General features: G+C 40.9%; 6 protein-coding genes across 6 annotated transcripts in view; 2 read left to right on the top strand and 4 right to left on the bottom strand.

Annotated features, from left to right (window-relative positions):
* LOC118838491 (zinc finger protein 883-like) overlaps window positions 1-2,943 on the bottom strand; it is a 10,431-nt gene extending 7,488 nt beyond the window's left edge. Inside the window, exon 1 of the mRNA XM_036745801.1 lies at window positions 2,831-2,943. Within this exon, the coding sequence (XP_036601696.1) occupies window positions 2,831-2,860 (30 nt within the window). The 5' untranslated portion in view covers window positions 2,861-2,943. The remainder of the gene's footprint in view (window positions 1-2,830) is intronic.
* Window positions 2,944-13,871: 10,928 nt separating this feature from the next.
* LOC118836249 (zinc finger protein 420-like) lies at window positions 13,872-29,886 on the top strand. The gene is made up of 5 exons (XM_036743585.1): window positions 13,872-13,994; window positions 21,683-21,809; window positions 22,373-22,468; window positions 26,671-27,320; window positions 27,456-29,886. Exons 1-5 carry the CDS (start codon window positions 13,872-13,874, stop codon window positions 28,995-28,997), a joined length of 2,538 nt encoding a protein of 845 aa, XP_036599480.1. The 3' UTR covers window positions 28,998-29,886.
* A 17,117-nt stretch (window positions 29,887-47,003) lies between these two features.
* Window positions 47,004-64,382, top strand: LOC118835380 (zinc finger protein 420-like). Its single transcript, XM_036742569.1, has 5 exons — window positions 47,004-47,081; window positions 53,754-53,824; window positions 58,441-58,567; window positions 59,190-59,285; window positions 61,839-64,382. The coding sequence occupies exons 2-5, from the start codon at window positions 53,792-53,794 to the stop codon at window positions 64,214-64,216; spliced, it is 2,634 nt and encodes an 877-aa protein (XP_036598464.1). The 5' UTR covers window positions 47,004-47,081; window positions 53,754-53,791; the 3' UTR covers window positions 64,217-64,382.
* An 18,188-nt stretch (window positions 64,383-82,570) lies between these two features.
* LOC118837692 (zinc finger protein 665-like) lies at window positions 82,571-123,007 on the bottom strand. The gene is made up of 6 exons (XM_036744734.1): window positions 122,971-123,007; window positions 113,916-113,994; window positions 97,952-98,046; window positions 94,429-95,019; window positions 89,852-89,932; window positions 82,571-86,651 (listed from the first exon to the last, which is right to left on the bottom strand). The coding sequence occupies exon 6, from the start codon at window positions 85,507-85,509 to the stop codon at window positions 84,277-84,279; it is 1,233 nt and encodes a 410-aa protein (XP_036600629.1). The 5' UTR covers window positions 85,510-86,651; window positions 89,852-89,932; window positions 94,429-95,019; window positions 97,952-98,046; window positions 113,916-113,994; window positions 122,971-123,007; the 3' UTR covers window positions 82,571-84,276.
* Window positions 122,055-136,160, bottom strand: LOC118837690 (zinc finger protein 260-like). The gene is made up of 5 exons (XM_036744732.1): window positions 135,853-136,160; window positions 135,368-135,500; window positions 130,338-130,464; window positions 129,003-129,098; window positions 122,055-125,142 (listed from the first exon to the last, which is right to left on the bottom strand). The coding sequence occupies exons 2-5, from the start codon at window positions 135,398-135,400 to the stop codon at window positions 123,404-123,406; spliced, it is 1,995 nt and encodes a 664-aa protein (XP_036600627.1). The 5' UTR covers window positions 135,401-135,500; window positions 135,853-136,160; the 3' UTR covers window positions 122,055-123,403.
* A 6,919-nt stretch (window positions 136,161-143,079) lies between these two features.
* The window catches only part of LOC118837691 (zinc finger protein 287-like), a 16,361-nt gene continuing 15,261 nt past the window's right edge, over window positions 143,080-144,179 (bottom strand). The window contains exon 5 of the mRNA XM_036744733.1: window positions 143,080-144,179. This exon is cut by the window's right edge and continues 1,142 nt beyond it. The gene's annotated coding sequence lies outside the window, so the exon portion shown is untranslated.

The following is a 144,179-nucleotide window of genomic DNA, read 5'->3' as shown; positions in this document are numbered from 1 at the left end:
CAGAGCTCTCCAGTTGGTTGATAGTGGCTGAGCCTAGCCTCAGTGTACTGTCGGTCAGACCCAAACCCAGGTCAGGAACTTGCAGAGTTCACAGTTAGGGTATCCATCAGTTTCTGCCCTAGACCAGACTACTTTGAGAGGGCTGGAAACTAGCAGGTCCCCCAGCTGTTGCTGAGATCCTAGAATAATATGAGACCAGACAGCCCAAGAAAGCAGCAATGGAACTATCCCGGCCTTTCCTTGCAGAAGTGAGCAGAGCCCAGCCCTAACGTCAAGTCCAAAGTCAAGAAATTGTCTGGAAGAATGAGCAAACAGAAAAAGAATCCCACCATGAAAAGCTAAAGCAGGGAAGCTCAAGGCACAAACACAGAAGAAGAGAAGGACTCCAAAACATCTACATCTTGGCATGGCTAAGTGATGCAATCGATGGAGCACTGGACCTGGAGTCAGAAAAAACGGAGTTCAAATTCAGCCTTGGATACTTACTAGCTGTGTGACCCTCCATTCAGTCTGTTTTCCTCGGTTTCCTCCACTGTAAAAAGAGGATAATAACAGCATCTACCCCCCAGGGTTATGGTGAGGTTAAAAATGAGACATCTGTAAAGCACTTACCACAGTGCCTAGCACATGGTAGTTGCTAAATAAATACTATTATCATTATTATTATTACAAGTAAAGCCTTGGAGAAAAATACATCAGCTAGAACTCCTATGAGAGATAGTTTAAAAATATTTTTAGAAATGAAATGAGAGCACTTGAAGGTAAAAAGTGGAAAAGAAATGAGAGTCATGGAAGAAAGTATTAGAAAGGGAATTAAAAACTTGGAACAAGAGGTACAAAACCATACCCAAACAACAAACTCCCCCAAAATTAGAATGCACAAAATAGGAGCCAATAACTTTATGAGACAACAAGAAATATTAAAACAAAGTCAAAAGACTGAAGAAATAGAAGAAAATCTAAAAAGAAAGTGTATCTTATAGCAAAAACAACTGACCTGGAAAACAGATCCAGAGGAAATGTCATTGGACTGTTTGAATGCCATCACAAAAAAAGGGGGGGGAGGCGCCTAGACATTTGCATTGGTAACTAAGGTGGGGCCAATGAAGGGAGATCTGATAATATCTTCATTCCCAAGTAAGCCCAAAACCCCTAGCTACTAGGTGCTAAGCTGATGTGGGTGTGAAGCCCCCAGCGTCCTAAGGGGAGTTGCTGAGACCAGAGCCAATAGTAAGACCTTAAGTTCTGGTCGCTCAGATGACATTTGATGACAGCTGAAGAGTGCATAAAAAGGGAAGACAGAGCTATTTGCTTAGGGCTCTCACTCTTGATGGTGTGCTGATGTGGAGACTCTGGGCAGCTGTAGTTAAGAGCCCTCCAGCTTGTAAAACCCAGATGTTCAAACTTTGATAAATTCTGGTAACTATGAATTGAGATTTGAATCAGACAAGGTCTGTATGCTGATGTTTGTATTTGCTCTTAAGTTCAGGGTGCTGGCTTTTCCCCCTGAGCTAAGTGAATGATATTTGTATGTTGGATTAAAGTAAGATTGTTAACCCCTTAATGTTGTTTTCCTTAGTAAAGCAGGTCAAAAGAACCTGTGTTGGCAGCTTTCTGTGTGCTGGTTGTTGGTGGGTCTTACACCCCTTCAGCAGCTGCTAGCAGACTGTTGCAACATTTTATTTCAAGAAATTTTAAAAGAAAACTATTTGGATCTCATAGAACCAAGGGGCAAGATGGAAAAAGAAAGGAGCCATTTGTCACCTTCTGAAAGAAACCCCAAATTGAAAACTTCCAGGAAGATCACAGCCAAAATCCAGGGTTTCTAAGTCAAGGGAAGAATACTGAAAGGAGCCAGAAAAAAGAATTCAAGTGGCCACAGCTTCTCACCATAATCTTCAGGCCCAGCACTCCATACACCACGTTACCTAGCTGCTCCCCAAAATTTATTTAGCACCTACTATGTGCCAGGCACTTAGTATATAAAGATGAAAATCAAATGGTGTTTACCTTTATAGAGTTTACAATCTACTGAGCAGAAACAGTACATATACACATGTGTGTAGATAGATAGATATGGAGGAGATGGAGATAGAGATATATAGAACATATTGAGTAAATGTAAGGATATTTGTGGGAGGAAAGTACCAACCACTGTGGCTGGCTCATGTACTATACTCTGAAGGAAGCCAGCGATTTGGGGATATGGAAGTGAAGGAGAGTATATTACTGTGTAGAGGTAGAGAGACTAGAGTTTGAATTTGAATACAAGGAATATTAAGTAGGCAAGAGTGGTTGACAATAGAAGGCCTGAGGAAAAGCAATATTCAATGGGGGTGGGGGGGGGGTGGTGAGAGGTAGAGATAATAATGCTTGTAAAAATAAATGAAGACATTTTAAAAAGCATGGGTCATGCCAAACTCCAGAATATGTTGTTCATGGGATTCTTGTTTCTTTACTATATGAACTAGGTCGTTCTGATGTCCCATTGAACATGTGAAATTCTGAACTTCTTTCTACGAGGCCATTAGGCTTCCTTTAAAAACACTGGAAAAGTACTGGAAAGAAATTCATTCTCAGGTGCATCAGTTTCTTCACATATTAAATAGAGCATTAGACTGTAAAATTCCTTTGAGTTCTGATGACCTGTAAGATTTCTGAACTTTAACTCATTCATTAAAATAGCCAGTCTTTTGGGGGAGAGTAATCAGTGCTCAGGTCCCCTGAATAAGACACAGTTAACCGGGAAAGTCCAAGGGCAAAGAAAATAAATACATCCGTCATGGAAGGAAAGACAGCATTTCAGGACAGAGAGAAGAAACTATCTGACCTGGCTCCTGGCCTTCAGAAACGAAGTCATCGCCGCCTCCTCCTCTTCTATCACCTTTCTTGATGGAGGGCCGAATCATGCCAACATACAGCTAAGGGATGAGAAAGAAATCACGAGGAACAATCACCGAAATCAAATGAATTGGCTGACCAGTAAGGACGACAAAGGAACCAGCTGTACTCAAAGCCAATTAAGAAATGCCATTCGAAGTTTGCCCACCCCCCACAGCACAAAGAGGGGCGGGGGCGGGGGGGGGGGGAAGGAAACAAAGGGAAAAAAATAAAGGGAGGGAAACACCCCCCCCCCCCCCCGAGAACCTGTGACTTCTACTCAGAAGCATTAGAGTGGCATAGTTGGCTTCGAAAATATTAAATTAGTATTTATATCGCTGTTTAAAGTCTGCAGAGATTTGACATCTGTTATCTCATTTCATGCTCACAACGTCCCGAGTGGGAGGGGCTGCTATTATCCTCATTTTGCCGATGAAGACTCGGAGGCTGAGAAAGGGTCGGTTACTTGCCCAAGATCACACCTCCAAAGTGTGGAGAAGGGCTTTGAACGCCGGGCTCGCAGATTTTGAAGTCTGGCGCTCTATGCACGGTGCCTCCAGCTCTCTGGATCTAAACTTGATGTAGGGCTCACTCTGGCACCTCCATCTAGCACCTGCTGGGTCACGTGGAGGTCACTCACCTGTTCTCCTGGGCCACCAGGTCTGCGGGCACTACCCAAACAAAGAGACGGGGTGTCCGCGGAATTGGAGCTCAGAGGAAGCTCCCCCGGTCCCCCCCACCCCGTGCTGTGAGGCAGGAGTGCGCAGGCGCCAGGGCGGGGATGGAGTGGAGGGAAGGTGCACATGCACGGTGGGGAGGGGGCGTAAGGGGTGCCATGGTTCCCCAGACAGTCCTTTACAGTCTCCCCCCTCGCAGGCACACAGGCGTAGCTCGGACCCCAGGCCTATCGCAATATATCGGCACAGTCTAGGCCTGCCCTTGAACCCCACGTAAGAAGCAGGTACCCCCTGAGGGCGCAGCCACTCACCTGTTCGAGCACAACCAGAGGAGCGAAACTCCCACTGCACCAGTCTGCGGAACTACGACTCCCAGAATCCTTCGAGCGCTCAAGGGCCGTGAGCGGCGCAGGCAGGTGCTAAGGTACTTCTGGGATATGGAGTCTAGCTACGCGTCTGGAAGGCTTCAGGAAAACGGAATCCGAAGGTTTACTTCTGAGCAGGCGCACTGCCCAGTGGGTCAGGTAATGTACGTAGTCTCTGAGTGGGGACTAGTGTGTCTTGAACCCTGTCTACTACTGCCGGCATTTGGGTCTTTCCTGCACATACTTGGACTTGAGAGTAGAGCCGGTTCCCTCCCTTCCGACAGTTTGTTATGTCTCTTTCTCTAAGACAGTTCCATGAATTTGCTGGAATGAATGACAAAACTTTAAGTGCTCAACTCCAGGGATAGAAGATAGAGATCTGATTAAGGAAACCCCCTTTACCAAGGCATGGCAGCACCCTCTCTACAACTTATAATCATGGAGAGTGGTGGCCTAGAGACCTGAAGGATTGTAACTAATCAATGGGGATACAAACACAGATACAAACAGGGCAGTACCTGGCCTCAAAGAACTTACACTCCAATGGGGGAAAGAGGCGACAGGAAGGGGAGCAGTGTCTAGGGGAGGGGTAAAATCAGAGGCTTCGGGGAGGTGATGTCTTGACTTGCAAATGAATTGGATTTAAGTGAGGCAGGGTTGTGAAAAGTCACCAGCTTTACTCTCTCCTCCAGAGCCAGTGGGGTCCAGTGGCAAGACATAGATCAGGGTGATTGGAGACACAGATAGTGAGGGCCATGCGGTTTAAGGGGTTCCGGGACCCCTCAAGGACTGAAGTACTGGAGAGGGTCATCTGGAGTGAATTCACAGACTCAAGCATTCTTATATTTTATTATTTAATATTTTAATTTTTAGCATTGATTTCTACAAGATTTTGAGTTACAAATTTTCTCCCCATTTCTACCCTCCCCTCCACTCCAAGATGGCATATATTCTGATTGCCCCGTTCCCCAGTCAGCCCTCCCTTCTGTCACCCCACTCCCCCCCTTCCCCTTTTCCCTTACTTTCTTGTAGGATTAGATAGATTTCTATGCCCTATTGCCTGTATATCTTATTTCCTAGTTGCATGCAAAAACAACTTTTTTTTTGAACATCTGCTTTTAAAACTTTGAGTTCCAAATTCTCTCCCCTCTTCCTTCCCCACCCACCCTCCCTAAGAAGGCAAGCAATTCAACATAGGCCACACTTGTATCATTATGCAAATCCCTTCCACAATACTCATGTTGTGAAAGACTAACTATATTTTGCTCCCTCCTATCCTGTCCCCCTTTATTCAATTTTCTCTTTTGACCCTGTCCCTTTTCAAAAGTGTTTGCTTTTGATTGCCTCCTTCCACTATCTGCTCTCCCTTCTATCATCCCCCCTTTTTTATCCCCTTCCCCCTTCTTTCCTGTGGGGTAAGATACCCAGTTGAGTGTGTATGTTATTTCCTCCTCAAGTCAAGTCCGATGAGAGCAAGATTCACTCATTACCCCTTACCTGCTCCCTCTTCCCTTCCAACAGAAATGCTTTTTCTTGCCACTTTTATGTGAGATAATTTACCCCATTCTATCTCTCCCTTTCTCCCTCTCTTAATATATTCCTCTCTCATCCCTTAATTTGATTTTATTTTTTTTAGATCTCATCCCTTCATATTCAACTCACCCTGTGCCCTCTCTCTCTCTCTCTCTCTCTCTCTCTCTCTCTCTCTCTATATATATATATATATATATATATATATATAGTGTATATATATATGTATGTATGTATATTCCTTTCAGCTACCCTAACACTGAGGTCTCATGAATTACATACATCATCTTTTCAGGTAGTAATGTAAACAAAACAGTTCAACTTTACTAAGTCCCTTATGATTTCTCTTTCTTGTTTTACCTTTTCATGCTTCTCTTGATTCTTGTGTTTCAAAGTCAAATTTTCTATTCAGCTCTGGTCTTTTCACTGAGAAAGCTTGAAAGTCCTCTATTTTATTGAAAATCCATATTTTGCCTTGGAGCATGATACTCAGTTTTGCTGGGTAGGTGATTCTTGGTTTTAATCTTAGCTCCGTTGTCCTCTGGAATATCATATTCCAAGCCCTTCAATCCCTTAATGTAGAAGCTGCTAGATCCTGTGTTATCCTGATTGTTTTTCCACAATACTCAAATTGTTTCTTTCTGGTTGCCTGCAATATTTTGTCTTTGATCTGGGAGCTCTGGAATTTGGCAACAATATTTCTAGGGGTTTTCTTTTTTGGGATCTTTTTCAGGAGGCAATCGGTGGATTCTTTCAGTTTCTATATTACCTTCTGGCTCTAGAATATCAGGGCAGTTTTCCTTGATAATTTCTTGAAAGATGGTATCTAGGCTCTTTTTTTGATCATGGCTTTCAGGTAGTCCAATAATTTTAAAATTATCTCTCTTGGATTTATTTTCCAGGTCAGTGGTTTTTCCAATGAGATATTTCACATTGTCTTCCATTTTTTTCATTCCTTTGGTTCTGTTTTATAATATCTTGATTTCTCATAAAGTCACTAGCTTCCACTTGCTCCAATCTAATTTTTAAAGTAGTATTTTCTTCAGTGGTGTTTTGGACCTCCTTTTCCATTTGGCTAATTCTGCCTTTCAAGGCATTCTTCTCCTCATTGGCTTTTTGGAGCTCTTTTGCCATTTGAGTTAGTCTATTTTTAAGGTGTTATTTTCTTCAGTATTTTTGGGGTCTCCTTTAGCAAGTCATTGACTTGTTTTTCATGGTTTTCTCACATCACTCTCATTTCTCTTTCCAATTTTTCCTCTACTTCTCTTACTTGCTTTTCCAAATATTTTTTGAGCTCTTCCATGGCCTGAGACCAATTCATATTTTTCTTGGAGGCTTTTGATGTAGGCTCTTTGACTTTGTTGACATCTTCTGACTGTATGTTTTGGTCTTCTTTGTCACCAAAAAAAGATTCCAAAGTCTGAGTCTGAATCTGAGTCCATTTTCACTGCCTGTTCATGTTCCCAATCAACTACTTGACCCTTGAGCTTTTTGTTGGAGCATGACTGCTTGTAGAGTAGAGGATACTTTGTCCCAAGCTTGAGGGGCTGTGCTGCTATTTTCAGAGCTACTTCTACACAGCAAGCTCTGGCACACCAGTGCTTCTTCTCCCCCAAGAACTGCCAACCAGGATTGCAGCCCAGATCCAGGCAGGGCAAAGCAGGCTTTTCACTCTGCTCTAATCCACTGCTTAATTCCTCCCACAGGGTGGGCCTGGGGCCAGAAGCAACTGCAGCTGTAGCTCTGGAAGCAGCCTCAGAGCTGCACCATCTCTGACACCTGACCTTGAACTCCTTTCACTCTGTCCCAGCAGCTTTTCCTACTAACCTGCTCTGTTGTCTTTGGCCTTTGTGGGTTGAGAAGTCTGTTAACTGCCACAGCTCACTGATTCAGGGCCCTACTACCTGTTCCACCTGGCTCTAGGTCTGGTTGGTCCTGGCATGGCCCATGCTTTGCTCTGCTCCTCTCCACTCCCAGCTCCATGTCATAGACCCTTCCCAGCGACCATTCAGGCTTTCCTGGGCTGGAGCCCTGCTTCCCTCTGCTATTCTGTGGGTTCTACAGCTCTAGAATTTGTTCAGAGCCATTTTTATAGGTGTTTTGAGGGACCTGCGGGAGAGCGTAAGCAAGTCCCTGCTTTCCAGCTGCCATTTTGGCTCAGCCCCACCTCAAGCATTCTTTAAGTCAAGATGGTAAAATTTATTGTAATGCCAATATGGTGGGCAGAGCTCCTTAAGAAACTTGCAGCTTAACAGGAATGATGCTAAAGCTTATATAGGAAAAGTAGCGGATTATGTGGCAGATATGCTAATTAGGTGATAACTTACAACCTTGGTCACTGACCTCCTTCACTACTGGAAACCAGGGGAAGGGGTTTCTCAGGGGTGTACTTTTGGTCTGTTATGTCTGTAGCAAGATAGCTTTGAGAGTTGATGTCTATAGCTTGACCTCTGGATTGAATATGATCACTTTGGGAAGTAATATATGATAATTCTGTAGTTATAAGACAGTCCAGTTTTTACAAGAGAATTTTTTCAGAATTCAGCTTGTTCGTGTGATGGGGAAAGATAGTTTGTTTTCCTGGTCTTCATTCTTCTCCAGGGTGTACTTCTGGCTCTCCAGATTTTCTCTACCATGCCAGAGAAACTTCTTTACCCTGAAAGTTCACTTTGCCTCTGGACTTCTCACACGGAAAGTACCCTCCACCTTTCCATCCCTGCAGCCTCTGATTGTCTATTTGTTCATAGAGCCTCCATTTTCCCTAGGCTAGAGATGTCTTCATTCCACTCCAGATTGCATTTCTCACTCTGGAGTTTCTCTGCCATCCCTCTCCTCCCTAACATGGAAAAGCCCCTCTCCTGCTACAACTATGTAAAAGGAAATAGAGCAGAATATTACCATTTAGTTCCAAGGTGGCAGATGTCTAGTACTGCAAAATAAAAACACCATAAGACCCACATTTGTTACCAAGAGTTGAAACAATAACAATTTTACTCCAAACTTTGGTATTTAGAACATTTTGGAGATATGTGAAGCAGAAACTAAATAAAAACTTGATAACTAAACAGAAAAATGTGAATATGAGATATTTCTCATATTATGTAGCTGAAGAAGTCAGAAAGTAAGTTAGAGCAGTGGCTCTCAAACTTTTTGGTATCAGGGCTCTTTACACTTGAAAATTGTGGATCCCAAAGAGCTTTTGTTTATGTGGATTATATCTATCAATTTTTGCTATATTAGAAATTAAAACTGATAAATTTTAAAAAGCAATTATTAATTCATTAAAATAGCAATAAACATATTACGTGTTAACATAAAGAACATTGTAATGGAAAAATTCCTCTATTTTCCAAAACAAAAATTTACTGAGAAGGGTGATATTGTTTTACTTTCTCTTGCAAATCTCGTTAATGTATTATTTATTGAATGGAAGGAAGGAAGGAAACAAGCCTTTATGAAGTGCCTACTATGTGCCAAGCCTTGTGCTAACCAGATTACAAATATCTCATTGATCCTCACAACAGCCCTGGGAGGTAGATGCTGTTGTTATCTTCATTATCCTCATTTCACAGTTGAGGCAACTAAGGCAGAGAGAAGTTAGATGATTTGCTTAGGGTCACACAGCTAGTGTCTTGAGGCCAAATTTGAACACAAGCCTTCCTGACTTAGCTCTTTATCTACGGTGTGACATAGATTCTCATGTCAGCTTCTATATCCAATATATTGTTACGTGTTGCTTTGGTTGAAGTATATGAAGAAAATCTGGCCTCACACAGATATAGAGTTGGAAAATGGTGGAGTGTTTTAATAGGCAAATCATGTCTTAGTATTAATATGAAAATAATTTTGACTTTGTGGACCTGCTGAAAGGGTCTCAGATATTCAGTTAATACTGTCATCCCACGAGTCAGGTTTTAATCAAATGAAGTTAATATTAACAGGAAACAGGCTTAAGTTAGCCAAATGCTCCTGGTGGAGAACTGGACCCAAAGGAAGTACTTTTCTGTCTAGACTCTCACCTGTGGAATTCTCTAGAGGAAAGCTAAAAATACTGGTACAAAACCTATGTCATCAACCAACTTAGATACAGACTTGGAAAATCCAAAGGAACTAGTCCAGTCTATAACTAGACTAAATTATGAGGTCACAGTGGTGGAATCCTAATAAAGCTGCCCCCAGCCCCAGTTGAAGCTTACTGTAGAATTACATATGTTGCTTTGTACTTTATTATTATTATTAATGTTACACAGGGTTTTTTCTTTTTACTTGAAGCAGTCTGCCAAGTGATGCTTTGCATTGATACACGTATTGTATATCATACTTATTTGTTTTTGATACACCAAAAATAGTTTTTCAGAGGACTGAAAAATTTTTTTGGTAATAGGGAGAGGGGCATTATCAGATTTAATGCTTCTTCCACAGAGATTATGGATACTGTTTATTGAATCTTTAAGAAAGAAAGGGTAGGTAGGTAGATAGATAGGTAACAAACATTTATAAAGTGACTACTATGTGACAGGCTAAGTGCTTTACAAATATGATCTAATTTAATCCTCACAATAGTCTTACAAGGTGTGTGCTATTATTATCCCCACTTTCACAGTTGAGAAAACAGAGGCAGACAGAGGTTAAATGGCTTGTCCAGGATCACACAGCTAATAAGTTTTTGAGTCCTCAAGTTTTCCTAACTCTAGGCTGGGCACTCTATCCGCTGCATCACCCAGCCAAAAGTCTAGACAATAGATTCTTAAGAGACTGGCACTGTTTACTGTGATGGCTGGAGAGGGACTGAATGAAGTACAGAAAGAAAGACTGAATTTAACTCTTATATAGTAAAGAAACATGAAGGGAATTCCAGAGAGACTTTGGCTGCTATTCTGAAGGGGCTGAATAGTTGAATGGTTTGAATCAGTAGGAGTAGTGATGGTTGGAAGCTATTGGATGTGATCTTTCTCATAATTGATATATTGTAAATAATTACCCATGCCTTTCTTTTGACATACTGTTAATAAATTATATCTCCATTAACCTTGGCTTTAAGACTAGGAGACTAGAGGTTTTGATACAGCTAGAGAAGAGCAAAAGCTTATGGGGAAAAGTTTTTCGAGTTTGATACATAATACTAAACTGTAGTTGGAGCTCAGAGCTAATTGATATTGCAGTTTTAGTAATTAATGAGGCGTTAGCAGAACAGCCCATAAGTGTCTTAGAGCCTAGGATGAAAAATAAGGTAATGAGTCAAGTAGCAGGTAGGGAAGGATGAGGTTTGGTGTAACGGACTAAGGGTGGTCCCAAGAAATCATTGACCAACGGGATGGTTTTGAAAGATTACAGTCATCACGTTAGATTGTGAGCTCCTTGAGAGCAGGGACCGTTTTTTGTTTTTGTTTTGCCTTTCTTTGAATTTCCAGTAGTTAGTTCACAACTAAGTGGCACGGAGTTGTCACTTAAATGCTTCTTGACTGAAAGTTACTCCCTACCTTGAAAAAAAAAGGAAATATCTACTCAATAGAGATTTGCAGTTTCTCAACCCTAATTGCGGCCACCTCTTGTTTTTTATGGTGCAAATACTGTCAGTGGAAATGGGCATTTCATTTGATGTTTGTCAAATTCAGAATAAAAGAAACCCTTAAAAATAAATGGCCTGGAGGCAGGAAGATTCATCTTCTTCAGTTCAAATCCCACCTCAATGTGACCCTGGGTAAGTCGCTTAAACCTGTTTGCCTCAGTTTCCTCATCTGTAATATGAGCTGGAGAAGGAAATGGCAACCACTCCAGTAGCTCTGCCAAGAAAACCCCAAATGAGGTCACGGAGAGTCGGACTGAAAAACGACTCAACATTAAAAATAAATAACAGCATATTGATGGATTGAGTCCAAATTGATGGTGCCAGACTAACACAGGAACCTAACACTGCGGGTTTACAGACTTCTGGGATACGGGATCTGGATTCTGAGCTTGGACAGCTGGACCGTGAAGCGCAGTAAAACCTTTGGCCTCCCCTTCCCGGAATCTCCTCTCCGGTGACGAGACTCCATTTCCCAGAGGCCTTCGCGAGGCGGCGTCCCCGGGCCCAGTTCAACCAAACCAGAGGGATTCTGGGAGTTGTAGTCCCGCGCATCGATGTAGGCCAGGCGCAGCTCCACGTGGGACCGGGCGTTGAGGCCTTTTGTCCTTGGGGCTGCTGGGCCGGGTGGGGTGAGTGCATGCGGCTCCGGCCCGGGCGCAACGCAGAGAGCTGAGCTGGGGTGAAGTGAGGGGTTGGGCGGGGCATTGGGGTTCCTGCCCCCGCCTGTGTCCGCCGTGAACCGGCCGTCCGTTGCCTGCATTGTCCTGAACCCCGTAGGAGCGGTTGTCGGAGGTGTGTGGGTCCAGCTCCCCCACCCTCCTCCCGAAGAGCTTCCGAGGGGGCCCCGCCCCCTGGCCTTCGCTGAGGGTGGGGGAAGGGACGGGGGCCGCCCACCCCGGGCTTCAGGGCGGAGGCGGAGACCCGAGCAGCTCTTCTCCTTCTGCGGGTCCTGGTCACCTCCCTGGATCTGGAGTACAGGCCCTGCCACCTACTTGTGAATCCATGTGCCCCTGGGCAAGTCGCCTGGCTGCTCTGGGCCTCAGTTTCCTCGTGGGTGGATTCAGGGCCTTCCCAGCTCTCAGGGGCTCACCATCAGCCTGGGTCCCTTCCCTCTTACCTCGGTTCTCTGCCATCTGTGCCAACGGGTTTTTCTGTTTTGTTTCTTGGCAGTGTCTGGTGTGTGTATTTATGTGTATGTGCACATATGCATGTGCGTGCATACATGTGGATGTGTATATATGTACATGCATGCATGCGCAGCCAGGCAGGTTCTCCCAAAACCTTCTGTATCTTAAAACTGGACTAAGACTTCTGCAACACCCTGTAAATCCGCTCCAAACCTATGACTGATCAATGCAGGAAACTCGGGGCAAGGAGACCCTAACAAATGCACACGCCCAACTTATTAGGCTCGGAGGCTTGCCATCAGTCAGTCACACAGCCAGCTTATGTAGGAGGTGGGACTCAAAGCGGGTCTTTGTGATTCTGAGGCCAGACCTGCGTCTGCCACACCACCTCTCATGTCGGTCAATGTCGACACCCTCCCAGTGCTCTCCTGACGGGCTATCTTTACATACAGGTGACTGGGTCCCTGAGGGCCAAGCCCTCACAAATCTCTAGCCAGTCCTACCAAGCTGGAAAGGTTTCAAGGAAAGGTCTGGTGGCCAGATGGTGCGAAGGCTCTTCTGGGACCAGCCTGGCTAAATTAGTGGTGCTTATCCTGAAGTTGGCCACCAGGGGCATGGCTAATGACTGTTACTGGCCCCAGCATTTCTTCAAGACCCAAGTCACATAAGGGTTGTGATCTGTGTACTTGGAAAGAGAAGCCATGTTCATAAAGGCACAGATCCTCAAAGTATTAAGGGGTGTGTAGATACGCACACTATATACACAGGCAGCCAAGTATAGTGGAAGGAGCACCATACCTTGAATCTGGAGACCTGGGTTTGCTGACACTTAGAAGCTGTGATATCAATGATAGAAGGGACCTTCTCTACCAATGCAAATCAGCAATGGCTCTTCATAGAAGAGCCTGAGAGGATTGCCTGGGACACAGATGTTAAATGACTTGCCGGGGGTCATGCAGCCATCTTATATCAAAGGCAGGTCTTGAACTTGGGGCTTTTTGCTTCTGAGTCCTCTGTTCATCATTACCTGTTTTATACTATTGGTCACATGACAGAGGGACCTCTTCCCCCTTCTAAAGCCCTCTCCTATGTCTCATTGCGGGTGGAGGTGACCTGCTCATCTCTATTTGGAAAGACTTCCACAAAAGGCCTGCTTTATCTGTTGTCTGAGGATTAGCCTACCCAGGTGTGGACAAGTTCATGAGCAGAAGCTGGGGCGGCAGGTGCATGAGATGACAATATATAACACACTTTACTAACCCTAAAGCCCTGCTATTACTAGCTATTATTATTTACTTTTCTGCTAAACCAAGTCACAACTCTCATCTCCTGCCATCTCATCTCCTGATAGACCGAGCTTCTGGAGGGCAGGGATTTTTTGCCTCTCTATGTTGCTGGTATTTAACACAGTGTCTGGCACATAGTAGGCGCCTAATAAATGCAAGCTGACTTTACAGTCTCATCTGTGTGTGTGTTTAGGTAGCTCCTTACGTTCACCTTGATGGATCTGGAGCAGCCGACATTTGCACTAGATCCTAATCTGTTGTCCATATCCAGGGGGTTCACATTACGTAGTACTTGGTCAATTGATGAACCATCAGGTGCCTGTTAGTGTGGGCAGGGCTTCTTGACCTATTCCCCCCATCATTCAGATGTAGCCATGGGTTGAAATGTGTGATGGAGGCTACTGCCTCTCTACCCTGGCGAGTGAGTGCTGCAAAGCATGCTTGTTTTTGATGAGTTCTTCCTTGTCCTACAGCTCTGCTTTCTCAAGACTCTGCCCTTCTCAAGGAGCCAACAGGAGGAAGAGGCAATGGCTCCTGTGCTCCTGGCGGCCAGCTCCCAGGTCAGTTGGAATGACAGCTCCTCTCTCAGAGAACGGGCTTGTTTTTTTTCTTGATTTTTGATCTCAGTCATCATACGGGTCTCAACCTGAGATTTGAGTCTTAGCTCTTTTCCCTGATGTTCTGATGAATATTTTGAAGTCAGAGAGTATGTAAATGATTCAAGGCAGGAGAGAGCTTAAGGGGTCATGGAACCTAACCCTTTTATGTAGAATATAAAGAAAAAGAGGTCTGGACAGGTAGATCATATTTCCAGTATACCACAGTACTCTGTGGAGAATGGAACCTCTCCTTTCCTTGTACCTTCCCAGAATTAGAATTTCAGAAATAAAGGGTATAGTAGAGGCTATGAAGTTCAACCCATACCTCATCTAGTCTGCTTGAATCCCAATAATGATGGTGAACTTACTACCCACTATCTTTCCTCTCTAGTCCAGTTCCTGCCCTCGTACTAAGACCTCATTGTACCCCCAGCTCCTCATTGTCCTGAGCCTCCATGGCTTACTCCCCTGCTCTTCCTGAGCTACACACAGGGATGATCACACCCTTCATTATGCCTGCCCCCAAGTGACCTTCCTCCATGACCAACAACACTGAAGTTCCTTTGTCCCGTTGTAACCTTGAGGAATCACCTCTCTTTCTATCCCTTACTCCTCTGAAACATATCCTTTGACTCTGTCGTGACCTCCAGCCTCTCCTCCCTTCAGTACTTACCTGGACCCTGCCCTAGCCTCATTTTCTTGCCTCTCATTCTCAACCCAGTTAAACAGCTCACCATTATATTGTCCTTTATTCTCAAGCCATTCTACCCCTTGACCTCTTCATCATTGAGCCTTGCTGGACCTCAACGCTGGCTTAGGGCCCACCCGCCCCATCCGTGCCTGCTCCTCAGACTCTACTGAGAGAACAGAGGCCATTCCCTGTGAGCTCCCTCTTCTCCCTGCTCTGCATCTCACTTCCCTCTGACATTACCTCCCCTTCTCATTTCCATTCCTCCAGGCCCTTCTCATCACCAGGGCCAGCCAGCCTCTCTGCTTGCACCATTGACTGTATTTTCCCCCATTTTCTCCAGAAGATTGTGCCCACAGTCATCTCCTATTTCTCTAATCTTATCTCCCTATCAACTGGCTCTTTCCTGGTGTTTACAGACATACACAGGTTTCCCCTGTTCTGAAAAAACTCACTGGACCCTGACATCCCCTCAAGTGTCATCCCATATTTCTCCTGCCTTTCTCAACCTAGAATCCCAGAAAAGGCTGTCTACATTCTCTGCTTCCAAATCCTTTCCTCTCACTTCTCAATCCTTTTAACATCATCCCGCCTGCACTTTCTTACAATAATGCTTTTCAATGCATAAAATAAAATATATAGGATTACAGAGGAAACTAATTATTTTGAAAAAGCTACAGAAATACTTTTAAAAGTAAGTTCATGAACCCCAATTTAAGAATTGCTAGTTTAGCCCGTATATCGCCATTTTTCCCACTAGGATAGCTGTGAGACTTTGCTAAATGCCTTTTACATTATCTAGGTAAACTATGTCTGTATTGTTCCCTTGATCGATTAGCATAGTTATCATAAAATGTTTTGTTAAAAAATTATGGAAATCATTCTTCCCTTATTTAGTATTAGAGTATTATGATTATTAAAAATTATTCTTCTTTGATGATTTCCTTGAAAGTAAATATGAAAAGTAAGAGAAATGCTAATTTTCTTACTGAATTGAACTTTTAAAAACACTCTAAGCAAGGTTCTTGTACTTAATGATCAAATGAGATCGTATTTATAAAGTACTCTAGCATAGTGCCTGGCACATAGTAGGTGCTCTATAAATATTTATTCCCTTCTTTTTCTCCCCCTTTCCTTCTCTTAATGTCATTAATTATGTTAATTTCTTTAGCTCTGGACTCCCATTAGGGCTGATGGTTTACAGGTGAAAAGGATGATTGATGTGGTTGGAAGTAAGCATAGGGACGCAGAATAGGTTCAGGAGATGGTGATGAATGGGAAAGATGAGCACGGAAATAGGTTATTATTGGAAGTTGCTTCTGCCACATTTGAGCTCTGGGCAGTGAAGAAACATCAGATGTGGTCCAAGTTGTGGCCGTGCTGAAGATGGCTCTCCGTGGAGCAAAGGTGAAGGTCCGGGAAGACAAGGGCTGATTGAGTCAGACAGATACTCAGTAGGGATATTATTGTCAACAAGGATGCAAGTCACTGAACCTCTCTGTACCCCATTTTCCTCATCTGTAAAATTAGAGGGCTGGATTGAGTGGCCTCCAAAGTTTCCGCCCACTGCAGCTCTATGATCCCCTGATGTATTGGTCTGGTTGTATTCCTCTAGAGCAGGGGCCACACTTGAGGAACTAGAGGGCCACATGTGGCCTCGAAGCCGCAGGCTCCCTACCACTGCTCTAAAGTCAGGGTAAGTACGGAGTCACCATAGCAGAGGCAGCAGGAATGTGATGCACTTAACAAAGGGCCTGGCAAAGGGGGTGCTGTCCCCTCCTGGTTTGGGGCACCCACCTGGGTAACAGGAAGGAGAATCGGATAAGTATCTGCTTACTGTCTACCGGGCGTTCTCTCTATTCTCACTGCCAGAACCCCAGGGCAGGCCCTCCTCACCCTTTGCCAGCACCACTGTGGTGCTGCACCACCAAACCTTCCCTTTCATTCTCTCCTCTCTTGCCCCGCCCAGTCCATCCTTCATCCTGCTGAGGCACTGACCCTCCTTCAGTCTCTTCCTATTCCTCAGACATTTAAATAGATCTGTGGCCGCATCAATGTGATACAGGTTACAATTGGTCCATGTTTACGTACCTTTTGTGATTCTACCATGTCATCCCACAGATTTATAATCTTCATAATAATAACTGCTAGCATTTATATCTCTAACCACCACAAATTTGATCTCATTTGGTCCTCACAACAATGCTGGGAGGTAGGTACCCTCCCCATTTAACAGTTGAGGAAACCCAAGCACACAGAAGTTAAGTGACTTGCCCAAGGTCACACAGCTATTAAGTATCTCAGGTGTGATTTGATCTCGTCTTTCTTACTCCAAGTAGATCCCAGCTTTGTTGAGGGATTCACCCAATGCGTCACTTTCTTTTGACCTCATCACAAGCGTGCCAGTGGAGCCCAGAGGCTCTCCCTCTCTTGTTTCTCCCTCTCACCATATGCCCACCTTCTTTTTCACTCCTGTTTTTCTTGCACACTAGCCTTTTGTCTAGTTGTCCTTCATATTTCCTTGCCTGTGATCTACCGCAGCCTGAGTACACTGGGCCCCTGTCCACCACCCTCTGGGTGATACCCATTTTCACTTCTTTAGAGGCTATTTATTGTGTTGCTGGATTTGTTGCCGCACAACAACACTGGTAGATTATTGGAATTAAAAGGATGGCCTTTTGTGTCGGGAACAATGTACTAACTGCAGTTCAGACCCCTCAATCTGCCATTTAATCCACCGTCTGCTGTCACACCGTCTTCCCAGGTTTATCTCAGGCTATTCCTTTAAAAAATTTTTTTTCAATTCATAAGCATCTATTTTCTCTCCCTCCCAATGGAAAGAAAACAAAGAACAAGATATCCTTGTACCAAACATAGTCAAGTAGAACAAATTCTGTCTCATTTGGTATCTTGAGTTCATCGCCTCTCCATTGGCCGGGAAGCGTGTCATCATCAGGCTTCTGGAATGGTGGTTCATCAGAGTTCATGGGTCTTCCAAAGCTGTTTGTTCTCCTGGTTCTTCTTGCTTCATTCTGCCTCAGTTCTGACCTGTCTGACCTTGCCTCCTCAGTCTCCTTTGCTGTATCATCCACATCACACCTGCCAGCTAGGGGTATCCCACTGACCTGGGCCCTCTTCTCTTGTCCTTCAGGACTATTTCATGTGGGGGTCTCATCAGCTCCCAAGGATTCACTTATCATCTCTACACAGAGGATTCTCATGTTTATTTGTCTAGCATCTCCTGACCTCCAGCATCCCATCTTTAACGGCCTATTGGACATTACGAACTGGATGCGCCATAAACATGGTGAACTCAACATGTCCAAAACTGAATCCATGATCTTTCACTCTAAACCCTCCCCTCTTCTTATCTTTAGCTATCATACTGTTAATTTATATTCAGTATTTCTGTCAGAGATACCACCTTTCCCCAAGCCACACAGGCTTATAGCCTCAGTGCTGTCTTTCTCTCTCACCCCGTCCCTCCTTATCTAATCGGTTGTTAGGCCTTGTCATCCTTACCTTCCCAGCGTTTCTCATCTGCTCCCCTTTTCTCCTCTGACACCGCCCCCACCCTGGTCCAAGTGCTATTCACCTCGTCACTGTTGCACCAGCCTGCTGGGGGTCTCCCTAGTTCGCGTCTCTCCCCATTCTCATCCATTCTCTACTCAGCTTTCAGATTGATCTTCCTAGAGCCCAAGTCTGGCCGTGTCATGTCCTGTTCCATCAACCTCAATGGCTCCCTGTTACCTCCAGTAGCAAATAAGAAGTCCTCTGACTTCTGAGGCCCTCTATGGCCTGGTACCAGTCTTTTCACAGCACTATCCTGCAGTCCAGCGACCTTGGCCCTCTTGTTGCTCCTTGCACAAGATGCTACCCCCCCATCTCCTGACTGGGCATTTTCCCTGGCCGTCCCCCATGCTTAGAACTCTCTGTTCTTGTCTCTGCTTCTTTCGTCTCACCAAAAGCCCCACCTTCTCCCAGAAGTTTTTCCTGATCCCCGTAATACTAGTGCGTCCCCCTGGGATTAGCTGCAGTTTATCCTATATAGCTCTTGTTTGTACATGGTTGTGTACATGTTGTTTCCCTCATTAGGCTGTGAGCTCCCTGGGAATAGGGACTGATTGTTTTTTGTCTTTCTTTGTACCTCCAGTGCTTAGCTTGGTACCTGACACTTTAATAAATGCTTGCTTGTTATAATATAAGTATTAATATAGTAATATTGATTTTAACTTAATAGTGGGATAGCTAGCATTTACATTCTGCCTACTATGTGCCAGGCACCGTGCCAAGCACTTTTCAAATATTATGTTGTTGGATCCTCACAGCCCTGGGAGGTAGGTGCCCTTATTATCCCCATTTATGGATAAAGAAACTGAGGCAGGGAGAGGTTCAGCGGCTTGCACGAGGTCACACAGCTGCTCATCAGTGTCTGAGGTGGGATCTGAACTCAGGTCTTGCTGCCTCCAGGCCCAGGCTACCGGGGTGGCAGCTTGTTGACTTGCTTAAGACAGGCGACTTCTCAGGTTTCTCTGAAGCTGTCCTTTTCGTTGTTTGCTTTGGAACAATAGTATCCGTTAGATTCCTAGGCTGTGATATGTTGAGCCCTTCTCTGTTTGATGGCCATCCCCTTAGTTTCCAGTTCTTTGCCTCTCTGAATGGCTGCTGTAGGTATTTTCCTGCACTTCTTTTTGAAATACACCATGGCCCGGCCAAACCGGGGTACCTGAAGTCCTCCTAGCTCCCTCCTATGTGTTTGTGCTCTGTCCCCTGCCTTTCCTGCACTCCCACCCCCATTTCTGCCTCATTAGAGTGGGGCCCTGTGGCGGCGTTGGGATAGAAAGAGCTGATCTCAGAGTCAGGAAGCCTCGGGGTCAGGTCCAGCCCCTGCCCTAGCCTGGCTGGGTGACCTTGGGCAAGTCACTAAAACTTCTCCAGGCTCTCTCCACCTGTGAGTGGGTGTTTTCTGGGCCACTCAAGTCCCCAGAACTTCATTTCCTCTCTGTCGCCTCTCAGCCGCCATGGCCCGGCACACGGAGCCTCTCCCGACTTTCTTCGCCTTGGTTAACAATGCTTCTTTTTCCCACACAAAGCCTTTTTATTTTTGTGGGGGGCAGGGAAAGAAGGAAATAAACATTTATTAAGCATCTACTATGTGTGAGATACTGACTCAAGCCCTTTCCAGTGTTACCTCGTTGGATCTCTCAACAACTCTGGGAGAAAGGTGCTGTTATCATCCTCATTTTACAGAAGAGTCAACTGAGGCAGATGGCTGTGAAGTGACTTGGTCAGGGTCCCACAGCTAGGAAGTGTCCAAGGCTGAATTTGAACTCAGCAGGCCCAGTGCTCTGTGTGCTACACTCTTCAGCTGTGGTCCTACCAAGAGTCACTGTTGTGTTGTTTATTTGTCCATCTTCTGGGATAGCAGCTCTCAGAGCCTGGCCCAGACATTCCTGGGGGTCCTTGAGATACTTTCAGGGGCTTCACCAGGTCAAAACTATTTTTATAGTAACACTAAGCAGTCTTAATTTTTAATAAGGTCAATATTGATAGATGTAACCCATGTAAAAAAAGGAGCTTTAGGCGGCCATCCTCAATAATTTCTAAGCATATAAAGGCGTGCTGAAAGATAATATTTTGTAAAAGCACTCATCACAGTGTCTGACATATAATAGACATGACAGAAATGCTTATTCCCTTCCTGAGACCAAAGCGTTTGAGAGCTATTGCGCCAGTATTTTGGGAGTTGTCCTCTGGCCAAGACTGTGTTCTACTTTGTCTTCATATCTGCCTGAGGACCTCGCTTGGTGCTGCTCTGTGCAGGGCAGCTGTTTGTTGGGTGTGTTTAATAAGTGCCTTTTGGACTGACTGGGTGACAGCTCTGTGCTTGGGGTCCTGGAGTGAATGAAGCAATGACTCTGGGTGACAGGGTGTGATCACCTTTGTCTTGGAGGATGAGGAGAACACTCCCCTTTATGTGGCGTTTGGCCCACACTTTCTGAGTAATTGGGGATTGGTAATGGAGAGTGATTGCTAATATTAATCAATTTAGAAATGAATTAGCATTCGTGCTGTGGTTTTTGATGTCAGTATTGGGTATTTAACTTTAAGATGCATGTTTATTATATCAATTTGTCTTTTGGGGAGTGACAAGTAAAGTGATTCCCTTGGGGCTCACTTGGGGTGATGGTTTATAAGAGTGAACTTGAGTGAGCAAATAAAACAGCCTGCAAGCTGCAGATTCAGCCACAAGGTGAGACTGCCAGACGTGCCTTCCTTGTTGTGGTGTGCCTTCTCCCCTGGCCTGTGCTCTTTCAAAGCCTGCCTGGGATAGCTGAGGGGGAGGAGCGCTCTCCCTCTTTGCCTTTTCCCTGTCTTTGTTACTCTACTGCTCACAGGGTTAGAATGAGATGGAAGACCGCCACTCCCTTCCTTCTGAGGAGATGGAAGACCACCACAGTTTACCATGTGCTGCCCTGGGACTGCCTCCTAAAGTCCTGCAGGCCTTACCATATGTCCCGCCTCTATAGCCTCCCATAGCATCATCTCTTAGTCTCCTGTAGTCTCTTAGCATAGTCTCCCAGCACCATCATCTTAACTTAGGGCCTCTGAACCTTGATACCCTCCCCACTACTACTCCCCCAGCACTTCCAGGCCTTTTAGTTGTTGTCTTCCCCGATTACTCTGTGAGCTTCTTGAGAGTAGGGACCATCTAGCCTTTTCTGTTTAGCACCCTTAGCACGGTGCTTGGCACATAGCAAGCACTTCAAAAATGCTTTTTTATTCATTCATTCATGTATTCATTCATTTCTAGTCACTAAGCATTTGATATAGACTTTTCAAAACCTTCAACATCTCGAAGATCAGTCCTTTTCTGTCCTACCCAACTGCACATCTCCCCCATAATGAATGGGAGTGATATCCCTTAAGTAAGTAAGCCCGTATTTCTTTACTCTTTCAGGAACCGTTGACATTCGAGGATGTGGCTGTGGATTTCAGCCAAGATGAGTGGAGGCAGCTGAACCTGGCTCAGAGACACCTGTACAGGGATGTGATGCTGGAGAACTATATGAACCTGGTCTCCCTGGGTGAGGACAGCTTTCCCCTATAATTTATAGCCTGTTTGGGATTGTTTGTACATTCTCCCTTGCCAGAGCAGCTGGGTTTCTGACTTACTCACCTGAGGTTTGGCTTGTCTTCCAGGGATATTCAAGAACACATACAATAGACAGAGATTCCTAAATCACGTAACATGAAGAGATGAGATGTTTCTGCTCTTTTCCCAAATGAAGTCTCTGCTTCTCAGCCTGGAGAGTTGAAGCTTTACTGGGTTGTCCCTGAGTCTCCACCTTCCCCAATCTCTATTTCTCCCTGGTCAGAGCTTTCTCTCAAAAGCCCCAGTACAGATACCTGAAGACACGAAAGTCTCTTGTCTTCTTAGCAGAGTGGGTCAAGTGAACTAGTTTCATGTCAGAGTCCAAATCAGCTCCAACCTATGTCCCCCTTCTTTTTTGGCAATACAATTGAAAGCATGCTTCAGCTACTCTTTGTACCCAGCACCTACCTGGGATAATCTCTTCTCCTGAAGAGCAAATGTCCTAGGACTGAATTATAAGATATTTCTCTTTGCCTTTTCTTTCTCTTTGGACAGAACTTCTGGTTTTTCAGCCAGATGTATTCTCCCAGTTGCAGAGGGGCGAAGTCCCTAGGATACCAGAGGGAGGCATTCCAAGAGGCACTTGCCCAGGTGAGTGAGCGACAACAGGCAGACAAGGATCTTTGTACTCTGTAGTGCAGCTCTCCAGTGGAGACTGGGTACCTTTGACATTGGCCATGGAACTGCCTTGCCAGAGTCTCCCAGGTCTGTGGGAAAGGGTTGAGATTGCTTCTGTGATATGCCTTCACCTTTCCCATCAATAAACCACTTTCCTTCTGTTTCTCTCTTTATTTTTCACTTTTGTCTTAAATAAATATGTGTGGAACCCTGAGCTCATGCTTTATGAAGATTGATTGACAGAAGGAGGCATACTTTGCTGGAAGAACACTCAGGGCACATCTCTGTCTTTAGTCATTTGAAAAGATGTAATGTTCAGGGGGTGATGATGGATGTTTTTTCTGTTCGCTGGTGGCAGAGGGTGAAAGGTGAAAAGAGGAAAGTTTAGGCTTGCTGCCAAGGACAGCTTCCTAACAATTAGAGTTGGCCAGGAACTATATGGTCTGCCTCAGGAGAATCTTCAAACAAAGGCTGGAGGACCACTTCAGGGGCAGGAGGGGAAGGCAGCTCTTCATGCAGGTGCTGTTGATCCCTCCCAGATCTGGAATTGGGGGATTCTGGGGTTAGCCCTTAGCTTGTATTCTAATTCCCACCCTTTCATGCCCCCTGCCATGGTTATGTGCCTCTTTCTTGAATCTTCAGCAGCTATTTGTTAGGAGCCTGTCCTACAGGAAGTATTCATCTCTCCCTCTTCACAGGTTATCTTCCTTCTGCTTTTAAATACACAAGTCCAACCTATATTTTTAAGACAACAAAGAAAAGTCTTTGCCCAGCTCTGCTGTTTCTTGGCTCATAAGTGGCAGAAATGAAAGTCAAACATGTTTTCTTATTTTGTGTCCTGGGACTTGCCCACCACACCATATTTTCTTTCTTTTTTTTTTTTGATGAAATTCAAGGGTTTGTTTTTTTCTCAGATCTTTACTTTGATCAATATTTGCTCAAAGCTTGGTAGATTTGAGAAGCCCTTCATGAAACCACCTCGTCCCTTGATAGAGACTTATGGATCAGACTTTCATCAATTATTTTAGTTGACTCCTCTGGGTCTCAAGTCCTTATCCATCAACTCATGATTGTCCTTTCTAATGATTCTGAATCTTTCTGTTCTCTTCTTTCTGTATCTCTTTAGACATGTTTGCCATACTCAGGCCTTCAGTTGTGCCTTCAGTGTCTTTCTTGTACATCCCACATTTACATGTAATACATGCATACATGTAATACAATTATACATGTATAATTTATGTCTGCTTGGTAAATTGCTTCCATCCCAAACTCAATATTTCCCGAACTTAAGTTGCCATTTCCCTGAAACCCCCACAAATTTCCCTCCCCAGCTTCTTCATTTCTGGCAGTGGTGCATCGGCATCCATTCAACTCATCCCCTAATTCCAGTAGTCACTGAATCCTTTTGATTCTTCCATAATTTATCTTGGATTCATTTAGTCTGTATTTCTGATGTGTCAGCTCAGTCCTGCTCTTATTTTTTTCATGCTCAGGCAACTTGAAAGGTCTCTTGGTGTCTCTAATTCCCCACTTCTTTGCCTGATATTGGGTGTCGTTCTGGGTGCCCCTGAAGATGTACTGGAGCCAGCTTGTAGTGGCTTGTGAGAGGTGATTGTTAAATTTTCATTGTGAACATTTCACCCCAGAGATCACCAAATGCTCCAAATCGTGCCTTGGTGATACTGTTTTATTGATTGAAACCTCCAGCGACTCCTTAATCCCTACTCAACGCTAGTCTAAACTACTCTGTTTTGCTTAATGATTTTTTTTTTGCTTCTTCTCCAAAAATTCTTCCCAACGTTGTTCTTGTTCTTAACATCCACCCATGCTACTACATCCTTTCCTTTCCATTCTGTGCCTCCTGCCCCCCCCATCCCCACCCTCCATGTACACCCCCTTGAGTAGATTCTGCTCACTCACTGGTATTACATTTTCAATTCTCTCTCTAGATATTAGAACTTTGTTCATTTGCTCTCAGAATCCCCCTAGCTCTGCTTCCAAAGCAGCAATATGTTTTTCCTCCTCTTAGAAGTCAGGGAGAACCTCAGGATCACAGAACTCCACAATTAGAAGAGACCTCAGAGGCAATCCAATCCAACAGCATATACAGCCAACAATGACTTGGTCTTTGCTTGAAGACCACCACCAAGGGGCAGCCAATCACCTCCTGAGGCACTTGTATATCACTCTGATGGTTTAAAACGTTTTCACTATGTCGAGCCTAAATTTGTCTCTCTCTAACTTTTGCTCGTTGTTCCTAATTCTACTCAGCCTTGTCCTTGCCCCCAAACAGAAAAAGTGATGTATTGTATTTGGAAGTTCTAACAGGTAGAAGAGAGGGGGGGCCTTCTTCCCTTTCGGGAAGGAAAGATGAAGGGTTAGCCAAGCTCCTTGATACCCATTACCATCTAGATCCTCAAATGATTCTGCGACCTCATCAGTGAGGGTGGTCCAGTAAAGGAAACCACAATCTGACCATGGATGTCCATGTTGTTGTTAATGTTACTGTTATTCTTGTGGTTAATGATAATGATAACATTATTTAAGATTTACAAGGCATTTTCCTGACAACAAGCCTGTGAGGACTGTAGTGCAAGTTTTATTATCCCTATTTTAAGCAAAAAGAAATCAAGTCTGATTCAAAAGGTTGTCACAGTCACATGCTGACAGAGCTCATAAATGTCAGAGTTGAGGTATAGGTCCAGAAACTTGACATCAAATGCATTCCCTTCCCCACCTCATTTTGAAGATGAGGAAACTGAGACAAACAGGGGCAAGTGACTTGGCCAGGGTCTCACCATTAGTAAGTGTAAGAGGCCATATTTGAACTCAGGTCTTCCTTTCTCCAGTGCTGGTACTCTGTCCACTGCACCCCCTCGGTGCCCTGTGTCCTCTAGAGCCACAGTAAATGTCTAGTTTCTATGACAACCTTTGTTGAAGACAGCTACCTTTCTCCTGGCTAGGGCGTCTAAACTCCAAGCTAAGCATTCTCAGTTATTTTAACCTTTATTCACATGATTTCATTTCTAAGTTTTTTTTTTTACTTTTCTGAACATACTAGGGTTGGGAAACTCCACTCTTAATTTGTGCCATTAGGATGTAAACTATTTGAGGGCAGGGACTGTTTTTGCTTTCCTTTGGATTCTAACTGTTAGCAGAGTGCCTAACATATAGAAAGTGCTTAGTAAATATTTATTCGTTGACTGATTGGTGTCATTCTGCTTTGTAGAGGTGGGAGACTTGGTATGAAATGCTGCAGATAATACCAGTCTCTTTTAATGTGTTTTTTCATTCTGAGGAACTAAAACTTTTTTCTTTCTATTTTTTATTCTTATTAGAGGTGGCTCTTAGCATGGGCAGGGGAGAATGGAAAGATACATTGGGAAATGCAGGTGATAAATGTAAAAGATATCAATAACACTTTATTTTTTAAAAAAAATAGTCAAATAAAATGTACCCCAAACTGAACACAATCCTTCAAGTATGGTCTGACTGGCACCAAATAGAGTGAGATTCTTACTTTCTATGACCCTAGATGGTGATGTTCTTTAGTCGTGTTTCAGTTGGGTTTGAGTCTTCGTGAGCCCATTTGGGATTTTCTTGGCAAAGATACTGGAATGGTTTGCCATTTCTTCTCCAGCTCATTTTATAGATGAGGAAACTGAGGCAAATAGGATTAAGTGACTTGTCCAGAGTCACATGAGTTTGCACAACTGGTTCCTACTGACCCCATACCACAACTTAACATTATTCTCTTTTCTTAGTGCTTCCAGGTTATTTGTTAGGTAATAAATTCTAGAAGTTTTTCAGGAATTGGCATCAGGCTTATCAGGCCTTATTTTGAAAAATTGGCCTGTTTTCCCTTACTGAAAATTTAAATAATTTGCCAGTTACCAATAGTGAATCTGAATTAGCAGAAGACAGGGAATATGATTTCAGAGATAGAAAGATAACCAAGATGGAAAGTCTAGGCCAATGATGATCAACTATTTTGTCCTAGAGACTGAAATTTCATTTAAATCAGGGACATTTTATGTTAGTATCTTCTCAATTAACTTGAGCTTCTGCTCCCTCCTAATAATATTTGTTATATACTCTCCTAATGGTCTTCTTCATGGAGAAGAGTTTTCTTAATTTTGGAGAACAACAAATATTAACACTTTTATTTCTTTCAGATTTCCTTACTCAAGAAAAAAGGCATGATACCATGGAGTCAGTTGCAAAGGAAGATGTTTTTATGGGAATGTCATCTAAGAAAAGACACAATGGTCCTTGGGGTTACCAATTGAGAGAAGACTGGGAATGTGATGTCAGGCTACAGAGGCAAAAGAACAACAAAGAGAGAAAATCCAGACAAGTGACAATCACTCATAAATCTAATACATTTGGGAAAAATTTCAGTCTAGGTTTAATTCTTATTCCACAACAGAAAACTGCAGAGGGAAAAAGTCTCTCCAAATGTGGTATACATGTAAAGAGCTCCCAGCAGTATTTAAACATTCTTAAATGTGATAAAATTTCTGGTAAGGAGCTTTGGAAATCCGCTAAATCCAGGAAGTCCTTTAGTTACCATACAGACCTTATTCAATATCACAAAAGACTTAGTGAAGAAAAACCATATGAATGTAATGAATGTGGGAAATCCTTCAGCAACAGGTCATGCCTTAGAGGACATCAGAGAATTCATACTGGGAAGAAATCCTTTGTATGCTCTGAATGTGGAAAAGTCTTTTTAGAGAGGGGAAAACTTACCACACATGAAAGAATTCATTCTGGAGAGAAACCCTTTGAATTCAATGAGTGCAGAGGAGCATGTAGGACCCCAGTAAGTCTTACTGAACATAAAAGAATTCATACTGGAGAGAAACCTTTTAAATGTAATGAGTGTGAAAAAACCTTTAGCTACTTAGGAAGTCTTACTGAACATAAGAGAATTCATACTGGAGAAAAACCTCTTGAGTGTAGTGAATGTGGAAAGTCTTTCCGACAAAGCTCATCATTTAGAAGGCATCAGATAATTCATACTGGAGAGAAACCTTTTGTGTGTAATCTCTGTGGGAAAGCCTTCATAGAGAGTGGAAAATTCATGGCTCACAAAAGAATTCATACAGGAGAGAAACCCTTTGAATGTAATGTGTGTGGTAAGGCCTTCATTCATAGCTCATCTCTTAGGTATCATTGGAGACTTCATACTGGAGATAAACAGTATCGGTGTAATGAATGTCAGAAATGCTTTAGTGCAAGCTCATCACTTAAGAAGCATCAGCTAATTCATACTGGGGAGAAACCCTTTGCATGTAAAGAATGTGGGAAAACATTCATAGAGAGAGGAAAACTTAATGAACATAAGAAAATTCATACTGGAGATAAACCTTTTGTGTGCAGTGAGTGTGGGAAATCCTTCCTGGAGAGAGGGAAACTTACTGAACACAAGAGAATTCATTCTGGAGAGAAACCCTTTGAATGTGATGAATGTGGGAAGGCCTTCAGCCACTATTCATCTCTTAAATATCACTGGAAACTTCATACTGGAGATAAACAATGTGAATGTAATGAATGTGGGAAATCCTTCAGTACAAGCTCAGCACTTAGGAAACATCAGAGAATTCACACTGGAGAGAAGCCCTTTTCCTGTAATGAATGTGGGAAAGCCTTCTTAGAGAGAGGAAGACTTTCTGAACATAAGAGACTTCATACTGGAGAGAAACCCTTTGAATGTAAGGAATGTGGAAAGGCCTTCAGCAAAAGCTCATTACTTAGGAGGCATCAGTTAATTCATAGTGGAGAGAAACCCTTTGAATGTAATGAGTGTGGAAAAGCCTTTATAGGGAGAGCAAGACTTAATGAACATCAAAGAATTCATACAGGAGAGAAACCCTTTGAATGTAATGAATGTGGGAAGGCCTTCAGCAACAGCTCATCTCTGAGAGTTCATTGGAAACTTCATACTGGAGAGAAATATAAATGTAATGAATGTGGGAAGGCTTTCAGTAGAAGCTCATCATTTAGGAAACATCAGAGAATTCATACTGGAGAGAAACCCTTTGTATGCAGTGAATGTGGAAAAGCCTTTCTAGACAAGGGGAATCTCACTGCACATCAGAGAATCCATACTGGAGAAAAACCCTTTGAATGTAATGAATGTGGAAAAGCATTTAGCTATACTGCAAGTCTTCTTGAACATATGAGAATTCATACTGGAGAGAAACCATTTGATTGTGATGAATGTGGAAAAACCTTTCGCCACAGAAAAGGTCTTACTGCTCATAAGAGAGTTCACACAAAAGAAAAACCTTTTGAATGTGATAAATGTGGGAAAACCTTCAGTAACAGGTCAAACCTTACATTGCATTGGAGACGTCATACAGGAGAGAAACCCTTTGAATGTAATGAATGTGGAAAAGCTTTCAGCAATAGCTCAAACCTTAGGAAACATGGAAGACTTCATGCTGTTGAAAAACCCTTTGTAATGAGTGTGGGAAAGTCTTCAGAGAGAAGATAAAGATTACATAAGAAAATCTGTACTAGTGAGAAAACTTTCCAGTGAAATGAGTATGGAAGAGCCTTTGCCTATCCAACAGATCTTGACTGAACATAAAAAAAAATTCATATTGGATTAAAACCCATACCAGGTAATAAATATGGAAAATCTATCACAACTCATCCCTCAGGAGTCATAAGAAGCACACTGCATAAAAACTATCAATGAAATGATTATGGGAAATCCTTTAACAACAATTCCTGCCTTATGAATCAATAGCAAATTCAAGGTGGAGAAATACTACATGTGTAATGAATATGGGAATATCTTCAGAAACATCTCATCCTTTAGAGAATTCATAGAATTTCAGAGTTGAACAAAAGTGCAAGGGCCAACCCAAACCCGTGTAAGATTGCCTCTATGTTATACTTGAAAAGTGGCCAACCAGCCTTATCTTGAAAATCTCATGTGAGTGATAATCTGCAATTTAGGCAAAACATTCTTTTTTTGAATTATGAAGTCTTTCCTTAAAATGACTGGAAATTTACTTCAAAGTTCTACCAGTTATTCAAAATTTTGCTTCTGGAGACAAGCAGATTTTATTCAAACTTGTTGTCTGTTAAATACTAAAACATCAAGATGTCAGAATTTATCAAATATGCTATTGTTTTGCTGGTTTGGATAAAAAAAGCACATATTTTTCCCCAGCTCTAACATTCTCTAAACATGTAAATCTTCATACCATGTCTTTCTGCCCTACTTCTCCTCAGTTTAACTATTTGCTTCAAATATTTGCGCCATAATTGAATTGCTAGATTGGAAGTTGTGACCACGTTTTTGCAACTTGGATCACATGGCCAGATTGCTTGCCAGAAAGATGCAGACCGCTAGAAGTTTATGAATAGACCTGTTTTCTCATATCCTTACTGATATTGATTAATTTTTAAAATTAATTATTGATATTTTAATGGGGTTAAGGTGATGGAGAAGATGTAAAGACTTCTGTGATTTTTTTTAAAGTACAGACTTGTGATTTTGTGAGTAGAAGGAGCTTGCTGGCAAGCTCCTTCTACAAATGCTAATCAGCAACTGTGCTTCAACTTACTGTCTTAGTTTTTTTTTTTCTATGAAAGGATGCAAGCAGAAAAAAACAAAACTGAAAAAACATTTTGTCTATCAAATAACTACAACTACAAGGAAGAAAATTGTGAAAGAGAATGATTGGACAAAGAATCTTGATGGAGAATTAGGGACAAGGGACTGGAAAGTTGTAGCATTTATGTAGCAAAATCATTTATTTACATGTAAATAGTTGCAAAGTAAATCTAGTTGGTTTTTATTTATTTTAATATTAAATTTATAATAAAGTAATATTTTTTTCAATCAACAAACAAATTTATTAAGCCTATTGGGCTAAACAGTGAGATACCTAGCCTCCACAGATTTACTCACCAAAATAATTCACAGGCTATGTGCAGCAAATCTTTGCCTATGACTAGCCATACCCTTTACAGAGATAAATGTAGATATACAGGGTAATTATCACCCATGTTTGAAAAATCGTGTAAAGAACTGGAAACAAGGACAGGTTGTGAAGGACAAAAATCAAAGTATGACATGGTCCTATTACAGAGAGCATCACAAATGCTGCTAATGGTCAGAATGATCCAAACTTGGTGTTTTGAAAGCTTTTTAATGGGAATTTGAAGCCTCTATTTTCATCCACGTAGGGATCTACCCTTGTGGCTATTTCTTCCTCCAATATGTTTCATCAGTTTGTCTATAACTTAGAGCCAATAATAATAATAATAAAAGAAGATAAAGGACTATTATTCAGGACAAATGGATGGTCATAAATGATGGAGAAAAGGCAGATTTGCTTAATTCTTTATTTTGCATCTTTTCTCAAGGAAAATAATCTTGCGGTTAGAAAGAACTGAACAAAATGACATAGTAAATTGAAACCCAAAGTTGTATGGAACATCTCACTGCCATTGATGAATTTCAAGACCTCAGGCTGAGACTAACTGTTCCAGGATGCTGAAAGAACTCATATATATTGCAGAATCATGCAACCTCAGAGAATCAAAAGAGTAATTTTTGTTTAGATTTGTTTATGGTTTTTTTTTTTTGCAACATTTGCACTTCTCTAGTCCTGTGGCAAGTTTTCTGTTTTCCACTGTTTTTCAGAACTCACTGACAGTGACTCAGCAGTTACATCTGCCAGGCCCTTTATTACTCTGAGGTAGATTTCATTTGGAATTGGGAGTGAACTCACTAAGGGCTTGATGCTTTCTGACTAGTTCTTATTTATCTTGAATTTTAATTTCATATTAAGCATCATTATTTCTTTTTCCTTGACTTGGGAAAAACTGAGCAGCATTTCTAGATTGTTGAGGAATCTGGGTAGTTGTTTCCTCTGACTTTCTTTTATTGCTCCACTGTCTAACAAAAAGGCTCCCATATTAGTCTCTTTTGGATAACCTTCCCCTTTCCATCATTATCAATATTATTTAGCCTTGTGTCTTTAGAATTTCATTCTTGGGTGCTTCCCAGCTCCTGAGCTGACTTCCTCTTTAGAATTTTAGTCCTTAGGATTCTACTGATCCTTTCTTTGAATCATTTGAAATTCACTCTTTGAAAATCTAAGATACATGACAGACTATGTCCTCCTTTCTTGTCCTCTCTCACAATTCTAAGATTGAAGGATCATTTTCCCTTATTGATTTCTCCATTTTTTGAAAGATGACATCATAAAGACAAATAAAAGATTATTAGTTATATTTTTTGGTGGAGGGCTCCTTCAGATGTACAGATAATTGAAATCTGTCAGTACAGTATCATATCTTCCAGGTTGGCAGTCAATTTTCCAAACTACTCATCTGTTTCCTTGGAGTAGGGGTGAGATGAAAAAAAAAGAAGCACAAAGGTCCCAGAGACAAAACTTGGATAATTGTAAAATTTCTAGAGAGCCAGCTATAGGTGTTCCTTTCTTCCCAGATCTGGAAAACCTAATATAAAGGATAGAGGAGGACCATTTTCCCTTATGTCCTGTCTCTCTGACCCAAAGATAGATTATTTAAGGGCACAAATGTTGAAGAATTGACTCTATACTTTGCATTTTTCTGTTTTAAACAGCAATTTTTATCACTTATAGATACAAGGGAAGAGTCAGACAATGGGCACATAAGCAGGTGTCATGGCCGTATTTTCCCCTTAGGTTGAGTGTAGTTAACTAATTTGTTATATTACAACTGGATTAGGAAGACAAATGATGGATTAAAGGTGGTACAAAGATGAAAGACAAAAGGGTGGTAGTGTGAACAATGTGCAAAGTTGGGGGATTGATTAAGTTATAATTATTAGCCAATAGTGACCATGTTGTGATTAGAATATTCTGTGAATATGTTTGGCAAGGTGAACAGGTGGTTTTCACTGTTCTTCCTAGAAAGCATATTCTTTCTCATGGGAATGTATGCACTTTCCCCTGCCCGTAGTTTCTTTATCTTAGCAAAGCTTCATCTAACAAGTGACCTAGCATTAATGTGAGATTTCTAGAAGCATGACAAAATAAGATAAACTTAGAATTCTGATTCTACACAAGCAAGTCTTTTGTGCTGCTAATGTGAGCTAAACTTTGAGGCAGAGAAGTGACATCAAACCTCTCCTTCTTGGCCCCAGATCTTGCTGACCCCTCTTGAAAGGCTTCCTCTTTCCTTTTTTCTGTCTTTACCTCCATGGCTATGTGGGGAAGTACTAACCAGCCTGGGAAGCCTAGGAAAGGAATGTGACACAGGGTAAGGTCTGTAAAGTGCAATTCTGGGTTGTTAAGTCATACTTGCAAGTAGGTACCAGCAGTCCCTAAACCACCACACTCAAATGACCACTAGCTGCCAAAATTCTGAATGAGCAATGTTTGGATTCATTCACAAGAACTCCCAGAATTGCTCTCTAAAATAGTATGTTAATGAATGTCAAAACCCATTCTGTTCATTGTAACATAAATGTATCTGAGCCATTTCTAACTCCATAAGAGTCGTCCAAGCTGCCACGGTCCCCTGTGGTCTCTGAAATTATTTCCACAAGAAGATTTTGGGTAACACTTGAAGGAATCTTGAGCAAGGAAAAGATCAGAAAATGTTAAAAATGTGGTAATGACCCAGAAGATTCACCACAGTTCCTTCTTGGACCACCAACCACCCTTAATGACTGAAGAATTTCTTCCCCCGATCCTTATCTTAACCTAGAGTACCAAAGAGGCCATTGCTGTTAGTTGCCTATGGTGGATATGTAGGCAGTGAACTTACCAAGGCAAGAATTGTTTGGTTATCTTCCTTACTCTATTTCAAAGGATGGCCTTAGTGTTTTGTTCTTTCCATTTCCCTAAAGGGAAGAGTCTGCAAAGGGTTTTAGGCTGGATTAATAATATTTCTTAATATTTTAGAGAAACAAAAAAGGAAGTTTTTAGATTTTTTCCTCTTAATTATGGTTTCACATAGAAGGGAGTAGGAGCTGAATCAGTGCAACCATAAAAATCATCCAAGAATTTGTCCCAACATACTGCTGCCAATCATATTTAAACAATGCAGACACATTTTAATAACCAGTTTATTGTGTGCTTAGAGCAGAGATACAAAGCATATAAAAACCAGTAGGTCCCAGGCAGTAGTTTCAACAACCTTTTGTAGATTTTAGTTAGGAGGCAGGACAATGCAATTTATTGAAGGTAGAAGGTAAAGATTTACATATTAAAGAACAGATAGAAGGGGAAGATCTACAGTAGGTAAAAAACTAGTCAGTAAACTAGGAATAAAGTTGGAATTTGTAGACTTAACACAGGAGCTATACCTGGTTACTTGAAATGCTCAACTTAAGAGAAGTAATAAAACTGAGCCAGTTATCTTATCACCAGTTAATCACCAGAGCTAGAATTTGGTATCGACTAAATTCTGCCACCTCCAGCTAGTTGTGTAACTAGCTCTCTTGAGGAAATGGTGGTCATAAGGCCAATACAGAAAAATTCTTTTATCATAGCGCTTATTAAATTGGATTTAAATTGCAACAGGATAAGGGAAGAGGTGCTTTTAAAAACCCAAGAGTGATTATTTTCTTCACAACAAATTCTGCCTTGCAAATCTGGGGAAAAGATAAACAATATTTTACTTCCTCCTGAAACCAGATTGATTGTATTAAAATCATTGTGGCATCTTTTTACTTTCCTTGAAGCAAGCATGTTTATGGAGGCGAGGTATAAAACAAAGGAGTGATCAATAAGGATGGATACAGGGCAGCCCATTGGGGTTCTGGATGGGGATAGGGGATAGATGGGTGAAGTGCGAAGGGTGGCAAATTTTGTCTTAAAGTGAGGAAAAACTTCTGAATGATTAGTGCTGTCCAAAATCAAAATGGGTTGACTCAGGAGGTGATGGGCTTCCCCTCATTAGAGGTTTTTAAGCAAAGGCCAAATGACTACTTGGTGAATACATGAACCAGTAAGGCAAGAATAACAACATCAATGATAATCATGAATATGCCTATGTAGTTCTATATTGCAAAGTATGAGAGACTCTCCATAAAGAAGGTAAAAGAAGTAAAACATTTATTCAGACAGCAGAAAATCGTATCCCATAACCAAATGTTCAGCTCCCACAGCCAGTCAGCCCACTTTATCATAGCAGCAAGGAACTTAAAACACCATATCACAGCCTGGAAACTCACCCTCCCAAAATCTCTCTGATCACCTGCTGGGGTCTTCCCCAAAACAAACTCACAGTACAGCTAAGTCAGCCTATTCAGTTCTAACCATCACCAGCCATAACATCTCTCTTTCTCTCTCTCTCCTCTCTCTCTCTCTCTCTCTCTCTCTCTCAGCATTTTCTGTGACATAATTTCCTTTTCCTGTCAGGAAGCTCCTCCCACCACATACGTCTTAGGCTTCCTGTGATGTAAGCAGGTCACATGGCCTATTGATGGGTGGGAAAGATCTTCAAATCAAAATTGCTATTTCATTTGGCCCCAAGATCTTTCTTATCCATTACATAGAACAATGGGAATTCTGGGTTGACTGGTGTCAACAAAAATTTACACAATACAACAGGGGTAACACAAGAAAAGTATATAAAACAATGTCATCATTCTCCCCTTTAATGAGTGGGACTCAAAATCTTGGGGTAAGGGGCAAAGGTCTCGTTCTCCAAAGCTTCTTCCTGCTGAAATTGGACATAGAGCTGCCCCTGCCCCAAAAGATAAAAGAGTCCTATTCAAGAGGTCAATTCTTTAGCAAGCTGGCATCTGGAACTCAGTTGATGCCAGGTCCAGGGATGACACATCACGGTCATGGACAGGTCCACAGATGACATATCACAGTTGTGGACAGGTCCAGAGGTGACATCTGAACACATCAGAGGGTGACATCTGGCTTAAGTGATCAGGCATCTGCAGGTGGATGGTACTAAGCCTGCAGGAAACAAATCTCCCAAACAAATTTAATAGACAAAAGCCCAAAAAGAAACAGAGACTATCATAGCCTCATTCACGATAGAAAATGTGAGTCAAAGATTCAGTTTCATGATCATTTTCTCCTGGGTAGGCTACTGTTACAGTATTGTCTTTCCCATTGCTATAATTTCTGTAGCCTTTAGAACATTGTCTGGCTTCCGTTTTACCCGTACTTTAGCTCCCAATTTTATTCTATCCGTAGAACCAATTCCTTCCTTTCCTGTGATAGTTATTTTGGAAGGAGGGTCAGTTTTCACAAGGGGTATTGTTTCACAAGGAGTAATAATCAATTGAACTATTCTATCATTTTTACACAACTGCATAGGCTCTTCACCCAAATTCTGGAGTGTCACAATAGTTTCTCCTGGATAATTAGAATGTATCACTCCAGCCAATACATGTATTCCTAGAGCTGCTAATCCTGGGTTAGGTAATATCCATCCAAAATGACTCTTAGGGAGTCTCATACATATCCCAGTAGAGAATTTTCTTATCTCTTTTCTATCCAACCAGAAGTTCTTTAAACAATGTAAATCATATCCTGCTGAACCAGGTATTCTTGGATACGGTGGTGGGACATCTTCCCTCACAGTCCAATACTCAATGTTTTGGATCTTATGTGTTTGCTGTTTTCTAATATGCAGAGTGGGGTCATCATTGTGCCCAGAGGTGTACTTCCTCCTAATGGTTTATTATTCAAATTACTTAAAGCAGTGAACAAATTATCCTTCCAATGTTGATACGAATTATTAGAACTTAACTTCCTTAACTTTTCTTTCAACAATCCATTCATTCTTTCTATCAATCCAGATGCTTGTGGATAATATGGAATAATATCTCTTCATCTCTTTACCTTTGAAATTTGACCCATTGTCACTTTGAATCTGCATTGGGATTCCATAATATAGATTTATAATATCTAGAGTTTTACAAGTGTTTTTCTGGGTTGCATTCTTATAAGGACAAGCCATTAGTACACCTGAATAAGTGTCAACACAAGTACATATACATTTACATCCTTTATCTTGGGGTAGTGGACCAGTATAATCTATTTGCCAAATCTGGGCTGGAACTTTTCCCCTTGCTATTTCTCCAGTTACTACCTTAGGAAAAGCTCGTTCCTTTTCCATCTGACATATGTGACATTCCTCTGTTACTTGCTTTAACAATGAATAAGAGATACTAATACCTCGATCTTGTGCCCACTGGTATGTGGCCTGGACCCCTAAATGGGTGGCCATTTGGTGGACCCATTTTGCTATTACTGGATCATCAATTGGTGTCAGAGTAGGGACAATATGTTCAGTGGCAATCTTTGCTGGTCGATCAGCATGTACTCATATTCTGGCGTGGTGAAGAGCACATGAGCGTCTACATGAAAAACTGACAAATTAGTAACCAAAGACATGTCCCATATATCTTCCCATAGTTCTTTGCCCCCAACTTGTTTACCATGAATTTCCCAATTTTGGTATTTCCACATTGGCATCCATGTAGCTAACCCATTAACTACTACCCACAAATCACTGAATATATAACACTCTCCTCCTTTCTCTGTTTCAAAAGCTTGATATACTGCCATAAGTTCAGCATATTGACTACTTCCACCTATCCCAGTACTTTCCAAAGTTTACTTAGTACATGGGTTATAGGCTACTGCTTTCCAGTGTATTTTATGTCCCATATATGTTCCATTAGTAAACCATGCATGTTTCTTCTGTTCCTCAGTTACTCCATTATATCCATCATTCCATTTTACCAAGGATTGTACCAACTGTTGCCGTGGTTCAGGTGCTTTTTCATTTCCATCAGTGTTGATGCTTGTGATGATTCATGTAGAGCAGAAACTCCACTTTTGCCTGTTTTCGATCTATTCTGAATATACCATTTCCATTTAATTATGCTAGCCCCTTGCACATGTCCAATTCTGTGAGATGCTGGGGTACTCATTACCCAAGTCAAAATAGGAATTCCAGGCCTTAACATCACTTCTTGGCACAGAGTCAGTCGTTCAGTCTCTACTAAAGCCCAGTGTGCAGCTAATAACTGCTTTTCAAAAGGTGTATATCGTAATCCAGGTGAAGGTAGTTTCCTTGACCAAAATCCTAAGGGTACCTTTCAGCTTTGTTGTTTCTGCCATAAACTCCAATTCACTTAGTCATCTTATATAGTCACTTGTAATTCCACTGGTCCACTTTGCATAGGCCATAAATCCAGAGCCAATTGTATAGCAGCTTTAGCTTCTTCAAAAGCTTTACTCTGTTCAAGTCCCCAATCAAATTCATATTTTTTTCCTGGTTACTTTATACAAGGGTTTCAAAATCTGTCCAAGATGTGGAATGTGGTGTCTCCAATATCCAAACAATCCTATGAACTTTTGTGCCTCCTTCTTATTGGTGGGGATAGGAAAATATTGAATCTTCTGTGAAGTTTGTGGAATAATTTCTTGCAGTTCTTTATTCCATTGTATACCCCAAAACTTTACAGTTTGAGCTGGTCCTTGAATCTTTGCAGGGTTAATTTCCTTTGCTTTTCCTATACTCAATTAAAAGTATCAAACTCTTCTCTACTTCTTTTACATTTTCTCCCTGTATCAAAATATCATCTATGTAGTGGGTAAACTGTACACCAGGTAACTTCAAGTCATCCAAATGTTCAGCCACAATCCTATGACAAAGAGTTAGGTTGTGCAGATATCCTTGTGGCAATTGTGTAAAAGTATATTGTCGGCCCTGCCATGTGAAAGCGAACTGATCCCATTGTTTAGAGTCTATCGTAAAGATAGGATCGTAAAGAAAGCATTGGCCAAATCAATTACTGCATACCAAGTCCCATCATATTTCTGGATCCTTTCTGTTAAGGTAACAGTATCTGGAACAGCAGCATACAAGGGTGGAGTCACTTTACTCAATTGTCTATAATCCACTGTCATTCTCCACATTCCATCTGACTTTCATACTGGCCATATAGGATTATTCCATTGAGTCATTGTAGGAACTAACACTCCTGCTTCAACATATTCCTTTATAGTATTGGCAGTTTCATCTTGCCCACCTGGCGCAGGATCCTGCTTCAAAGTAATTACTTTAGAAGGTTCAGGTAAAGTGATTGGGTCCATCTTTACTTTTCCCACCAAAACTATATTAATTCCTATCTTACTTACTGCAAACTGACATCTCCCCTGAGGCAAATTCAGACTCATGCCTTTCAATATATCTATTCCAATGATGTATTCAGGAATAGGTACAGTGACCACAGTATATTCTTTCTTATGCAATTGTCCAATTTTCATCATGAGTTTGACTTATTTGGCCAATATTTCAGCCCCTCCTAGTCCTGTGAAGGTAATAGGAGTTCCATGCTTAAAGTTATCAGGATTTCCATAAATCAAGCTGGCCTCTGCCACAGTGTCATTCAATGCCCTAGTTACAGTATTTGATCCATTCTTCCGATATATAGTCAGATTAATATGGGGTCTGTAATCCCGTCTGTGCATTTTTTTAAATCTGAGCTGGGGCTTGGCCTATTCCCTAGTCTCCTTGAAGGTGTGACTCACTTGGATACAAGGGTTCAAGATCTGTAGGATTTGTAGGGGCAGTTCTCACTTCTCTATTCCATTTACTATAAAGCCCCTTATCTTGGTACAGTTTGTATAGCTCATTAGTTGGAATATCATCTCTTCTTCTAAAATCTACCCCTGCTTTAAATAGAGCAGTAAACATCTCTTTCCTTGTCACTCTATTCGTTGGACATTGAATCCATTGGTTTTGTACCCTTCTTTCCCAAGGAAATTTATCATCTTTTCCCTGGTCTCCTAAGTCACTTAACTGTGAAATCTTATCCAGCACCTCTGAAAGAGGGTTCCCTACTTCTGCAATCAGCAGAGTCAGCATCACATGTTTATAAGTGAGGGGTGCTGTCTTAATGATCAAATTACTATGAAAGACTCCCAAGGGAATTTCATAATAAACTTTGGCATTCCCCAACATAATAGCAGTCTTCATTACCTCCTCCTTTAACTTTCTTGTACAGTCCCTAATTGAATATCAGGGTCTATTTGCAAAAGGCCGTGTGGTATCAGCAGGATATTCCTCTTTATAGCCTGTTGCAGCCAAAGCCAACAAATTGGTTGCTTGGTTAGTTCTTTGCGAATGATAATCCCTAAAAACTTGCTGTACAAAAGAGTTCTGACTAATACTTATGAATCTTATACAATCCACAGAATCTACAGACACTCCTGCGGCTCCTTCATCACTGATTCTCACCATCCAAGATATTAACAATTCTCCCATTGTCTGGGTGAACCTACTCAAGATATCTGTGATTTTCTGCTGTGTAAAATCCTCTAAAACTAGCCTAAACTGAGTAGTATCACCTTCTGTGTCCTGCCTCCTCCACTCTATGGGGCGCCCTTCTCTTTGAGAAGTCGGGTGGGATACTCTCTTACTGTCTCTATGAGAAGTATCTTGCAACAAAGTATTGCCTCTTCCCAGAGGTTGTAACATTGTACCCTCCTGTCTAGCTTCTCTGCCCCTATTACCGTGGTAACCAGACTGACTGCTAGGCTCAACCTTGGCTGAACTGAGGTGTACTCCTGACCTTGGCTCCCTCTGCCTTCTAGCTGAATTTACAACAAGGCTGTTAGCTTCCTGTTGTTCTACCACCAGAGTTTCTCCATCTTGCTGTCGTATAGGAGAAATATTTTCAGACATTTCAGCACCTGTCTGATTCCTCTTTCCTAATAGTCTGTCTCTGTGTTGACGTATAATATGATAGGCTGTGAGTAAAATCCAGCCTCATCTAGAGATTGCTCTTGGGATCCCTATTCCTGGCTCAACAGTAACCTCTCTGAGGCATTGCTCCAAATCTTTAGGTCCTCCACTCTGTAGCTTCTGCCTCCAGTCCTCAAAGAGACCAGTGCCCTTAGACCATTCCTTTGCAAGGGAGCAATAAGTTATATCCTCCCAAACTGGACAACCAATTCTTCTTCTAAAGCCCTCCTACCTCTAAATAGAGATCTTATACATTGTGATCCCATCCTCCTAGTCGCCAAATGAAACAGTAAGGAAATAATAACAACATCATTGATAATCATGAATATGCCTATGTAGTTCTGTATTGTAAAGTATGAGAGACTCTCCATAAAGAAGGTAAAAGAAGTGTAACATTTATTCAGACACCAGAAAATAATATCCCATAACCAAATGTTCAGCTCCCACAGCCAGTCAGCCCACTTTATCATAGCAGCAAGGAACTTAAAACACCATATCACAGCCTGGAAACTCACCCTCCCAAAACCTCTCTGACCCCCTGCTGGGGTTTTCCCCAAAACAAACTCACAGTACAGCTAAGTCATCCTGTTCAGTTCTAACCATCACAAGGGCAGCTGTTAGCAGCCACCAGCAGCCGTAACATCTTCCCCCCACTCTCCACCCCCCCCTCAGCATTTTCTGTGACATAACTTCCTTTTCCTGTCAGGAAGCTCCTCCCACCACATGTCTTAGGCTTCCTGTGATGTAAGCAGGTCACATGGCTTATTAATGGATGGCAAAGATCTTCAAATCAAAATTGCTACTACAGTACATTACAATGGGAATTGCATTCAGGAATGGGTTGGAACAGATAGCTGCTGAGATTCTTTCCAACAGATCCTTTCCACACCCACCATACTAAGTCATTTGGGTCTGAGATTCTATGAAAAAAGACTGGGATTCTTGCAGCTAGAAGCTTAACATTGGAGGACAGCCTCCCAAGCTGTGTGGGGATAAAAATTATCCAACCTACAATAAGAGAAACTAAGGCAGAGCTCTGTGCCAATGACACTTTATTAAAGGGTCCATGGTCCCCTCTAATGAAGTGAACCTCAGATCTTCCTCACTATCTATGATGTCCCCTCCTTCCAGGGCCCTATTTTTATAGAGTTAGATACGTAAACTTCAAAGATGCAGAATAATTTCATTGGTTGACTTATGATGCATAGGCCAAAATAAGCAAAACAGTATATCAGCAGAATCATGAGTTGGGCAAAGCAAGGAATATTTCTACCGACTAGGTGGTCATAAGATAGGTGAAGCATAGGGCATCTCCACTGATTAGGTGATTATACGATGGTCATAAGATGGGCACCTGCTTATGTTGGACAAGAGAGAATGGTTTGGAGTGTTAGAAACATGCTTGACATTGATATTCAGGTATCAAGGGTAATTTATTATGGAAAAATCCAAAGGAATTGGAAAAACATTTCTGGCCAGAAGTGGGCTTCACTCTTCTTTGGGAAGAGGAAGCACTAAATACAGAAGCAAAACCAGCTTTATACTGTCAATTTGACACATCATCAGCACAGTACCTCCCTCCAGAGAATGGATTGGTTCTGTCCTTTTCCAGGTTACAATCTTCCTTACACTCCCTTACATGCCACTCTTTGATATGCTCCCCCCGCCCCCAACATACATCCCATGTTCAAAAATGGTAGAAAACTCCTCCCTGTGGGTGTATGAGGTAATATACAATTAGCCAGTTAAGCATGCCTCATAGTGATTTGACCCAATTCTGTCTTCCACCCTGTTATCTGGCTGGTTTAAGCCAGTTCTGATAACATCCTGGGTGTGTGATTTTCACAAAACCACTAGTTGTTTTCTGATTGGCTGGGCTCACCTGCCGTGGTTAATTTTTCACTCCCTTGCTTGTTCAAGCTGACAATTAATTATTCTGTGGAAACTTAACTTTTACTGACCTCTCACAGGAGGTACAAAAATAATTTTGGGGAACTTTCCATGTAGCTGAGTCACCATGACAAGGAAAAACAAGAGTGGGGGGCCTCTAGCCAGCTTCCCATGATTATGCAAATGATCTTACCTTCTGAAGCTTACAGCTCTGGGGCCAAATATACAGAACTTATAATCATATCAAATTGATTGATACTGATTAAAATAGAGTAGGGAGTCTTCAGTGAATCAGTTTCCTCAGCTTTCCCCATCCATTTCTGTTTTCAGGCCTCAGAGTTCCCCTTTTGGGACAGGTGGAATGGGCTAGGCACACAGGGTACATATAATGGCACTGCCAGGTTATACTCAACCGACCTGTCCCATTTTCTGCAGTCTTCAGAAGTAGCAGGCTGTTCTGGAACTAATTAACCAGCTGGAGGTACATTGCAGTATTTTATACACTGTTGATGGCCCTCTAATTGTGAATGCTCTCTCCTTTCTGGACATTCATGACATTCTTGCTTGGTTCTCCCCCTACCTGTCTGACTGCTCCTTCTTAGTCTCCTTTGTTAGATCAGCCTCCACATCCTACCTCCTAACTGGGTGACCCCAGGGCTGTGACCAAGGCCCTCTTTAGTTCTCTATCCTTTCTCATTTGGTAACATTATCATCTCCCAGGGGTTTATTAGCATCTCTATGCATATGTCTCCCAGATCTACAGATCCAGCCTCCAGGCTTTTAAGTTCCAGTCCTGTGTTAACTACTGGCCTTTTGGACATTTTGAACTGGATGATGGGGAGGTCTTTCAGACTCAATGTGTCCAAAATGGAACTCATTATCTTTCTCCCTAAATTCCCCAACTTCTTTATTACTGTTGAGGGCACCATGATCTTGCCAGTCATCCGGATTTGCAACCTTGGTGTCATCCTTCTTCACCTCACATATCCCATCATTCTCCTAGTCTAGTCATTTCTATCGCCACATCGCTTTTACCTATCCCCTACTCTTTCCTCACACAGCAACCATCCTTGGTCAGGCCTTCATCACCTCTTACTTCAGTTATTTCAAGAGCCTTCTGTTGGTCTCACTGCTTCAAGTTTTACTGCCTTTCCAATCTGTCTTCCACATTGCTGCTAAAGTACTTTTGTAAAGCATAGATCTGACCATGTCACACCCCACATTCAGTAAATTCCAGTGGCTTCCTATTGCCTCTAGTATCAAACGTCAACTCCTCTGCTTGGCCTTCACCAACTATGGCCTTTACAACCTGGCTTCAAATAGGATGATGAATTGGAGTGAGGAAAGACTTGAGGCAGGGACACCAATTAGAAGACTATGTATGACAATAGTCCAGGTGAGAGGTGATAAGGAACTGAGCACACACTTTACTTACTGATCAATTTGTGATTTATTTAAACAGTAAAGTGACTTAAAAAGTGATAGATTAGCAAAGCAAAAACAGAAATAAAAAACAACAGAACTATAAAGATTCTTTGGAAGTGGAAGTTAATAATGATAATGATTGAGGCAGCTAGGTGGCACAGTGGATAGAGTGCCAGACACGTACTAGGTGTGTGACCCTGGGCAAGTCACTTACCCTGTTTGCTTCAGTCTCCTCAACTGTAAAATGAGCTGGAGAAGGAAATGGCAAACCAGTCCAGTATCTATGCCAAGAAAACTCCAAATGGCATCACATAGAATGGAACACAACTGAAATGACCAGACAACAACAGTAATAATAATGAACAATAACTAACATTTACACGGCACTTACTATGTGCCAGGCACTTTTATAATGATCTCACTTAATCCTAATAATAAATTTACATTGAATCTGCTGGGCAGGGTCAATTCCCTTGATCCCCCTATTTCAACCTAGCCAACTAATGAAGAGAAAGACATAACATTTTCTGAATGGGGCTGTGTTGCTTTTCCTATTTGTATCCCCAACCTTTAGCACTTCAATCTGCTTAATAAATGCTTTTTCATTCATTTATTCATTCAACCATTCCCCAAATAATGGGCACACATTTTGTTTCTAGTTCTTTGCTGCAACAAAAGTGCTACAATGTAGGGAACTTTCCTGTCTTTGAGGTCCTTGGGCTCTGGGGCTCTTAGTGGTACCACTGGGACAAAGGATCCACCCAGTTCAGGGACCTATATATCCAAACTGCCTTCCAGGATGGCAAGACCAGTTCACACCTCACCCGAAATTCATTATTGTGCTTTTCTTCCCCCAACCCTTCCAATTATCCCCTTCTTCCTTTTGGATTATCATCGCTAGGACAGTGTGAGGCAGAACCTTATTATATTTGTTTTTTATGTGATTTGAGCCATCTTTTCAGATGACAATAGATAGCTTGGATTCCTTCCTGAGAATTGCCTGTTTATATACTCTGACCATTTCTACATTGGGGATCCTTATGTTATTTTTAAGCACTTTTTGTTTACTTGTGTCAGTTTAGTGCTGAGTTTTACTAAGATGTAGGTTCTTTCCAGGTCCTTGGTGTTTACTGCTACGTGGAAGTTTGGGGCTAAACGGCAACATAGACAATTAGTGGAGATTGTTACAGTGGAAAAGAGCACTCAGAGGACCTGGGTCCAAATCCTACCAATGATGGTCAAATTACTTCACCTCCTTAGTTCTCAGTTTCCTTTTCTGTAAAATGAAGGGGTTGAACTACGTGATCTTTGAGGTGCCTTCCAGCTCTAGAGCTATGATCTGTGAAAAAATATTCTCTTTCCTCCCATTTGACAGTTGGATTCCTATACTTCTTTTCCCTTTTGTTTACATTTTATTATGCCATTTCTCATAGATATTTAATTGTTTTCTGTTAATGTTAACCTCACTTGGCTAAAACCTGGATCATGCAATGATAGGATTAAGGGAAGACTTTTTGACATTCCTCAGATAAGGGAAGTTTGAACTTACCAAAGTCATTCAGCAATTTGTGAAAGGATTACTACTCTGTAGGCATGAAAAGAGCAGTAGGGCAATTAGGTGGTGCCATAGTGCATAGAGCACCCTTGGAGTTAGGAAGACTCACCTTCCTGAGTTCAAATCCAATCTCAGACACTTACTAGCTGTGTGACTCTGGGCAAGTCACTTAACCCTGTTTGCCTCAGTTTCTTCATCTGTAAAATGAGCTGGTATAACACCAATGTTACTAGAAGCTGCTGTGGAGGTGTAAGGCCAATAACACCAGCACACAGTAGGACTACTAGCACAGGTTCTTTGATCTGCTTCTCTAAAGGAAAGCAATTTAAAAGGGTTTACAATCTCAGTTCAATCAAACATACATATATTATTCACTTAGTTCAGGGGAAAAAGTCAGCACCCTGAACTTCAGAGAAAACATAAACAGAAATTACAAGCAGGAATTAACACAAATCAACAGACAGGGCTTCCAACTGTCTGACCACAGTAATACACACATAGTCACCAGAGAGAAGCACCAGCATTTGGGTTTTTCAAAGCCGGGAGTGCTCCTTAATGGCTACCCAGAGTCTCATGTTAGGCTTCCATGTGACTCAAGCAGGGCTCATAGGCCTATTAATGGGTGGGAAAGATCTTCAAATTAAACAAAAATACATTAACAATATATTATGATGTAGCCAGATGAGACTCTGCGTAGCTGTTAAGGAGCCCCCTGGCTAATGTAGTGATCTGCACACAGAAGTCATTTAATAAATGCTTATCAAATTTAACTGAACTTTTTGGCTGCAGTCCTCCTCTCCTGGGGAGCTTTCCTGGGCTCTGGGCTTGGGGAGGGAGATGACCTTTGACCCCACAGATGTATCTTTCAAGTTGAAATGTTTACCCTTGGGGCAGCTAGGTGGGACAGTGAGTAGAGCACCAGCCCTGGAGTCAGGAGGACCTGAGTTCAAATTCGGCCTTAGACACTTTACACATTTACTAGCTACGTGACCTTGGGCAAGTCACTTAACCCCAATTGCCCTGCCTTCCCCCCTCCAAAAAAAAAAAGAAATGTTTATCCTTGGGATCATCTTTGATACATCTAAGGAGGGCTAGTCAGAAGGACTCTCAAGCTGAGCAGGGCCCCAAGACCCTGCAGAGAGTCCCCAGGCAGGGGTCACCAGTGGCCACAGGGTGGGCCCAGGGCAGTCCTGTGGTTACATGGACTCTGGGGCTGAGGGATTGAAGGTTAAGAGGTCCAGGAGGCCACTCCCACGTAATCCTGCACACACTCACATCCAGTTCTTGGAGCTGTCTCAGATAACCACCTTATTCCAGAGCTTGGTGCAGTGCCTGGCATATAGTAGATGCTTAATAAATACTTGTTGCTTCCCTGCATTGGCTGGGGTTTCTTTTTTTTTTTTTTTGGCACAGATTCACAGAATGCACAATCACGCTCTGGGCAGGGAACTTTACTTCTGAGACCACGAAGGTGTGGGAAAAGAGACTCATTCTCAGGTCAGATTTGCCCCAGGGTTGCAAATTCTGCCCACGCGGTTTTTTTGGTTTTGTTTTGGTTTGGTTTTCTGGCTTGGTTTGTAAAGGAGGACCGCTGAGACCTCTGGGAAATGAAGACTAGCAATCCCACAGCAGATCAAGATTAGTGATAGGGACCTCAGTCCTACAGGCTGGGCAGGTAGGTAGCCTGTGCTCAATGCCCCTCCCCCTCCCCTGTCCATGGTCTGTGCGCCTGAGCAGAGCTAGGCTGAGGACTACATTCCCCAGAATCCACTGCAGACACCAGACTCCACTTCCCAGAATCCCTCGGAACGTGCCGGCGCTGCTCACCGCCCCTCGGCGCCAACCAGCCCACTGCGGACCGTGGCGTTTCGGGGCCAGGCGGCATTTGGAGATTCAGTGAAATCGAGGCTAGGTCGGGCCCTGGTGCGTGGGGCGGCTCGGAGGGAGCGAGCGAGGAGCGAGCGGGTCAGTGCGCAGGCGCGGACACGCAGGCTCTGCCTGGGCTGGGACCGGGGTGTTTTGCATGTGTGTAGACATGTGAAGTGGGGGACGAGGGGGCTCCTGAGGCGCAGGCCTGTGTTCCAGGGAGGACCAGGAGGTGGTAACCCCGAGACGCGGGCGCGCCGGAGCCCGGAGACGGGCATCACGGCTCCCGCCCTGCCGCCGCCGCTGTTGCTGCCGCGTAACGCCGGGCTCTGCGTGCGCGCTCCCGTCTCCCCAGGCCTCCTGCGTGCGCGCGCCCGCGGGCGTCTAGAGGGGGCTGCCCTGGGAGGTCTTATGTGCATGGCTCATCTCCCACCTCCGCGCCTTTGCACGGCTGCCCCTCCCCCGTGCCTGCAACTCCTGCCTTCTGGGCCCTGGATGGCGACCCCTCCCCCTTGCCTGTGTTTCCTGGGGAATGTTGTTTTTTCTTTATCTTTGGGTTCTGAGCTCAATGTGTTGTGGAACCGGCTGGCCGAACCTCTGGCCAGGACCCAAGGAAGGGGAGGGAACAGGCATTGCCCTAGCCTGTCCCCAAATCCAGCATGCCGTCCTAATCCCCGGGGGCTGGAGAGACCCCATCCCCACGGTGCCTTGAGCCCCTCTCCCAGCAGGGATTGGGGGTGCCTGGGGTCCACCTCCGAGGTAGGGGGAGGGGAGAGGTGAGCTCTGCTTGGCTGTTGCTCTCTTCCGTCCCTGGGGTCAGCTTTTGGGTGTGCTTCTTTGTCAAATAGGGGACTGGGTGGTGTAGGGAGAGGGCCTGGAGCCAGCAAGTGTTATCCTCCTGCGTTCAAATCTGGCCTCAGGCACTAGCAGTGCGATTTTGCCTCAGTTTCCCCATCTGTAAATTGAGTCGATGAAGGCAATGGCCAACCTCTCCAGTATCTCGGCTAAGGAGACCCCACGTGGGGTCATGAAGGACTCGGCTTTGTTTAGATCCTTGTTACCTTGGACGAGTCCCGTACCCTCAGCTCCACACCACCTTCCTTGGTTAAAATGAGAAGGGGCAGGCGAGGTTCTGCAGCCCAGCCTCTTTGGTCTCTTCAGCTGTTCCCCTTCACTGCACTTCTCCCCCTTGGATTTCTTCTTTGGATCCTTGGCTCGAGCCCCACCCACCCCGTACTTGTTTGTGTTTGCCCCATCTGGGCCTAGAAGGCCTGGAGCTGCACCCTCAGAGCGTGCCTCCTTCCCCCCAATCAGGAAGCCTTGGAGTCTAGGCCCTGAGCCAGACCTCGGGTCCATGAGCTGCCCTGTGAGCCCCAGGGAGACCATTCAAAAGGAGCCACTCCAGCATCCACCGTCAGTCGATCAACCAGCATTTATGCAGTGCCTACTGTGGGCTAGGGAAGAAGTGACACACTCTCTGCCTTCGAGGTGCTTAAACCCTTATGGGGAGAGGATGTACACATCTGGTGTATATAAAGCACAGAGAAACCAACAATAATTATCATGAGAACAGCCGGCATTTATGTAGTGTCTGCCACAGGCCAGTGCTGGGCTAAGCACTTCACAAATATGATTTCATTTCATCCTCACAACAGCCCTGGGATGCAGATGCTGTTCAGTTCAGTCCAATCCTTCAGTCTTGTTGGACTCTTCCTGACCCCATTTGGGGTTTTCTTGGTTCGTCGTTTCCTTCTCCAGCTCATTTTACAGATGAGAAAACTGAGGCAAACAGGGTGAAGTGGTGTGCCCAAGGTCACGCAGGTAGTAAGTGTCTGGGGCCAGATTTGAACTCATGTCTTCCTGACTCCTGGCCGAGTCCTCTAAGCAGCTGCACCAGCTAGCTGTCTAAAGCAGAGGTTAGGTAATGGGTGGGGGAGGGGGCCGGGGAGGGAACACTAGTAGCTGGGAAGGACCAGGTGGCTCTTGAGCTTCATCTTGAAGGAAACCAGTGATTCCTGGAGTAGGGGGAGCATTCTGGGTGTCAGGGAAAGGCTTGGAGGCTGGAGATGGGGTCCTGTGCAAGACCAGTACAGTCTATGGAGGGGAGGAAGAAGGAGGGATAAGGTTGAAAGGGAGAGTGGGACCAGGCTGCAGAGAGCTTTAAATGCCCAACAGAGGAGTGTGAACTTAATCCTGGAGGTACTAGGGAGCCACTGGAGCTTGGGAGTGGTGACATGGTCCCTTCTGCTTGGGCTGCTGCGTTAAGAAAGTCAGGCTGATGAATTAGAGAGGAGACAGGCCGGAGGCAGGGCGGCAGCCAGAAGGCCGTTGGTTGTTTGAGCTCAGGAGTGCCCGTCTTGATGAAATCACAAATCCTTTTGAAGTGCGTGCACCCAGCTATACAGGCATGCCTCAGAGCTATCGCACTTTGTAGGTATTACCTTTTTTTTTTTAAACAAATTGAAGGTTTGTGGCCACCCTGAGTCAAGCAAATCTGTTGGCACCATTTTTCCGACAGCATGTGCTCACCTCATGTCATCTTTTGGTAATTCTTGTCATACTTCAGACTATTATAATTATTGTAGCTGTTACAGTGATCTGTGATGTTACGATTGTGGTTGTTTTGGGGCACCTTGAACTGTGCCCACATAAAAAGATAAATATTAGGTGTATTCTGGTTGCTCCACTGACTGGGCTGTTCCCTCATCTCTCTGTCTCCTCCTGAGCCACAACAGTATTGACATCAGGCCGGTTGATAACTCTACAATGACTTCTAAGAATCAATCCCTGTGGCAAACTTCATTGTGTCTTATTTTAAGAAATTGCCACAGCCACCCTACCCTGATCAGTCAGCAGCCAGCGACACTGAGGCAAGGCCTTCCACCAGCAAAAGGACTAGGACTCTCTGAAGGCTCGGGTTATGGTTGGCATTTTGTTTTTTTAGCAACAAAGCATTTTTAAATTAAGGTATGTAAGTTATTCTTTTAGACGTAATGCTGTTGCACACTTAATAGATCACAGTATAGTGTAAACGTAACTTTTACATACACTGAAAAACCAAAAAATTTGTGTGACCCTTTATATTGAAATAATCGCTTTATTGTGCTGGTCTGGAATGGAACTGGTACTATCTCCAAGGTATGCCTGTACACATATGTGTTCTGTGATTAGTTGGGAAGAATGTTGTACTTCATGTCAGGAGACATCTGTGTTTAAAAGTCCTTTCTCCAGCACTTATAAGTATAATCTGATAGCCTCAGACACTGATTTCGTGTGTGACCCTGGGCAAGTCACTTCTGTCCATAAAATGGGGATAAAAATAGCACTTACTTCCCAGAGTTGCTGTTGTGAGCATCAAAGGAGATAATATTTGTAAAGTGAAAACACTGTGTCAGTACTACCATTACTACTACTGCTACTGCTACCACCACCACCACCACCACCACCACCACCACCACCACCATTACCCCCACCGTCACCATCGCCACCACCACCATTACCATCACCACCACCACCACCATTACCCCCACCGTCACCACCACCACCACCACCGTCACCATCACCACCACCACCATTACCCCCACCACCATTACCCCCACCGTCACCACCACCACCACCACCATTACCCCCACCATCACCACCATTACCATCACTCCCCAACCATCACCCACCCCATCACCACCATCACCATCACCACCACCACCTCATCATCACCACCACCCCCACCCCCCTCCCCCACCACCATCCCCATCCCCACCACCACCATCCCCATCCCCACCACCACCACCACGTTAAAAGGCTTCCAGCTCAGTCTAGGGGATGAACTCTGCCTTGTGCCTAAGAACTTGCCATCCTTAGCATGGAGAACAGATTCTCCACAGTCAGTTAATAAACACTTAATAAGTGCCCCAAGCACTATGCTGAGCAATTGGGATACAAAGAGAGGCAAAAGACAGTCCTTACCCTTGAGGGACTCCCAGTGTGAAGGGTGAGACCCCATGAAGACAGCTACGTACAAACAAGCTATAAACAGGGTGTGCTGGCATTGATAGACCTCTGGCAGAAGGTAGGAGTTTTGCTGGGACCTGAAAGAAGCCAGGAGGTGGAGATGAGGAGGGGGTGACAGACCATTCTAGATGTGGGGCACAGCTGGTAAAAATGTTCAGAGCCAAGAGCTGGAATGGAATAAGCACGTTTTACTCAGCCCCTGTTCCGTTCCAGGCACTGCTAAAAGCTCTTTTACAAAAATCTCATTTGAGCCTTGCCACAGCACTGAATGTCTCTTCTAGGTCCTTCCTGAAGGGCATCCTGGCCCTTTCCCTGGCCTCAGTCTTCCTTGCTCTGGCATTAGAGACATAGTTGATTGAAGACCCCCCACTAAAGAATCCTTGCTTTTGGATCCCCATAATGTGGCTTTCCAGGACTGTGAAGTTAGCAGTTACTTCATCCAGCCCATCACAGAGGACCTTCCTGCCTTAAGGCCTTCCTTGGGATTTCAGGGCCAAAGTTGATGGGAAGGAACAGATCATGGAGCTCTGAATGCTGGCTATTTCTGACCCTCCAGCCTGGCTGACAGGCCTGGGGTAAATTGAGAACCCCAAGGAAACAGTGAAAGGGGAGAATTACACCAGTGTGGTTGGGGGGAAGGGAAAGAGGTCATCTGTACAGTGTATTGTAGGAGGAAAAGAGATCTCTGAAGGGAGAGGTGGGAACCTCCCCTTCACCCTATCTTCTGCCTCCCAGAAGCTATGGTCCCAACCTTCCTGCCATCCCTGTGCCATCCTGATGTTGTGCCTTCACTTCACTTGCCTTAACCCTTTGTTCCACATTCCTTCCCTCCCCACCCCACCCCCCAGGCCCAAGCCCTTCCCTCCACAGTTTTCTGCCTTGACTTTGGGGGTTTCTGCCATCCATTACTTTCATTTGTCCAGACTTTTCCATCCATTACCTTGTGTTGCCTTCATGCGAGCCAGTGGGGTTGGTCAGACAGGTATCGCCATAGCCCCTGTTTGGCAAGGTGGAATTCAAGTATCAGAGTTCCAGCGTCCAGCGGTTCGTTAGTAGTGGAGCTGGAACGAGAATCCAGGGCAGTTTACACCTTGTTCTGTCCCATTTACACCAGTCTGTTCTGACTGGACAAAGAAGCAGTAGTGTGTACAGGCGTACCTTGGAGATGTGGCCAGTTCACTTCCAGATCACCGTAATAAAGCAAAGATTTCAATAAAAAGGGTCACACAAATTTTTTGATTTCTTAGTGTATACTGAAGTTACGTTTACACTATACGGTCGTCTATTAAGTGTGCAGTAGTATTATGTCTAAAAGAGCAGCTCACTTACCTTAATTAAAACATGCTAGCCATCACCTGGGCCTTCAGAGAGTCCTAATCCTTTTGCTGGTGGAGGGCCTTGCCTCTGTGTTGATGGCCGCTGACTGATCAGCGTGGTGGCTGCTGAATGTTGGGGTGGCTGTGGCAGTTTCTTAAAATAAGACAACACTGAAGTTTGCCAGGGGATGGGCCCTTCCTTTTGTTTGAACACTTAGAGACCATTGTGGCGTTCTTAATTGGCGTGATTTCAGTGTTTCATGGTTCAGGGAACAGGGAGAGAGATGAGGGAGCGGCCAATCGGTGGAGCAAGCAGAACACAACAGTTATCGATGAAGCTCCCTGCCTTATGTGGGCATGATTCACGGTGCCCCAAAACAATTACTATAGTAACATCAAAGATCACTGATCACAGATCAGATCACAAAACAGATATGATGATGAAGTTTGAAATATTGCAAGAATGACCAAAATGTGACACAGACACGGTGTGAGCACGTGCTGCTGGGAAAATGGGGCCAATAGATTTGCTCGACTCAGTGGAGACAGCCCTTTAATTTGTACAAAATGCATTATCTGCAAAGCACAGTAAAGTGCAGTGCAGTAAAGTGAAGTACGTCTGAGTCTAGAAGAGAGAGGTCCTGGCCTTGGAAAGCCAGGAAGACCTGGGCTCAATGATAACAATGATGACGTTTTCAAAAGCACTTTACAAAATTACTTCACTTGATTCCTGGGAGGTTGGTGCTATCCTCATCTTACGGATGAGGAAACTGAGACAGGCAGGTTAAGAGATTGGCCTAGAGCCTCTCTCACACACACCCCCTACTAAACGTGTCTGAGGCTGGATTCGAACACAGGCTTCCTAACTCTAGGCCCAGAACTCTCTCCACTGCGCCATATAGTAGCCTGATCAAGTCGTGCATCCGATGCACACTGCCTCTGTTACCCTGGACGTGTCTCTTAGCTTCTCGTTTCTCAGTGTTTGCGAAGTCACGGATTCAGGCCCTTTCCCTCTCACACTAACTCCAGTGGGAAATAGAGGCTCATATTGTGAAAGAATTTTCTCTAAAGAGTCCAGCAGATTTGTTCTTCACACATGCTGTGAGAAGGGGAAGGGCTTGGAGAGACGTGTGTTTCTTATGAAGATGTGATACAGTTGTATGCTGAGGGTCCTGGTGCCCGTGCGGTGAGGCTATGAGATGAAATCGGTGTTTCCTAGTTTCCAGTGGGAACAGAACCATTGTTTTCTAGTTGCCAGATTTGAGCTCAGTCCCTTGGCTCTGATTTTGGGGGAAGTATAGGGAGGGGTGTCTCTCAAGTCCATCAGGAGCTTCCATACCCCATTGGCATGTTGGTAATTCTGCCCTGGACGGTATGGGAGCTGCAAAGCAGAATTGCTTTTGCTGGCTTCTTTTTTGTCTCATAGCTCTACTTTCTCTAAATCCAGGCCTTCCTCAAGACAAGAGCTGAGAGGAGGAAGAAAGGATGGCTTCCGTGCTCCTGGCGGCCAGGTCACGGGTGAGTTAGGCTTTCTTCACCGAAATGCTGTCTCATCTTTTAGACCTTGGCTGTATTTTGTTCTCTTGTCCTCGATTCCATCATGACTCAGCCAGGAATCTGAGCCCCAGAAAGCCGTGGCTGTTCTGATGGATGACTGGACATTGATAGTGTTTTTACATGAGTGTTACTCAAAGGGAATCCAACCTCTCTGATTTAACAGTAGGAAACAAGCCCAGGCAGATTGGCAAACACTGCACTCTTCTCTTGAATTCTCTGAGAATCGCAGAGTTGGAAAGGCCATCAGGCCATGTGGATCATCCTGCTGGTGAACAAGAATCCCATTTACAGAATAAAAGACAAAGGAAGTTCACAGGGTCTGGTGTGACCTGATCTTGAGGGAGCCATACTGGATTTTGGTTGTAACCACTTCCATTCATGAACCAGTCGTCCCTTTAATGGTATGTTCAAGAATCTTGCCAGGTAGCAAAGCCAGACTGAATCAAATTAACCAAGCAGACTTTACACTTGAGAGCAAAAGGCGATTATTGTCCAGATGCTGTGAAAGGCTTTAAAACTAGAGGCATAATTTCTCAGGTTTGAAGTCCTCTTGGTTAATTTCATTCCTTCTTTTTCTTTTTGACCTTCCACCTCCCAAGAGATCTCCTATCACAATTCCAAAGTGGTCATCCAGTCTTATGCCACCTTATGAATAAAAGCCACAACATTTTAAATCCATTCTATTCTTTATCTTAATATAATGGAAAAAATCCTGCTTGGAGTCTGCAGAGTTCCTTGAATGGTGAGTTCATTCAGACAGTCCTTCTGACAGCATTCTTTTAGGACCGTGTTCTGCTTTTGTGTTAGTTGTCCATTACTTGCATCTTTTGTAGATGCTTTTCTGAACCTATGTGGAAATCACTTTCAAACTTTGACACTTGTCTCTTTTAAGAAGAGACATTTGAAGGGTATGAGCAGGATCATGCACACACATGTTTTTCGAAAACTAATAACTGCTGATTGAAACTGAAAATAAAGGCATGAGGAACAAAACTGAAAGCCAGGAAAAAGAAAAAAAATTCAGGATCATTAGACCTCTTGGTTCAGTGTATATAATAATAGTAAGAATTCATTAAGAGCCTGCTGTTTGCCAGGCACTGTGCTAAAGTGCTGGGGATGCAAAAACAGTCAGAAGACAATCCTTGCTCTTGAGGAGCTGACAGTCAAATCATAGTTATGCAGTATATTATAGATTGAAAATTGATTTCCTCAAAACAGTCTTAGAAACTAACAGAAGGAAACAGACTTAATGAGGCATGCATTACGTAGTCTAAGTTGTAGGGCTAAGATTATCTGCCAAATTGCTTTTCATTTTTGCCAACTGTTCTTTTTTTAAAAACTTTAAATAAAATTTTTTTTCAATTTATCTGAAATCCGCTTTATTTCTCCTCCCTCTTTTTTTCAGGGGAAGAAATCTAAGCTATCCACCTGCAAAAGAGAGAAAAATGAATTCCTATAAATTGCCATGTAAGGCAAATTCTTACATTGGCCATGTCCAAAAATGTACATACATACACATATGTCTCCATCTGTGCCCTAAGTTTACCTCTCTGTCAGGATATGGGCAGCATGTTCCATCATGAATCTTTAGGAATCATGGCGGGTCATTGGGTTAACCAGAGCTCTTATGTCTTTCAAAGTTGTTTGTTTTTATAATAATTATATAAATTGAGCTCATAGTTCTGCTTACTTCATTCTGCATCAGTTCATACATGTTTTCCCAGGTGTCTCTGCAACCACCACAGCACAATAATGTTCCATCACATTCATATATTATAACTTGTTTAACCATTCCTCAGTTGATGGGCATCTCCCTTCAATTTTTAGTTCTTTGCTATCACAAAAAGAATCGCAATAAATATTTTTGTTTCCTTTTATGCCTTTGAGGTATAGACCTACTAGAGGTATTGTTGGTTCAAAGGGCACAGACAGTTTAGTAAATTTTGAGGCATAGTTCCAAATTGCTTTCCAGAATGGCTGGACTATTATTGTGCTGGTTTCCCATAGCTCCTTAAGCATTTGTTATTTTTCCTTTTTTGTCAGCTTTGTCAATCTGAAGGGTGTGAAGTAGAACCTCAGGGTTGTTTTAATTTTCATTTCTGTCATTAGTAGCGATTTAGAACATTATTTCATATGCCTATTAATAGCTTGGACTTCTTCCGCTGAAAACTGCCCTTTGACCATTTATCAATTGGTGAATGACTCTTATAAATTTGAATTAATTCCTTATGTATTTTGAAAATGAGACTCTTATCAGAGAAACTTAATACAGAGGATTTTCCCCCATTTACCTGCTTCTCTTCTAATTTTAGTTGCATTGGTTTTGTTTGTACAAAACCTTTTTATGTAATCAGAATTATCCCATTTTACCTTTCTGTGATCATCTCTCGTCTTTGGTTACATACTCTTCCCTTATCTATAGATCTGACAGGTAATTTTTTCCTTGGTCCTCTATCTTATTTGTTTATGATGTCACCCTTTCTGTCTAAAGTATGTACCCATGTGGAGCTCATCTTGGCATGTTGCTTACCTTTGTTTGCCTCAGTGTCCTCATCTATAAAGTGGGGGTAATAACAGGACCTGCATCCCAAGGTGGTTGTGAGGATCAAATAAGACCTTAATTATAAAGCATTTAGCACAGTATTATTATGTAGTGTGCAGTGTTGGTCTACACCTAGTTTCTGCCAGACTGCTTTCCGGTAGTTTTTTTTTTTTTAATGGTGAGTTTAATGGTCAGTCTACTAGCTGAGTCTCCTAGCCTGTCTGTCTAGGATAAAGTGCCCTTCTCCCAGTCATTGGGGGGGGGTCTTTTGGTTTGTTGTCCATGAACCTTCTTCTCAAGTCTTTAGAACTGATTTGCTTTTCTGCATTTCATCCGTACCAGATAGTTTTTGGTAATTATTGCTTTGTGTCATAGTTTAAGGTCCAGGAGGGCCAAGCCCTCATTCTTCCAATACTTCCAATATATTTGTCCAAATGTTATTTTGTCTAACTGTGAAGGTCTCCCTTGTAATTTGACTGGCATAGCACTAAATGTGCTTGAGAGCAATCAGGTGGTGAAAGGCTTTGAGTCCATACTATATGGCAGTAGGCTAAAGGAGCTGTGGATGGTTAGCCAGCAGAAAAGAAGATGCATGTGTGTGTGTGTGTGTGTGTGTGTGAGAGAGAGAGAGAGAGAGAGAGAGAGAGTGTGTGTGTGTGTGTGTGTGTGTGTTGGGGGTTGGGATTGGAGGGAGGTGATAGCAGGCTTCAAATAGCTTGCAGGACTGTCACAGGGATTTGACTTGCTTTGTTTGGGCCCAGAGGGTGGGACTAGGATCAATAGGTGGAAGTAGCAAAAAGACAAATTTAGCTCGGATGTCATAAACATTTTTCTAACAATTTTTGTTGTTCAGCCATTTTTCAGTTGTGTCTAACTCTTCATGATCCCATTTTGGGGTTTTCTTGCCAGATATACTGGAGTGGTTTGTCATTTCCTTCTCCAGCTCATTTGACAGATGAGGAAACTGAGGCAAACAGGGTGAAGTGACTTGCCCAGGGTCGCACAGCTAGTATGTGTCTGAGGCCAGATTTGAATTCAGGAAGATGAGCCTTCTGGACTTCAAGAGCGATGCTCTATCCACTGTGCTATGTAGCTGCCCAATTTCTTACTGTGAGAGCTGTCCAAAAGTGGAATGGACTGCTTCAAGATGTGAGGGGCATTTCCTCAGTGTAAGTCTTCACACAGGCTAGAGGACCACATGCCACATGTGTTATAGTTGGGAACTTCCTTTCAGGTGTGCAATGAGCTAGACAGCCTTGGGGTCCTTTTCAGCTCCTTGATTTCATACTTATCTGAAATTTGTTAATTTAGAAGTCGTATTCTTTGTAAAAAAAAATCGAGGTGGCCCAGCCATGAACATTGTACCTCTCCATTGCTCTTCATGTGAATCCCTTGATATTCTTGTTATTGTGGTATGTGTCCTCCCCCTGTGGTGTGTCACATGACAGGCTTTGTATCTTCCCTGAGCACCTACCTCATTGTTCTGTGCATTGTAGGGTCATCAAAGGAAGACAGTCTTTCTGCACTTTGACTGGGGGCCCTTGAAGGAGAAAAGCTGTGGTTTGGGTGAGGGAGCAGGGCCACATTACTGATTGAATAAGGGGAGAATTCCCCCCCTCACTCCCACCCCCAGCCCTTAAATGCAGCTTTTCTCTGTTTTCTCATTTTTCCCAAAACTTGGGGATCAGTGATGGAGAGTGATTACTATGATGTAGCTTCTTAGAAATTAGTTATGTGTGGTACGGTAATAGGCGTCAGTCTTGTATGCCTGATTCTACAGATGGGTCAGTTTGGGGGTGTTAATTTGAGTTTTGGGGGAGTTCAGGAATAAAGCATGATGGAGAGTGTGGTCTGAAGTGAGACATTGTCTCTGGTGTGGAGAAGAAGCAATTTTGAGGAAATATTTGACATGGAATATTTAAAATGCTTAGTGCCTGCTCAACCTCTTGTTATGCCCACTTTGCCAGCTTCATGTCTCTTCTGTGGTCCATAGGATGTGGTTGGCCCTGGATGAGCAGAAATGTTTGTGTTTCAGAAATCATTGACATTCAAGGACGTGGCTGTGGACTTCACCAAGGAGGAGTGGAGGCAGCTGAACCCTTCTCAGAGAGATATGTACAGGGATGTGATGTTGGAGAACTATAAGAACCTCGTCTTCCTGGGTAAGGAAGTGTTCCCCTGGGAATCAGTCCCTGGGCCAGTCTGTGCATTCTCATTTGCTCAGTTTTGGCTGTGGAATATCTGAATCACTCAGCTGAGTTTTAGTTTGGTTTTCAGGGTGGTTCAGGAACCCATGTCATAGAGGGAGCTGCCTGAATTTTTTAGGGTAAACAAAACATTTCTGTTCTCTCTTACCTAGTGAAGAATTTTAAAAAAGAAAATTGGAAGGCTTGTATCTCTAGTGTGCATCACATAAGGCAACATCTTCCTCATTCTCTGGTTTCCAGGTCTTAGCTTGTCCTGTATAGTCCATGGTAGATACCTTAAGATGTGAAAGTTTCCCATTAGCTTAACAATGAGTGAGTCAAATGAACCAATGATCCTTATGAACTTAAATCAAATCTTACCCTAGCCCCTGTGGCCTCTTCCACCACTGCCCCTCCATCCTCCCCCCATATTTCCTAAAATTACAATGCATAGTGTCCTGTAGAGGCCCTAAGTCTAGCCCACTCTTGCCCTACCTACTGTGTCCTCTTTTCCTTAAGGAGAAAAGAGTTGTGGGATTGAAATGTGAGCTGCCTCTTTATTCTCGGCACTTTTTCCCATTTATTTCTCTGTGAGTAGGGCTTTTAGGTTCTCAACCAGATGTGATCTCCCAGCTAGAAAGAGGCGAAGTGCCATGGATGCCTGAGGGAGAAGTACCCAGAAGTTCTTATCTAGGTGAGTGAATATGTGCCCTTCTCTCTCCTCACCCAGGAAGTACATGAGGTCTCTGACATGCCTTAATTTTTTGTTTTAGTAAATTATTTTCTGGATGTCATTGTCACTTCATGTTTCATACCAGGTCTCACAAAATGCAGTTATTGTCCTTTCTGATTTTACTTTTTTTACTTATATCCTTCATTGCCCTGCCTATGTGATAGTTTCCTCCTCTTGAATGCTTAGTTCAGTTCAGTTCTGTACACATTAAAGATTGGCTCTTGGTCTTATGTTCTTGTATTTTCTCTGACATATCTTTCAGTGTTGTTTCCTTTTTTTTTTTTACATTTTTGTGATCATTTTGTATCTCGTTCTTCTGGTTCTACTGATGTCTCAATTCCTTTAAATCCTCCCCAAGTTTCCTTAAATTCTTCAAAGCCATTATTTCTTACTGCAAAATAATTCTTAAGCAAAAAGGAAAAGAAAGAAAAGGAGATCATTGTAGTAGTTAAGAGAAATATACAGAAAAGAGAATCAGAAGTTCAGAAGGAAGCCTAGACAAGCAGGACAGCTTTGAAAGTAGCATGTTAAATTCATTAAAAAGTAAGGCACATGTAGTAGAGACTTGATATTTCATATGCAACCATGTTTTTCTATTCTGTTTAGTATATGACCCATTTTTGGTGTTAAGGACAGATTGTTTTAAAAAGTGAGACATATTTAATGTTTTAAAAAATCCATTTCATTCATGTTCCGTAAGAATTCAGCCATTCCCCAATTGATGGGCACTCTTTGTTTCTATCAGTTTGCTACTACAAAAATATTGCTGAAAATATTAAATTCTTTTCCGTAGTCACATTGCTCATAAATGGCAGAATTGGGGCTTAAATCCAGAACTTGCAACATCAGATTCGGTACTAATCCACTGTGCCACAATTTTTGCTTTCTCCTAACCTTCAGACATGCTCCAGTGGTGGAAAAAAGGGAGGGAAGGAATAAACATTTATTAAGTGTCTGTTAATTTACCAGGCACTATGCTAAGTGCTTTACAAATTATATTATCTCATTTGATCCTCACAGCAACCTGAGAAGTAAAAACCCCATTTTACAGTTAAGGAAACTGAGGCAGAGAGCTTAAGGGACTTGCTTAGGATCACACAGCTAGTAAGTGTTTGAAGCCAGATTTGAACTCAGTCTTCCTGACTCCAGGCCCATCTGTCTACTGCTTTACCTTGCTGCCTCATAAAGGATTTAGAATAATGAAATCTCAGAGTAGGAAGGGGCCTTGGAAATCATCTGTTTCATCCTCTTACCTAATGCAAGGATTCACTCTACAATACCTCTGCCATGTAGACATCCAGCCTCTGAAGATTTAAAAGAAGTAGGGAAGAGGTCCCAAATTTTTAACACATCAAATTTCATTTTGCACAACTTTTATTATTATGGTGAACTTCCCTTATGTTGAAATAAAAACTTCCCTTCCTATGACTTTTGTTTGTTTTGTCCTTTATCAAAAAAGACAGTATTTAATCCTCATGAGAAACTTTCACATAGCCATGTCCTAGTTCTGAGTCTTCTGTTCTCCTGGTTACACATTCCTAGTTCATTTACCCTTTCTCCAGCAATGTCATTTCTAGTTCTTCACCATTCTGGTAAATTCCTCTTCACTCATTCCAACTGTTTAGTGTTCAACTCCGTGGGTGGTACTGAATTCAGAAATTCCAGTGTAATGTGGCCAGTACAGTGGGATTGTTACTCTCTCTGAGTCAGACACCATGTCTTTTAATGAATTTTTAACATTGTGCTCATTAATCTTGCTGGATTATAACTTGACAGACAAATCATCATTTTGTCCACATTGCCACAGTGACATCTTGAAAGATTTTGATGAAAATGTTGCCAAAATCTGAAAGGCCAAAGGATCTGTTATCACTTAATCAATTATTTATAAAATTTTATTATTAAAGGGAAATGAGAAATTTGGGGGTTTTGGCGCATCTTGTTTTTATTGAACCCTTGCTAGTTCCTACTGGGCACTGCTTTATTTTCTCAGTACTTAAAAAATCATTCATCTTTTTAAAACTAGGATTTGGTGAGAAATTGACATCAGATTTGCCAGTCCATAATTCGTAGAATCGACCTGTTTCCCCTTTCTGAAAATTAAATTTGTTGTTGTTGTTGCTGATCACCAACAATTATTCTAAGGGGATAGAAGACTGTGAATGTAATACATGTTTTAGGTAAAAGGAGAAACCAAGAGAGAAAATGTAGGCAAATGACATTCATTTAGCTTTGTTGAATTAGCCTTTGTTTAAAGCAGTCAGCTGGTTGAGCATCATTTATCTCAAACTATATTTGTTCTGTAGTTTTCAAATCAATGTTCTTTTTCCTTCCTGGAAAGCAATTTATATTTTGCCTTTTAGGGAGCAGTGAAGCCCTTGAATGTAATGTGAGTGGAAGAGCCTTCTAGCACACAATAGGTCTTACGCCTCATAAGAGAATTCATACAGAAGTTGTTTGAATGTAAAGAATGTGGGAAAGACTTTAGTAACTTTTTTTTGTTGTTTTCTTTAGATTCTCTTATTCAGAATACTAGGCGTAAAATCACAGAATCAGTTCCGAAGCATGCTGTTTCTCTGGGAGAAACATCCAAAGAAATACTCACAAAGGATAGATCTTGTAATGCCATATTGGGAGATGACTGGGAATGTGATGTCAAGTTACAGAGGCAGAAGGGTAGCCAGCAAAGAAAGTCTAAGAAAATGACAGTCATCCATGAAAGCAGCATATTTGGGAAAAGTCTCAGTTCAGCTTCATTACCTGTTCCACAGCAGAGAACTGCCTCAGGAAAAAGTTTCCATGGGTATGGAGGAAGTGCAAAGACCTCTAAACAGTATTCGAGCATTCTCAAATGTCATAAAATCTCTGGCAAGAAACTTTCTAAGTCCAATAAATACAGGAAATCCTTCAGTTACCATTCAGATCTTATTCAATATCATAGAAAACTTACTGGGAAAAAAACATGTGAATGTAGTGAATGTGGGAAGGCGTTTAGCACCAGGTCGTCGCTTAAAGGACATCTAAGACTTCATACTGGAGAGAGACCCTTTGTGTGCAGTGAGTGTGGGAAAGCCTTCATTCAGAGGGCAAAACTGAATGTACATAAGAGAATTCATACTGGAGAGAAACCCTTTGTTTGTCATGAGTGTGGAAAAGCTTTCAGATACTCAATAAGTCTTACTGAACATAAGAGAATTCACACAGGAGAGAAACCTTTTGAATGTAAAGAGTGTGGGAAAGCCTTCAGACAAAGCTCAGCACTTAGGAGGCATCAGATAATTCATACTGGGGAGAAACCCTTTGTGTGTAATCTGTGTGGGAAAGCCTTCATAGAGAGTGGAAAACTTACTGCACATAAAAGAATTCACACAGGTGAGAAGCCATTTCAATGTAAAGAATGTGGAAAGACCTTTAGCTACATCTCATCCCTTAGAGATCATTGTAGGTTTCATACTGGAGAAAACCGACATGAATGTAATGAATGTGGGAAATCTTTCAGTAGAAGCACATCACTTAAAGGCCACCAAAAAATTCATACAGGTGAGAAACCCTATGTGTGCAGTGAGTGTGGGAAAGCTTTCATAGAGAAAGTAAGACTTACTGAACATAAAAGAATTCATACTGGAGAGAAACCCTTTGAATGCAACGAATGTGGAAAAGCCTTCAGCCACAGCTCATCCCTTAGATATCATCGGAGACTTCATACTGGAGAGAAACGATACAAGTGCAATGAGTGTGGGAAATGCTTCAGTGCAAGTTCAACACTTAGAAAGCATCAGAGAACTCATACTGGAGAGAAACCCTTTTCCTGTACTGAGTGTGGGAAAGCCTTCATAGAACGAGGAAGACTTACAGAACACATGAGAATTCATACTGGAGAGAAACCTTTTGAATGTAATGAATGTGGAAAGGCCTTTAGCTATACCACTAGTCTTACTGAACATCAGAGAATTCATACAGGAGAGAAACCTTTTGAATGTAGTGAATGTGGAAAAGCCTTCAGCCAAAGCTCAACACTTAGGACGCATCAATTAACACATACTGGAGAAAAGTCCTTTGAATGTAATGAATGTAAGAAAGCCTTCAGTAGCCGATCATCTTTGAAGCTTCATTGGAGAATTCATACAGGAGAGAAAAAGTTTGAATGTAGTGAATGTGGGAAATCCTTTATCAGAAGCTCATCACTTATGAAACATCAGAGGATTCACACAGGAGAAAAACCATTTGCATGTAGTGAATGTGGGAAAGCCTTCATAGAAAGAGGAAGACTTAATGAACATATGAGAATTCATACAGGAGAGAAACCCTTTGAATGTCATGAATGTGGAAAAGCCTTTAGCTACATAGCGAGTCTTACTGAACACAAGAGAATTCATACTGGAGAGAAGCCTCTTGAGTGTAATGTGTGTGGAAAAGCCTTCCGCCACAGGATAGGTCTTACAGCTCATAAGAGAATTCATACAGAAGAAAAACCTTTTGAATGTAAAGAATGTGGGAAAGCTTTCAGTAATAGTTCAAACCTTATGATGCATTGGAGGCTTCATACAGGAGAGAAACCCTTTAAATGTAATGAATGTGGGAAAGCCTTCAGCAATAGCTCAAACCTTAGGACACATCAAAGACTTCATACTGGAGAGAAACCCTTTGATTGTAATCAGTGTGGGAAAGCCTTCAGAGAGAAAAGACAACTTACTCTACACAAGAGGATTCATACTGGAGAGAAACCCTTTGAATGTAATGAATGTGGGAAAGCCTTCAGTTATCCAACAAGTCTTACAGAACATAAGAGAATTCATACTGGAGAGAAACCTTTAGAATGTAATGAATGTGGGAAAACCTTCAGTCACAGCTCATCTTTTAGGAATCATAAGAAATGTCATATTAAAGAATAACAATATCTGTGAAACAAATAGGGGAAACCCCTAGTGACAACTCATTCCTTTTGTACCTTCAGAAAATTGATGTTTTAGAGAAACCAAGGGAAGGTGATATGTGAGAATTTTTTCAGCAATAGCACATCCTTTCAGAAAATTTTCAGAATTACAAAAATTACAGAGTTTTAAGGGAACTTGGGGATCATAGTCTATCTCATACCAGTAGAACACAAGGTATTTGAGGGCAAGGACTGTTTGAATATTTTTTTAAACAAGTGCTGCCTAAGCAAGAGTCTATTACACAATATGTCTGAAAAGTAGGCTGAATGATTTGCTTGAAAACTGGACTCTGGCAGCCAAGACAGGCAGACCCATTCAAAGTCCTTACTTTCACTCCAGCTATAGAATCCTGTAATGAAAGAGTATCTCTCAGGGACTGAAAACTAATGAGAGGGTTGGAACAGCAAGTGATATGGCAGATATAGCAACATGGGTTTAAGAAAACTTTTATACTTTTTTTGTTTTTTTTGCATTTGAGAACTAGATGCTCATGAGATTGGACTTGTTAGGGAGTTCAGAGCCATGAACTTTCCCTGGAGAAATGCCTGTTATGAATGTAAGGTGATTTGATTGGAGAGAATGTAGAATCTTTTTTTTAATTGGTAACAGGAAATGATAGCTAAACTTAAACAATCCAAAGATCTTCCCCTGTGGACATATGGATCTCCCCCAAAGAATCTGGTTGACTCCTAATGACTTTAAAGCTTTGTTTCACAGATGCTGGAATTTTGATGTGGAGTTGAAAAAAGTAGCTGGAATCATCCTATTAACAGAAAAAGTATTGGGGATCTTTGTCTAAGAGACACCTGGGTACCTGCCTCCTGGCAAATGATTGTTGTGGATACCCTGTGATTCTACATTAAATCTATTCTGTGTGTGTTGTGTTGTGACACATGCATTTGAGTAGTTCAAATGTATGTATGAATCAGTGTATTAAGAACTAATTTAGCTTAGGATTAATTCTCCCTTTTTTTTTACCAAGCTACTACCAAATTCAAAATACCCGGGAAATTGTCAGCCTTTTAACTCTACGTATGAGGAGAGAAGAGAGTTAACTGCTTTGGCTGCAAGAAAATTTCCAGAAAGTTGAGACAATTGGAACTGTAGACTCAGAAGTTATAAAGGTTTATTTCCTCATGTGTGGCCATGTTTCTGTGAGCTGAGTACAAACTCCTTTTCCTGTCTAACCAGGAAATCTAAAGCTCTCTTCAGCAAGAATAGTCCAGTTGAACCTGAGAAAGGTATTTTTATTACTCAGTCTTATCCTCCTTTACATATTTCAAATGCAGCAATCACTTCTCTCTAATATTTTATCACTGTATTGCTTACTATTGGAAGTTATTATTAAAACTAAGTTTCTCATGAAAAGCAGTTATTCAGTGAGCCAGTTCTCAGTTTTATGAACCATGATTTGCACATTTCATTGTGAATCAAATTGTTTCTTAACTGTGTGTTTAATAAACATGCTTAATATTTTCATACATGTTTTCAAGGAATAATCTATTAGAATATGTTATTGAGCATAATCTTCCAAGATGCTCTGTTAAAGAGAAAAGATCCAAAGTTCACAGGAATTCTGTTTCTAAAGATATGTTTTGGCTTTCAGAACAGGCATAGACAAAATAGCTTGCAGCTTTTAGTGAGTTGTATATATACAGAGCAATCTTTGAAATGCAGAATTAACAAGTAAAGATACTTGACTAGCAGAACAAAATTAGAAAAGAGCAGAGAAATAATAAGCAGTACCAAGATCAGAGTAGGTTAAGACCATGATAGATAACCATATAAGGATGTGGTGGATCGAATCTATGATTTCATTAATCTTATGAGAAAATTCAGTGTCAGTGCAGGTCTACACTTTGAACATTGCTTAGAGTTCTGAGAAATAAAATGATTTTCTGTGGGGGTAGGGTGAGGTTCACAGCCAATATATCCAGAGGTGAAATTTCAGCTTGGGTCTTCCTGGTTCAGAGGCCAACTCTACCCATTCTGCTATGTCCTGTCTTGATAAGAAGATAAACTATTTTAGAGAAGTGCACCAATACAACTACTTTGTCTAGAGCTTAATTACTTGATGTTTGAATTTTTGTAAGGCCTGAACTTCTATATCAATTACAGATGTTATTGTTTTACTCTTTTCCCCCATGCTTAGAGAAGAGCTTTCCTGTAACTACAAAGTAACAAATATTTAAACTTAAGAGATCCAACTTGTCTAATTGAATGAATAATAAACATTTTTAAGATAGGTAGCCCCTCCCTCCTGCCCCCAAGGGTACCTCAACCAGAGAGGAGGGAAGAATGACTTTGTAGTGAAGGCCTTCTTTGAGGACATCAAGATCAGAGCACACCTTCTTAAAAAGTGCAAATAATAAGATTTGAAGAGTATTTGAAAGTATCACCAAAATTTTTAAATGGTGATTTTACAGTGTTTAGGAAAAAAGTTATTAGTACTAGCAGAAGGATTGAACAGTGGCTGTTGATTTGCCATTATTGGTGTTTTTTCAGTTCACAAAACCTGTTGGCCCTGTGGCCCGAATTGAAAATTATGAACTTTGATTTGTTTATTAGAAATTGGATTGTAGATTCGATGGGCCTTTTGGGAATGTATACGATCTGGGCTCATGTGAAAGAATGAGTGGGTTCCACTTACTGTTTTAGTAGCTGAGTTTGTTTTAAGTTCTACCTATCCACTGCTCTATGGTGACATTCTATATGCTCTTGTTTTACTTGTGCAGAGAATGTTTGGTCTGAAATGTTTTAAAATTATGTGACTTGTCCTGTATGAATGACATCAGGAGTGAGAAGCTTGCTAGATATAAGTGATACTGCTGCTAATACCTGGTATTTATAGAGAGCCTTAAAGTTTGCAAAGTGCTTTTTAGACATCTTGTTTCAACCTCAAAACCCTGTGAGAAGTTAGCCATATTTTACAGATGATGAAGAAACTAGATAGAATGTTAGACTTTGAATCAGGGAGACAACCTTGAGCAATAACCTGACATGGTTTTCTTCATGTCAAATGGAGATAATACTATCTGTGGGAAGATAGGCCACAGTGTTGTGAAATTCAAATAAGATAGTGGGTATAAAATGCTTTGTAAAGTACTATATCAATGTCAGCTCTTAGAGGTATGATAATTAAGTCTATAAAACCATTGCCAATTGTTTGATCTTTTGCAATGATTGTGAACAGAATTGACTATTTAAGGTGGAACCCACTAAAGGTTCCTTACTTGCTCAAGGTCCTGTTTTGGCTTTTGAATTCCACATTGTTTCAGAAGTAGATTCACTAAATTAGAAAGCAAACTGGTGCTAAAAGCTAATGGATGGGGGAGCACTAATGCAGCAGCAACTGGCTAATGAAGGGAGGATGTCAGCAGGTTTTTTTACTGGAGTGCTCATCAAAAACAGTGAAATTATAGTTATAGTTCTGAGTGGCACATTAACTCTTGAATCCATTCCAGGAAAGCATGGGGCAGTGGTAAAGACTGGTGGCAGGACTTCTGGAAACTCAATGATTTTCCTTCCTTGACCATCTGGTTGACCATCAGCTTGACTACTGTATCCTTTAGTTAATATGGAGAAGTATTAAACTCACATTTCCAAAACCAAATTTTACCCAGCATCAAAAACACGATTAAAAGGAACTAGGTCCAGAAGATTTGCACAAGGTCATGGTATTATTTCTGGACCAAAACAGCAGAATATAAACAGTCACCTCAGTTGTCCTTTTCTTCCATATTCATGGTACAGTGTTCTGGTCTTGATTATTTGCAAGGGCTCTTTAATGATCAGTATTATGTTGACTTCTGTTACATTGTTTAAATGTGAAAAGGCTCAAAAATAATCCTGGGCTAGGGAAAAAATACTAAGGCAAGGACTGTAATGGGTTAAAACTTATCTATGAGATGATGGAAAGTAAGTAGAATGTCTTGGGATCCTCTTAAGATATATCCTAGAACAAGATACACAGGAAAAGTTGATTCAAACTGGCTGCACACGTTACGTCGTAAGTTGGAAAAATAATAACTTCTGAATGTCAGCTATGTTGAACCTGTTATCTCACGACTACAGAGTGCTTGGGTGGATGACAGCCAGCTTTGTCCAAGAGCAGGGGCTCTTAACTTTTTTGTATCATGGATTATGTTGGCAGCCTGGTGAAATCTATAGTTATGTCTCAGAATATTTTTAACGCTTAAAATGCCTAGTAATTACAAAGGAAGCCAACTATGTTGAAATAGTTACAAAAATAATGAAAAAAGTACATAGACCCTAGGATAAGAACACCTAGAGCATAGAGGGTACTCTCTCCCCTTTGTATTTTGGGCTCTTCAGGTTTTGTGTAAAATGTGAGAAACCCAGAGAGTAAAGATCCTGTATCCCAAGTACAAAGATATTAGAACCCAGGGGAAGGAACTCTATGTTGATTGTGTTCAATGGCAGCTGTTGATGTCCTTTGCCTGCAAAGTTCTTTATTATTGCCATTGTTTTAAGTAAAATTACTTTGTTTTTTAATTTTGTCTATTTCTTGTGATAACCTGGACCAGCCAACATCCCTCTTTGTTAAAAGTTTATAGGAGGTGAGGAACCAATAAGCTGAACTTGGTTGAAAACAGATTTTTTTAAGGAAACTGTGGCATAATGACTAAAGTGGAATATATATAAACCCTTCTATTCACTATTTCTAAACAGCTAAACATATATCCAAAATAGAGATGCATTTATAAAATGCTAAAACTTTTTAAAAAGAAAAAAATGAAGCAGAGAGACTGAGTTAATGATGATCAAAGAAAAATGCTAATAAAACAAAGAAATGCCATGGACTGATAGAATTGTGGGAGAAAAGAAGAAATTATTTTTGCAGTAACAAAGATCCAAGAAAAGAGGCAGCAAATGCCATCGTATCCCAGAGAGGGAGGACTTAATATAATTGAAAGAAAAGCTAAGGAAACTGGAGCTTTGGTTTCTTTGGATAGGAGCTGAAAAACTTTGGCAAAACAGTGGACACCCTGAAAAAGAGAATGGAGGGAATTGTTGGCGTATTATTAGTCAATGATACAGTACGAATTAGAGCAAAGCTAAAAGAACAAAATTTTAAGATGTTAAGAACTTTATCACAAAACCCAGCTGGTCTGGAAAATTAGTCTTAAAGTTAAAAATCATGTCTCCCAGAAAATGATAATATATCCAAAAGTCTGAATAAAGAGTGAAAACACAGGTTTTACTCATCCAGGAAGTGTGATAGCCAACTGGGAAAACTTGGATCAAAGAAAATATTGCAAATGATTAGGAAGAGACCATATACTAAGTAGTAACACTTAAACAAGACTACTCATCAATGAAAAAGCCAGAGTAAGATCCTAATCATATAATAGCAAGGAAAAATAGTTTGGATCAAAAAATTATGTTCGTAATTATACATAATGTGAATAGAGAATTAAATTTTTAACAGTTGACCACTTGCAAGCATTTTTGGGGAAAAAAGGGACAAGAATTGGTTAGTCTTAATTGCAATGGTACTGGGTAATTCCATTTGGTCACTGGATCCAGATTGCTGTGGAGGAGAAAGGCTGGTGACCTTGCACAGCTCTCCCTCACTGAAATCAAAGTCAACTGCAAGTCATGTCATCATTTCCCTGATGTCATGATCCTCTTCGAAAATGAAGGGCAAACACAGCAACGAGCTGGGTAAAGATCCAGTGCTTATAATCTGATGAGGAGAAAAGATTACTATGTAGGATGTCCCATTCTGTCAGAACATAAATAATCTGAGTTTGGATGTTCATAAAGAAAGCCAAGATGATGAAGAAAAGGACTTCCTTGAAGTTGGGGTCCTATCATAGGTAGTTCTTTAAAACTTAGAGGGGTAGAAAGAGGATATTTTGTGAATCATACCCATATCTGGGCAGGAGAAGAGTTAAGAAGTTGTAATGAGATAAGACCATAGATTTTGGGATAGCAATTGAGTGGTTATCTAGTTTAGACCTGTCGTTATATAATTGAGCAAAGAAGCCCAGAGAAATTAAATGACTTGAGTAAGGTCGGAGGGGGTACTAAGTATCAGAAACGGAATTGTGAATCTAAAACTCCTTCCAAGGACCCCATGGTGCAGGAATGACAGATTCTCATGAGCCACTCCCTTACCTTGTGCTGTCAAGAAGAGGTTAAAAAAAAACCCAACAAACGAACAACCCTGTAACAACGTTTAGAATTCAACTCAAAACAAACTGGTGCTTGGGTTAATACGAATCATAATACAGTTCAGTTAGTTAAGACAGGATTTTAGCTCCCCTCCATTGAGAAAATTGGAAGGCTTCAAATAAATGTCTACCCAGGCAAAACTGAAATCTCAAGTTGTGTTAGAATTTGAAATAAACAATGAAGATTTAAATAACTTGATAAAGTTTGTGGGAAATTCAGTCCCAAGTTGTTTTAAGTTCCATAACAAGTCAAAGACCATACAAGCACAGCTCTTATGGATGCTTTTGAAGACCGATTTCTACATTGTTCTGCCAACCTTGGTATTTTTAATATATTGGTATATTGAAGATAAATTGCCAAGCTGTGATTGCTGTGAAGTTTTAAAGCTTATCTCCTGTAACACCAGTATTATTAGGCAAAAGAGATTGTTAAAAGTAGTTTCTAATGAACTTTGTCTTGTTTTGAGAGCCAATAGCAATTAACACTTTTATTCCAAAGTCTTCCCTCTTTCCTGTACACATATGAGTGGCATTACATGCTTAATTAAGGAGGTCTCCAATGCCTGTGAAGAAAGCCTGGGGAAGGCAGAACCCTACCTTCCCAGATCAAAGATTACCCAGTAAAAAGTAAGTGCTGGATCAGGATCCTAGACTCAACTACATGCCCTCTTAATTGAGATGCTCAGTAATAATGACACTTTTGTGGTGCCTGGACAGAGAAGCTGCAGCTTCCAATTATTTATTAAAATACCTGCTGTGTGCCAGGCAGTCCATGAGGGGCTGTTGACTCCACACTAGTAGATCGTAGAGCAAGGGCCCCATCCTAACCATTTGAGTGATAGCAATTCCAAACCTCCTTTCTGGTTACTGACCCAGTGAATGGCCACATTCCTCTGGTGTCACATGTGCTTTCCTGATGTAGGTATGTGATGTCCAGAAGGGGGAGGAAGAAACATCCTATGTCTATGCAGCTAGATCCTATAGATAATAGGAAGGAAACAAGCATGCATTAAATTTCTACTCTATGCCAGTCAATTCATGCTAAGCACTCCATGAATATCTCATTTAGTCCTCCATGCGGGGGGGGGGGGGGAAAGGGGGAGGGGTGGTGTAGATGTTACTATCTCCATTTTATAGTTATAGAAACTAAAAGATTAGATTGTATGCCTGCCATCGTATGGTGTCTCAGGTCTTCGTGACTCCAGGCCCAGCATTGTGTCCACTGTGCCACCTAACGGCCTGTATAGCTTTACTATATGAAAAGTAGTTGGGATCCAAAGTTCACATCGACAAGATTAGAGAAAGGAGCCACCAACTGTGGTCTCAGATAAATACACAATCAGGATGACCAGCAAGATGGATGAGGTCCTAATACAAGAATTTCACCTCATAGGTATGACTAAGGACTTGAGAGATTGAGATTCAAGACTGCAATATGACTGTGGAAGAATACAAATCATCTTCAAATATAACAGGATAGATAGAAGGGGGTGTGGAGTAACATTATTAAGATGACTTTACCTGAGGAAATCCAAGAAATAGATGGTGATAAGTAAGATGCAATTTTATTTTCACTAACTTCCTCCATAACAGACTGTAATCTCTCCAATTTAGTGGGTAATTTACAAGAAATTCCAGAGATGTAAGATTCATCTATTAGCCCACATGGGGCTGAAGCTCTTTAAACTGAGCTAAACTCCTTTGACAATATACAACCCATTATGAGTCTCCTGCTTGAAATGTTTATGGGGGAGGGGCTTCCCTGGTAAAGCTTTACTACTTGTCCCCTACCATGAAAAAAAACATGTCCTTTTAGCTTTGCACAAATGTCCCAGAATTCCTCTTTTGGATTACTGCTTGTGTTGGTGCATGACTATCTCCTAATATAACATTCCTTAAGTCTTGAATCTCAAATTATCTCAAATAAGATACTGTTTGTAAAGTATCTCGCATAGTGCCTGACATAGAGTTGTTGGTTGTTCTTTGTTTTTGAAGAGGACCATTGATATCAAGGGGTGATGTCTTGACTCATGCCTGAATTGGATTTAAGTGAGGTAGAGCTGCACAGTCATTAGCTTTACTCCTCCAGAATAGTTGTAAGTCCAGTGGCAAGACTAAAGTCAGGATGACTGGCAATGGCCCAGGATGCGGTGGATGACCTCGTTGTCTTTGATGTCTAAACAAGTTTTAAGAGCTCCACAGTGCCTGCTTCAACTGCCTTCATGGCCATTAGAATAAATTGTTCTCATCTGCTCATTGCATGGAATGGGGAGAGGGTGAGGTGCTGGTGGTAGAAGTCTCCACATACCAAGGATAGACATCCCCCTAACTCACCAATGAGGCCTATCAGTTACCTTCAACCTGGTTTAGCCCATCTGCCAAGGCAGTTTACTGAGGTGTGGCTGTTGCCTGTACTACTTGGAGCCACAGGTAAGAACTGAGTGCCAGGTGGATACCAAAGGTGGAAGAGCAGCCCTGAAAGGGGCTTAGCAAGCCCGTATCAGAGGTACTAGTCCTTGAACATCCCATACACCCCTGGCATATAGTATACATCTAAATCTATATTCTATTCCATTTCATCCTATTCCAATTTACATCTTGACAGAATCGTAGCGCTTTGTTACGTTGGTGTATTCATGTTTTATTTGTTTGGGTACTCCCAACAAAGTAGATTACAATCCCTCATGATTTTGGTTTTGTTTAAAAATGGAAACAACAAAATGGTTATTCTTGTTCATGTTTTCTCATTTGGTGTAGATTCCTGGTAGGGGAACCTGTGCATGCTCATTGTTCCACGGGCATCCCAGTTCTGTGGTGAGAGAAGATTTTCTAGGGGCCGTCAAGAGTGGGTATAACTGATGAGACCAGAGTTCTTTACCAAAGGGCCACATATCTTTTAGTCTGAAGAGAACATTTAATTTTTTGCAGCTGAGTCCCCTGGGCAAGTTTTGAAGGAGAATAATTGGCAATATTCCGACTGTGAGTGCAAAAGGGATTTTGCCCACTGGCGATGCAAGGGGAAGCTCTGACAGCAGAGGGAAGGACAGCATGAGGACCATTATCTACTGCATACATCCACCTGGAGTCTGTTTTTAGTCTCCTGTTTTCTTAATGTCCAACAGGTTCTCAATAGGATCAAAATGGCCATTTTCTTCTGTTAGGAAGTTTCTGATGAAGAGTAGGTCATGACTAAGGGATTGTAACTCAGTTTTCCAGTTTTTTTCCTACTAACTATAGTGTGATGTAAGCTTATCTTTCCATTAACTCCCTGATGCATCTCCAGGATGACTCTGGTAGCTGAGCAGATGACAGGGACAATATGTACTTAATCCTGTTCCCACATGGTTTTGATTTTTTTTCCTGCTAGGTCTCTATATATCAAAAACTTCATTGTACATAGTTTGTAGGTTTTAAGTATGGGGCTGTGTCACTTGGTAGTTTAAGAAGGGTATTGAATTTTGATATATAATAACAGTCACCTGAAAATGTCTTTCTAGGTATTTATTTTACTTAGCCCCTATTTGCCTCAGCTTTTCATCTATAAAATGGGGCACACACTGGAGAACTAAATGGTAAACCACTCCAGTAACTTTGCCAAGAAAACTCCATGGAAAAACTGCCCATGGGGTCACAAAGACTTAGATATGACTGTACGACTGAACGACAACAAATTTTTGCAACCTGCGGTGCTATATTGCACAGTTTCTCCCATATCCTCAAATGATCTACATTGAACAATAAATGTCTTATTTTTTTAAATTAGCAAGCATTTTTTCCCCCTCCCAACTCTGCCCTCTCCTGCCACTGGAAAAAAAACCCCAACTAAACAATTTGTAACAAATAAGTAAAGTCAAGCAAAACAAATTGCCACATTGGCTGTGTCCAAAAATTTGCATGTGTCATTCTGCATATTAGTCCATTACCTCTCTGTCATGCGGTAGGCCGCATTCTCCATTATTGAGCATCTGGAAATTGTTGATCATTGTGTTGATCAGAGTTCTTAAGTTTTTCAGAATTGTTCATTTTTACAATATTGATGTTGTTGTATAAATTATTCTCCTGGTTCTACTCACTTCACTCTGCCATTTTATAAAAGTCTTCCCAGGTTTCTCTGGAGCCATCTTTCTTCATTTCTTGTAATAATATACCACTACATACATATGTCATAATTTGTTAAGCCATTCCCTAGTTGGTGGACACCCCCTTAGTTTTCAGTTATTTGCCACTACAGAAAGAGCTGTTACATTTTCACACATATAGGTCCTTTTCTTCTTTTATAATCTCTTTGAGTGAATAGCACTAATAGTGTTATCTCTGGTTCAGGGACACCTACATTTTAGTAAATTTGGAGGTACAGTTCCAAATTGCTTTCCAGAATGGCTGTACCAATTCATCATTCTACCAACTGTGAATCAATGTTTATTTTCTCATGGCCCCTCGGAAATGTGTCACTTCCCTTTTTTGATCAGTTTTGACAATTTGATGAGTGTGATGTGAAGCTTCAGAGTGCCTTTGATTTGTATTTGTCTAATCATTAGCGATTTGGAGCACTTAAAAAAATATGGCTAGATATAACTTCAATTTCATCCCTTGAGAACTACCTGTTCATTCTTGTCCTCTCACTATTTATCAATTGGGGAATGGCTTTTATTCTATAAATTTGAATCAGTTCCTCATATATGCTAGAAATGAGACCCTTATCAGAGAATGTTGTAGAGTGTTTCTCCACTTGACTACTTCTAATCTTGGCTGCATTGTATTTGTGCAAAACCTTTTAAATGTTATGTAATCACAATTGTCCATTTTATCTTCTGTTGTCCTCACTATTCTTTGTCTAATCATGAACTCTTCCCCTATCCCCTAACTCCTGAGGCAACTGGTAGTGCAGGGGATAGAGTGCTGGGCTTGTAGTCAGGAAGACCCAAGTTCAAATCTGGCCTCAGATATTTACTAGCTGTGTGACCCTGGGCAACTCACTTAACATCTGTTTGCTTCAGTTTCCTCAACTGCAAAATAGGGATAATAATAGCACAAACCTCACAGTGTTGTGAGGATCAAATGAGATAATAACAAAGCAAAATATAATACTTAGCACAGTGCCTAGTGCATAGTAGCCCTATGTGAATGCTTATTCCCTTCTTATCCGTAGATCTGAAAGATACTTTCTTCCTGGTTCCTCTACTTTGTCAAGGATGCCATTTATCCATTTGGAACTTGCATTGGTATATAATATGTGATATTGGTCTAAATATAATTTCTGTCAGACTGCTGTTCAGTTTTCCCAGCATTTTTTTTTTTCAAATAGTGCATTCTTATAGTAGCTGGGGTCCTTAGGTTTATTAAACACTGGGCTTCCAAGTTCATTTGCTTCTGTATGTTGTGTACCTAATCTGTTCCACTGATTGATCTCTCTCTTTTTCAACCAGTGCCAAGTTGTTCTGATTATCTTTGCTTTGTCTACAGTTTGAGATCTGGTACTGCTAAGGTCCTTTCCTTCCCATGTCTTTTTAAAACATTTTCCATGAGAAGCTTGATGTTTTGTTCCTTCAGATGAATTTCATGATTATGTTTTCTAGTTCTGTAAAGAAATTCCTTGGTAATTTTACTGGCGTGATATTGAATCAGTAGATTATTTTAAATAGTGTTGAGATTATTATTATATTGGCTTAGCTTACCCATGAACCATTTTGGAATATTTCTCCAATTAATTCTCTCTGTCTTTATTTCCATAAAGAATGTTTTGTAGTTGTAAGAATATAGTTCCTTGGTGTATCTTGGTAGGTACACTCCCAAGTATTTCATGCATTCTGTAATTATTTTGAATGGAATCTCTCTTTTTTAATCTTTCTCTGCTGGATTTTATTGGTAGTATATAGAAATCTTGATGATTTATGTGGATTCATTTTACATTCTGGAACTTCTGAAGTTATTATTTCAATTTTTTTAGTTAACTCTAAGTACACAATCATATTTTTGGCAAAAAGAAATAATGTTTGTTCTTTGCCTATGATTATCCTTTCAATTTCTTATTCTTGTCTTATTGCTATAGCTAGCATTTCTATATTAAATAGTGGAGATAGTGGATAGCTTTGCTTCTCCCCTGATCTTACTATAAAGGACTCAAGTTTATCCTACTTTTATGTAATTTTATGTAATTTTGGCTCTTGGTTTTAGATGCATACTATTTATTATGTTGATGAAAGGTCATTTTATTCCTGTGTTTTCGACTGAAATGGATGTTGTATTTTGTCCAAAACATTTTCCATGTCCATTGAGATAATCATATAATTTGTTGTTCTGGTTATTAATACTATTAATTATGTTTATAGTTTTCCTAATATTAAACCAACTCTGCACTTCTGATATAAGGCCAAGCTGATCATAGTGCATAATCTTTGTGATATGATATTTTAGTCTCTTTGCTAATATTTTATTTAAAAATTTTTCATATATATTCATGAGGGATAATCATCTAAAATTTTCTTTATTTTGACTCACTTTGGGTTAGGTATCAAAACAATTTGTATTATAGAAGGAATTTGATAGGATCCCTTCTTTTGATATTTTTGCAAACAGCTGATGTGATATTGGAATTCACTTTGCTTTGAATGTTTAATAGAATTAACTTGTGAACCAGTCTGGTCCTAGGGACTTTTCTTTTGGAGTTCATTCATGGCTTGTTCAGTTTGTTTAAAATCTCCATATCTTATTATACTAATCTGAGTATTTAATTTTTTTGAGTAAAAATCATCTATTTCACCTAAACTGTCAACTTCATTGTCGTATAACTTGGCAAAAGTAATATCTATAAATATCCTTTATTTCTTCTACATTTTTGTGATTTTTTTCATTTTTGATACTGGTAATTTAGTTTTTTTCTTCTTTTTAGGCAAACTACCTAATAGCAGGTTTATTTTATTGGTTTTTAAAAGAGTTCCTAGTTTTGTTTATGAATTTAGTAGTTTTTCTGCTTTCAATTTTGTTAAATGTTCCTCTTGATTTTCAAGATTTCTATTTTGGTGTTTGGTGTTTTAAAATGTGTTGGTTTTCAAGATTTTTAAAAAAAAATGACATTGCCAAATTCATTGATATGTTCTTTCTCCCAAATTTTGGTATGTTGTCTCCCTGTTGTCATCATCTTTAATGAAATTATCTATCTTTTCTGATTTGTTCTTTGACCCACCAGTTCTTTAAAATTATTTAGTTTCCAGTTGCTCTTAATTCTTTTAAAAATAGCTCTTTATTAAATATAATTTTATTGCATTTTGGTCAATAAAGGACGTGTTGAATAAGATTGCTTTTCTGCATTTGTTTGTGAGGTTTTTTTTTTTTGCCTTACAGGTTGGTTTTTGTAAAGGAGCCATGCGCAATAAAGATTATGTATAATCTTTTATATTCCCACAGTAATCATCAAATGTCTATTATATCTGGGGCAACTAGGTGGCGCAGTGAGTAGAGCACCAGCCCTGAAGTCAGGAGGACTTGAGTTCAAATCTGCCCTCAGACACTTATCACACTAGGTATGTGACCTTAGGCAAGTCACTTAACCCCAATTGCCTTGCTTTTCTGCCTCCAAAAAAATTAATCCATTCGGATTCTTATTTTCATTTTTTTGTTTGGATTTTTCTAGCTCTAGGTCCTCTCCATGTTATAATTTTACTATTTCTCCGTGTGATTCATTTAGCTTTTCCTTCAGCTATTAAGTTACTACTGTGCCATTTGTTGCATGTATGTTAATTATTGAAATAGCATTGTCTATACTATCAGCAAAATGTAATTTCTCTCTTTATCTTTTTATTAATTGCTTGTTTTTGCTATTGCCTACTGAAATCATAAATATTAGCCCTGCTTTTTTTTTTTTTTTTTTTACTTCGACTTCTGCTTCTTTTTGAGGTTTCTTTCAGGAAATGATTAGTGAATTCTTTCTTTTTTAAACCTTGCCCACTTGTTCTAATTTGGGCAATTTTCTTTCATGATTTCTCAAAATACACACACACACACACACACACACACACACACACATACACACACACACTTTTTTTTTGGACCTGGCTTCCAAGTAGTCCAATGATTCTTAAAGTATCTCTCCATGATTTGTTTTCAGGTGAGTTTTTTCAAATGAAGTATCACATATTTTCTTTGATTTTTTTTAATCTTTTGACTTTGTTTTAATGTTTCTTGTTGTCTCATGGAATCATTAACTTCTAAATAATTCATTCTAATTTTTAGAGTGTCTTTTGCTTGCATAAGATATTGTATATCTTTTGCTAAGCTATCAATTCCCTAACTCTCCATAGCCCTCACTTCTTTTCTAATTCTTTCTTCTATTGCTCTCATTTTATTTATGTCATTTAAAACTTTTTTAGCTCTTGCACAATTTCTTCTAGGAACTCTAACTGATCTTGTGGGCAAGTTGTGTTTTTCTCTGAGGCGTTATTGAAGTGAGTTTTGAAGTTGTTCTGTTTTGCATTCATGTCTTGGGTATCCCTAGCATCATGAACCTTTTTTTTTTTTTTTGCTCATTCTTGGGAATCAGAGTAATTGTGCTGAGGCTTTTCTCTATGCCTGGTTTTTGATTTTGAGATGCATCTTTATCCAGGGACCAGGATCAGAATGACTGTTCTGGGTTCTGCTCCTTGCCAAGAGTTAGTCACAGAGTTCCCTTTTTCCTGGGATTGGTCCTCCCCAGCAAGGGTGAGTATCTGAACAACTGAGCTGAGGCTCCTCTCTTGGGGGGGATATGTCTTGTGATTGTGATGGCCTAAGTTGTGCAGTAGTGAGGCTGCATTGCTTCTTTCTACTCTACAACTTGGATCAGCCCTAAGTATGAGGTAACCTTTTTATGATTTCTGGTGATTATTATAATTAGAATAGGGCAAGTGGGTGGTGCAGTGGATAGAGCACTGGAGCTGGAGTTAGGAGGATCTGAGTTCAAATATGGCTTCAGACATTCACAGCTGTATGACCCAGGGCAAGTCACTTAACCCTGCTTGCTTCAGATCCTCGGCTGTAAAATGAGCAGGTGGAGAAGAAAATGGCAAACCACTCCAGTACCTTTGCGAAGAAAACTCCAAATGGGGACATGAAGAGTTGGACATGACTGAAATGACTGAACAATAAGATTTTCCTTTTTTTCATCATCTTAACTAGTCTCACGGGAGTGAGTGAGAAACGTTGGAATTGTTTTAATTTGCATTTCTCTAATTATAAGTGATTCAGATTTTTTCATGTAGCTGTTGATAGCTTTGATTTCATCCTCTGAAAACTTCATATTCATATCCCTTGACCATTTATCAATTAAGGAATGGCTCTCATTCTTGTAAATTTGACTCAGTTCCAAATGAATAGATATTTACATTGATTGGCATTTTCTTAAAAGAGATCTTTTGCAAGATCTATCAGGTTTGACAAAAGTGTTGCAAAGGACCAATTGGATGTCATCATCTGGAGGGAAAACTAAAAATTCTGCACCACAGAGGACTGATTAAAGCCTTCAGCCAATTGTTAAGCCTCCTTTATGTGCCTCCTCTGCTAGACATTGTGCTAGGTGCTGAGGACGTTTTAAAAAAAAGAAGAAAGGGGAAATGAAGTGAATAAACATTGCATAGCATCATCTATGTGCCAGGCATCATATTAATAGCTTGACAAAAATTTTCTCATTTATCCTTACAACAGCCCTGGTGCTAGGAAGTATCTGAGGCAGGATTCAAATTCAGATCTTCCTGACTCCCAAGAAGTAGAACAATCCCTGCCTTCAAGGCCTTTATAATTTAGTCATGGAACACATGAATACACACGTACACACACACTCCAAAGGTAATTTCAGGGAGGAAACACTAGTAGATGAAAGGAACAGGAAAAAGGCTTCATGTAGAAGGTAGTGCCAGATATGAACTTTGAAGTAAAATAGGATTTCTCCAAGGCAGGTATAGGGAGAGAGCTCATTCCAGGCATGAGGTAAAACCAGTATAAATGCACAAAATTGAAAGCTGGAGTGTCTTATATGGGGAACAGTAAAACAACTAGTTTCCCTGGACCATGGTATACATTGTAACCTGGAGTGTGCATCAGAATTGCCTTGGAGTTGGAGATGCTTTCCTAAAGGCAAAAGTTCCCGCCCATGAAGACTTCTCTAATGGGGGAGACAATAAGCAAATATGTATAAACAAGCTATGCACCTGATGAATAGGAAATAATTAATGAAGCAAAGACACTTCAATTAAGTGCAGGAGGAGTTACAAAAAGCTTGGGACCTCCAGCTGAAATAGTGGATTCTTTAGACAAATGACTAGGAACCTGATGATTGGGAGAGAAGCATTAACTTTGCTGGAGCAAAGCAGAAGCCTGTGCTGAAAACTCATTGGAAGAGGACTAAATCCTGTTGCCATATGAAGAACCTTGGGGGCTTATTGCTCTCTAGTGCCATCTATAGCCTAAGAGAAGGGAAATCTCTCCAGAGACGCATGGGTTGCCCATTACTGCCCTCTCCAGTTTGAGGAGAAAGATGGGTTCTTGCATCTATTTTGCTGTGAGCTGTTCTTTGCTTCCTGTCATTCCATGCAGGATATCTTCACTTTTGTCTCTTTAGATAATTCTGTCTTGTCTCCATTGGAACTGTTTCTTTTTGCATCTTCAGAATTTTATTCTCCCCTTACTCCCACCCCAGCTCTCTTGAATTGACTTCCTTTGTACAATCCTATCTTCTTCCTGAATCATTTGAAAGCTGCTTTCTAAAAGTCCTACTCTGTCACAAATTCAGTGTAGTCACTTTCCCCAGTTTTCATCATTTCTTCTTTAGCAAACAGTTCCTGCAAATAGATTTCAGTTGCAAGTCAGATGGAAAAGCTCTGGGTCCCTAGGGTACAGCAGCAAAGCAGATAATACATCTTCTTTAGTGTCATTTACATTGATAAAACCATCTCTTTTTTAAATGATTTGGCAGTGCCAGGGACTTGATGGTAAGAACTTTTTTTTTCCAGTCTTAAATAGCTGTGACTACTGAGGCAGGCAATACAATACAGACAATTCTTGCTTTATAGAAATTCACATTACACAATTCGACTTTATACATAAGGAATTCTGAAAGAAATGCATTCCAAAAAAACATGTTAACTTTACTGTACAGTGCTGTGCCTTCTTTCTCCACTCATGGCTTGGAGCTCCATAGCCTCCAACACACCCCCTCCCCCCAGCCCCATCAAAAAAACCTTCTCCTAGTGAAAGCAGAAGGCAGGGAGAGACTGCCTCTGCAGCCCCTAATCAGTTTGGCTTCAGGCCTCTGGCACTGCATGTGAATTGGATTTGAGTGAGGCAGAGTTGCACAAAGTCATCAGCCTTGCTTTTGCCTCCTGAGTCACTGGAGTCCAGGTGATGGCCCAGGATGCAGTAGGTAACCTTGGCCTTTCTAAATTAGGGTCTTTCCCAGGTCAAGTTTGTCTGAGGCCATACTCATTCAGTGACTAAGAGCTAGGTGAGAAATCACCATCCCAAAGATATCAATCTAGGAAGGTAAGGTTCAGAGTTTCTGGACAGAACTGAAAACAACTGCTATTTACACTCATCCTAAGCCATCAAAACCTAAACAATAATCCACAGAGGCTTGGGCTGGCCTAATATTGGCTATTCAGTGAAAGCAACAATCATTTGGGTTTAAAGGCATAGTCAAGTTTAAAACCTATATTTCTAGAGCTCTATTTCAAGAAATCAAAAATGATACATCTGTAAGGATAGTGCTAAGTTTTTGATGGTCAAAGGATATTAATAGGGGTTCACACAAGAAATGCAAGTAGGAAACAAACACTTTGAGAAAAGTTCCAGCACCATCAGTAACAAAGATGAAAAATAATACCAATGAGATACCAACTCACCCATTTAAGCATCCCAAATGAATAACAATGATCAAATTCAAAATTAGCTGGGCTATGAAGAAACAGTGAAACAATACTGAAAATTCTAATGGACTGAAATGTTTCTGACAGCTCTAAGAAGCATAAAACTGATTATGTACTTGGCTCCAACAATCCCACTACTTTCCAAAGAAAATAATTAAACTGAAAAGGAAGAAAAAAATAATTTTTATAAAAATCAATAGAGTCACAAAATGTTACAGCTGGAATCAAGGTAATTTTTATTTTGCAAACCAACAGATAATATATCAGATAAACTGACATCTTGGTCATCCACTATTTAACAAATGACAAGTCAAGATTTTTGTTCTCCATATTGTGACATCTTGACAGTTATCTCTTGCATAGGATCACGGATGCATTTAAAGCTGTATGAAACCTTGAAGATTATCTCGTTCCAAGCCCTCATCTTATAGGTAAGGAAATTAAGGACCAGAAAAGTTGAGAGGCTTGCCCAAGGTTACACAAGCATTAAGGTCCTCTGACTCCAAACCCAGCATTCTTTCCATGAGTTTCATGTCTGATAAATGATAAATTACCTATGAAAAGGTTTTTTTTTTAAATTATATTTATAGTGCTTCTCTTCAGTATAAATTTTCTGATGTAGAATAAGGCATAAGTTGTTTCTGAAAGGTTTTCCACATTCAGTGCATTCAAATAATTTCAGTATGAGTCTCTTGTATTTACAAAAAAATTACCCCTATGAATAGTTTGTTGCTTTCATTACATTCAAGGGACTTCCATCATGTATAAACTGTTTTATGTTTAGCAAGGTATCCATCATAGCTGAAGGCTTTTCCATTTGAGTTAGCCAAAGAGAAGACTTGGAAGAGACAACATAGCTATTTTTTAAGTACTTGAAAGGCTAGCACATGGAAAAAGAATTAGTCTTTCTCTGGCCTCAGAAAGAAGAATTAGGAACAATGGGTAGATGTTGCAGAGAGGCAAGCTTCAATCCAGTGTAAGAAAAAATGTCATAATTACAGCTCTCCAAAAGTGAAATGTGCTGCTTCTAGAGGGCTTCCCCTTGCTAGAGGTCTTCAAGGAAAGGCAACCACTTTGCAGTTATTCTACACAACAGATCCTTGTTTGGGTAAAGGTTGAACTAAATCTGAAGTGTAAAACACATGGCCTGCAGGCTATACGCAGCCCACAACACTCAAGTATGGCCCAACCCAGATTAAAATGTGATAGGGAAATGAACAAAAATATAATAAAGCATATATAATATTACATTTTAAAATTAAGTCAGTATTACAACCTGAAGGAATCCTTATGTATTGTTTAGTGGCCCTCATTTCTATTTGAGTTTGGCACCACTGGACTAGAAGACTCTTGAAAGCTCTTCTTCTGACTTTGTAAGTTATCTAAGCTCTTCTAAGGAACCGAGTATTTCTGATAGTGTCCCCATATGGTTTGCCTACAACTTAAATTCTCTGGCGTATCATAAGACCTGAGCCATACTTTCACATGTTTTAATAAAACTCTTCTGAATATTGTTATGAGGTTTTCTATAAAAGGTCCCAAGGGTTGAAATGTTGACTGAAGGCTATTCCACGTTAATTACATTCAAAACAATTCACTCTAGAATGAATTTTCTCATGGCAATGTTTACTTCTTTTACAATTGCTTTCTCATGCTCATTGCATACAAAATGTTTCTCCCCTATATGAATTATCTCATGGTTGCTATGTGAATAGTTTCTGCTGAAGACATTCACACATTCATTACCTTCTCGTAGATTCTAATAAATTCTCTGATGGTCCATAAGACAAGATTTTTGTACCTTCATTGCATTCACTGGTGTTATTTCTACATGATGAGGAATATATGTAATGTGCTTTGCAAATGATAAAGCAACTACATATTTATATATAATTTATATATAAATTATAAATGCCAGCTGTTATTATTATTTAGTATGACATTTCCTATGATTTTTAAGGGACGAGTTGTTGCTGAATATTTTTCCACATTCAATACAGTCAAAGGGTTTCTCTGCTGTATGAATTCTTTTATGTGTAGTGAGGTTACCCTTGTCTCTGAATGTTTTTCCACACTCATCACATGCAAAGGGTTTCTCTCCAGTATGAAGTCTCTGATGCCTCCTAAGGTTTGAGCTATTGTTGAAGGCTTTCCCACATTCGTTACATTCAAAGGGTTTTTCTCCTGTATGAAGTCTCCAATGCTTTGTAAGGTATGAGCTATTGCTAAAAGCTTTCCCACATTCATGACATTCAAAGGGCTTCTCTTCTGTATGGATTCTCTTATGTGTAGTAAGACCTATCCTATGGCGGAAGGTTTTTCCACACTCATTACAATGAAAAGGTTTCTCTCCAGTATGAATTCTCTTGTGTTCAGTAAGACTTGCTGTGTAGCTGAAGGCTTTCCCACACTCAATACATTCAAAGGGTTTCTCTCCTGTATGAATTCTTTTATGTATAGTGAGGTTACCCTTGTCTCTGAATGCTTTTCCACACTCATCACATGCAAAGGGTTTCTCTCCTGTATAAATTTTGTGATGCTTTCTAAGTGATGAGCTTTTGCTAAAGGATTTTCCACATTCATTACATTCATATAGTTTCTCTCCAGTATGAAGTCTGCAATGAACCCTAAGGGATGAATTGTTGCTGAAGACCTTCCCACATTCATTGCATTGAAAGGGTTTTTCTCCTGTATGAATTCGATTATGTTCAGTAAGTCTTCCTTGCCCTATGAAGGCTTTCCCACATAGATTGCATACAAAGGGTTTCTCTCCAGTATGAATTACCTGATGCCTCCTAAGTGATGAGTTTTTGATGAAGGCTTTCCCACATTCATTACATTCAAATGGTTTCTTTCCAGTATGAATTCTCTTATGTTCAGTAAGACTAGCTATATAGCTGAAGGTTTTTCCACATTCATTACATTCAAAGGGTCTCTCTCCAGTATGAATTCTCTCATGTTCAGCAAGTCTTCCCCTTTCTACAAAGGCTTTTCCACACTCATTGCATGCAAAGAGTTTCTCTCCAGTATGAATTCTCTGGTGCTTTTTGAGTGCCGAGCTTCTGCTGAAGAATTTCCCACATTCATTACATTCACATCTTTTATCTTGAGTATGAAGTCTTGAATGGTCCCTAAGGGATGAGCTACTGCTGAAGGTCATCCCACATTTATTACATTTTAAAGGTTTCTCTCCTGTATCAATTCTTTTATGTTCTGTAAGTCTTCCTTTCTCTATAAAGGACTTCCCACACTCACTGCATATAAAGTGTTTTTCTCCAGTATGAATTTTCTGATGCTTCCTAAGTGATAAGCTTTTAATAAAAGATTTCCCACATTGATTACATTCATATTTTCTTTTGCCAGTATGAAGTTTTCCATGAGCATTAAGGGATGAACTATAGTTGAAGGCTTTTCCACATTCAATACATTCAAAGGGTCTCTCCCCTGTATGAATTCTCTTGTGTACAGTAAGTTTTCCACTCTCTGTGAAGGCTTTCCCACATTCACTACACACAAAGGGTTTCTCTCCTGTATGAATTATCTGATGCCTCCTAAGTGATGAACTTTGCCTAAAGGCTTTCCTACATTCTTTACATTCAAATGGTTTCTCCCCAGTATGAATTTGCTTATGTTCAGTAAGACTTGCTGGGTAGCTGAAGGCTTTCCCACAATCATTACATTCAAAAGGTTTTTCTCCAGTATGAATTCATTTATGTGCATTGAGTTTTCCTATCTGTATGAAGGTTTTCCCACACTTGTTGCAGACAAACAGTTTCTCTACAGTATGAACTCTTTTGTATCTTCTGAGGGATGACCTAGTGCTGACAGCTTTCCCACACTCATTACTATCACATGATTCTTCTCCAATAAGTTTTCTATGACAGTAAATAAGGTCTGTGTGGTAAATGAAGTACTTCCAACATTTACTGTATTTACAAAGCTTCTCATATGAGATTTTGTGGTATTTAAGAATGTTTGAATACTGCTTGGAGTTCTTTGAATATTTCCTATATTTATAAAGACTTTTTCCTGATAGAGCCCTCTGTTGGGCAGCAAAGTTGAAATTCAGATTAAAATTTCTCATAAATATATTACATTTATGGGTGAAGGCCATTTTCCTGGATATTCTCTCCTGATTATTGTTCTGACTCTGTAACTTCAAATCACATTCCCAATCTTCTCTTGATTTACAATACCAGGAACTATCCTTTGCAAGCCTTTCCTTAGATGACACTCTCAGAGAAACAACTTGCTTTGGTACTAACTCCTTAGCTTCACATAGGGTCTGCAGATTGAGAGAATCTGAAGGAAACAAACAAAAAAAATCATCAGTAGTTCCCTGGGATAAAGGAAGGAAAAGGAGGAAAGGAAAGAGAAACTATCTAGTAACTTATGGACTGTTTTCTCTAGGAAGGAGAATTATTTATCTGAAAAAGCACAGAATAGACATTAAGAGGGTACTGAAGTCCAAGTTAGGTAAGGAGATATGAACAGATCATTTCACTGTCTTAAATGACTAAGTCTCTGACTGCTAAGTGGGTTATCATCACTTAACTTTGATTCTCTCTTCTGCCTCCTTAACCTGACATAACATTCCCAGTCTTTGGCCACCTTATTGGTAATTGGCAAAATGTCTGAATTTCCAGAAGGAGGAAATATTTTCTCTGCAAGCTACAGACTATTAAACTTGATGTGGACTTTTGGCCAAATTTTGCACTCTGCTATAAAATGATGGTTTTGAAACACTAAGAAAAGAAAATAGTGCTCACTATGACTTAGCATAGGTTTGAGAAGAACAAGTGGTAAAAAAAGAACAAAAACAAAATCCATGACCACCAACACTCTCATGTCCATTTACTGATAAAAATTTCTTGACTCATGAGTCAGAAGGATATTCTTCAGCTATCATGGATTGAAGCTTCAGCAACATATCTGTCAATTTTTCAAGATCACTATGACAAGATGGAGTTTGAAAGCAAATAATAGACTTGATATAGGAGACAATAGTTATTAGAGGTTCATGAAAAATGTTCTTGAGGAAAGGGGAGTTTTAGGTAGAACATTTGGGCAAGTTAAATATAAGGGATTGGGGTCAGGGACAGCAAGGGACTATTAAATCAAACATGAGAAGAGGAGGGGATAGATTAGACTGTTGTAGCAGGAATGCAGAATAAGTCAGAGAATCACAGATTGAGAGCTGGAAGGGATCTCAGAGGCCATCTAGTTTGACTTTCTTATTTTATAGAGGGGGAAACAGGTCTAGAGAGGTTAAGTGACTTGACCAAGGTGAATCCCAGACACAAATGAAAGGAGTCCAGAGGGACTCTATTCATAAAGTGAAAGAAGGAATGAAGGAAGCTTCTAGCTTGGAAGAACATTAATTCCACAGTTGGAAATGAGCAAGTTGGGAAAGACTGTTGGAGTTGACTTGGGAAAGAATAAGTTTGGGGTGTAAACAAATCACCCAAGGTAACATGTCCTATAAGCAGAAGTAAATATGCAGCTGGAGCTGTCAAGGCTGAAGATGTAAATTTAGAAATAATTACCATAGAAGACAGAGTTAAAGACTTGTGAATGAATGGCCCATCTGAAAGAAAAAAAAGAAGCACAGAAGATTAAAGACAGAGCCAAGAAAATGGATACCCAAGGTTGATGGGCAAGGGTTTAGGAAAAAGAGGAGGTGGTCAAAATTACAGAGATGAAGCCATTTGAGAGGTTAAGAGAAGAATCAGGAATAGTATGGTGCCCCATAAGTCACAAAAGGAGACAGTTTGATGAAAGATGGTTCAAATCAGAGCACTGCTGCAGAAGGACTGAAGATTAAGATTGGAAAAAAATGCTTGTATTCTGAGGAAATAAAGAGGAAATATGAAGTGGGAGGAAGACGCTAAGTCATATGACAGCAGCATTAAGTAAGGGGGTTTACTATTTTAACCACTAATACCAATCGCTAACCAACTGTTACTGATGGGCGGGAAAGCCCAAGGACACCAGGAATACCACTGCCCTCCATTTGTCTTGCTTCCAATACGCCCCCCTACACCACCTTCCCAGGAAACAAACCCTACTAAGATGTGGCAACTACTTCTGCAGGCGCTGCAGCCCCTGCCATCTCAACAACCACAGCATCTGGAGCCCAGAGAAAAAAAGTTCTTGGCACCAAAGCTATGGACACCATCAAATGGTTCAAAAGCAGAAACTCATGATTTTGCCAGTGGACATAACACTTGAGAAGACGAGTTATCATCTACTTTGCTGCTGCACCCTAAGAGTCATGAGACCTTTCTCTGTGATTTGCAACTCACACCTCCTATGTGTACTGTCTCCCCCATCGGAATATGAGCTCCTTGAAAACTGTCTCTGCTTTTCCATTTATATTCCCAGCACCTGGCACAATGCTTTGCACATATTGATAGCTGGCATTTAGACAGTACTTTAAGACTAAAAATTACTTTACTTGGTATCTCATTCAATCCTCACAACAATCCTTTGGAATAGGTGCTATTATTATACCATTTTACAGATGAGGAAACAGTCTGAGAAAGATCAAGTGATTTGCCCAGGGTCACATGTCTAGTAGGATTCTGAGGCAGAATCTGAACACAAGTCTTCCTGACTCCAAGTCCAGCACTCCATACTTTATTTATTAGATGCCTAACAGATGCTTTTTCAGTCATTCATTCACTTATTTAAGAATAGGTCAGACTTATGGATTCTTGAAAGTAGAGGGAAAGGAATCTGAGAAGAGGGAGAGATTCAAAACAGTACTTTGCACATGGCTGGCATTTAATAAATGACTTTCAAATTGAATTCAATTAGGATTTAAGAATAGGAGGAAATAAGAATCAGGGAGTAGTAAATGATAGGATATGGAGAACAGGTAAAATGAATGCTCATCAGAAAGAAGGAACATGTCTTTCTCTGAGACTGGAATGAAATAGGGTGAGAAATATATCAGGATAGTGATTGGTTAATGTGGGATCATATCTAAATCCCTAAGATACAGGAAGAAACATCAGAGGTCATTTAGCATAGCCCCCTCATTTGACAGATGATGAAAAGTTGAGGCCCCGTGTGGTGAAGACTTGCTCTAAGTCATACAGTGACAGATCTGAGATTCAAACCCAGATCCTCTGACTTTAAGTTCTTTTGACACAAAGTGAAATGTGAGGGTATATTGGAGAACCCATAGTAGACTCTCTTCTCCTGGATCTGGAGGACTTTGAGGGGACAGCTTTCTTTCTTTTTTTTTTTTTTGATGAGGCAATTGGGGCTATGTGACTTGCCCAGGGTCACACAGCTAGTAAGTGTTAAGTGTCTGGTCTGAGGCCTGATTTGAACTCAGGTCCTCCTGACTCCAGGGCCAGTGCTCTATCTGCTGTACCACCTAGCTCCCCAAGGGGATAGCTTTCTGGTTAACATTTCAAAGGTACTATCATATGACTACCAAGATGATCCATCATCTGCAGTGAGTCTTGCCCGCCTAATTGTCCCTTGCTCACCTGGGAGTTCTGCCTCTGGCATCCATGGTGCTTCACATTTCTCCAGATGAGAGACCACATCTGGTTGAAAAATAAGGAGTCCTGTTCATGGCGGAAAGAAATAGGAAAATGCTGAGGGGAAGGGAGAGACATAATCCAATTCAATCCTCTCTTCTTTTCTCCTTAGGGAAAAAGAGGACATACTAGGAAGGCTTGATGAAGGGTACAAAGGACTCTGAAGGGTGCTTTGTAGTATATCCTTAGGAATTATTAGGGCGTGAATCAGAACTGATTAGAGAAAAAATTAGTTAATTTGACTCCAGTCTTGCTCCTTGTCTTCAATTATCAATAAGGGACCACCACAGGCCAACTCTGATGCAGTGAAAAAGAGAACAAGAGGGCTGGAGCCCCAGGAGTTGCTCGGTGCAAAAGCAGAGGCCTTATGTGGGAACAGGAAGGGGAAACATCCTGTCCTGTGACCTGAAAGGGCTTAGGAACTCTGCAGTGTCACTTTCTTCCAGCATATACATAGTCACATTTATCTGTGTGTACAATCTGATCAGAATTTGAGTTTGTTGGTTTATAGAATTCCCAATGAAGAAACTGCTATCGATGCACACCATGACTGTTTTGCAGACCTAGTCTGAGAGTTGCCTAGGGCACTGAGAGGGCAAGTGAGTGGCCCAGGGCCACACAGCCTGTATGTGTCAGAGGAGTGCCTTGTATTTGGGTCTTTCTGACTGTGAGACTTGCTTCCTAAAGACTACATCTTGGTTGATGAAATAATGTGCACTAGACTTTCTGAGTGGCAGGTGAGGCCTCTTCCATTAAGTTCTACTCTACTGCCTCCTTGTGGCACGGAGGAGACTCTGGCTTCTTGAAGGCCATGCCAGCAGAACATTAACTTTGGTGAGTTTCTTTTCTGCCACAAAGATTTTAAGTGTGGTCCTAGCAGTAGAATGTTTGTTTTCTGAAGACCAGCCAGGACAAATATTGAAGGACTTGACCATTAGTTTAATTCCTTCGGCACAGCAACCAACGAAACAAAAAAAAATGGCAAAATGGCCCTCGTTCTTGGGCATTCCCCTTATATTTCTGCAGGACTAAGTAGTGGCAGTAGATGTCACCAGGTCAGTCTTTTTGCTTTCTATAGACATTAATTTTGCTGTTGATACTCTCTATGTGAGATCTTTGTCCTATGACCTAGTACACATAGCAGAAAACCTGAATCAAATTATTCTTGATATTCTGCTATAAATGAAACCAAATGACAAGAAGGAAGTTGGAGCTAAATAGAATGATGATCCATAGATTCAACCCCTGTCTATATACTTGGGGAATTCAATGTACATGTTGATATCCGTTCAAATACCTCACCCTGCATGACTTTGCTTTCATGAACTTCAGCTTGGACACACAGAGGGATGGTTAAACCTTTGATCTTGTCATCATCCATGGTGCTTGACGCTCACAGTTCAGAACCCTGAGATTCCTTTCCATTGCCTTCACCAACTCTTCTATCTTTACTTGTATCTCACTCCTCCGAAACCTGTTCTTAATTCTCACCACAACCTTAAGTCATTTCACTGCTTGCTTTCCAAGCTCATCATCCTTCCTTTGGCCTCACTTGAGTCCAGTTTTCAATTTTTACCCTGCCATAAAGAAGAGGAGTTACCTCTTTACCCTGTTCCCACCCACCAGTCTGAAACCTAAACTTCTGAGTATGTCTAGCACCCACCTTCTTAGCCCCTACTGATGTGCTAAGTACTACTAAATAAGGTCTCACAGGTGCCAGGTCCCAACTAGATCTATCACACATCTGTTAACTGATATCAACTTGACCCTGATTTTTCTTCTTTTTTAAGTGACTATCATTCTACATAGTATCTTTTCTAAATCTCTTCTCTTCATAGACATATACTGGGGTGGGGAACCTGTGGCTTCAAGGCAACATTGGGCCTTCTAGGGTCTTGGATCTGACCTTTTGACTAGAACAAATCTTTTTACTAAGGGGATTATTGCATGAAGTTTGGATTCAGTCAAAGGGCTGTACTTGAGGACCTAGAGGGTCACATGTGGCCTTGTATCAGTAAGGCAATAAACACAATATCAATGATAATAGTAAATATGCCTATATAGTTCTGTATCACAAAGTATAAGAGACTCTCCATAAAGAAGGTAGAAGAAGCATAACATTTATTCAGACATCAGAGAGCCATATCCCAAACATAACCAAATGATCAGTTCCCACAGGCAGTTAGCCCACTTCATCATAACAGCAAGGAACTTAAAACATGACATCACAACATGGAGCCTTGCCATCTCAAAACCTCCCCTGCTGGGGTCTTCCCAAAAACAAACTCACAGTACAAGTTAAGTCAGCCTGTTCAGTTCTAACTATCACGACGGCAGCCATTAGCAGCCGTAACTGCTCTCTCTCTCTGAATTTCTTTTCCTGTCAGGAAGCTCCTCCCACTACACGTGACTTAGGCTTCCTGTGATGTAAGCAAGTCACATGGCCTATTAATGGGTGGGAAAGATCTTCAAATCTAAATTGCTGCTACATTTGGCCCCAAGATCTTTCATATCCATTACACAGGGCAATGGAAATTCTGGGATAACTGGTGTCAATAGAACTTTACACAACAACACAACAGGGATAACACAAGATAAGCATATAAAACAATGTCACCAGGCCTCCAGGCTGCCGGCTCCCTATCCCTGATCTATACTGCCGCTCTGAGGAGAGGACCTTACCTCACATTTCATCAAGAAAACAAAGACCAGCCATTGTGCGCACCTCTTCTTCTCCACTGTATACGTCAGCTCTCCTCAAAACATTATTTTTTACTTTCTCTTAATTTGCTCTAGTCCACGAAGAAGGCCTCCTCCTTGCTTAGGCTAGTGATCTTCCCATTGTCTTTCTCCCAAAATGTTAATATCTGTTGAACTTCCATATTTGAAAGACACAACCATTCTTCCAGGTTTACCCCTTCAGCACTATCCACTGCGCTTCACCATCCCCTGCCCCACATGTCCAGGCAGTCTTGTCATCTCTGTCTCCATACCACCTTTGACCTGACTCCATTCATTTACATAGCTCCCCGCTCAGTTCAGACCCTCTGACCTGCACTATTGTAACATCCTAACTATTCCTCTGCCCCAGAACCTGTCTGGCATGGACAGGTAGCAGGAAAACCTGCCAGAGGTACTCTCTTCTTGGCTTTCCTTCCACTCCTCCTCCCCCAGTGACGGCTGCCCCCAAACTATCCAAGCTTCTTTGACTGCTCACATAGCTCGGATGAGACTGGAGTCACCAACACATTCCCTTCCAGTGAGATGGATTGACTACTAGGCTTTAGTGTCTGCCTCTGTCCTGTATCTTCAGGTCTTACAGACCTGAACATCTGCTCTGCTTCTATATCCTGAAGACCCGGTCACTGTCATTTGACTACTGATACAGCACCCTTGGCCCTTGCCATCTCCCCCTCCTCCCACAGTTGGACTTTGTTTTATAGGATGTATAAGCTCCTTGGGAGCAGGGACTGTCTCACTTTCTTTGGTTTCATCTTCAGTCTTAGCACATAGCAAACATTAAATAAATGATTTTTCATTTATTCCTTCACAAAGCAATTTTCCATTACCCTAGATATGACCATCTCACTTCTACTTAGTAATCTCTAGTGGCTTTCTGTGGCTTCTAAGATAAAATAGAAAACTCCTCCGTTTGGCTCCTAAAGCTCTTCCCAAGTTGATTTCAACCTGTCTTTTCCAGGCTTAGCATATATTATTCCTTTTCCTGAGCTGTGGTTGAGGCAAACTGCTCTTCTCCGTGCTGCTCACACAGGCCCCTCCATTTCCTGTCTCTTTGCTTCACACTGGCCGTCTCCCACACCCAGAGTGCTCCTAACATCTTCCTCATAGGATCTCTTGTAGATTCCCTAGAGAGCCCCTCATTGTGATTGTGTGTGTGTGTGTGTGTGTGTGTGTGTGTGTCTGTGTATACAATATATTCATATACTCATACATGTTTTCTCCCCAGTAGAATGTAAGCTCCTAGGGAGCTGAGATTGTTTTATATATTATTTCACCTTTCTGTGCCTGGGTCCTAGCACACATAGGTGAATACTGGATCTGGAATCAGTAAGACATGAGTTCAAATTTGCATTCAGACATTCAATAGATGTGTGACCCTGAGTAAGTCACTTAACCTCTGTTTGCCTCTTTTCCTCATCCCATTTGGGGATAAGAAGAACACTTACAAGGTTGTTGCAAGGATCAAAAGAATTAGCCCATATAAAGTGCTCTGACAACTTGAAGCTCCACACAAGTGTTAGCTGTTGTTATTCTGTTTGAATAAGTTCATGTATTCGACCTTTATCAGAGAAGTTTGCCACAAGGACTTTTTGCTTAGGGTGTGCTTTATCCCAAGGTTATCATTTGAGAATCACTGAGTCAGGCAGCCTCAAGAAGCTCTTAGAAAATGGTATTTGTGAAGGTGGTACACTAATGAGGAGACAATACAGCTTTCCCTTTTGTGACATAATTGTGACACTTTCCCAAAGGTACACCCAGAGTCCACAGGCGGTGGATCCAACCTTGGAGAACGTGGGGCAGAAGGGTGGCTGGATTCCTCGTTGCTGGAAATCCTTTCCTCCCCTCCACCAGGTGCTGAGGCAGTTCCTTTGAGGCTATCCTTGGCTCCTGCTGCACACACGGTGCCAGCTGTTCCATGGACGGCTCTACGACACTGGCTGATTGGGAGAGGAGAAGGGGTAACAGGAGGGGGATACAGCAGAGCAGGCAGGAAGCCTGCCCAAATCCCTCCCAGTGCTGGCTCCTTCCCTCTGTTACTTACTTCCTATTCATCCAGTATGTACCTTTTTTGAAATTTTTTGCTTGTTGTTTCCCCCGTTAGACTGTGATGACAAATATTCTTGAGTATCTTGAATGTCAAGGTAAACCTCAGGTAAGCAATTCAGACACACCACAGCTTCTAGCAATTGGGAATGCAGAGAGAGCCTTGAGGAACTGACTGATCTACAGGGAAAGCTGACCTTACCCAGGGACACCAGGTTCTTATAGTTCTCCAACATCACATTCCTGTAGAGGTCCCTCTGAGTTGGGCCCAGCTGCCTCCACTCCTCCCACGTGAAGTCCACGGCCACATCCTTGAATGTCAGCAATTCCTGAAACATCCAACATGCATTCCCTCTCACTTAGGGACATCAAAGGACTACAGAGGAAATGTGACAGATTGGGCAGGATGTATCCAGGGAACTGATATCAGGGCCCTGAGAGTTTTGAATAGTCTATGTCTGACACCGACCACATACCTCCTTACCCTGTGCTTCACTTTGTACTAGACCCTGTGCTAGACAGCATAAAGGAGGTTATTTTACATGACTGCTCACATTCACCCTTAGAAACCATCTCCTGAAATGAGCCCTGAGCCAGTCATGCACTTGACTCCTGACCTTTCCAAAGGGGACATCATTATAAGGCAGCTCTGTGGCACAGTGGATAGAGCCCTGGCCCTGGAGTCACAAAGACCCAAGTTCAAACGTGGCCTTAGACACTCAGTATGTACCTGACAGGGCTGTTGTGAGGATCAGATGAGATATTTGTAAAACACTTAGTATGGTACCTGGCACATAGCAGATGCTGTGGAAATGCTTATTCCTGCCTCTTCTCCCCTACAAATCAACTTAGAACTTATAATTAAATATATGACACTGACATCAATCATTCGCCATTAGTAACCACAAAGTTTGGGGCTAATTACTTAGAAGACATGGATGAAACATTAATGGGACCCTACTCTCTCTCCCAAATCACTGCTTCTATCATTCAAAGACACCACAGTACAAAATGCTCTCCCAATTACAAACATAAAATGTTAATTATGTGCCTATGACCTACCAGGCCTAGAGCAATGGGCCTGGCAAGACAGAGAGGGGACCTGGAACTGTGGTTTCATTTGTTTAGGGAGCTAGCAGGTAAGGAAGCTCTCTCTACCAATACAGGTCAGCACTTTCTCTTCCACTTCCACCATCATGGTGCAGGACACAAGGATGAAATAAAACAGTAACTGACATTTACATACCACTTTCGGGTTGACGAAATGCTTTACATACATTATCCCATTTAAGCCTCCAGAGAACCCTGTGAGGTGATAAAGGTACTATCACAATTTCCATTTTACAGAAAAGGGAATTGATCACATGATTTGCCCACAGTGGCTTGGCTGGTGCGTATCACAGGCAGCATTTGTACCCAGGACTTCCTGACTCCAAGTCCAGCACTCTAACCACTAGGCAATGCTGTCTGGATCACAGCCTGTACGGTCACAGTGTGCTAGAGCAGTGTGACCCAGATGCTCCCATCAGCAGCTCCAGGGTTCTAGTTAAAAGCATAACCATGAGATGAAACAAATCCTTCATTAAGGCCCGTGTGAGGAAGGTGTGGTAGAGTGGAAAAAGCTGCAGATTTAGTATCAGAGAACCTGCATACAAACCCTTCCTCTGGTGCTTACTACCTATGTGACACTGGGCAAGTCACTCACTTCTTAGGGCCTTGGCTTCCTCCTCTGTAAAATGAGATGGTGAGACCAGATGGTCTCCAAGCTCCCTTCCAGCTCTGGACTCAATTGCTGACTGGAGGATAAGGTCAGGGAAAGCTTCATTGAGGAGACAGCTGGGCTTTCAGGAGAGGTAGTATATAGATGAGCAAAAGAATGGCAGTAGGAAGAGCACAGAGAACTGTGGTGGACAGTATACTGGAAATACAACTGAGCATGAACACAGGTGTGTGAGCAGGACCACATGAGGTTCTGATGGAAAACAGCTGTCTCATTGTTTTTATTCCTTTTACATTATTGTAGTCACTATGCATATTGTTTTCCTATTCTACATAGTGTACTTTGCTAGGAAAATCTTCCTTTCTTTTCTGTATTCATCATATTCATTGTTTCTTACTGCATAGTAATATCCTATCATATTTATAAGCCACAATTTGTTTACCTACTTTCCAGCTGTTGGCTATCTTGTTTCTAGTTCTTTGTTACTATCAAAAGAGAGAGAAGGAGGGACAGAGGGAGGAAGAGGAAGGAAAGCAGCAGAGTGGGGGGGAGGAAGGGAGAAGAGAGAGACAGTAAGAGAAAGGGGAGAGGGAGGGATGGAGAGAGAGCTGAATAAACAGACATGATCTGGTAGCTTTTATATATTCTCGAGAACGATCTAGATTATTTCTGGTTTAGGAGTTGTGAGGTCAGAATCAGGAGCCATAGCTGTAGGCTAGCTAAGTATATGAAAAATGACCCAACAATCAGAGGTGACCAAATGTGAAACAAGTTTCCCCTTACCTAGGGGCTTCAAGCAAAGATGGATGGCCCCTTGTCAAGAAAGTTAGGGATGACTGTTCAGGCAGGTGTGGTTTGAATTAGCTGGGCTCATTAAAGCCCTTCCAACAGCTGGATGTTCTGCATTTCTGTGAAAACACCAGGCAAAGGGAAGATCACCTACACTCTGACTAGAAATACAATTTACCCCTCTAGGCCTCTTTCCTGATGAGTTAAATAAGGAGAAGGGCTCTAGATTATCTTGTTGAAGAGAACAAAGCTCTATGGCCCTCCCTTAGAGCCTTCCCCCTGGCTTGACATCAGTTCATTTGTCACGATTCTTTGGGTCTGGGCACTCAGCAAGGTTCACATCTACCTCACCTGGTATTTCTTTATCTTATTCACAAGGATTTGTCCTGAGAGAGTTTATCAAGTGATTTGCTGTAATCTAGGTGTCCTGGTTCTCTGCTTAAAAGGAACCATGCAAGCCCCTGCACCCCAACTTCTAGGATGGTGTCCTCAGCAAGGGGAAGTGTTTAGAACCTCATGCTGGGGCCCTGAGTGTTCTCTGGCCTTATGACATCCCTTCCAGCTCTAAAGAGCTACAACACTCAGAAATCTAAATCATGTAAGAGAATCACCGGTTTTCTGGGGATAGTTAGAACTCGGGCTCTCTGGATGGGGCATGGTTGTCCAGAGAAGGTCAAGGATAAGGGAAACAAAGAGTCCACAGGCCAAGAACTGAGATGACATTCCAGGATAAAAAAGAAAGCCTAGCTCACCTGGGACCGGACAGCTAGCAGCCCAGTAGCCACTGCCTTCTCTTCCTTCTTGAGACTTCTACCTTGAGGAAGGTCAGAGTCTTGATAAAACCAAGCTGTGGGTAAAGGAAGAAGTCATAAAGAAAAAATCCACTTTATAGTTTCCAAATTCACTATGATGGAATTTCCTACACACCAGTGAGGTGTGAGCTTCTTGGTCTCTGGAGAGGTGAACCAGGAGTGGCCCCACTCTCTCTCAGCATTAAAGAAAGGGACCACTACCCCCTGGGTCATAACAGCTGCTAAGGGACTGAGCTCTGATCTGGGAACTGGGGAATCCTAGTTCACTTCTCTGCTTTCTGGAAGCTTGCTTCTGGATCTAATCGATTCCACCGCTCTGCTTATCTGTTTTCCAAAAACCAATACCAGATAGTCTTGATAATCAATAAAAGAAAGAAAAAAGCACTTATTAAGTGTTTACTATGGATGTACCAGGTGTTATAAGGTACACCCAGAAGCAGCCAGGTGGTTCAGTGACTACAGTGCTGCACCTGGAGTCAGGAAGACCTGAGATCCAATGGGGTTTCAGACACTTAGTTGGGTGACCCTTGTCTGCCTCAGTGTTCTCAACTGTAAAACGGGTATAATATTAGCATCTACTTCCCAATATTTCTATGAGGATAAAGTGAGATATTTGTAAAGCACTTTGCAAACTTTCAAGTGCTACAAAATGCAGGTTGTTATGGCTACTATTCATTATTATTACCGAATTAAGAGCTGAGGATGTAACACATAGACGTCATAAGCTCTCGAGGAGTTTATATTCTAATAAGGGAAGCTAACACACATGGAATGGTAAGATGTAGCTAGGGAGCACCACAGTGCACAGAGTGTTGGGCCTGGAGTCAGGAAGACTCACCTTCCTGAATTCAAATCTGGCCTCAGACACATTCCAGCTGTGTGACCCTGGGCAAGTCACTTAATACTGTTTGCCTCAGTTCCTCAACTGTAAAATGAGCTAGAGAAGGAAATGGCAAACCAGTATCTTTGCCAAGACAACTCCAACTGGGGGTCATGAACAACAGCAAAGTGTTTTAGATAGGGAAGTCAGAGGAATAGTGATTGCAATAAAAGGGCAATTGATTTATCATATAATTAAAAATCTAGTATCGAAAACCCCCCTTCATTCTAATTCTTTTCATTTATTTTCCTGTAAATCCTTTAGCTTTTGTTTCTCTAAAGTAAGGGTCCACGGATTTTTAAAAAGTCTTCTGACAACTGTATTTCACTATAATTGGTTCCCTTTGTAATCCTATGTATTTTATTTTTGTCCATTTTATTCACTTGCTCATTGCCCCAAAGGATAGAGCAACCCTGCTCTAGGAACAAGAAAACATGTCCTGTCCCTTATGTGCTGTGTGATACTGAGTCTGTAACTTAACCTCTCTGTGCCTCAGCTATAGCTTTATTTAGTGAAGAAAAGATTTCCATCCTCCCCATCATTCACGAGATGTGTACAGAGCCTATTCACCTAATTCTTGAGAGAGAGCCCTTTGCCAGTGTCAGCTTCTGGCTTTCCGATTGGGGAAGCTGTGCAGTCTGACTGAAGGACACAGTCCGGTGCAGGATTCTTGTCTCAGCTCTCCCTACTGTCAGTCACAGCCTCAGTTTTCATATGTGCCAAATGGGAAGGAAAGGTACACCTGCCCTACTGCCTCAGAGACTCTTAGAAAAATGCTTTTAGAAGTGAAATATTATCGGCCTTGATCCATAAAGTGAAGGCCAGGATGGCAGAAGTCTCTGGAGAGAAGGGGTAAGTGTATGGGTGGAGGAGTTGGATGGGAAAATAAGGCCGGAGAACACTCAGGGTCCCAGCAAGAAGTTCTAAACACTTCCCCTCCGCTGAGGACGCCATCCTAGAAGTTAGGGGGCGGGGGCTTGCACATTTCCTTTTAAGTAGGGAACAGGATACCTAGATTACAGCAAATCATTTGATAAACTCTCTCAGGACAAATCCCTGTGAATAAGATAAAGAAATACCAGGTGAGGTAGATGTGGACCTTGCTGAGTGCCCAGACCCAAAGAATCATGACAAATGAACTGAGGTCAAGCCAGGGGGAAGTCTCTAAGGGAGGACCATAGAGGCTTGTTATCCTCAACAAGTTTTGTTTTTGTTTTACCAGATTTGGATTGATGCATAGGCACCAGTATTTAAGTAGCTGCTCCAACCACCCAAGCTTACTTTTCCCTTTGCCACTGTCTTTCAGGATGTTTCTACCTCCAGCTCTAAAGCATTCTCACTCTGGAGAAACCTCCATACCTCTCTCCTCCTCCTCTTACCAACCCCCTTCTGACTCCCACCTTGTAGAATTTTCCAGTTGTATTTTTTGTGTCTTCCCTCATTACAACTGAGGCTAGAAGTTAGAAACTCTTTTATTTGTATTCTCAGCACTCAGTGTCTGGCTTATAGTAAGTGCTTAACAATCTATCTGTCTGTGTCTATTGATTTACCTACTTCTCTATCTATCTATCAATCTATTTAACCTTCCTTCCCTTCCCTCCTTCCTTCCTTCTTTTCCTCTCTCCTTTCCTTCCTTCCCTCCTTTCTTTTCTTCCTTCCCTCTCTCCTTTCTTTCCTTCCTTCCCTCTCTCCTTTCTTTCCTTCCTTCCCTCCTACTTTTCCTTCCCTCCCTTCCTCCTTCCCTCCTCTCCTTCCTTCCTTTCCTTCTCCCTCCTTCCTTCCTTCCTCCCTCCATCCTTCCTTTATTCCCAAGCTGGAGATACAGCTAAGTCCACCAATGAGAAGGAGGGGCACAGTTTCCCCTTGGTTACCAGCTTTCCTCTCTCCCACAATGTAACAACAGGATTCCTTGTTCCTCCTCCTGCCTCCTCTGACTTCTAATTTTCTCCTTTATCTTCAAGCATCAGGGCCAAGTCCTCTGTGGTGTCAGTCACACCCTCCTCACTGTTTCCTTGACCTTCTATGTATTTGTTGTTCAGTTATTCAGTCGTGTCCCACTCTTTGGGACCTCAGGGACAAGTTTTCTCAGCAAAGATCGTGGAGGGTTTGGCCATTTCCTTCTCCAGGTTCTAAATTGATCCAAGTCCTGCTTCCCCACCCTCACGCCTGCCCAGCTAGAGGGCCAGAAATTGCTCCAGCATCAACCACCTCAGGTTCTGCTCCTTCCCATACATGTCTGCTGGGAATCCAGATGAAAGGGCCATTAAGACATCACCGGGCTATGGTGCGGCTCACCCACTGCCTCCTTCCTCCCCACCTTTTTCCCTCCCTCAGAGGTAGAGGCAATAGCATAAGCCTTGGAGGAAGACCCAACTTCCGATCCCCCCACAGACACTAGCTGTGTGTTCCTGGACAAGTCACGTACCTTCTGCTGCTTCAGTTTCCCATCTGTAAAATGAGGAGTTTGGACGTGATGGACTCTAAAGCCCCTGCTAGCCCCAAATCTACGTTCTTATGATCCACTGGTATATAACTTAATGAAGCAATGTAGGCTCTGTTGCTCACACAGAGAGAGCAGGAGGATGAGAAAATGAGAGAAATAGAAAACCTATGTTTAAAAGTCTTGTTCTAATGCCATCACCACGAAGGCTCTTCTCCTTGTGGGGCTGAGGCCCAGCCAGTGCCCCGGGGCCCTGAGAGCTCCTGGAGCAGACCCAGACTCCAAGGCTCTGCTTCGCAGACGTGCACATGCTCTCCTCAAACACTTGTGCACGCTTCACTCCTCATCCCCGGCCAAACCCCAGCACTGGTGCAGAGCCGGCTCCGGGACTGAGCTCAAGGATTGATACTCAGGGCTCGCAGGTACTGCCTTTCTTGTTTTCCCTCACTGTGAGCGAGCCCAAACAGACTTCTGACAACCCCATCTGCAGTCCTGAAGAGCCCCAGACCCCTCCCACAAACCCCTATTCTGATGTGCATACACACTGCAGCACATTCACACAGCTGAGGGGGAACCCTGGCCCCTTTACATTAACCCGCGTGCACACACATTCCAGCCCAGCCCTCTTACACTCACATGCGTAAACACACACACACTCCAGTTCAGTGTCCCTTTTACTAACATGCATTAACATATACGGCCCATTACATTAACCTGCTTGCACATACATTCCAACCCAGTCCTCTTAAACTCACATGCATGAACACACACAAACTCCAGCTCAGCCCCCCTGCACTAACATGGATGCTGTACACACACTCCAGCTCAGCCCCCTTGCACTAACATTTATGCTGCACACACACACTCCAGCTCAGTCCCCTTGCACTAACATGCATGCGTACACATTCCAGGCTGGCCCCATTTACACTGATATGCTTGCCCACCTCTAGCTCAATCCCCTTGCACTAACATGTACTCACATACACATATACAGCCCAGCCCCTCTTATACTACAACCACACATACTCACAGACACCACCCACCCCAGCCTAGGTCATCAGTGCCTTGCACAGGACCCATGGGCTACGCGTGTGCACGCCCACACTCACCTGCCAGCTCCAGAGGAGCTGCGCTGACAATGGCCCAGTCCCATACCCCACAGAGATGCGTCAACTACACTGAGCTTCTGAACTACAACTCCCAGAATCCCTCAGGCTCTTCAGAAATGGGAATGAGTGGGAGGGGAATCAGGGTTTGCAAGGTCTGGTCCCAAGAGCCACATGAAGGATTCTGGGAAATGTAGTCCAGAGATTTCATCCCCCTCTGCAGGTGTGGCTTTTTGGAGTCAGTTTCAAGGAACAATTATTCAAGCTGACTGATCTTGTCCTGCCACGCCTCCCCTTTGGATCATCCCCACTATCCACTGCCTGCCCTCCTGCACAGGTGGTGCTAATTAAGAAATAAAAAGGTCGACCAGTGGAACACATTAGGTACACAATATACACAAACTGGTAAGACTCATCTTCCTGAGTTCAAATCTGGCTGCAGACACTTACTAGCTGAGTGGCCTTGGGAAAGTCATTTAACCTGGCCTGCCTCAGTTTCCCCACCTGCAAAATGAGCTGGTGAAGGAATTAACAAACCACTCCAGTATTTTTGCCAAGAAAACCCCAAATGGGGTCATGAAGAGTCAGATACAACTGAAAAATAACTCAACAACAAAAGAAAACACAAATGAGCACAGTAGCCTCATTTTTATTCATCAAAAGATCCCAGATATTGAGTCAAGAACTCATTATTTGCTGAAACTTTTGGGAAAAGAGGAAAGCATTCTGGCAACAGCTAGATATAGACCAATATCTCATACTACGTACCAAGACAAGTTCCAAATGGGTACATGATTTAGACATAAAAGCTGACATCATAAACGAATTAGAGGAGCAAGGAAGAAATTGTGTTAGATTTAAGGTCAAGGGACGACCAGACAATAGGGATGGCAAAATGGACAGCTTATTATATACAATTAAAATTTTCTTACTCAAATAATGGCAACATAGCTTAAATTAGAAAAGAATTAAGAAACTGAGAAAAGGCTTTTGCAGCTAATTTTTCTAATAAAGGTTTCATTTCTTAGATGCATAGGAAATTAATTAAAATTTATAAGAAAAAGAGCCAGTCCTTAGTTGACAAATGGTCAAAAAATATAAATAGACAGTATTCAGTGGAAGAAGTCAAAGCTGTCACTAGCCATATGAAAAAAATGCACAAAATCTTACACAGCTAGGAAATGTTTGAGGCTGGATATGAACCCAGGACTTTCTGATCTCAGGCCCATTGGGCCAAATGGAGGGCAGAGTTGGTGATAAGATCATGAGATGCACTAGTCTTCAGGAATAAGAGACCATTGCTGTTGCTGTTTCTGACTCTATCCCTCCCAAGAACTCCCTGCCATGTCTGATAATCTGTGCCTCCTCTGGCCTTAAAGTTACCTAGAATTACAGGCTTGGCCTCTTTCAGCACATTAATGATGAAGGTCTCCATGTCTGCATAAATTTTTCCTTTGACCCATCGTGGTGGGAGTGTATGCACTGATGATGGTGGCATGGCATGGCGCTTTCCTGCTGCTGTCATGAGCCTGTCATTCACTCCTTTTGTGGGGCATACAAGCCTAGATTAGTTTTGATTGTGAAAATTATGCCAGCTTCATGATGCTACCTATCATTGTGGCTACTCCGGAAAAAAATGTGTAACCAGTAACGACTTCAGAAAGCTAGACCTCATTGGCCAGCCTTGTTTCACTCAGGGTTGCAATTTGGATGCAATGTCTGTTTAGTGTTCTTTCAATAAGAGCTGTTTCAGGTCTACTAGATTTTGTGTGGTCCATAAGCGTGTGCACATTCCATATATTGGTAGTGAGTGGAATCATTTTTGCAAATTGTATATTTTGTATATTTTTTCCAATTTTTTAAAAAAATTTATTTTAAAGTTTTGAGTTTCAACTTCTATCCTCCCCTCCCCTCTCCCTTTCCCCTCTCCCCATCTGATATATGTTATAAATGTGCAACTATATAAAATATTTCTATGTTAGTTATTTTATACAAGAAGACTTGAATAAAAGGGAAAAATGAAAGTGAAAAATAGCATGCTTCAGGCTGTATTCAATCAATAACAGTTCTTTCTCTGGAGGTGGATAGTATGTTTCATCATTAGTTCTTTGGGATTGTCTTGGATCACTGTATTGCTGAGAATATTTAAGCCATTCACAGTTCTTCATTGAACAATATTATTGTTACTGTGTACAATGTTCTCCTGGCTCTGTTCACTTCATTATGCATCAGTTCATATAAGTCTTTTCAGGTTTTTCTGAAATTGTACTGTTATTTCTTACAGCACAATAATATTCCATTGCAATCATATACCATAGCTTGTTTAGCCATTCTCCAATTGATGGGCATCCTTCTGATTTCCAATTCTTAGCCACCATGGAAAGAGCTGCCATAAATATTTTTATATAAATAGGTACTTTTCCCTTTTTTTGGATGTCTTTGGGATATAGACCTAGTTGTGGTATTGCTGGATTGTGGGTATGCACAATTTTATAGCTCTTTGTGACACAGTTCCAAATTGCTCTCCAGAATGGTTGAATCAGTTCACAATTCCATTGTATATTTTTTTGGTGTTTCAACGGCAGAGTAGGATCTCTACCTGCCACAGTAAGCAGGCCATAGTTAGGTTCAGGGCTGGGGAACCTGTGGCCTCGAGGCCACATGTAGCCTTCCAGGTCCTCAACTATGGCCCTTTGACTGAATCCAAACTTCACAGAACAAATCCCCTTAATAAAAGGATTTGTTCTGTAAAACTTAGACCCTATGGCCTGGACCTGCTGCGTGAATGGTTGTAAATATAGTTCCCAGTGTATCTACACCTGCTGCTTTGCCACTTGCCTGTCCCTAGAGGACTTTGAGGTAAGTAAAAATGGCACAGGGGAATGGGTGATGTCTTTTGGATTTAAGTGAGGCAGAGCTGCATGAAGTTGTCAGCCTCACTCTCTCTTCCACAGTCACTGAAGTTCAGTGGCAAAACGAAAGTCAAGATGCCTGGCCCAGGACGCTGTGGATGACCTTGGTGTTTTCAATGTCTAACCAAGCTCTTAAGTGTCTGCTTCCACCACCTTCATGGCCCGTTGGAACAAATTGTTCTCATCTAATCATTCCACTGGGGGAGGTCTTCACATCCTTGGGGCAGACACCCCCCATTCACTGGTGGGTTTGAGGCCTGTTGGTCACCCTCAACTGGTTTAGCTCATCTGCCTATGTGGTTTACCAGGGTGTGGCTGCTACACATGCTGTAGCTTCTTGGAGCCACAGATGAGAGTTGGTTGGTATGAGGACACCAAAGGTGGAAAGCAGCCCTCAAAAAGGCTCAAGAGACCTCACGCCAGAGGTCCTAGTCTTCCCTAAACACTCATATATGTGACCTGGCATATAGTGGAATCTTAATATTCACTGGATTGGATCTTCTGCCCCAGCACATTCCCTCCCCATTATCCTCACTTTTTCACTAATTAAATTTTCATTCCATGTCTACTTGCTCCTTTCCTACTGACACAAATAAAGCCATGTCTCCCAAGTGCTAAATACCTAGAGGTGGCTATCTACAATTGTTGTCTCCAACTCTTTTCCTTTTCCTTCCTTTGAAAACTCTCTGTATTCTGGCCCCAAATTCATTGTTCAATTAAAACGGTTCTCTGCAGAGTTATGAATCATCTCCAAAAGGCTAAATGCAATGGCCTTTCCTCAATCCCCATTCTTCTTGACCTCTCTGCTGCCTTTGGCAGTTAATCACCCCCTTTTTCAGGGATACACTCTAGGTTTTGTTGACACTACTCTCTCCTGGTTCTCCTCCTCCCATGTCCATAAATAAACTCATTAGCTTTCTCTCAATCCTCCAATCTTCTATGCAAGGTAGCAATCATCCTCCCAATCATCCAGGCTTATAACCTAAATGTCACCCACTCCTCACCATCTCTCACACACCCAACCCCCACCCCCATTTCATTCTTATGGAATGTCCTTTTGATTCTATTTTGGTAGCCTCTTTTGCATACACCCCCATCTTCCCCAACATTGCCACTTTCTTGGTTCAGGCCCCTACCACTTCTCACCCATGGTCTGTGTCACTGCTTCAGATCTCCTTCCAGTCCATTCACTCCTCCATGCAGCTGGCAAATGCACTTTCCTAATAAAGCACACTTCTGACCATGTCACTGCCTACTCAATAAAGTCCTATCACCAAGATCCAATATAAAATCCTGTTTGGTTGCTTAAAGCCCTTCATTATCTCCTCCTTTCCAGTCTTCTTTCCATCCTCCCCCACCATGTGACAATCCAGTGGTACAGGCCTCCTTTCTGTCCTTAAACAGGGCCCTGCATGTGTCTTCCCTTTTCCCTGATCCCTGGAATGTTCAGCCTGGCTTCCCTCGAGTCTGAGCAAAACCCCCACTTTCAACAATAAGCCTCTTCAGATGGAGAGAAGATGGTGTAGTATAGGAAGCAACCCAGCTTAACTCTTCCAACATTCCTCTCCAAACAACTTTAAAATAATGTGTCAAATCTAATTCTCAAGCTGGAGAACCAAGTAATGGTTGGAGTGAGACATTTGTCTAACCCAAGACCAGCAGGGAGGTCTGTGTCACCAGGGTGGAGGCCAACCCAGAGTGTCAGCCTGGCAGCACAGCAGTGGGTGATCAAGGGAGTTACAACGGCAGCAGTTTTAGGAACTCGCAGCCCAGAGACATTCCAGGGCAGAGGGGGGTGCTAGTGCTTGACGCTTTGGGGGAGCAGGGTCTCTCCTGGGAAAAGACTAGAGTATAGATCAGGAGAGCGGTAACCACAACTTTCCTTGGATCGTATCACTTTGGGAACACCAAAAACTTACGGACCTCCAGAACTAGCTCTGAAAATAGCGGCATGAAAAAGTCTGAAGCTTGGCACAGTGTTTCCACCCACCCCAGTAAACAGAGCCCAATTTTAACGTAAAGTTCAAAGTGAAGTAACAGACTGGAAAAATGAGCAAATAAACAAAAATGAACTTGACCATAAAAAGCTACTATGGTAACAGAGAAGATCAAGACACAAACTTCACAGGACGTTGTTGGCCTTTATGTTGGTGTTTAGTTGTTTCAGTCAGGTTTGACTGTTTGTAACCCCATATTGGGTTTTCTTGGCAGAGATACTAAGTGGTTTGCCATTTCCTTCTCCAGCTCATTTTATCCTGGGTCATTTCCAGTCATCCTGGTGAATATCAGGCCACTGGACTCAGATGGCTCTGGAGGAGAAAGTGAGGCTGGTGACCTTGCACAGCCCTCACTGAAATCAAAGTCAACTGCGAGTCGTGTCATCATTTCTCTGATGCCACGGTCCTCTTTGAAAATAAAGGGCAAACACAACAGATAAGGAAACTGTGGCAAACAGGGTTAAATGACTTGCCCAGGGTCACACAGATAGTAAATGTCTGAGGTCAGATGAGTCTTCCTGACTTCAGACTCAGCACTACCCACTGCTCCACTTAGCTGCCTGACATGAAAATAGCTACAAGTAAAACATTAAAGAAAAATGTAAACTGGACAACAAGAATTCCTGGAAGAGTTAAAGGAGATAAGTAATAGTACAGGAAAACTTGGGAAAAGAAACAAGAGGAGTGGCATTCTGGGAAGATGGTAGAGCAGGTCAGAAATGTGTAGACTCTCCAGATTTCCTCCACAAAGAACAAAATTCGTCATGAAATTAACATAGAGCAACAAAAATAAAAGCGAAAAGCAGTCGTCCTCCTAAGACAACTTGAGAGGACCTCAGAAAAGACAGGACTTCTAGGGGCTGAGGGTTGGTCTGAGTGAAGTGTAGACACCTCCACTGAATCAACAAACAGCAGGCTTTGGAGTAGCTCTGTCAATAAGCAGACTAGGCCTCAAGAAATTTCACCTCAGGAACATTTACCTTACAAACTTTCATTTAAGGAACAGCAGACAGCTGAGTGGGAGAAGACTGAAGGATCCCATGCCCCCCTCCCCCTCCGAAATCCAGGCCTAGCAGTGCTGAACACAAGTGATCCTGGACTGCAACTGTGGGCAAGGAGGAGCAAACATACACTTAGTGACTGTGGTACTGCAAAGAGTAAGAACATTTTTGGCATGGCACAGCTGGGGGACCTAACGGTGGCTTTGGAGAGGTGAGGAGTCCCTGAGGTTGAACCCCTAAGCAGAAATCAGAAAACAACAGTCAGGAGGACCTGAGGTTTTGGGCAACATTACCCACAATTTGGGATTAAAACTTGATAACAATAAGCTGCTAAAAAGAAAATAAAACAAACTGAAAATAAAAATGAATAAGCAAAGGAAAAAGAACCCAACCGTAGATAGCTACTTTGGTATAACAGAAGATCTGGGCTGATACTCAGAGGAAGATAACGGGGTGAATAAAACCACTCCTATCCCAAAGAGTAATATAAAATGGTCACAGGCCCAAAAAGAATTCTTGGAAGAACTTAAAAAGGAATTCAAATATCAAATAAGAGAAACTCAGGAAAAGTTAGGGGAAAAAAATAAAATCAATCCAAGAAAATTATGAAAAAAAAGTTAATCAACTGGAAAGAGATACAAAATTTTAAGGAAGAAAATAAGTCCTTGAAAGTTAAGAACTGGGCAAGAGGAATCAAATGACATTATAAGACACCAAGAAATAATAAAACTAAAAAAAGTAGAAGAGAATCTAAAAAATCTCATTAGAAAAACAAGGTATTTTGAAAACAGATTGAGGAGAGACAATATAAGAATTGTCAGACTACCTGAAATTTATGATAAAAAAAAAAAGAATGTGGATACAATATCACAAGAAATAGTTAAGGAAAATTTCCCTGAAGTTCTATAACAAGAGGATAAAGTAGAAATAGAAAAAAACATATACTATTCACCACCTGAAAGAGATCCCAGGAAGAAAACTTACAGGAATGTCACAGCCAAGTTTCAAAATTTCCAGGTTAAGGAGAAAATATTGCAAGCAACAAGAAAAAAAGAATTTAAATACTGTGGAAAAACAGGATTTCATTAAGACCTAGCAGCTTCCACTCTAAAAAGCCCCGTAGGTCTTGGAATATCATATTTTGAAGAATAAAAGAGTTGTGGTTGGGTCCAAAGATAACTTACCCAGCAAAGCTGAGCATAATCCTAAATGCAAAAAAATGGGCATCTAACGAACTGAAAGACTTTCAAGTATTTGTAGCAAAAAGACCAAAACTGAATGGAAAATTTGATCCAGAAGAAATATAAGGAAAACATTAAGGACTAATTATAAGGCACTCATTAAGGTCAAACTGTTTACTTATTATATATGAAAATGTTATCAGTGTTCTTAAAACTATCATCATTACTAAGGTAGTTTGAGAGGAGGACTGGGGCTGAATTGTGTATGATGGGGTGATTCTAAAAAACAAAATTGGGTAGGAAAAGGTAAAAAGGAGCAATTATCTCATCAAATGGGGTGTGAAAGGAAGAACTAATACAGAGGAAGCAGGTAGGGGTGGAGGACTGGTAATGTTGGAACCTTACTCTCATCTGGGTTAAAGAGGAAACAACATGTACATCTGGAGAGGCTTAGAAGTCTTCTGAATATTTAGAGATGTGAGAAAACTGAGGGAAAGGTTGAGGGAGGGACTTTCACAAGGGTGTATAGATTAAGATTAGGAGGATGGTGGGGGAGAAGATTAGAGAGCGACTTTTAGAGGAATAAGGAATAAGTGGATAAGGGGAGAAGATAAGGTAATTGGGATAGAGTTAAAAGAGAGGCTGAAAAACAAAACCGTGAGTAAAAATAAGGGGTAGAGAACTTCAAAAATATTAATTATAACTTTGAATGTGAATGTGATGAACTCACCCATAAAATGGAAATGGACAGCAGAATGGATTAAAAATCAGAATCCAACAACATGTTTATAAGAAACACATTTAAGAATGAAAGATTTAACAGAGTTAAATGGAGTTTAACAGAGTTAAAATGGAAGGTTGGAGTAGAATTTATCATGCTTCAGCTGATGCCAAAAAACACAGGGGTAGCAATTATGATCTCAGATAAAGTTATGGCTAAAATAGATTTAATTAAAAGAGACAAACAGGGTAGCTATATTTTGATAGAAGGTACTATTGACAATGAAGCAATAGCAATACTGAACATATATGCACCAAATAACTATATGCATCTAACTTTTAAAAAGAAAAGTTAACTGAATTACAGGTGGAGATAGGTAACAGTACTATAATAGTAGGACACTTTAATCTTCCCTTCTCAGAACTTCCCCTCTCAGAAAAAATAAATGAGAAAGAAGCTAAGTAAATGAATAGAATTTTAGATAAGCTAAATATGATAGATATCTGGAGAGAACTGAATGGAAATAGAAAGGAATATACCTTTTTCCCAGTGGTTCATGGTAACTTTACAAAGATTGATCATATATTAGTACATAAAATTTTTATAGTTAAAAGCAGAAAAGCAGAAATATTTAAAGTATTCTTTTCAGATAGTAATGCAATAAAAATCACATATAATAATAGACAATGGAAAAATAGATTAAAAACTAATTGGAAATTAAACAACCTAATCTTAAAGAATGAGTGAATTAAAGAACAAATCATAGAAACAATCAATAATTTCTTTAAGGAGAATGACAATAATGAGATAATAATAATATTAAAACCTATGGTATATAGCAAAAGCAATGATTAGAGGAAAATTTATATCATTAAATATTTACATCAATAAAACAGAGAAAGCAGACTATGCAATTTAAAAACTAAAGGACACATTAAAAATCCTGAATTAAACACTAAATTGAGAATCCTAAAAATTAAAGGCGAGATTAATAAAAGGGAAAGTAAAAAACCATTGAATTAATCAATAAAACTAGAAGTTGGTTTTATGAAATAAACCCCCCCAAACAAAAGAGATAAACAGTTGGTTAATTTGATTAAAAAAGAAGAAAACCAAATCACTAGTATCAAAAATGAAAAGAATGACTATACCACTAATGAAGATGAAATTAAAGCTACAATTGCTTTAAGACTTATTTTGCCCAATTATATGCCAATAAATTTAACAATTTAAATGAAATGAAAAATATTTACAAAATATTAGAATTAGAATTAGGATTTCTAAATTTTACCAAGATAGCAAGAAGAGATAGAGAAATTCCATTTAAAAATAACTCCAAGCAGTATAAAATATTTGAGAGTTGGGGCAGCTAGGTGGCGCAGTGAGTAGAGCACTGGCCCTGGAGTCAGGAGGACCTGAGTTCAAATCCGGCCTCAGACACATGACACACTTACTAGCTGTGTGACCTTGGGCAAGTCACTTAACCCCAATTGCCCTGCTTTCCCCCTGCAAAAAAAAAAAAAAAAGAAGTGGAGAGGAGTTTGACACTTTGAGCATATGAAAAGCAAAGGACGAAAAATTAACCCTGCAAAGATTCAAGGGCCAGCTCAACTGTAAAATTTTGGGGTATACAATGGAATAAGAGGCTACAATAAATTCTCTCACAAGCCCGACAAAAGATTCAAGATTTTCCTATCCCCACCAATAAGAAAGAGGCCCAAAAGTTCATAGGACTATTTGGATATCGGAGACACCACATTCCACATTTGGGACAGATTTTGAAACCCGTATATAAAGTTACTAGGAAAAAATATGAATTTGATTGAGGACTTGAACAGAGTAAAGCTTCTGAAGAAGCCAAGGCTGCTACACAATTGGCTTTAGATTTACGGCCTATGCAAAATGGCCTGGCGGAATTACAAGTGACTGTACAAGATGACTATGCAAACTGAAGTTTATGGCAAAAACAACAAACCCAAAATGTATCCTTAGGATTTTGGTCTAAGAAACTTCTTTCATCTAGAGTTCAATATACACCTTCTGAAAAGGAGTTGTTAGATGCATACTGAGCTTTGGTAGAGACTTGAACAACTGACTCTGGGCCATGAAGTAATATTAAGGCCTGGAATCCCGATTATGATCTGGGTAATGAGTACCCCAGCATCTCACAGAATTGGACATGCACAAGATGGAAATGGTATATGGTCAAAAACAGGCAAGGAGTCAGCTAGGATTTGTAAGCGTTTGTGGGAAGGCCCCAGCATGGGGGAAGGCTAATGGGATGGCGAGGCTCCATGCTGTGAGATTGTGTTTTAAGTTCCTTGCTGCTATGATGAAGTGGGCTTACTGGTTTTGGAATTTGGTTGCTGCTTGGATGGATTGGACTTACTGCTTTAGGGATTTGGTTCTCTGGTGTCTGAATAAATGTTTTACTTCTTCTGCCTTCTATATGGAAAGTCTTACATTTTGTGATACATAACTACACAGGCACATTCACAATTATCATCAATATTGTGACTATTGCCTGCTGATACAAGGAGACAAGTGAGACAAAGGGGAAATGAAACATTTGTGCTAGGCTCATTATGGCTGACCAAAGTGACCTTCCTGGAAAAAGCACAATCCAAATTGTAGTTTTGACAAGGGTTGACACAAATAAGCCTTACACTGTAGCAGGCTTCCCATATGCTTGTGTCCCTCTCCCAATGTGTTCAGGAGATTTAGACATTAATTAGGAACTGGAGCTAATGCTTTTGGGAAACACTGTCGGGAGAGCAGGGGAATGGAAGCCATTTGGGCACAGGTGCTAAGAGTGTTTGATACCTGAATTAAATATTTGTTATTACTGTGCTATTCTATTTTTATTAAAAATCTTTGCTTAAAAAAAAACAAGCCTTTTCCAAGTCATTCTTAATCTTAGAGTCTTCCCTCTCTTGATTAACTCCCATTTATCTAGGTTTTTAGCAGGATACTACATAGTTGTGTGTCTGGACTGCCTGAAAGCCATAATCAAAAAAGTACCTAGACATCATATTTCAAAACATTGTTAAGGAAAGCTGTCCAATCTTAGATCCAAAAGGTAAAATAGAAATAGAAAGGATCCACCAATCCTGGAAGAAATCCCAAAATGAAAATTCCCAGGAATATTATAGCTCTAGGTCAAAGAGAAAATACAGAAAACAGCCAGAAAGAAACATTTAATGTTTCTACACTGTCCACTACACTATGAACTCTTGAGAGCAAGGGCTGTCCCTTGCCTATCCATGGAACTTAGGAAAATGTCTGAAACATAGTAGGTGCTTAATAAATGATTGTTGACTTCCAAAAAGTATAGGAAAGATCTCATATAGTACAGCCATAGCCCTTCTGTGAATGCTTTCAAGAGACTTTCACGCCCCAAAGTTCTAAACAATGACTTCTCATAGGATCATGGATTTATCACAAGCAGGGAAATGAAAGGCCTTGGAGTTCAACCTCCCTGATTTCACAGATGGGGAAACTGAGGCGCAGAGGTTCAATGACTTGCCCAGGATCACACTACTGAAGTGTCTAAAAAATAATTCCAATTCAGGTTTTCTTGACCCCAAATTTAATACTCCCTGCTCTACAGCACATCAATATTTCTGATGATAACAGGACTTGTTAACCTGCTTTCATCTCACTCACCTAGAGAGGAGATCTTTTGGCTCCAACATCCAAGATTCCTCAAAACTGGAGATCAAATCTTCTCTGAGAACTGGAATTCCTGGAAATGGGGAATAAGGAACAGATGAGGATGGAGAGAAATTTATAATTTATTCCTCTTTAAGGAAAGGGGACAGGCAACCAAGGACAACATCGTGGTTCCCAGTAATCTTCAAGGATGGCTGATATGGTATTTACTGTTGGGAACTTGGGAGTAGGGAAGAGAATTAAAAAATTCTGTCTTTGACTGCCTTCTTCATAGAAGGATGGGCACACTCCCTAGCTTCCATTATCTGGAAATTAGAGCCAAGCAGTAGTTCAGTGATGAGAGTCTTGGGCCTGGAGTCAGGAAGACTTGAGTTCAAATCTAGACACTTGGTAGTTGTGTGCTCCTGGGCAAATCACTTCACCTCTGTTTGCCTCAGTTTCCTCCATTTTAAAATGGGGATAATAGCACCAAACTCACGAGGATGTTGTGAGGATCAAACGCAATCACCGAACTGTAATCATTGGATCAAGATGTTACAAATGTTTGTATTCTTGCAGCATAGATGGTAGGTTCTTTGAAAACCATGAACATTAGGCATTTGGATTACAACTCATCTTGAAAACACCATGGACCATCACAAATGTTCTATAAAAACAGACCTTACATGGCCTCTTATTGCAGTGTTAATTCTTTTTTTCTGATTTTTAACTTATATTCTACTAATGTTGTTGTTCTTCTATCTGGATTTTCAAAGGAAATGGTTCACAAGCTGGTTGAATCATTCATTAAGAGTTTCTGTGGGAATCTAACCTGTGTGCCAATGATAGAAAAAAGAAAGTTGCGTTTAAAATGATCTTTTTCCTTGCATTGGTTGTTTTATATATAAACATAAATATATACTAGATGTCATTAGCCAATAGAAAGATAAATTTTTTATACAGTAGCTAGGTATAAATGCTAGCTATAATAGCATTTTGTTAGCTAGTTTGTGGGCTAAGAACAAAAAATAAATTTCCATCTCTCACCAGCAGAGCTTGGAAAATTCTCTTACCAAAAACCAAAAAGTAAAACTACCTAAGTCTCTTTAGAATCAGAGGTCAAAGTGGAAAAAGAAAGAATTCAATAGTCAGCTCTAGAAAGAAACTCCAAAATGAAAATTCCTAGGATCATCACAATCAAAATCCAGATCTTTAAGGTCAAAGGAAAAATATTGCAAGCTTCCAGAATGAAATTTAAACACTGAGAAACCATATTTAGGATTACACATAATTTAGCAAGGACCACTACAAAGGAGTAAAGACCTTGGAACATTCCAGAAAACAAAGGATATGGGCTTACAACCAAGAATAACTTACTCACAAAAAAGAAATATAATCCAATGAAGGGGGAAAATGGCTCTTGAATGAAACAAAGGGCTTCTGATCACTGCTAATGAAAAGGCCAGGATGTGGGGATTGTGGTAAGATGGCAGAAAATGGCCACCAAAAAAAAAAAAAAAAAACAACCCCAAACCCAAACAGGCAGGAAAATGCCTGGCTCTCCCAAACCCCTCCAAATAACTTAAAACATTGCCTCAAATTTAATTTTAGAGTGGCAGAAATAATAAAAAGTCAGAGCAAAACAGTTGTCCAGCCTTAGGCAGCTTAAGAGGATGTTAGGAGAGATCTGATCTACTGGGGTGGTAGTCTGACTTGAAGTAAAGTGCAGATACTGCTGTATCAACAAACAGGGGACTGTTTCATTATGATGGGATGATCCTAAAAATAAAATTGGGTGGAGAGAGGTAAAATGGAGCAAACTGTCTCATATAAAAGAGGTGTGAATGGAAGAACTTTTACCCTGGAGTGGAGGATGGGTAGCATGCGAAATTTGTTCTCATCAGAACTGGCTGAAAGAGGGAATAACATACACATCTAGTTGGGTATAAAAGTTTTAACCTACAGAGAAATAGGAGGGCATGGAGATAGGATAAGGGAAAGACTCTTAGAAGGGTGTGCAGATTAGGGAGGCAGAGGCCAGAAGAAAACTAGACTTCTGAAGAGGGATAAGGTAAAAAAGAGAAGGATAAACAATGGGGAAAATAGGATGGAGGGAAATAAACAACTAATAATTATAATTATAATATATAACATAATATATCAAAACCCAGAAACTGACAGTATGTTATATACAAGAAACACATTAAAAAAGGAGACACTGAGAGTAAAATAAAGGACTGGAGAAGAATTTGTTCTGCTTCAGCTGATGAAAAAAAAAAAAGCAGAGGCAGTAATCAAGACCTCAGACAAAAAAGCCAAAATAGACTTAATTAAAAGAGATAAGCGAGGAAACTATATTATGTTAAAAGGTACTATAGAAAATGAAGTAACATCAGTACAAACATGTATGCACAAAATGAGATAGCATCCAGTTTTATAAAGGAAAAGGTAAAACAATTGTAGGTGGAAATAGACAGCAAAACCACAATAGTGGGATATTTTAATTTTCCCATCTCAGAAGAACTAGATAAATCTAACCAAAAAATAAATAAGAAAGAAGTCAAGAAGATGAATAGAGTCTTAGACAGGATAGATATGATAGACATCTGGAGAGAAATGAATAGGAATAGAAAGGAATATACCTTCTTCTAAGCAGTATATGGCATCTCTGCAAAAACTTATCACATATTAGGGCATAAGAAATTTATAGTCAAATGCAGTAATATTAAATGCATCCTTTTCAGATCATAATGCAATAAAAATGACATTTAATAAGAGACCATGGGTTAAAAATTAATTGGAAACCAAATAATCTAATCTTAAAAAATGTTTGGGGTCAAAGAACAAATCATAGAAACAATAATTTCACTAAAGAGAATAATAACAATGACACAACATTTTAAAACTTGTGGGATGCAGCCAAAGCAATACTTAGCGGGAAATTTATATCTCTAAATGCATACACCAATAAAAGAGAGAAAAAAGAAAGATCAAAGAATTGGGCATGCAACTAAAAAAACTAGAAAAAGAACAAATTGAACATTGCCTATTAAATACCAAATTGGAAATCCTGAAAATTAAAGGTGAGAGTAATAAAAGTGATGTAAGAATAACACTGAATTAATAAACAAAATTGGGAGCTGGTTTTATGGAAAAAAATACAATAAAATATACCATTGTTAATATTATTTTTTTAAAAAGGCAGAAGAAAACCAAATCACTAGTATAAAAAACAAAAAGCGTGGTTACACCACTAATGAAGATGAAATTAAAGAAATCAGTAAGAGTTATTTTGTCCAACTATATGCCAATAAATTTAACAATCTAAATAAAACAGAATACCTACAAAAAATAACTACCTAGATTAATAGAAGAGGAAATAGAATATCTAATTAACCCTATTTTAGAAAAAGAAACTGAATAGGTCATAAATATACTTCCTAAGAAAAAAGCATCAGGACCAGATGAACTTGCAAGTGAAATCTTCCAAACATCTAGAGATCAACTAATTCCTATATTAAATAAATTATTTGGAATAATAGGCAAAGGAGTCTTGCCAAACTCCTTTTATAAAACAGATATGATACTGACAATTAAACCAGGAAGAATGAAAACAGGGAAAGAATATTACAGACCAATTTCACTAATGAATACTGATGCAAAAATCCCAAATAAAACACTAGTTAGGAGACTACAAAAAGATCTGACAAAGATTATATATTGTGACCAAGTGAGATTTATACCAAGAATGCAAGGCTGGCTCAATATAAGGAAAACTATTAATATAATTGATCATATCAATAACAAAACCAACAAAAATCATATGATTTGATGCAGAAAAATCTTTTGACAAAATACAACACTCGAGCTTGTTAAAAACACTTGAAAGCATAGGTATAAATGGATTTATCCTTAAAATAAAAAGCACCTCCGTAAAACCATTAGCAAGCATTATCTATAACAGGGATGAGCTAGAAGTCTTCCCAATAAGATTAGGAGTGAAGCAAGGATGCCCATGATTACCGCTATTATTTACTTTTGTACTAGAAATGCTAGCAACAGAAATAAGAGAAGAAAAAGAAACCAAAGGAATCAGAATTGGCAATGAAAAAATAGAACTATCTTTTTTGCCAATGATATGATGATATACTTGGAAAATTCTAGAGATTCAACTAAAATTTAATTGAAACAAGCATAAACATACTTGGAAGTATAACTGCAAAAACAAACCCAGGACCTATATAAACATAATTATAAAACATTTTTATACAAATAAAGTCAGATTTAAATAATTGAAAAAATATTAATTGTTCATAAGTGGGCTGAGCCAATATAACAAACATAACAATTCTACCTAATCTACATATTCAGTGCTATCCCAATTAAACTACCAAAAATTATTTTATTGAGCTAGATAAAATAAAATTCATTTTGAAGAATAAAAGGTCAAGAATATCAAAGGAATTAATGGGGAAAAACGTAAAGGAAGGAGGTCTAGCAGTACTAGATCCAAAACTGTAGTATAAGATGGTAATTACCAAAACTATCTGGTATTGTCTAAGGAATAAAATTATTTCTTAGGAGAAGGTATGTATTTTTTGTTGTTTGGTTGTTTCAGTCGTATCCCATTCTCCATGACCCCCATTTTGAGTTTTTTTGGCAAAGATACAGGAGTGGTTTGCCACTGCCTTCTCCAACTCATTTTACTGAGAAGGAACTAAAGCAAACCGGATTAAGTGTCTTGTCTGCAGTCACACAGGTAGTAAGTGGCTGAAGCCAGATTTGAATTTAGGAAGATGAGTATTCCTGATTTCAAGCTCAGTGCTCTACCCAATCTGCCACTTAGCTGCCCAGATTTCTTGTTGTATAGTTGTTTTCAGTTGTGTCCAACTCTTCGCGAGCCCATCTGGGGTTTTCTTGGCAAAGATGTTGGAGGGATTTGCCATTTCCTTCTTCAGCTCACTTTATAAAGAGAAATGGGGGTAAACAGGGTTAAGTCGCTTGCCTAGGGTCACACAGCTAGTGCCTGAGGCTGGATTTGAACTCAAAGATCAGCACTCTATCCACCATGCCACTTAGCTGCCCCACATATATAATATACCATAGTAAATGACTACAGTAATCTTGTATTTGATAAACACAAAGATCTAAGATGTTGATATAAGAACTCACTACTTGGTAAAAATTGCTAGGAAAACTGGAAAGCAGTCTGGCAGAAACTAGGTGTAGACCAATATCTTACACTGTTTTCCAAGATAAGGTTGAAATGGATAAACGACCTACTCATAAAGAGAGATATAAGTAAATTAGAGGAGCATGGAACATATTACCTATCAGATTTATGGATGAGAAGACTATATGAATAACCAAAAGACAGAGAACATTGTGGGATGCCATATAGATAAATGGTCAAAGGATATGAACAATTTTTGAAAGAAATCAAAGTTACATGTAATCATATAAAATGCTTTAAATCATCATTGATTAGAGACATGATAATTAAAACGACTCTGAGTTACCATCTCACGCCCTGTCAGACTGGCTAAAATGATAGAAGGGGCAAATGATGTGGAATAATTGGGACATTTGGAGAGCAATTTGGAATTATGCCCAGAGTTTAAAAATTGTGTAGACGCTTTGATCCAGTAATACCACTATTAGTTCTCTTTCCCAAGATGATCAGAAAAAAAGGAAAAGAACCTTTATGTTATAGTAGCCCTCTTTGTGGTAGCAAAAAAATTGGAAACTGAAAGGATGCCCATCAATTGGAAATGGATGAATAAGTCATGGTATATTATTGTGATGGAATGGTAATATATTGTAAGAAATGATAAGCAGATTAGATTTAGAAATACATGGAAACACTTACATGAAATAATGCAGAGTGAAATGAGCAGAACCAAGAAAATGTGGTATTCAGTAACAGCAATATTATTTAAAGATAAACTGAACAACTAAGCTATTTTGAGTAATATGATCACTCAAATCAACTACAAAGGACTTATAAAGGAAAATACTATCCTCCTCCAGAAAAAGAACTGATGGGTAGAAGTATACGTTGTATTGTTCATAGAGAGAGAAAGATAGAGACGTATATACACACATATATATAATATGTAGGTATCTATATATGTATATCTATCTATGTCTCTGTCTATCTATCTATATGTCAATCTCTGATGCAGTGTTGGAACGGATGGAGGGAGACAACTCAATGTAATATAAAAATAAATTTTTAAAAAATGAAAAGACCAGGACAGCATAGTAACTTCGAAGTAGAGACTGAAGTCAAGAGAAATATAAAAGGAAATATAAATTTAAAAATCAGGGACTAAACAAGGAGGATCTTCTTACATTTTAATATAGGAAGATGATACATGTATCCCCTCTGAACCCTATCATCAGGGATGATAAGAATAATTATACAAAAGGTTTTATGAGTGCCTTCAAAACTGGTGAAAATGACAAAAAGAAAACCATTAATATTTGAATATTTTTAATTTTGAAATTCACAAACATGAAATAGAAGTACTTTATATATACCATAAAACAGAAAAAGAGGATTATATATTAAGTTCTACTGTGTAGAGCTGGATTTTCTTGAGTAATTAAAAAAATTCAACATGGCATTTTCAAAGTTATCCTCATTCTTTATGGACTTTCTCCTATTCTACTACATGTATTTTTAAAACCATCACCTTCCTTTCCTTTTTTTTTTGAAGTGGGAGAAGGGCAATCTTATTCCTAATCTCCTTCACTGCCATCCTCTCTTACCAAAACTTGAAAAAAAAACTGTCAGGAAAGAAGTCAACCAAAATAAATTCCACCACAGTCCAGGATGTCCCCAAAAAGTACTTTATTCTATATCCTGTATCCATCACCTGCCATTCAGAAGGCAGATAGTACAGACCTTGGTAAATGCTCTGCAAAAGTGGTTACTCATTACAATAATTAGAATTGTGACATCTTTCAAACTTAGTGGCCTTTACAATATTATTATCAATTAGTTCCTCAATTTTACTCACTGCATACTGCATTAATTCATATAGTTCTTACCAGTTCCACTGAAATTGTCTGTTTCATGGCATATTTGTGTTCCATTCCATTCTTACACCAAACTTTATTCAGCCATTGCCCTATTGTAGAGCCTCACACCTTAGTTTCCAGTCCTTTTTCATAACAAAGGGAGCTGTTATATTTTGGTACACTTGAGTCCTTTTCTTCTTTTCTTTAAGGGAGAATGCCCTCCAGTGGTATCACTGACTCAAAGGGTATACACAGTTCAGTGACTTGTTTTTACCTTCACAGCTTCACCAACAATAAATTAATGCATGTACCTCTTATCCCAGAGTCTTTCCAATGATGATCATTTTCTTATCATCTTTGCCAATTGCATGAGTGTGAGGTGGAACATTAGAGTTGATTTAATTCCACTTATCTAATTATCAGTGATTTGGAGCTTTTTTCTTGATTGTTTAACTTAAATTTTATTTTTAAATTAACAAATATTTTCTGTCCCTGGGACCTGAGCTCCCATAGTTGGAAAATTATAAAATTCTTACACCAAATACCCATCAAGAAAAATAAATTCCCCCAATATTTGATTCTTATCATTTTTAACAATCTAAGAATTTTTCTAATTATTAGTGATTTGCATTAGTGTTTATAGATTTGGAACATATTTTTAACGTTTATTTATATTTTGTATTTCTTCCTCTGAAAATTACCCATTTATACTTGTTGACCTTATTCTGTAGTTTCCATTCTTTACATACCTGTATATAATTTGTGTCTGTTTTTTATATATCTTGGATGTGAAACCTTTCTCAGGGAAATTTTCTGCAAAGATTTTTCCCAATTAATTGCCACGTTTACATTTTAGATGTATTGAGTTATTTTTTCATGTGATGAAAATGGCTTACTACATTTTCCGTAAATCTCTCTGTCCCATGTTTAGTGATGAATTTATCCACAATCCAAAAACTGAAAAACATATCTTCTTCATGGTTCTCACAATATATTTGAGGAGATCTTTTTTAACTAAGTCATGTATCCTTTAGAGCTAATCTTGGCATATGTGTGTGTGTATGTGTATATATATGTGTGTGTATACATACACATATATATATAGATGCATATATACATATATATACATACACACACACATATGCGTATAATGTGAGACCTAGTTTCTGGCAGACTGTTTTCCAATTTTTTTTTTTTACCATTTTGTAGTGATTAATAAATCCTGGCCCTGTAGTTGGGGGTCTTTAGACTTATCAAAACCATGGTTATTATACTCACTTTTGGGGGTATGTTATGTACCTGACATTCAATTTCTCAAGCTTATTTTTTAGTTGCTCCTTTCCCAAAAGTACAGAGCTAGAGAGAATTTGAAGCAGGATTTGAACCCATCTTCCTGATTCAGAACCTAATGCCCTACCTATTTTAATTACTACCTTTCTCTATACTGTTCTATAAATTTGAATTAAAAGTGAATAGACTGTCCGTATATTTTAGTCCACTAGGTCTACTATAAGACTTATAGCCCAAGAAATAATAACTAGCTTTTGATTGTGACTTAATACTTGCAAAGCTCTTTACAAATATTATCTCATTTGTTCCTCATATCAATCCTAGGAGGTAGTTGCTATTATTATCCCCATTCTACAGATGTAAAATCAGGCAGGAATAAGTTAAGTGACTTGCCCAGAATTATACAGCTAGTAAGTGTCATAGAATGAATTTGAACTCAGGACTTGTGGCTTCAGGCACAGCATACTATCCACTATGCTACCTAATTATTTAAAGAAACTGTTACAGAAATAGATGTCTGATAGATATCAAAATACTTATATCAGGATACTTAGTGTTGCCAAAGAACAGGGAACAAAATGAATTGATTAGGGCCTTGCTGAAGAAATTTATGGTATATGAAAGCTATGAAATATTATTAGGGAGTAATAATAAAACTAGGATTTTGAAAGAAAAATTCATTATATTTACAGGCATTTATGAACAGCATGAAATTTGAGATGCCTAACAAAGTCTATACTGAAAGAGGCCTTACCTCATTACTTAGATCCATAAGTTTTATCTCTGGGATGATTTCTCCAATGTATATTCATCTTTAAGCTCTATGTAAAGACCTTGACATTGACGAAAGGCATTGCTTTGATAAGCCTTCTTTCCAGTATGAATATCCTCATGTCTAGTCATCTCCTTGTTCCAGAGAAAATCATGACTCCATTGAGCAAATTCCTAAGGCTTCTCCTCACCACAAATCCTCTGATATAAAGTAAGAAGGTCTTCCCCCATTGTGTCCATATAGAGCATCTACCCAGAACAAATTTTCTGATGTTTTACAACCTGTGTTCTCATTTAAATGTCTTTCCTCATTCACTATAGTGATAAAATTCATATTTAATAGTAATTCTCTGATGGGAAATGAGAGATGACTGTTACTTGAAGGCTTTACCACATCGATCATATTCGTAAGGTTCTCAAGTGTGTATTTTTTGATGTTTACCAAGACAGGAGCTGGATCTGAAAGCCTTTCCACATTGATTGCATTCATAAGGTTTTTCTCCAGAGTGAATTCTTTGATGTTCAACAAGAATGGATCTTATTCGGAAAGCCTTTCCACATTGAGTACATTCATAAGGTTTCTCTCCAGTGTGGATTCTCTGATGTGCAACAAGGTTGGAGTTCTCTGTGAAAGCCTTTCCACACTGATTACATTCATAAGGTTTCTCTCCAGTGTGGATTCTCAAATGGTTAGCAAGATTGGCCCTATATGGGAAAGCCTTTCCACACTGATTACATTCATAAGGTTTCTCTCCAGTGTGGATTCTTAGATGCACAGCCAGTTTGGAGGTCTGTGTGAAAGCCTTTTCACACTGATTACATTCATAAGTTTTCTCTCCAGTGTGGATTCTCTGATGTGCAATAAGGGAAGCGTGCTCATGAAAAACTTTACCACATTCATGACACTTGTGAGATTTCTCTCCATGGAGGATTTTCTGATTTTTAGCAAGTTCAAAGCGGCATCTCAAAGTCTTTCCACATTGATTATATTCATAAGGTTTCTCAGTAGCATGGTTTTTCTGATGTTTAGCAAGACAAGAGCTGGATATGAAAGCCTTTTGACATTGTTTACATTCATAAGGTTTCTCTCCAGTGTGAATTCTCTGGTGTTCAACAAGAATTGATTTTGTTCGGAAAGTCTTTCCACACTCTTTACAACCATAAGGTTTCTTTCCAGTGTGAATTCTCTGGTGTTCAAGAAGACTTGATCTTCTTTTGAAAGTCTTTCCACATTGATTACAACCAAAAAGCTTCTCTCCAGTGTGGATTCTCCGATGAAGATCAAGACTGGATCTTGTTCTGAAAGTCTTTCCACACTGACTACATTCATATGGTTTTTCTCCAGTGTGAATTCGCTGATGCACATGAAGACTAGATCTTGTTCTGAAATTCTTTCCACATTGATTACATTCATATGGTTTCTCTCCAGTGTGGATTCTCTGATGTCGAGCAAGACTGTAGTTCTGTGTGAAAGCCTTTCCACATTGATTACATTCATAAGGTTTCTCACCATTGTGGATTCTCTGATGTTTCAAAAGATTATTGTTCTGTGTGAAAGCCTTTCCACACTGATTACATTTATATGGTTTCTCTCCACTGTGGATTCTCTGATGTATACCAAGACTGGACCTATTTGTGAAAGCCTGTCCACATAGATTACATTTATAATTTTTCCCTGCAGTGTGAATTTTATGAAGGTTAATGAGCTTTGAGTTCTGGCTGAAGGACTTCCTACTTTCATTCTCTACATAAGTCATTTCTCCAGTATAACTTTTCTGATTTCTAGTGAGGTCTGAACTCAAGCTGGATGCCATTTCCTGCTGATCCATTTGTATTTCAGGAGGCTTTTCAGAAGACTGAATAAGCCTAACCTTTTCAGTAAAGCATTCCCTAGCTTTGGTATACTGAAAGCAAGCATTTCTTGAGGCCAGTTTCTTACACTGAATTAGTACTGAATATTGTTTGAAATCCTTTCTGTCTTTATCAAGTTTACAGTAACTATTTTGAATTTTCTCTATCTTAATATCTGAGTCACAGATTTCTCTCAAATTGAAGTCACAGGGACCACCACTCATGAATCCTTGCGGGTGAGATTCTTCTACAGAAATGCTCAGCCTTGCAGTAGTCTCATTCACTTCAAACCTGGAGTCTGTGTCTGAAGGAAAGAAACAAACATATTTACAGACACACAACCACATAAATAAACCTTCTTCCTTCCATTGGAAGAAAGTAAACTGACATATTCTTTCTCCTCAGGCAAAAAGAAGAGTTCTGAAACTTAACTGGTAGAATCAATTAATTGAAAATGCCATTAGCTCACATCTACAGGATATTTTAATTTGTGGAGAGCTTCACAAACAATAACACTGCATCCTCAGAAAAAATCTGTGACACAGGCAGGGTGGGATTCCCATTACACTTTCCAACTCAAGTCATGAGCTCAGAATAGCCAAGTCACATGACCAACATCCCTGCAGGTGAGATTAGAACTCAAAACTGAGATTGAACATGCCCTTTTCCTAGCACTAAATGGCCAATTATGAAGTTTCAACTAATTCTACTTTGTAGGTGATTCTATATTGTATTAATTTCATGTTGTAATGAATTCTGTATCTGCTTAAGCCCCCTTTCTATGTCCTTTAGTTAAGTTCAAGAATTCAGCTTTCCTTTCTAAGTTAGTTAAAAGTCAGCTTGATCAAAAGTCACTGTAATTAAAAGGAAAGGATTGTCATCTTCTATACCATTGACTCTTTGGTAAATAAGGCACCTGGTATTTAAGTCCTAAAGCTAGCTCTCAGAAATACAGTTTTCCTGAACTGTCCTTGTACCATTAAGGAAAACTATTATCTCCCTAACAAACCTTTTAGGTACTAGGGAGGCTGCTGTGATCCATTAGCAAAGATTACATGATGCCAATGGATCACACAAATCAATCAGCATTCCTTATTGACAGAGGGAAGTGGTCACTAGTCCCACATGGGTACTAGACCATCTTCCTTAGGAAATCCAACCATAATGTTCTTGGACCCTTGACGATGGCAGACCTACCACCAATCATACTGCACCATGTTATTTGCTTTCTTGTACTTTCCAAAACTATATGAAAGCTAGTAAATGCTACAGGGAGAGGCCACTGACCGAATTTGTCATGCTCAGAACTTTGTCTCTCAGTTTACCTTAATTTTCAAATGTAACACTTTCTACACTTCACTTCCTTCCTTCACTCAAATGCCTTTTGTTGATTATTCTCTCTATTTTGTTGTACTCAGGTAAGCTATCTGCTTTTCTATACGGACCAGTTTGGATGCACTATCACTTGGTCATCCTTTGTAAATTTCACATGCTAAGCTGAGAAATAAGTTTATGTTTTTCACTTGTCACATATTAATTTTTAGACTTATACTCAACTTTTCTTATATCCTATTCAGATCTAATTATGCCATTTGTTGCACTTATGCTAAATGTTACTATTATTTCATTATCTGCCATATCTTGAAGCATAATATATTTGCCCTGGTAATCCTTTTAAATTTTATTTTTTCAGTTGCCATGTCTGAGATCATATCAGAACTGCCAACTCTATTTTTTTTAATTCACCAGAGGTATAAGATTCTATTATGGCCCATGATTTTTTTTAAGGATAGCTATTACTCACTCAATTTTAAAAATTTATCTTTGAATGCCTGTGTTCCCTCAATTAAAAACAACAACAAATCAAGTCTCTGTAATAAGCACAATAAAAAAGTCCATGTATTTTCCATGTATAAAAATATTGTCTCATTCTGTAACTTGAGACCATCTCCTTCTTTCAGGAAGTGGACAGTGTGACTCATTATTAATCCTCTAGCAGCACTTCCCATTTAGTGGTACATGAACATATTAGGGGCTCGTGACTATGGTCTAAGGGATTCGAGCTAAAAAAATTTTTAATGGCACCTTACACAGTAAATAATTGCACAGGACTGCTCATCATGGCGTGGCCTCATCAGAGAAGGTGCTATGCACTACGAGCAAAGGAGAACTGCAACAGCTCAAAAGAAAAGTGAGATGCCAAAATTTAGAGAATCCACCCCAAATGTTCACATGGACTCTTTTCATTTTAATGCTAGGTGAATCTTTGTTTCAAGGGTATTTCTTATATATGACATGTATTCAGATTCTGCTTCCTAATGCATTCTGCTACCCTCCTCCACTATTATGGGTGAATTCATCCCATGTACATTTAGTTATGACAGTGAAGTTTTCTCCATCATATCCTCTTAGCCCCTGCCTCAATCTTTAGAAAGAAATAACAGATGAGAAAAGGGAGTGGGATCAATCCTAGTAATTTATAACTGAAATGGCATGATCCTCGCTCCTCATCCCACTCTGTCATCCATTCCAGTCCCAGATGACTAGTTGTAACACTACATTACTTAAAAGTCTCCTGTCTTTTTAATCTCAACTATCTGAAGCATCCTCTATGGTGGAAACATTTTCCACCTGGAGGCAGCTGGGTGGCACAGTGGAAGGAGCACTGGGCCTGGAGTCAAGAAGACTAGAGCTCAAATACAGTCTCAGACACTTGCCAACTGTGACACTGAGCAAGTTACAGTATCTCTGTTTACCCCAGTTTCCTCCTTAGTAAGATGAGGATAATGATAGCACCTACCTCCCAGGGTTGTCATCAGGATCAAATGAGTTAATATTTGTAAACAGCTTGGTACATAATAGGTTCTATATAAATGTTACCTTATATCATCAGTATTTTGATTTTGATTATTTCCTCACCAACTCTGTTCTCCTCAACTTGTTCTTGTCCTCTCACCCTCTATTCATTTATTTCCCTGTTGAACCTATTTCTGTACCAAAATTCTTTCACCTGGATTACCTAAGAGGGTGGTTCATGATCTGTAGTTTCTTCTCAAACCACCTGTTTGTATTCCTGATTGTGAGCTCCCTGACAACAAGGGCTGTCTTTTACCTTTTTGGTATCCCCAAAGCTTAGCACAGTGCCTGGAACATGGTAGGTGTTTAATCAATGTTTATTGACTGACTAGGCCCAGGAATGATACTGGCATCCAAACTCTCACTTGTTTCCTGGATTCTGGTCTCTTGCTTAATCCTCAAATGCAGGCTCTGGACTCAGCTCTATTTCTGTTTCTCTCTTGTATCTAATCACCTACAAGGAACTACTTTTTCTGGTTCAACCCCTGCTTGGACCTGACCAGATCAAGCATGAGACATCACAAAGGTTTCCAGGCTACCAGAAGGTTTCATGCTATGGGCTGCCTGGGAGTCTCTACCTCCCAACTCCCTAACCTTAAGGTGGTGATCATCTCAATGAATGTGGCAAAGGCTTTTTCTGAAAATGGAAACAAAGAGTGGGCCAGAGATCAGGAAAGGAACATGGGTTGATTACTTATGCAAGCTTCAGCATGGATAACTACTTCCTTCTTAAATGCTGCCAAATGGAGATGAAAAAATCATGAAACCAGCTTGGTTGGGTCCACTACAAATGTAGGTTACATAAGCTGAGCTGGATTCTCATTATGGCAAGGTAATTTTTCTACATCTCCCTGACTCACTATAGAATTCATCACATCTTTTGAGTCCCCCCGCCAGTTTGGTTTACTCCTTTCCATTCTCTCTCAGCTGAGAACTTGGCCTCATATTCCATAGAAAAATCGGACATTTGCCAAGAGATCTCCTTCTTTATCTCTTTTGCTCTTATCTACCATAAAGAGGTGGTCTTACTGACTTGCCAAAGCAAATCCCTTTACCTGGATTCCTTATAGGATCGTAGATTTATCCCTAGAAGGGAAGTGAAAGGCCACGGTATCCAACCTCCTAATTTCACAGATGAGAAAAGCTGAGGCTCAGAGGTCCAGTGACTTTCCCAAGATCGTACTGCTCAGAAGCATCTAAAAAGAATTCCAACTCAGGTCTTCCTGCCCCCGAGCCTAGCGTCCCCTTCACTGTGACACAGATGCTTCTTGTGATAATAGCCCTCATACCTTCTTTCATCTCACTCACCTGGACAGGAGCTCCTTGGATCTATCTTATCCATGATCCATGATGCCTCCCTTTCCTCGAAATGGAAGATCAAATCTTCTCTGAGAACTGGAATTCCTTGGTGTTGGGAAAAAGGAAAGGAAGAGGATGGAGAGAAACTTAAGACTTTACTCCTCTTTAGGGAAAGGGGACATACAAACAAGGAACCCAGAAGGGTGCCCAGGGCTCCTCAAGGATGGTTGACATGGTATTTGTTGTTGGGAGCTTGGGTGGAAGTAGATCATGCAACCAATTTAGAACTAGAAAATCTTCTCTTGTCTGTCCACTTCCTAGAAAGATGGTCACATTTCACAGCTTCCATTACCTAGAAATTAGAACCAGCTGGTTGTGCAGTGCTGAGAGCCCTGGGTCTAGAGTCAAGAAGACTTGAATTCAAAACCAGCCTTAGACCCTTAGTAATTGTGTGCTCCTGCACGAGTCACTTAACCCTTGTTTGCCTCAGTTTCCTCAACTGTAAGATAGGGATAATAATAGCACCAAACTCACAGGGTATTATCAGGATCAGATGAGATAATATTTCTAAAGTGCTTAGCACAGTGCCAGGGTCAGAGTAGGCCTATATAAACGCTCATTCCTTTCCCACCATCTGTGCTGGAATTTGGGGGAAGAATGAAGGAAGAACAAAGTTAGACTTGCTATACAAGTCAGGGCTAGGATTAATGAGCTATAAATTTGCACTTGTTAACAAGAACATTTTTAAAATTTTATTTTACCTTTGGAGGGGGAAGGCAAGGTAATTGAGGTTAAGGGACTTGCCCAAGGTCACACAACTAGTAAATGTCAAGTGCCTGAGGCCACATTTGAACTCAGGTCCTCCTAACTCCAGGGCTGGTGCTCTATTCACTGTGCCACCTAGTTGCCCCAACAAGAACATTTTAAAGACTAGTCTCATCCCAAAGAGGAAGAATTTGTCCTGTTGGATTGGGGTCTCCCTTCACTGCCAATCTTCAAGGAAATCTGCATGAGTGGTTTTCAGAAATTTTGCAGACAAAATTCATCTCTAGGCAGGGGCGAGGCTAGATAACCTCTGAGATTAGTTCTAAGTCTGAAATTCTATAAACTTTGTTAGTTTTGTAACCTGAAGCTATCTAAAATAGGAAAGAGATGGCTTCAGGAGCTGTTACAAACTGCAAAGACCTATTATCAGGAAAACCAGGGAGCGGGAGGATGCTGTTAAGAAACCCCCACTTTTGCCTTTCTAATAACTGATAAATGCTCAAACCCTGCATACTAGGGAAGGAAGGAAGACACTTCTTGGATGGCAGATTCAGAATTCCTAGGGGAAGCTGTACTCACCCAGGAAGAGCAGGTTCTGGGAGTTTTCCAGCATGACTTCCTTGAACAGATCTTTCTGAGAACGGTCCAAGAGGCACCACTCCTCCTGGGTGAAGTCCACAGCCACATCCTTGAATGTCAGTGACTCCTAACCATCAAAATTCACAAGACAGAGCTGAAACAGACTTCAGAAATCATGCAGTCCAACCCTCATCAATGTACAGGAGGAAACTGAAGCACAGAGAAGGGATTGCCTAATGGTCACATATCTTATGAGCATCAGACCCAACATTTAGAAGCATAATCATTAAGAGCCCAACAGAATACTGAGAAAAGCATTTTAAATTTGGAGTTGGAATAAAGTTGACAAACATCTTATTATGAAATGTTTCTCCCTATGGAATCAAGAAGGTGTGTGTTCTATCAGTGAGGTATGAGAATCTAAAGAGGAGAAAAGGAAGTGATATGAAACTTCTTCCTCATCAGAATTCTCCAAGTGACACATTAAAATTCTATGAAGAGTTTGTGCAAAGCTGTCAAGTTTGGTGCACTCTAGGGGTAAAGACATTATCTTTGATCACTGAAAAGAGAACAAAGAAGAAGAAATAATCTAGTTAATCTCCTGATTAACAGTCTAAAATAAAGTCTTATCTACATGAAAATGTGAAGAGGATTCATAAGAGAGAGAGTAACAACAATCTGGACTGTACTGAGTAGTATGAGATTTTAATGAGTCAAGTGAAGAGTCAGTTATGGTTATATTGAGGGCTTGAGGTGACCATGGATAAGACCTGTCATAGCCAAAACATCTTATGGCTTTGTTTTATGATTGCTTAAACTTGTTAATGGCATATATTCATTAATTTTCATATTTCATTGTAGAGGACAGTAACTATAATGGGGAAAGGAGGGTTCCCACATGTATTGAAAATGTAATACTTCATTTCCTGGGGTTGGAGACTGAGCTAATTCATGAGAAAGACATTGCCAATTTATGCGAAGTAAGTTATCTAAAAATATCCCTAAAACTCTAAGACACTGGAGAGCAAGAGTCAGGATAATGAGTTAAGAGGCAGATTGATGGATGAAAAAGAAGAAATTGTCCAGATATGAAAATGCCTTGATACTTGAAAGGGCATCTATTTTTCCAACCTGCTACATGAAGAATGTGTTAGGCATAAATGCCTTCTTATTTGATGTTCTCTCATTTCATTATCTGTCATTTCCATTAGTGTTATGATTTGCTTTTTCAGATGTTCTATTACTTAGGAACAATTCTGGGTCATGTGGGTGATGTCTTTTTACTTTCTTCACTTTGATTTCTACTTCGACACATCTGATTTATGCTTTTTTGAAATCCATATTTCTCCTTGAACTTTCTTTTATTTCTTAATTATTTATTTTGTGAGCAATTAAAGCATTTATTAATCTCTTCCCACTTTTGAGATTCCCAAGAATTTGCAAACCTTTGCTTTTCACTAGGGCTTCTTGAATCACTATTCTTCATGAACATGAACATATTATATAGGCTCTCACTGTAGGAAAACAGTACTTTTAGTGATTGATAATTTGTGTCTAATTGATTCTCTAACTCACATCAGAAGCTACTTCAAACCCCTTCCTTCTCAAACCTCCAAACCTCCCTTCACCACTACAGGATGAGGCCATGAACTCCAAATTCCACTTAGAGAAAAAGTTCAGCTCATGTATCTCAAGTCTCACCTGATGCCATCATCTCTGAAGGCCATCTCCAACATTTCTAAGGAAGCTTATTGGTGGGACAAGATCATCCTGTAACATCTTATCAGCTTTAGTACTCCGTCTCATCACTACCTTCTGCCTCTCTGATTAGAGGGTGGGGCATGAACTCCAAACCTGCATTTAAGGAGAGGGCTGAGCTCAGACATTTTTTTTCCTCACCTGGCTCCACTACTTTGGGACTTCTGATTGACTTCTCTACCATGCCCCAGTGTCTGATGTCCTGTCCCCTGCCCCCTTGTGGGCTTTTTGTGTATTGTCTTCCCCCTTGAGATTGTAATACCATGAGGTCAGGGACTGGTGGGTTTTTTTTTTGGTGTTTGAATCCTCAGGCCTCAACACAACGCTTGGCATATTATAAATACTGAATAAATGTTTATTGAGTATTAAGCACCCAAACAGTCTCATCTGAATATCATGCCTCTTATTTTACTTTAAAAATGAGGCCAAGAAATCTATCTTACCCTACAGAAAAGTAGGCGGGGGTAAGGGGATAAGGGGATAGTGGTGATAGAATGGAGGGCAGATTGGGGGAGGGGGCAGTGAGAAGCAAAACACTTTTGAGGAGGAACAGGTTGAAAGAAGAGAGGGAGAATAGAATAAACAGAGGGGGAAATAGGATGGAGGGAAATACTGTTAGCAATGGTTACTGTGAAAAAGAATTTTTGAGGCAAGTTTCTTTGATAAAGGCCTCATTTCTCAAACACATAGAGAACTGAGTAAAATTTCTAAAAATAAGAGCCATTCCTTAGTTGATAAATGATCAAAAGATATGAACAGTTTTCAGATGGAGTAATCAAAGCAATCTGTAGCCATATGAAAAAATGCTCTAATCCACTATTGATTGGAGAAATGCAAATTAAGACAACTCTGAGGAGCTACCTCATACCTACCAGTTGGCTAATAGAACAGAAAAGGAAAATGACAAATGTTGGAGGGGAGGTGGGAAATTTAACAGGGCATTAATGCACCGTTGGTGGAGGTGTGAACTGACTCAACCATTCTGTAGGGCAATGTGGAACTATGCCCAATGGGCTATAAAACCATGTGAACACACCCTTTGAGCTAGCAATACCACTACTAAGTCTGTATCTCAAAGGAGATAAAAAACAAAAAGGAAAAGGACCTATGTGTACAAAAATACTTATAACCGCTCTTTTCTAGGGGCAAAGACATGGAAATCGAGGGGATGCCCATCAACTGGGGGATGGCTGAACAAGCTGTGGTAGATTGTGATGGACTATTGTGCTATGAAAAAATGTTGAGCAGGAGGATGCCCTGGGAAAAGCCTGGAGAGGCTTACATGAGCTGTGTACAAAGTAACAGCAATATTGTAAGATGATGCTGTGAATGACTTAGCTATTCTCAGTAATACAATAATCCAAGACAACTCTGAAGGACTTATGATGAAAAGAGAAATTACTGACGATGTCTGAATATAGACTGAAGCAAAATTTTTTTTGGCCTTATTTTTCTAGAGGATTTTTTTTTGGCTTATGTTTTCTTTCACATCATGACAACACATGTATAAACTATATCAAATTGCTTACCTTCTCAATGAGGGGGAAGGAAGGGAGAAAATTTGGAACTCAAAGCTTTAAAAACAATGTTAAAATTTGTTTTTACATATAACTGGGGGAAAATAAAATAATAAATAAAAATAAGAAAAAAACTGAGGCCATTCAACATAAGTTACCTCTGATCACAATTTCCTTTTAGAAATCTCTAATGAGATGTCCAGCAGATATCTTAAATTCAATGTGCCCATAATGGAACACATTATCTTGCTCCCTAAAGGTTCCCTTACCCTCCTACCTTCACTATTACTGTTAAGGACAACAACAACTTCCCAGTCCCAGGAGTTCCAAACTGAGGTGACAGTTTTGACTCCGATCTTTTATCCCTCTTATTCATTCTGTTGCCACTACTTCTTCATTCATTTTTACAACATCTGTCAAATGAAGCACCTTCTCTGATGCTGCAGCCACCCTGATGCGGACCTTCATCACTTCATCCTTGCACTATAGCAATAGTTTGCTGGTAGGTTAGCTTGCCTCAAGACTCCCTCCACTCAATGCATTCCTCATTTGGCCAACAGAGTGATTTTCCTACACCAAAGGTCCAACCACATCATTTCCCTACCCAATAAACTGTAGTGTACCTGTCTGGCTATATTCTGTGCTGCTTTATCTGACTGTGGCTGGCAAAGCACACTGAAAATTCTTGTAACAGGATTAAATACAATATTATTTATAATGCACTTGGAATACAAAAGGTATCATATAACTAAGTCCAACTACATTTACATTTTGCTACATTTTATTCCCTCTTCTACCTACCACTCTGACCCACTGACATCTGCCCTTCTGGTTAAGACCCTCCATGTCCTGTGAGTCTATGCCTTTCTGCAGACTTTCTTTCATACTTTCAATGTTCTCCCCTTCACCTTCACTTCCTGGATTCCTTCAAGTCTTAGCTTAAATTTCACCTCAAAAAAAAAAAAAGCTTTTCCTGGTCCCTGAAACTGCTGGATCCTTCCCCTCCCCACTACACCATCTACAGCTGTTACTGCTGCTTACATGTTGTCTCCCACATTAGACTGTGGCAGGGACAGATTTCTCCTTCCTTTCTGTCCACAGGAGGTTTGAACAGTGCCTGGCACAGAGGGGCCACTTTCTAAATGTTTACTGCCTCGAGGTAAGAAATGGCAAACAGGAGGGATTCAGAGACACCTAGTGACTTGTGAAGTAAAGCAGAGCAAGTGGACCAGGGAACCAATTTTGCTCTGAATATAACGTTGCAAAGGAAAACAGCTGGGGGAAGTCATCAGGGCTCTCTGCTTTGCCCAGACAGGCATACATGAGCTACTTTTCCTTGACTTTCAGTTATTACAAGGGAGAGCTTTGAAAAAAAGAAACATAGAGGAAAGGGAAGATGTGTGTGTGTGTGTGCGCGCTACAAATGCAAAAAGAGAGCAAAGAAATGATCTCTGTGTAACAGAAACAAATGAATAAAGTCAGTTTGTAATGCGGGAGAGCTTTAAAAATCAGAACCATGAGGGCAGCAAGTTGGGGGAAGTTATTGCTAGCGATGAAACAGAGCTAATCAAACAGTTGACAACACAGAAGAGGGCAGGGCAGTGTTGTTACTACTAGAATATATGGCACACATATATTCTAAAAGAAACAACCATCAGGTAGGAGGCATTGGCAGCGTCACAGACAATCCCCCGTATCAGTGGAAATGCCCACGTTTGCCGATGCTGGTCAAGCCCGAGACTACACCGCACTCACCTGCCAGGGGGGTCTCCGGGGTCCTGGGGCCATTCCCTCGGGCTCCCTGCCTAGGCCAGGTCTTCGGTCCTCTGCAGGCTGAGCAGGGGAAGGGGAGCCGTGTTTCCCCTCACTCCCGCGGCAGGGGGCTGGCCTACAAGGATTCAGAAGGTGAGACCCCTTGGGGGGGGGCGTTACAGAGCCCCTGGCACTGCCTTGGGGGAGGAGGGCAGTGGGGTGGACACGGGGACCACTTCCCACCCTCTCACTCCCTCTCTTCTGCCCCCTCCCCTCCCACACCGTCCCACAGGACCCGCCCCCCGGAGTTGGCAGGACGGGGCTTCCCACGGCAGGCGGCTCCGGAGCCCGGGATCTCCCTGCCCCGGAGGCTCCGGGCCAGGTCTGCGGATCAGGCTACAGGACCCCCTGGTACATGGGGATGTGACGGGGGCCGGGAGCCGGGCCTGGGAAGGAAGCGCGCTCCTGGTGTCCGGGAGGGCACTCACTAAGAGCTCCGAGGGGGAGGAGGCGGCGGACGGAGGCAGCGGCGGGCGGGGGTCGGGCTCTGCCCCACCGGGGCTATTCTGCCGAAGAAGGGAGATATCAGCCCCAAGAGCTCAGGCTCAGGGCTGGTTCTCTCCGGGCAGCCCCTCCCTGGGCCCGGCCCCGCCCCTCAGGCCCCTGAACCTTGCAAGCTTCCAATGACACTCAGGGTCACAACCTGAGGACCCTGCCCGCCTCCTGGACAGAGGCCCCACCCTTCATCCCTGGCCTCTGCAGACACCCAAGCTCCACCCCCTCTGGCGACTCTCCCGAGAGAGCAAAGGGAAATGAGTTCTCTGATTGGTCACGGAAAGCTTGTCCTCTGATTGGAGGAGGGTAGCGTGCGCTCTGATAGGCGGGAAGGTAGCGTGCCCTCTGATTGGTAGGAGGTTACGTGTCCTCTGATTGCATTCGTGACGCAACGAGCTTCTGGTCTGCAGTTCCTGGCCAAGCGCTAGCAAAGAGTTATACTGTTCCTCGTCCAGACAGGCTTTGCCCTCCTTGTAACCTTCTTGTGTCCAACCAACTCTGGGGGAACCCACATTCCCCCTAACTTGTGATAAATGGGGGTATCAGGTGAAGGGTGCGCCCAGGTCTTCAGAGTTGGACGAGGTCCCTGAGCAGCTGAGTTCGAGCGTGTTCGTGCGGTGCCGCCCGCACCCCAGGTCCGGGAGAGCAGCCCCTGACAACGTAGGAGAGTAGATGGGGAGAGCGCGGTGCCCGGGGAGAGGGGGGAAGGACAGGTGTGATAGGTAGAATGGGGGGTGACCGTCCCCCGGGGAGCGTGGGCTCCTTGGTAGTTTAAGTGGAGGATGGGAGGGAATGCTGCCGTCTTTGGGGAAGGGGCACATTCTTTGGCCCCAAGGGGAAGGGCGTGACCACTGTCAAGAGGTGGGGGGGGGGTGTTAAAAATATGTATTTCATTAAATATTCATAATCACATGTAAATTAAAAAAAAAAACTTTGAGTTCCAAATTCCGTCCGTCTCACTCCTTTCTTCTCCTTAAGAAAGCAGCAATTTGACATTAGTTATAAAAGTGAAATCATGCAAAACATATGTCCATATTAGCCACTTAACGAAAGAAAACACAAAACAATAAGAACATAGAAAGTGTTTTTTGAAGTTCATTTCAGGGTCAGCTAGGTGGTGCAGTGAGTAGAGCACCGGCCCTGGAGTCAGGAGGACCTGAGTTCAAATGAGGCTTCAGACACTTGATATACTAGCTGTGTGACCTTGGGCAAGTCACTTAACCCCAATTGCTCTGCCTTCCCCCCCTTAAAAAAAAGGAAACAAAGTTTACATCAATCTATACTCAGAGTTCATCCGTTCTCTGTGGAGGTGGGTAGTATTTTTCATCATGAGTCCTTTGGAATTGTCTTGGATCATTGCCTCGATCAGAGCAGCCAAGTCTTTCACAATTAATCACCCTTACAATATTGCTTTTACTATGTACAATATTCTCCTGGTTCTGCTCACTTAAGTTTATGTAAGTTCAGTGAGTCTTCCCAGGTTTTTCTCAAACCATCCTGCTTCTTATTTCTTGTAGCACAATAGTATTTAACACAATTACATACCACAACTTCTGACATTTATGTCAGAAGTAGGAATTCTCAGCCTTCCACATTGTACTTTCATTCTTGATCATCTCTTCTGTCTATACATAGCTATCTATGTTCTCAGAATCTTTAAGTGAAATGGATGATGGCAGAAGAACATTTGAATGGGTAAGTGTTCTCTAGTTAGGAGACTAGTGTTCAATGCAAATCTGTGATTCTGTTACTTTGGTAAAGGCTCAATAACAAAAATAAACACAGAATCTGGAGATGGGGCAGGGCAAATCTACCCTAAAAGTGGGAGGAAGAGATTGTAAAAATCAATCATAGCTCAAATTGAGTCCTCCAGAGCTGGTGCCTGGTCTGAACATGCTGCATGAAGATTGGAAAGCTGCACGGGGGAGGGGGGGGCAGTTCAGCTTGACATCAGAGTCAGAGTGGTAAGCCTCAGAGAGCTATTTGCATTCAGCAGTGACCACTACTGGAGATGAGGAGGCTGTGCAGAGGAGACTTGAGCTCCCTACAACAAACTTGTCTTGGAAACAGGAAGTGGTCAGGAAGAGAAAAGGGGAGGCTTTTAAGAGTGTGAACTGGCCCAATTCCTCTCTCTCTACAGCGGACATCACAGTGGATCCTGCAGCAGCCAATTCCTGATGATCTGAAGAATATGAGACCAGGAGAAGACTAGCAGGTTGAGCCCAACAGCCCTGAGGACTCTGCTTTTTGTGTGTCCTTAAAGAGCAGTTCTTCAGTTCAAGCAGACACTGGTGGGAGGTAGATGTGACAGGAGTACTTAAGTGGACAGTGGGGATTTAGACCCAATATTTGAGAAGTAGGAAGAAGAACCAGGATTTCCCTGCCTATGTGTTTCTACTCTACCATGTGAAGAGGGAAGACCGTTACTATTTCATGATGTGCCCTGACTGATATCAGGAAATGACAACCACTGTGCTTGATGGTGGGTGACTATCTGGATTATCTGATTTCTTCTGGTACTATGCTGTTTTACAAAGTTCTGTGTATCTATTCACAGAGCTTATCAAGGCCTTCTCTTCCCGTCCTCCCCATTGCCAGGACCTGAGTTAAAATAAGGGGCTAGAGCAGCATCTATTATACTTCAGGTGAAATAAAAAAGGCAGGGGTACCAATCATGATCTCAGATAAAGCAAGAGCAAATATAGAATTAAAAGAGATAAACAGGCAAATTACATTTTGCTAAAAGGTACCATAGACAATGAACTAATATCAATACTAAACATATATGCAACAAATGGCATAACATCTAAATTCTTAACGGAGAAGTTAAATGAGTTATAGGAGGAAACTGACAGTAAAACTATAGTAGTGGGGGACCTCACCTTTCCTTTCTCAGAGTTAGATAAATCAATCTATCAAATAAATAAAAAAGGAGATGGATAAAATTTTAGAAAAGTTAGAGATAATAGACCTCTGGAGAAAACTGAATGGGAACAGAAAGAAATATAACTTTTTCTCAGTTGCATATGGCAACTTCACAAAAAGTGACCATTTACTAGGGCATAAAAACTTCAGAAACAAATGCAGAAAAGCAGAAATAATTAAATGCACCCTTTTGGGACCATAATTCTACAAATTATTATATTCAACAAAGGGTTGTGGAAGCAAAGATTAAAATTAGCTGGGCTTGGAACTAGAAAGACTCATCTTCATGAGTTCCAATACAGCCCCGTTTGTCTCAGTTCCTTATCTGTAAAATGAATTGGAGAAGGAAATGGTAAACTACTCCAGTATCTCTACCAAAACAAACAAACAAAACCCAAACGGGGTCATAGAGAGTTGGGCCTAACTGAAAAATGACAACAAAAATACTCCAAAATGTCTTCACAATGACAAACCCAACAAATGATAAACCAGTTTCTACTTGACATATAGGGATGGGGGACCTGGCTGATCTCAATAACATTTCCACAAAGCTTGAAATGATTGCCATGGTTTTTGAAAAAACAAGCCCAAACTTGTATCATTTCAACACCTATTGAAAAAGTCGTATTTGTTAGTTCTCCTAAAAATTATGTGTTCAGAATTATTTCTCAGAAATGATACCGTTGTTGTTGTTCATTTGTTTGCCAATGGTAAATAGCAAGAATGGACACCAGTTTCTATCAAGTGATCAACAATTATTTTTAAGTGCCAACTATGTGCCAGATGCTATAATAGACACAGAGATGACAAATACATGGAATCACTGTCACCCCCGGAAGATCTCACCCCTTAAGAAAGGAATGAATACACAGAAACATTTATATTGGTAAGGCAATAACAACAATATAGATGATAATTTTCCAAATGCTTGTGTAGTTCTGTATCGCAAAGTACATCGGACTCTCCACACAGAAGGTAGAAATAAACCATTTATTCAGACACCAGAGAATCCTATCCCACAAGCCATTTACCCGATCTATCAAAGCAGTAAAACATTCAATACATAGTATCACAAGGGGCCCGACCATCCCAAAACCTCTCAGACCCTCCCTCTGCTGAGGTCTTCCCCAGAACAAACTCACAGTACAGCTGTCAGTCTGTTCAGGTCTAATTATCACGATGGCGGCCATTAGCAGCCATAACTGTGCGCTCTCTCTCTCTCTCAGCATTTCCTGTGACATAACTTCCTTTTCCTGTCAGGAAGCTCCTCCCACCACATGTGACTTAGGCTTCCTGTGATGTAAGCAGGTCACATGGCCTATTAATGGGTGGGAAAGATCTTCAAATCTAAATTGCTACTACATTTTATATATATATATATATATATGTAGTATACATATATGTATGTGTCTATATCTACAGATGTTTATATGTATTATATGCATGTGCACGTGCACGTGCACGTGGCAGTTAGAACTTAACCCACATGAAAAGGTGAAAAAAATGAAAATTTAAAATCCTTAAGCATTAACAAGAAAATGCTAACAGGGACACAAACAAACCTTCAGGATCACTCCTGCTTGCACCTTGAAATAGACTCCCCGAGCTGTACTGCCAAAGTTCTATCTTTAACCCACTCTCATCCCCCACCCGACCTGCCAGACATAGCTGACAAGGAAGGGAATTCTCCATGTTCCATCAGCAGCTCTGCTTGGTTTAGACTCCATGTGACAGTATGCCCCACTCAAGGTAAGATCAACTGAAATCTCACCATGCTGATACTTAACACAGTATCAACTTCTCAGTGACCTCGCCTCTCTGATTGAAAAGCTGGGAGGTAGAATACTAAACTCTTCCCAATGCCTTCCTTCCTTCATAGACAGCTATGAACTTTCAGAGCTTTCCATGTGACTCTCCAATTTCCATTAGCAGCTCTGCTTTTTTGGACTTCAAGGAACAGCATGTCCCAATTTTGGGTGCTCCATGATGCCCTCTTGCTTTTGATTCCTTTTGTGTGTTGTCTTCTTCCGTTAGCTTGTAAGCTCCTTGAGGGCAGGGACTCTTTCTTTTACATATTTGTTTTTCCAGCACTTAGCAAAGTGCCTGGCACATAGTGGACACTTAATAAATGGTAAATGAACTGAAATGAATTGAAGTTGCTGAAAATATGCTGCTCTCTGAATATGGACCGTATAGAACAGGCTTCTCCAAGGTTGTAGAACTTTTCCCAAGAACTTCCTTCATGGTGTGCACTATCTTACAAATGGAGCTGTCTCTGATTCTGCCCAGAAATGAGAAGAAATGCAGATGAAGGGGGAGGACAGCTTCATTGGCTGTGTCAGGCTGAATGTAATGGAAATGAAACCCAGAAGGTTCTAGTTCTATCTTCTCAGGGTATACAAAGGGTAGGATAAGTTCCAAGAGTGAGGATGTTGCCTCTATGCAACCCAGTCTTAAGGTCAAATTGTAGTCAGTTCAGTCAGTCAATAATAATTTTTATTAAGGACCTACTAAGTGCTAGGCACTGTGTTAAGCCCTAGGCATACAAAGAAAGGTAAAAGACAGTCCCTGCCTTCAAGGAGCTCACACCAGCAATTAGGAGGACCCTAAAATGAAATGATAAAGAATGTCAGAAAAATCATAAAAAGCATAAAACACCAAAGTTTTCAGGAGGGAAAATTCAACAAAAGCCCAGACCACAATAAATTAAAACAACAAGGAGTATCTTAATAAAACAAGGAAGGATGTGTATCTTAAAGAAAACATGAAGCTTGATTAACAAATGAAGACAAAGGAAAGTTCATTAATGTCTAATGAAATGTAAAAATCTCAGTATTCCAAAGATGACATGAAACAAATAACTCTGGAATGTTTCAAAAATTTTAGGGATTATATGAAAAAATAATACATGATTGTGGGCTAAAAATCATTGTTTTTAAACCAAAAATTTAAAACTCAATTTGCAGGATGAAAACAAAAAGCAAAATGACATTCTTTTTATAATGGCGAAATAGGAAATAGCTAATTTCAAAAAGAAAAATTACTGCAGAGACTGCAAGAGGCTCCTCAGAGCATGAGTTGAGACAAGACCTTGTCAATGGAGACAGATTCTTCCCATAGTAAATTCTGCTGGTTGGCCTGTCTGTAAATAGCAACCAGGCTAGGGTATGGGACCAGATGTCTTAATACTCTTCTAACTCGTACCCCCTGCAAAGGAAGGGAAGTTAAAGGCTCTAACTACTCTGATTGTACTCCTACACACTGGCTTCTCACCCTGGGCCTTAACTTTTCAATAAATATTCTTCACCCTCACTGAAACTGCCAATCCAGTCTCACTCCTCATCTTTCCTTGGGCCATTATCTCTATGCCAAATGCCAATGCTCAAAAGTAAATTGAATAGTTATACAACCATGGGAGATGGGAGTCTGTGATCCAGGGCTAAATTTGCCAAAGTACCTGAAAGAAAGCTTGCAATGGCTGTTAAGAATGGGTAATTGGAGAGTTTTGGCAAGTAAAGGCTGAAATTTTGAGAGTCTAGTCTTAGATGGCATGGATGCTTGAACTGAAAACACAATGGAGCTTTTTTTAAAAATAGAGGTGAAAGAAAAACAGATTTGGAAAACAAAAATACTGCAGTGGAGGGAAGAGGTAGGTCCACTAGACGATGAGATGAGATAAAACATTTTCTGAGGAGCTAGATTCTGCCCCCAAGTATTTGATGATGGTTGACCTATTTGGAAGCAGTAAGCCAGATAAGGACCTAGGAACAGGTGCTTCCATAGGTACCTAGTCCATTTCATTCCCCCTAACTCACAAGGGAGGGAAAGAAAGAGGCCACTTCACACTCAGGGTGTCCTGGGTGTTGCTTTTATGAAAACTAGGGTTTTTGAAATAAATTATTTGATGTTGAACTAGAAATGACAGGACTCCAATATGGAGTCACTTAAGATATGTCGTTGTAATGACAATAAACAGATAATCAATGATAGCTTGTCCTTTTCTACTGTCCTGACTCATTCTGCCCCCATGTCAAACATGTAAATGATCATGGCTCCTAAATGGTTGAGGGTCTGGCCAACTGTAGCAGCTGCATGTCAATACTCGTTCTTAGCACCCCTAATTATAGATTCAGACCCTTAACTTATTGCTGATTCCAATTAGAAAACTTCCCCACCCACATCTCATATCAATAAGTAACCCACCACACACGAATCTGAATTAGAATGCCACCTCTCATATCTGGCACCAACCACCTCTTCTCAACCAAGTTCATCTTTCAGGTATAAACTTTTGCTCCTCAGTCCCCACTTAGAGCATGTACTCTCATTGAGATTTTGCCACTGAATATGCTTACCATTTGTGAATGGCTCTGGCGTTGTGTGGCTCAGTATCTTTCTGTGTTGCTATATCGTGTATTGGTGCTTTTGGTTTTTCCTGATTGCTGTGCCACATAGTAATAAAGCTCATGATTACATTTGCCTTGTGAATAAGTCTTCTGTAAAGGTCTGGACTTGGTCTTTGCTCATAGCATATTTTCCTGGGCCTTGCTTCTGTAATACATATTCTTCAGCATCATTGGGACTGACAGTCTTGTCCCACCCCTCATCCTTTCCTTGGGGTATATATAGTCCCTCTTACTACTCCTTGACCCCCAAAGCTTTATGGGATAGCTGGATAAAGATATGGGGGAGTCTGTGATCCATAAATAAATTTGCCTAATTACCTGAGACATGTTTCCAGAATAGGAAAGATCATGAGGGCTCCATGGCTGCTTTCTTGAGTATAACAGGATTAACTGGATATTCTTGGGGAATAAGATGAGGGGTTGAATGATGTCAGGAATGGATTTGCATAAGATTCCATCGGGGTTCATGGAGGTGTCAAAGTGAGCATTGATTCTGCAAGTTGCTGGACGATACTTGGCCTTGCTCAGTCTACAATGGCTGAGGATTCTGGTAACTGTGTTGCAGGAGTGGCCAGCATGCTCCAATAATATGAAGGCAGATATGTTCTAGGGACAAGATAGGCTGGAGAAAGTGGCAATGACGGGCACTGCTCAAATAGGTCGTGACTGGTAAGCTGTAATCACCACAAGACTTGCATGGTAGAGCTGGACCAAAAGTGCCTGAGGGTTCTCATCACCTAGAGGGTGTGGGGCAGGGGGCTTCCTGATATGTATGTGTGTCTCCCAACTGCTTGATTGGTGGTTGTACCTGCACTACCAAACTAAACACTTACATTACCTAACCACTCCCTTTCTAATTTGTCCAAAGCCACATCTTGCTCTCTCATAACCTCTGATTTTCTTCTGTGGGGCCCTCATCTAGGCATGAT

Source organism: Trichosurus vulpecula, chromosome 2 (assembly GCF_011100635.1).
Source record: "Trichosurus vulpecula isolate mTriVul1 chromosome 2, mTriVul1.pri, whole genome shotgun sequence".
Taxonomy (NCBI): domain Eukaryota; kingdom Metazoa; phylum Chordata; class Mammalia; order Diprotodontia; family Phalangeridae; genus Trichosurus; species Trichosurus vulpecula.
This window is presented reverse-complemented; position numbering and strand designations above follow the sequence as displayed.

Coding starts and splice junctions, on each gene's coding strand:
- LOC118836249 (XM_036743585.1), top strand. CDS start 13,872: ATGCTTGTTTTTGATGAGTTCTTCCTTGTCCTACAGCTCTGCTTTCTC. Junction 22,469..26,670: donor TCCAAGAGGCACTTGCCCAG/GTGAGTGAGCGA, acceptor TATTTCTTTCAG/ATTTCCTTACTCAAGAAAAA. Junction 27,321..27,455: donor GAGGAGCATGTAGGACCCCA/GTAAGTCTTACT, acceptor AAACCTCTTGAG/TGTAGTGAATGTGGAAAGTC.
- LOC118835380 (XM_036742569.1), top strand. CDS start 53,792: ATGGCTTCCGTGCTCCTGGCGGCCAGGTCACGG. Junction 53,825..58,440: donor TCCTGGCGGCCAGGTCACGG/GTGAGTTAGGCT, acceptor TTTGTGTTTCAG/AAATCATTGACATTCAAGGA. Junction 58,568..59,189: donor TAAGAACCTCGTCTTCCTGG/GTAAGGAAGTGT, acceptor CTCTGTGAGTAG/GGCTTTTAGGTTCTCAACCA.
- LOC118837692 (XM_036744734.1), bottom strand. CDS start 85,509: ATGACCTTCAGCAGTAGCTCATCCCTTAGGGACCATTCAAGACTTCAT.
- LOC118837690 (XM_036744732.1), bottom strand. CDS start 135,400: ATGGCCCCAGGACCCCGGAGACCCCCCTGGCAG. Junction 130,465..135,367: donor CCCGGAGACCCCCCTGGCAG/GTGAGTGCGGTG, acceptor TTTGATGGTTAG/GAGTCACTGACATTCAAGGA. Junction 125,143..129,002: donor TCCAAGGAGCTCCTGTCCAG/GTGAGTGAGATG, acceptor TCTTTCCTTCAG/ACACAGACTCCAGGTTTGAA.